Source organism: Camelina sativa, chromosome 9 (genome assembly GCF_030686135.1).
Source record: "Camelina sativa cultivar CO46 ecotype springtype chromosome 9, ASM3068613v1".
Lineage (NCBI taxonomy): Eukaryota > Viridiplantae > Streptophyta > Magnoliopsida > Brassicales > Brassicaceae > Camelina > Camelina sativa.
In genome coordinates, this window is record NC_141888.1 from 8,022,664 (window position 1) to 8,148,280 (window position 125,617).

The 125,617-nt window shown below is 36.1% G+C and overlaps 21 protein-coding genes, 2 non-coding genes and 2 pseudogenes across 30 annotated transcripts; 15 read left to right on the forward strand and 10 right to left on the reverse strand.

The window, feature by feature from the left end:
* The first annotated feature begins 2,585 nt into the window (after nt 1-2,585).
* Nucleotides 2,586-5,615, forward strand: LOC104710707 (uncharacterized). 2 transcript variants are annotated; one of them, XM_010427344.3, is made up of 12 exons: nt 2,586-2,695; nt 2,805-2,909; nt 3,012-3,215; nt 3,302-3,397; nt 3,545-3,633; nt 3,708-3,836; nt 4,103-4,223; nt 4,443-4,527; nt 4,625-4,734; nt 4,839-4,987; nt 5,061-5,157; nt 5,248-5,615. In XM_010427344.3, the coding sequence occupies exons 2-12, from the start codon at nt 2,829-2,831 to the stop codon at nt 5,551-5,553; spliced, it is 1,467 nt and encodes a 488-aa protein (XP_010425646.1). In that variant the 5' UTR covers nt 2,586-2,695; nt 2,805-2,828; the 3' UTR covers nt 5,554-5,615. The 2 variants fall into 2 exon arrangements, with proteins under 2 accessions (XP_010425646.1, XP_010425647.1); XM_010427345.3 differs by having other exon boundaries at nt 2,592-2,723.
* A 180-nt stretch (nt 5,616-5,795) lies between these two features.
* TRNAA-AGC (transfer RNA alanine (anticodon AGC)) lies at nt 5,796-5,868 on the forward strand. The gene has a single exon. It is a non-coding gene; the product is annotated as a tRNA-Ala (tRNA).
* A 7,591-nt stretch (nt 5,869-13,459) lies between these two features.
* Nucleotides 13,460-16,765, forward strand: LOC104710708 (serine/threonine-protein kinase PBL36). Of its 4 annotated transcripts, none has more exons than XM_087467801.1 (7): nt 13,534-13,851; nt 13,976-14,314; nt 14,760-15,082; nt 15,177-15,312; nt 15,427-15,563; nt 15,660-15,783; nt 15,864-16,765. In XM_087467801.1, exons 2-7 carry the CDS (start codon nt 14,104-14,106, stop codon nt 16,361-16,363), a joined length of 1,431 nt encoding a protein of 476 aa, XP_087323927.1. In that variant the 5' UTR covers nt 13,534-13,851; nt 13,976-14,103; the 3' UTR covers nt 16,364-16,765. The 4 variants fall into 4 exon arrangements, with proteins under 4 accessions (XP_010425649.2, XP_087323927.1, XP_010425648.2 ...); XM_087467800.1 differs by having other exon boundaries at nt 13,578-13,851; nt 14,757-15,082; XM_010427347.3 differs by having other exon boundaries at nt 13,460-14,314.
* A 2,255-nt stretch (nt 16,766-19,020) lies between these two features.
* Nucleotides 19,021-19,093, reverse strand: TRNAA-AGC (transfer RNA alanine (anticodon AGC)). The gene has a single exon. It is a non-coding gene; the product is annotated as a tRNA-Ala (tRNA).
* On the forward strand, nt 19,056-21,749 carry LOC104710709 (uncharacterized). Of its 2 annotated transcripts, none has more exons than XM_010427348.3 (10): nt 19,056-19,414; nt 19,492-19,553; nt 19,617-19,760; nt 19,857-19,967; nt 20,057-20,249; nt 20,424-20,482; nt 20,574-20,626; nt 20,714-20,936; nt 21,040-21,148; nt 21,235-21,749. In XM_010427348.3, the coding sequence occupies exons 1-10, from the start codon at nt 19,216-19,218 to the stop codon at nt 21,495-21,497; spliced, it is 1,416 nt and encodes a 471-aa protein (XP_010425650.1). In that variant the 5' UTR covers nt 19,056-19,215; the 3' UTR covers nt 21,498-21,749. The 2 variants fall into 2 exon arrangements, with proteins under 2 accessions (XP_010425650.1, XP_087323928.1); XM_087467802.1 differs by having other exon boundaries at nt 19,179-19,414; nt 19,681-19,760.
* Nucleotides 21,750-27,626: 5,877 nt separating this feature from the next.
* On the reverse strand, nt 27,627-29,072 carry LOC104715106 (F-box protein SKIP19-like). The gene is made up of 2 exons (XM_010432550.3): nt 28,654-29,072; nt 27,627-28,301 (listed from the first exon to the last, which is right to left on the reverse strand). The coding sequence occupies exons 1-2, from the start codon at nt 29,034-29,036 to the stop codon at nt 27,752-27,754; spliced, it is 933 nt and encodes a 310-aa protein (XP_010430852.2). The 5' UTR covers nt 29,037-29,072; the 3' UTR covers nt 27,627-27,751.
* A 2,843-nt stretch (nt 29,073-31,915) lies between these two features.
* On the forward strand, nt 31,916-33,128 carry LOC147937895 (uncharacterized). The gene is made up of 3 exons (XM_087465345.1): nt 31,916-31,968; nt 32,033-32,372; nt 32,421-33,128. The coding sequence occupies exons 1-3, from the start codon at nt 31,916-31,918 to the stop codon at nt 33,126-33,128; spliced, it is 1,101 nt and encodes a 366-aa protein (XP_087321471.1).
* A 162-nt stretch (nt 33,129-33,290) lies between these two features.
* LOC104715107 (putative F-box protein At3g23970) lies at nt 33,291-34,259 on the reverse strand. Its single transcript, XM_087465346.1, has 2 exons — nt 34,147-34,259; nt 33,291-34,098 (listed from the first exon to the last, which is right to left on the reverse strand). Exons 1-2 carry the CDS (start codon nt 34,257-34,259, stop codon nt 33,291-33,293), a joined length of 921 nt encoding a protein of 306 aa, XP_087321472.1.
* A 330-nt stretch (nt 34,260-34,589) lies between these two features.
* Nucleotides 34,590-36,662, forward strand: LOC147937896 (uncharacterized). Its single transcript, XM_087465347.1, has one exon. The coding sequence runs from the start codon at nt 34,590-34,592 to the stop codon at nt 36,660-36,662; it is 2,073 nt and encodes a 690-aa protein (XP_087321473.1).
* Nucleotides 36,663-36,696: 34 nt separating this feature from the next.
* On the forward strand, nt 36,697-38,645 carry LOC147937897 (uncharacterized). Its single transcript, XM_087465348.1, has 3 exons — nt 36,697-36,957; nt 37,044-37,959; nt 38,026-38,645. Exons 1-3 carry the CDS (start codon nt 36,697-36,699, stop codon nt 38,643-38,645), a joined length of 1,797 nt encoding a protein of 598 aa, XP_087321474.1.
* Nucleotides 38,646-38,684: 39 nt separating this feature from the next.
* On the forward strand, nt 38,685-39,233 carry LOC147937898 (uncharacterized). The gene has a single exon (XM_087465349.1). It carries the CDS (start codon nt 38,685-38,687, stop codon nt 39,231-39,233), a length of 549 nt encoding a protein of 182 aa, XP_087321475.1.
* Nucleotides 39,234-45,608: 6,375 nt separating this feature from the next.
* LOC104710710 (V-type proton ATPase subunit d1) lies at nt 45,609-48,451 on the reverse strand. The gene is made up of 10 exons (XM_010427349.3): nt 47,956-48,451; nt 47,516-47,636; nt 47,256-47,363; nt 47,041-47,143; nt 46,857-46,937; nt 46,673-46,758; nt 46,500-46,559; nt 46,365-46,413; nt 46,147-46,281; nt 45,609-45,959 (listed from the first exon to the last, which is right to left on the reverse strand). Exons 1-10 carry the CDS (start codon nt 48,134-48,136, stop codon nt 45,828-45,830), a joined length of 1,056 nt encoding a protein of 351 aa, XP_010425651.1. The 5' UTR covers nt 48,137-48,451; the 3' UTR covers nt 45,609-45,827.
* Nucleotides 48,452-49,069: 618 nt separating this feature from the next.
* On the forward strand, nt 49,070-65,728 carry LOC147937899 (uncharacterized; annotated as a pseudogene).
* Nucleotides 65,729-65,804: 76 nt separating this feature from the next.
* Nucleotides 65,805-68,724, forward strand: LOC104710711 (V-type proton ATPase subunit d1). Its single transcript, XM_087467803.1, has 10 exons — nt 65,805-66,204; nt 66,472-66,592; nt 66,924-67,031; nt 67,134-67,236; nt 67,340-67,420; nt 67,514-67,599; nt 67,713-67,772; nt 67,860-67,908; nt 67,990-68,124; nt 68,282-68,724. The coding sequence occupies exons 1-10, from the start codon at nt 66,024-66,026 to the stop codon at nt 68,411-68,413; spliced, it is 1,056 nt and encodes a 351-aa protein (XP_087323929.1). The 5' UTR covers nt 65,805-66,023; the 3' UTR covers nt 68,414-68,724.
* Nucleotides 68,725-68,743: 19 nt separating this feature from the next.
* Nucleotides 68,744-71,285, forward strand: LOC104710713 (uncharacterized). The gene has a single exon (XM_010427351.3). It carries the CDS (start codon nt 68,986-68,988, stop codon nt 71,047-71,049), a length of 2,064 nt encoding a protein of 687 aa, XP_010425653.1. The 5' UTR covers nt 68,744-68,985; the 3' UTR covers nt 71,050-71,285.
* A 2,039-nt stretch (nt 71,286-73,324) lies between these two features.
* Nucleotides 73,325-73,957, reverse strand: LOC104715109 (transcription factor bHLH147 pseudogene; annotated as a pseudogene).
* A 10,767-nt stretch (nt 73,958-84,724) lies between these two features.
* Nucleotides 84,725-85,279, forward strand: LOC147937900 (uncharacterized). The gene has a single exon (XM_087465350.1). The coding sequence runs from the start codon at nt 84,725-84,727 to the stop codon at nt 85,277-85,279; it is 555 nt and encodes a 184-aa protein (XP_087321476.1).
* Nucleotides 85,280-85,836: 557 nt separating this feature from the next.
* On the forward strand, nt 85,837-87,006 carry LOC147937901 (uncharacterized). The gene is made up of 3 exons (XM_087465351.1): nt 85,837-86,151; nt 86,237-86,485; nt 86,587-87,006. Exons 1-3 carry the CDS (start codon nt 85,837-85,839, stop codon nt 87,004-87,006), a joined length of 984 nt encoding a protein of 327 aa, XP_087321477.1.
* Nucleotides 87,007-88,079: 1,073 nt separating this feature from the next.
* On the forward strand, nt 88,080-92,250 carry LOC147937902 (FACT complex subunit SSRP1). The gene is made up of 16 exons (XM_087464159.1): nt 88,080-88,211; nt 88,686-88,874; nt 88,985-89,090; nt 89,221-89,357; nt 89,455-89,538; nt 89,615-89,709; nt 89,817-89,925; nt 90,060-90,146; nt 90,266-90,358; nt 90,450-90,647; nt 90,752-90,897; nt 90,990-91,140; nt 91,221-91,325; nt 91,412-91,597; nt 91,773-91,851; nt 91,956-92,250. The coding sequence occupies exons 1-16, from the start codon at nt 88,158-88,160 to the stop codon at nt 92,081-92,083; spliced, it is 1,947 nt and encodes a 648-aa protein (XP_087320285.1). The 5' UTR covers nt 88,080-88,157; the 3' UTR covers nt 92,084-92,250.
* Nucleotides 92,251-92,256: 6 nt separating this feature from the next.
* Nucleotides 92,257-94,677, reverse strand: LOC104710714 (cytochrome P450 81D11). Of its 2 annotated transcripts, none has more exons than XM_010427352.3 (3): nt 93,964-94,677; nt 93,174-93,557; nt 92,257-93,050 (listed from the first exon to the last, which is right to left on the reverse strand). In XM_010427352.3, exons 1-3 carry the CDS (start codon nt 94,462-94,464, stop codon nt 92,430-92,432), a joined length of 1,506 nt encoding a protein of 501 aa, XP_010425654.2. In that variant the 5' UTR covers nt 94,465-94,677; the 3' UTR covers nt 92,257-92,429. The 2 variants fall into 2 exon arrangements, with proteins under 2 accessions (XP_010425654.2, XP_087320286.1); XM_087464160.1 differs by having other exon boundaries at nt 93,120-93,557; nt 93,964-94,647.
* Nucleotides 94,678-94,917: 240 nt separating this feature from the next.
* On the reverse strand, nt 94,918-95,961 carry LOC104790515 (uncharacterized). The gene has a single exon (XM_010516287.2). The coding sequence runs from the start codon at nt 95,886-95,888 to the stop codon at nt 95,133-95,135; it is 756 nt and encodes a 251-aa protein (XP_010514589.2). The 5' UTR covers nt 95,889-95,961; the 3' UTR covers nt 94,918-95,132.
* Nucleotides 95,962-96,155: 194 nt separating this feature from the next.
* On the reverse strand, nt 96,156-98,660 carry LOC104710716 (uncharacterized). 2 transcript variants are annotated; one of them, XM_010427356.3, is made up of 10 exons: nt 98,484-98,660; nt 98,017-98,268; nt 97,758-97,924; nt 97,585-97,683; nt 97,429-97,497; nt 97,209-97,349; nt 97,011-97,100; nt 96,757-96,924; nt 96,578-96,659; nt 96,156-96,488 (listed from the first exon to the last, which is right to left on the reverse strand). In XM_010427356.3, exons 1-10 carry the CDS (start codon nt 98,596-98,598, stop codon nt 96,358-96,360), a joined length of 1,314 nt encoding a protein of 437 aa, XP_010425658.2. In that variant the 5' UTR covers nt 98,599-98,660; the 3' UTR covers nt 96,156-96,357. The 2 variants fall into 2 exon arrangements, with proteins under 2 accessions (XP_010425658.2, XP_010425657.2); XM_010427355.3 differs by having other exon boundaries at nt 97,194-97,349; nt 98,484-98,636.
* Nucleotides 98,661-99,390: 730 nt separating this feature from the next.
* On the forward strand, nt 99,391-106,566 carry LOC104715111 (uncharacterized). The gene is made up of 4 exons (XM_087464330.1): nt 99,391-99,732; nt 100,012-100,897; nt 100,930-105,911; nt 105,993-106,566. Exons 1-4 carry the CDS (start codon nt 99,391-99,393, stop codon nt 106,362-106,364), a joined length of 6,582 nt encoding a protein of 2,193 aa, XP_087320456.1. The 3' UTR covers nt 106,365-106,566.
* A 1,896-nt stretch (nt 106,567-108,462) lies between these two features.
* LOC104715112 (uncharacterized) lies at nt 108,463-110,731 on the reverse strand. The gene is made up of 2 exons (XM_087467804.1): nt 110,277-110,731; nt 108,463-110,194 (listed from the first exon to the last, which is right to left on the reverse strand). Exons 1-2 carry the CDS (start codon nt 110,625-110,627, stop codon nt 108,629-108,631), a joined length of 1,917 nt encoding a protein of 638 aa, XP_087323930.1. The 5' UTR covers nt 110,628-110,731; the 3' UTR covers nt 108,463-108,628.
* Nucleotides 110,732-122,704: 11,973 nt separating this feature from the next.
* Nucleotides 122,705-125,126, reverse strand: LOC104710717 (uncharacterized). Its single transcript, XM_010427357.3, has 3 exons — nt 124,629-125,126; nt 123,312-124,526; nt 122,705-123,215 (listed from the first exon to the last, which is right to left on the reverse strand). The coding sequence occupies exons 1-3, from the start codon at nt 124,980-124,982 to the stop codon at nt 122,973-122,975; spliced, it is 1,812 nt and encodes a 603-aa protein (XP_010425659.2). The 5' UTR covers nt 124,983-125,126; the 3' UTR covers nt 122,705-122,972.
* Between the last annotated feature and the right edge of the window lie 491 nt (nt 125,127-125,617).

The following is a 125,617-nucleotide window of genomic DNA, read 5'->3' on the forward strand; positions in this document are numbered from 1 at the left end:
AAAACATTAAACTTTTATTGTATTGATACATGTATTTTATAGTTTAGTGTGAATTTTCAGTTTGTAATTTCTAATTATTAAATTAAATATATATATATATATATATATCTAATATACATAATTAAGTATAATTAATAATTATAAACCAATATAAGCAACACTTTCAAAAACTTTGGCATATATTTCGATTTCAAAATTTAGAAATATGAAAAATGTAAGATATAGTTTAATGTTGTTATTTGTTAAATATATATTTATTTTACATAAATATAATATTATTACTTATATGTGTTTGTGCCCCATGCAAAAAAATGTCTGCATCCGCCACTGTGTATGGATATGTTTATGCATTATTAATTATAAAATTTCAACTAACAAATATACATCTGGCAAAAACTAATCATATAATTACAAAATACTCTTACTAGTATATAAATGTAATATTTAAATTAACGTTTATGATCCAGATTTTTGTCAAGTATGAAATGATCAAATTTTGAACTTTTTTAGTAGTAATAATAGAATTAGTTTCGAGTTATGATAGTGGATCCAACGATATAGAGTAAAATATAGTACGATTTAAGTACAATTTGTTAACTAAGAAATACATTGTGTGAGACAAATACGATTAAGTTTGAATGGTGAAAACCTCAACATGCAATATAACAAAAGATTTGAATGGTAGAAACTCCAAGAAATGGTGTGGCATTAATTAGATAACATTATATATAATTAAAATGGAACAAGAATAATATTACAAAATTAAGTTTCCTTATAGCATCTTAGCATCATCTTTATAATAATAATTAAAGCAGTAATATTATTATTATTATTATTATTATTATTATTATTATTATTATTATTATTATTATTATTATTATTATTATTATTATTATTATTATTATTATTATTATTATTATTATTCAAATATACTTATAAAATTTAGCAATTCTAATATATGTGATCGTAAAAATGCTGTCATTAAGTCCTTCCAATCTTCTGTCGAAGATCTTAAATCTGCTGCAGCTGCAATGGCATTGGAAAACATTGTTTTACCCATTGTCTTAGATCATATTGGCAATGAAGGGGAAAACCAATATTTTCTCCTTCAATCACTCAAAGATGTATGTTTTTTTTTTTTGTTCTCAACCTACAAGTATCATCAATATTGTATCGTTATATTACAAACTTTGTATTATTTTGATTGTCAGTTTATTGTTAGAGCAAATTTCGAGAGTTCATATGTTGATGGAATTATGAGGTTATTATTTAACCTCTCCGAAAGTGTTGATGATATTGTATGGGATGTGGTGGCCCATTAACAAAAAAAAAATCATTTCCTCTTAATTAAGGAAATAAATTATGTAGATCAATCAATTTTACAATTATTAATACTAACATTATATAATAGTTACTAGATATCCATCCGCGGTATACCGCGGGACTATTTTTTAATAAAAATAAAATATTATTTGTTTTGTAGACTATATATAACTAATATTTAATTTGTATTTTTTAAAATGTACAACCTTACAAATATATATATATATATATATATATACATATGTATATTAGTTAGTGCAGAAAGTATTTTGTTTGAGGTTTATTGTTATATTATAGGAACTATAACATACAATTAAAATAGTAGTGATTTATAGAAGGAAAATACTGTGTGTGTTTATAAAATTAATTCCTATTGTTTTGTAAAATGGGAAACTTAATATTAATTAAATTAATCAGAAATTTAATACTTAATGTTAAATGGAGTGTGGTTCCTATTGTTTTGGAAATTTTATTAGGATGAGAAATCTTGTTTTTCAAAATTGAAATTTAATATTAGTTAATTAAATGAAAAACAAATTAATAATTAATGTCAATGGCATGGTTGTAAACAGGTTGGAACTTCAGGATTTATTTCATAAGTGTCTCTAAAAATGTATATATATATATTAATTATAACATTTAAACCAAACCATTTTTTATAAACTCAAACCGACATATAATTTTGTTTTGTGTAATATAAACCCTAATCACTCTTTTATAAACCCAAACCGACATATAATTTTGTTTAACTGTAAAATCTAAACACTAAACCTTAACCATTCTTTTATAAACTTAAATTGACATATAATTTTGTTTAATTGTAAAATCTAAACCTCAACCACTCTTTTGTAAACCCAAACCAACATATAATTTTGTTTAATTGTAAAATTTAAACTTTAACCACTCTTTTGTTAACTCAAACCGACATATAATTTCATTTAATTATAAAATCTAAACCTTAACCATTATTTTATCAACCCAAACTGATATATAATTTTATTAGTTATAAAGTTTAAACCCTAATTCTCGTTTATAAACCTAAACCAACATAATTTTTTTAATAAAAAATCTACATAATTTGTTTTATTAATTTGTTAAATTTTGATTTATTAATTTTATTAATTTTGATATAATATGACATATTGTTATATTTTGATTGGTTAATTGAGAGGGTTGATTAAGAGTTGTGAACCCAAAACCGATCAAACCACATACGAGGGTCATTTATTTGGTTGAACCGTTGACTTAACTCATTAGTGTGAGAGAGACCGGTTTAATAGAAACGGACCTTCATCTTCTTCACCCAAAAAAAAAAAAAAAATCACTCAAATCCAGAAAGGGACGATCTTTGGGGATTCAATTCCGTTTCTGGGTTTTTTTCAATTTCGACTTGGATTTATGTGAATTCGATGAAAAGTTTCAATCTTTGGATTTTGTTGATTCTGGGATTTCGAAAAGTTATAAATTTTTGGTTGATGCAGGTATATTATCTCACTCGTTAAACAATGGTGAAAGCAGTGGTTGGAGAAGATACTAGACTTACTTCTGTTGAAGATCGTCTCTCTCACTCAGCTATTCCTGCTGAGGTAAATTTTGATTAGTTTTCATGTGATTGTAAATGCATGTTGTCTCTGCCTTGAGTTTAAGATGTGATTTTTTTTTATTTCTCAATTTTGTTTTGAGCATAGGTGGGTCTTGTGATAGGGAAGCTTAGCTCTGTTCTGGATCGTGGATTCGTGTTTGATTTAATTCCCACACCGAGCAACGATGATGGAGAACCAGCTTGCTCGGTTTTGGAGACTAAAGATGATAAAAGGAAGCCTTCCAAGTCAAAATCAGAGTCAAGTTCTCTATCGATTGATTCCGATTGGGTAGCTGAACATGCTCGACAGGTTTGTCTTTGCTGTTTGTCTGACTCCTAGTTTTGTTGTTAGATGGATGTGTTTGTTTCATGATGATTGGCATTGTAATGGGTCAGGTATCGAGAATGCTGTTGGGTGGAATGAAGGTTGTTGGTATCTATGTGTGGGCTAGTGATGCTGCTTTTAAGAATTCTACTATGATCCTTTGCCAGGTAACATTGGAGATATATTTCGATTGTGGCCTCTGTGTCTTTTAAAGGTGTATGTGTGTCTTTTATTTGTTAAATTAAGATTGTAGGGTGTTAGTGAGTAAACTGTAAACCATGATAATGGATCTAAGTGATGGGAAACTTTATCAGGCTATCAAGGGAGTTACAGATGCAATACGACATTTGGATCCTAGCTTGGATGAAGCTCTTCTTATTCACATATGTTATAGTCCAAGGAGGTATGGATTCAGTTTTTAGGAATTTGGTGAACTCTCTCGGGTACTTAAACTAAGGATGACACATGTTTTTGCAGATGGAGTTGTCGAACTTGTTTGTTGAGCTCAAGTATTACGTCAAGTAGTCTTCGACCTTGTGACTTTAAGCTGGGAAGGGTGTTAAGTTCTCTACAGAGGTTTAAGTGCAGCTACAGCTTTAATTTCAGGTAATGCCACTGCATTTTGATTTGGTTTTTGGAATTCTACGTTCTATATCTTTTTATAAATGCAATTTTCATGTATAAAAATATTTCACAATGATATTCATGTCAATTATGTTGAAAGTTGATTTGGAAATTTGATCAGCACTCAGGCGCGTTCTTATTATGATTTCTCTGAATGACTACACTTATATAAATACTGGAACTCTTTCTTTTTGTATTCATTCCTGACCTCAATCTAATGATATTTTTATTCACTTTTTCGCAAGTAGATTACCAATTTACCGTGAGGGTGAGTCAACTGCCCAATCATTCACTGATATCCTCCGTCGAGAACTTGCAATTCATGCAAAAGAGCTGAAGAGTGCAAATGCAATGGTTGATGGGGATTTGGTGAGGAGAAAGTAAAACGATTTATGTTTCTATGTTGCTTGTTGGATATTGGATGTTGAGTTCTTAAATCGATTTCTAGCTCTCAAGCTTGATGCTTTTTTCTAGTTATTTAATCAAATAGTATAATGCAATGCGGTTAGGTTATCCTTGTGGATGGCGTCTGTCTGGTAATAATCTTCCCTTGTTTCTAATTCTTTTTTAACCTATGTTGGGCTGAAGGTGCATAACGATGAGCCTTGCAACACGGATGGCGAACATGAAGTTGAACTGTTATTCCCATTCATGAAAGATAGTCGTGCTGAAGGTATGTTTTACTCACTCTACTTAGCCATACTGATTTGGTTTGCTATTGGACATGTCTTTCTGATGATTGTATCTGACATTATATTTATGTTGAGAAGCATTAACTGCAAAGAATATTACTGGAATTCTACTCTTCGGTGGTTCTATATTCTCTTACGCCTACTTGAACATGAAAGAACCAGTTTCACAAGCTATTACTGATATTAAGGTATTGCAACGATGTCTCTTCCCTTTTTTCACAAGCTTGTGCCATTTCTATTGGAGTTATTGAATTTTTAAATAATTTGTTGATGGTGGTATATTTCTTTTCAGGCTGACATTATTAGGAGTCTGCAAAGTAGATTGGACATTATCTGTGACGAGGCTGAGCAGGATGTCATTCCAAAGGATGTTGGAGACGATGAGGATGCAAATGAGATGTCAAAAATTCCCATATCCAAACTCATCTTCAAATCATCAACGTGAGTTAGCTGTTAAACATAACAGTTTCTAATTTTCTGATACAAAACTTAACGTCTTGATGTTTGTAAACAGAAAAATATGCCATCTCCGTCTTCCTAGGAGAGTTCTTGTTCCGTGGCTGGCGGATATGTATATCTGCGATTATCTACAGCCATTTGAGTCACACGAGGTATATGAGCAAACCTGTCTTACATTCATTACACCTTTTTTAACTCTTCTTCCAAATGTTAATGCGTACGTTTGGTGATTTTCTGAAAAGGTGGTAAAAGAACGTTGCATTGAGTTAATGTCCATGGAACATTCTTCTATTGACGCATCAAAGATTTCAGAAGTGGAAACCGAAACTTCTTTATTGATTGCGGAATCAATGTGGGACGTGATATCTCATGCGACTTCTGCTTCCAATTTCCGGTTAGAAGGGAACGTGGAAAGGACAATGGGTGGAGATGAAAGAAAGAGAACAAGTAACGCCGGCGGTAATGCATCCAACGTCCCTATTTTGGTAGGGATTTTCGTGCTTTTACTCTCGATTGTAATAGGATTCATGCTTTACCAGAGCGAATAGCAAATATCACATAAATCTCTGTTTTGATCAAACCACAAATGAATTGAGTTTTGTTTCAAGAATTATAGTTATAGAGCAAGTTTTTTTTCCGATGCTATCGGTTTAGTAACTGAGATTGGCATCACGAGACTGAGTAGGCTGAGAAAGCAAACGAGTCCTTATTGAGCTCAGCCTGAAAGGCACCGACATGTTCCCATGTATTAGATGGATTTACTCATTATACGCAACTCAAATATCATAATGGGGATGTAGCTCAGATGGTAGAGCGCTCGCTTAGCATGCGAGAGGTACAGGGATCGATACCCCGCATCTCCACTTTTTATTCTTTCCATCCTTTGATATTTTTACATAGATGTCCTCAATGTTTTGATAGTTGCCACCCAGAAATAATTACAATATAACCCTGACCCAGTCTAAAACACCTATGATGTATATTAACAAATAATTTTTTTGGGATTAACTCTCTTATTCATTCTCTCTTAATTAACTAATGAAAATATAATAATATGTCATGTCATATCATATTTAAAAAATAAATCAAATAAAATAAAAAGACAAAATAAATTAAAGAAACAAATTATATAGATTCTCTTTTTTATTAAGGAATTTATATCGTTTTTAAGTTTGTAAAAGGAGAATTAGGGTTTAAACTTTATAATTAAAAAAATTATATGTTCGTTTGAGTTTATAAAAAATGGTTAGAATTAAGATTTTACAATTAAATGAAATTATGTGTCAGTTTGGGTTAACAAAAGAGTGGTTAAAGTATAGATTTTACAATTAAACGAAATTATATATCGGCTTGGGTTTACAAAAGAGTGGTTAGGGTTTAGATTTTACAATTAAACAAAATTATATATCCATTTGGGTTTATAAAAGAGTGGTTACAGATTAGTGTTTAGATTTTACAATTAAACAAAAGTATATGTCGGTTTGGGTTTATAAAAGAGTGATTAGGGTTTAAATTACACAATTAAACAAAATTATGTGTCGTTTTGAGTTTATAAAAAATGGTTAGAGTTTAAATGTTATAATTAAATACTATAATATAATATTAGAATTAAAAATTGTAAGATTGATTGTTCTACAAAATTTGTTTCCCGTACAATATCATCAACACTTTCAGAGAGGTTAAAAAGTAAACTAGTAATCTCATCGACACATGAACTCTCGAAGTCCGCTCTAACAATAACTTGACAATCAAAATAATAAAAAGTCTGTAATACAATGATACAATATTATTTTATAAGTATATTTGAACTCTTGACATACCATAACATAAATAATAATGAAAATTATCACCAAAATTGAAAAAAAAAACATAAAATGCAAAAGATACGTATGCATGATTATATTTAAATAAGTTATATATTTGGATATTGTATTATTTGAATAAATAAAAGTGTAAAAAATGTTACTGACATTTAAATTAATTTGTTATATTTTTATTATTTACCAATAATAATAATAATACTAATAATACTAATAATAATAATAATAATAATAATAACGATGATGATGATGATGATGATGATGATATAAAGGAACTTAAGTTTGTAATATTATTCTTATCATTATTATTACTATTAATCCATTTGGTTTTAAATAGTATTTTATCTAACACTCCATTTCTTGCATTTTTTACCATTCAAATATTTTGTTTTATTGCATGTTAGCGTCTTCACCATTTAAACATTATTTTTTACTACTGATTTTACATTATCGGCATTTGTCTCACATAATGTATTTCATATTAACAAATTGAACTCAAACCGCACCATATGTTTATCCTATATCGTTGAATACAATGTCATAATTTGAAACATAATTTTATTTTAAAATCCGATTGAGTTTTATTTGTCTTTGTAGGATAACAAAGAAACTATTTGTGAGGTGTGACCTAGTAAATATTAATATTAAACTTTATATACAACGAGAATTAGAAATGGAAAGTTAACACTTGTATAAATTTCCTTATTGTCAAATAAGTAGATTTAGCATTACTGAATATGTAAAGAACTTGTTAGGCAAATTATGACATTGTATAAATATAAGCCTAAAGGTTAATGAATAAAATGAGAGAAACTATTTTAGTTCTAAAGTTTTCTCCAAATCTATCATGGTATCAGAGTCTTGATCCTATTTCCATGAATTATGGTTCTTTTATTTTTCCACATTCTAAAAAAAAAGAAACACCTATGTTTTTTTTATCGATCTCATCTTCTTTTCTTTGACCTTGTTTCCTTCAATCTATTTTTGTTGAAATATTCTTAATTTTTTATAGTTATAGGCCATGAATGGAATGAGTTTTTAAATTGGTTTTTAGCTTTTGGTTTTTAGATTTTAGTTTTTGGTTTTTAAATATTTGGTTTTTACTAAAAAGTTTAAAACATTTTTAAAAATAATAATAAAAATTGAAAACTGAAAGAATAACACTAACGATTATAAAAACCACTATAAGATGGTTTTTGGTTTTCTTTGTAAATGGGTAAAATCTGCCAAAAACTAGATTTCCTAATTTTTAAGGAAACCGATTTTATAAAATCTTGAATGGTAGAAAATTAGATTTTTAGAAAAACTAAAACCAAAATCTACTAAAAAACTTGTAACCATTTAAGGCCATAAGTTTGCTGTTTGCTTAGCTTTGTTTGCAATTTTGATTTTTTTTGTCTCATACTACAAAGGAGACGTTCATTGATTGATGATATTGATGTGGATTATGAGCATGGACCGTTGATGGGTTCGTTCAATTCACTTATCTAATCTATCTCTTTCAGGTTTTTATGTGGTTATATCTAACACTACAAATACGATGTAACCACAAAGATGATGAACTCCAATAGATATATACATATCCAATGGGGTGATGACATGGTGTCGCTGTGAACTTGAGCATGAACCAATTGATGAGTTCGTTCAGTTCACATGGTGACATAAGGTGATGGAGATACACAACTACTACAGTATTCTCCACCGAATTGATGACCTTATGACGAGGTTTAAACACCATTGATGATTCTATAGTGATATGATGACTGTTAAGATGATATGATGATTGTTCAATCTCATACGTGTTATCACATATGAGCTTCTGGGAGGGTATTAGGATATTTCAGAGATTACAAGATCGAGTTAAATGGAAAGTTAACATTTGTACAATATTTTTTTTTACTATTATTGAATATGTAAAAAATTTGTTAGACAAGATATGACATTATATAATTATAAGCCTAAAGGCTAATGAATAGAATGAGAGAAACTATTTTACTTCTAAAGTTTCCTCCAAATCTATCAGAGACTTTTCTGAAAGTTAGAGGCTATAACGTAATGATTTTACAAATTTTGAAGAGTTCAAACCTTGATGTGAAAGTCACATCAAGGTTTGTGTGGGATTGGACCAGCTTCACCAATGAACAAGGAAGGCAAATCTCGCAAGAAGAAAAAATCTTGCTGAAAGCAAAATTCAGTCAGTTGAGAGAGAATCACAGGAGGAAATCTAATCTCCTCACTAAGCCTAGAGAGTACGAAGATGTTCCTCCATTCATAAAGTGTAAACTCTGTTACCAGCTTCTCGACCTTCCAGAGAGAAACATTAAAAATCTGATTAGCCCAGCATGTTCCTACCCCCTTGACTTCACCACAGCTACACCATGAGCTCACTCACTCTGGAGTCAAAGGATTTATTTTGAGTTAGTGTCCAATTATGCATGACAAGTTGGTATTTGATTTGGTCAATTATGTTATTCATGTTTATCACTTGTGTTTAGCTATAATCTAGAAGTAGTTTGTTTCACGTTGTGTCACACTATGTTTCCCTAAGGCTATATAAGCCATTGTTGTTTATTAATGAAGTATTGCAGTTTCTAGATTTGTATTGAGATTAACATTCTGGTATCAGAGCGAAATTGTGTGTGCAGATGGGTTCAGAAGGAGGAAATGGTGGTTTCTCTACACCTCGTATCCCGAAATTTGATGGCGACTATTATCATTGGAGCATGCTCACAAAGCATCTAATATATAGGCTAAAATGTATAGTACTATAGTAGAGATTAACCGACGTTGCTACCTCTTTTATTAGAAACCCAAATTGAGCTTGTCAAAATGGTCTCCTCGCGATGATGATTGACATACGTGTTACATAGTTGTTAAAGCTCAATTTTGGTAAGAAATTTTCTTTCTTAAATTTGAACTCTGTGTTTTTAGATTAAGAATTTAAAGATATACTGTAAAATACTACTGAAACTTATTTTTGAGAATTATCCTAAAATTTATTTTCTTATCCATAAAATATGAAATGGAGAAACATGTGAACAGTTTTTTGATTAATCAATAAAAATGTATAATTTCTAAACTCTAAAGTCTAAAGCCTATAATTCGTTACAAAAAAAATTAATAACTTTCCTAACATCTTATATATAATAGAGGAATACCCTAGAATAGCACTAATTTATGTTTTTTCTTCCAAAGTTAGCACACATGTTCAAATATTCCAAAACTAGCATTATTATTATTATTATTATCTTAACTATAACTTTTTACTGACGATTTTGAAATCTTAAGTGAAGTATATGATGCTTACGGTGAAGCTTTGGTCTTGTTCTTCTTCTTCATGTATCAATTATGATCTTAGATTTTGAGATTTTCGAAGTGATTTTTATGGCTTTTAATTGAGAAATTGGGTAAATTTGTAGTGAATATGATCGTGATGATTATTAGAAGAAGAAGAAGCAGAACGAAGATGGAAGAAGAAGCAAAATAGGAACAAAGATGGAAGAAGAAGAAGAAGAAGAACGAAGATGGCAGAGAACGAAGACTAGAGAAGCCATGTCTTTACAATGTAGCAGAGATGTGAGGTCCTTGTTACCCCATTCTCAGCCAAAACATTCTTTGAGATTCCTGAAGAAACTCTTCTAACGATATGTACGTCTAATTATGAGTGGTCGTCTCAGAGCTAAACCAATGTTAATTTGGGTATTGGAATTGTTGGGCATTGTTGGGTAATAAATGAAATCTGATTATGAGTGGTGGCTTGAATTGTTGGGTATTGGAATCTGAACTGTGAATGGAATAGAAAATCATATATAATTTTGAAGCTGAAATGTGTATTTGAGTGGTACTCTCTCCTCTTTGGACATCAAAGTTATTGCATACCAAGTGTTTGATATAATGTCATTGCAAACAAAACAGTTGGTAAATGTACAAAAGTTTGTTGTCTTCGTGATGATGGAGTTGGCTAGTAGTGTTTATGATACGGAGTACAGTAGAGGATGATCTTCTGATTATGATCATCATCATTTCTGGGATTTCTGGATATTCAGGAAAATATTTCTAAATTTCAAGAACGTCTTCCTAAACATCATGAAATGCTTCCTAAATCTAAAGAAATGAGTTTTTTTGAATCTTTTAATTTATGTTTTGCCATAAAATATCACATATTACTCCACTTGGTGAGTGATATTTGATTTTATTTTGTGCATATCCTGATATTTTATTTATGTATAGAAGATTAATAATCTGATTTTGTGTCTTCTTAAATATTTTATGAAGTTTATCCTGAAGTTTAAGGTTTTCTTCCTAAATTATTGAATCCTTCCTAAATTTAAATTAATGTGTTTATAAATCTTTCTACACTGTTTTGTCTCAATATGTGAAAGATTACTATGTTATAATGAGGGGTAATGATATCATTAATCAATACCCAGACATTCTATGAAGGTCATCATTAAGTTCCAAATTTTTTATGAAGGTCATCCTTAAGTTTAAGGACATTTTCCTAAATTTCGTCGAACAAAACGGAATGTACAAGATTTTTAGCACGAATCCTTCCTAAATTTCGTGGAAAGTGTTGGATGTTTGATGCTGTTTTTTCAAGTTGCAAGAACATCATAAAAGATTCTAAAAAATACAGAGAACTTAAATAAGAAGGAAAAACAGAGTAAAGATCCTTGTTAAGAGCACAAGCCTCCATAAGCACAAATGCATGAAATCATCATCAGATCTAGTGAAGACAAACAATGATACTCACCCAGCCTAAATCTCAAAATACAATCATAGATTTAAAACTCAAACATCATTATACTTCCACCATTGTCTTCGGTTATGTCTTCTTCTATACTTCCACCATGTGACATGGTTCATGTCTATCAGCCACCTCCTCCGCCGTCTCTGCACCATCGCCACCACCACTACCTTAGCCCTATTGTGATCTCAGTTCTCCATCAACGAATCCACAATAAAGATACGGAGATGAACACTGGTAACAATCACGATTCAGATAAGAATCGAAACCCTAATCAAAATCCAGCCAATGATCCTTCTCAATTCCAGATTCCTCACAATCATATCCCTATGATTCCCTAGCCACCGATCCGTCAGCGTACAATGACCTCATCAGACAAAGGAGCTGCAGCTGAACGCACTGCCTCAGATGTCGTCTCTGAATTGAACCTTCGATCATCTTCACGCAATACGACTGAATCCTTCGACTCCTCCTTTAACACGTGATTCCAATGCGCCACAACTTTCAAATTTCACCTACACACTCGTCGGCCAAAAGCTTAACCTTGATAATAGAGTCATGTATAATTAGATTTATAATAATAAAAATTTATTTAATTAGATCATGGGTGCTAAATTCAGAAAATACTAAAATGAGTGCTAGATTTGGAAGAAAAACTTAAATTTGTGGTATTTTTGAGAATCACCTTATATAATAAAATATGGTCTTTTTAGTAGTAAGTCATTTTTCACTAGAGATATTATACCAATCGTTACTAGATTCGAACCCACTTCTCTCCGCCGTCCACCGGTGACTCTTCGTTCCGTCCAAAACTCTATATATATATATTTTTTAACTTTTATTACATTTTTTTTTCTTTTTAAAAGACAAAACAAAAGAGAAGAGGATTAGATTCATTGGTCTGAGTCAAGAGTCAAGAACACCACCTGTAATTCCAACAAGTTTAGTTGCCTACCGTTTATCATTATCTGAAAACACATAAATGTTTCCACGTGTCACCATCTTACGATAATATCACAAAAAAGCTTTATATTCTTCTAGATGTAACGTTTAGCATAACACATAACTCTCTCTACAAACACATAACGTAATCTCCCCTACCCAAAAAAGTCTACCCTTTCCGTCTTGTTTATTTATTTTTAACCTCAATTATTACTTTTTTTTATAAGGGACTAAATATGAACTGATTAATACTACTATTTTAGAATCTGGAAATAAGTTAAATAAAGTTATCAACATTACTCATACTTGATTAAACTATGATATCCTTACATTCCTAAGATCTAAAGAATAATTGGTGCATGAAAGAGAACATCTCATTATATTTTTCTTATATTACATTCTAACCAAAATTTGAATCTACAAAATTTAGAACATGTCAATTGTAAAATTAAAATTATAACTTATATATTCTTGTTTCTTATATAAAATATTACAATAATCCGTAATCTCTATTGTAAACTGGAACAGTAAAATGATATATCAATTATTTTTAAGTGACCAAACTTTCAATGGTTAAAATACATCATCCTCATCATGATTATGTATTTTATTTGTGAAAACTGTCTTTTTGATACATATTTGTCTTTTTTAACATAATATCAAAAAAATAATTTGCTAAAGATAAAATTAGACGTATACATTTTCTTAAACAGCTAATTAATAATAATTTTCATATTTTTGAAGTGCTACAAAGTTATTACAATGAAATTATATAAAGTGTCCAAAAAAAGTTACATATAAAAGTATTTTTTGGAAATATTATTTTTTTAAAAATTAAAATAATTTTAGAAAGATTAAATTGACCAAATCAATCATCATATAATTTCTATTCTTGTACGCGTATTTCTAAATTATTTAACCAAAGATTAAAAGATTAGTGTAAACATTATACAAGATTATAAGTTTCATAAAAAAATTAAATTATATTAAGTAAGAGTACTTTATTAGCTGCCCAAGCTGACCAGTTTGCTTATCTCTCTTACTCAAGCTGCCCGATCTACCCGTTCCTGACCACTTTCACTCTCTCTCTCTCTCTCTCTCTCTCTCTCTCTCTCTCTCTCTCTATAGCTCTCGCGCACGCAAAAAATCTCCCTTTTGACTTAAAAAACTTTCTCCGGCTAATCTCCTTTTGTTTTCCTTTTGTTCTTCGTTCACTTGTATCTCTTCTTTGTCCCCTAATTAAGAAGCTCAAATTTCACTTCTACTGAACTGGGTTTTATCTTTTGCCTTAGTGTTGCTTTGGATCTTTTGTTGATGTTCGGTTTTGGGGCCAAAAGGTTCAAACTTTATTATACTCTCAGAGAATTGGGTTTATTCGATCTTCATCTTTCTGTTGATTTCATTTTCTGGGTCTGATCAAAGTTTTTTTGTTTTTTTTTTTTCTACTCACTATGTGATCAGAGAAAAAGAAAGAGAGTGATCTATTCTAGGGTTGATTGAAGTGGAGGCTTCAATTGACTTTTTTGTTTTGTCTTGGTTTTTCGAATCCTATGGTGGTTCGATTTGGAATTTAGAGTTAAATGTTTTGAATGATGGCTACAAAGCCAGGCTCTGTTAACGTGGTGGAGAAATTGGGTGTTGAGAAAGCTGAGAAAGGGAAGATGATGAGTAAAAAGAAGAATGTTAAGAAAGATGGAGATGAGAGTGAAAGTGGTTTTTGGTATAGATTCAAGTTCATCTTTAGTTGTATCTCTTCTAGATCAAAAGTTGATAGTTCCATGAATGCTACTACAGTTATTGGTAAGATCACTTTTATTCCCTTCTTCTTTACAGATTATAAAGTTAAGGTTTGTTTTGTATGTATGTATGTATGTATGTATTTGTGTAGATGACAAAGTTTTTCCTAAATTAGTCGCTTTCAGATTGTGGTTGAGCTTTCAGTTATCTCTCTGCTCATCATTTGTAGGATTGAAATTAATAGGGATGGTTACTTTTTATATGGTAGAAGTTTTGTGTGTGTCAATTTTAAGATAGAGCCTTTGTGACCTTGAACCAACAATTGATTTGAGACATCTTTTGCTGAAATAATAAACCAGAGAGATGTAAACAAGCCTTTATACCTCCAATGTGTATTCTACAATCTGCCTTGTGTTTCTGTCTATCTGTTTGACCTTTATCTTACTGTGCGAGTGTGAGACTTGGTTTCGTCCATATACTGACTTTCTTCCATACTACAATTCAGCAGAACCTAAAAAAGTTATTGCAAAGAATGAAAGTCAACCAGCTCCGACTAAAGACATTGGCTCTGTGGAGAGTTGTTCCTCAACACCTCTAATAAGTGGGGAATTGAAGTATTCTTCTAAGCTACGGATTTTCATGTTCAACGACCTTAAGTTAGCAACTAGGAATTTCAGACCAGAGTCTCTTCTCGGTGAGGGTGGGTTTGGATGTGTTTTTAAAGGATGGATAGAGGAGAATGGAACTGCACCAGTTAAGCCTGGTACCGGTTTAACTGTTGCTGTCAAGACACTGAACCCAGATGGCCTTCAAGGTCACAAGGAGTGGCTGGTAATGACCAATCTTTTTACACCTTGATATCGGTTATGGTCTCATGCTTCGGTTTCTATGTAAAATGTTGATGGATTTTGCTGTTTATGTCCAGGCTGAGATTAACTTCCTTGGAAACCTTGTTCACCCCAGTCTGGTTAAATTGGTTGGTTATTGCATGGAAGAAGATCAAAGGCTGCTCGTCTACGAGTTTATGCCACGAGGGAGTTTGGAGAACCATCTCTTCAGAAGTATGTCAACCAAAAACCACTGCACATCATGTTCTTTCTTTTTTTAGTTCTTTCAGAAGGATTCAAAATTAACCACTGTATTTTTTTTTTTTTTTTTTTTTTAATATGGTTCAGGGACCTTGCCTCTCCCATGGTCTGTTAGAATGAAAATTGCACTTGGAGCAGCTAAAGGTCTCGCCTTTCTTCACGAAGAAGCTGAGAAGCCAGTCATATATCGAGATTTTAAAACATCTAATATTTTACTGGATGCAGTATGTCTGAAAGCCAATTAACCTAATCAAAAAGCCTCAGATTCTTCCTTTACTCTCTATATATTTATATATTTTAGAAACTTCTTCCTGTTTCAGGAATATAATGCAAAGCTCTCTGATTTTGGGCTTGCGAAAGATGCACCAGACGAGAAAAAATCCCATGTGTCAACTCGAGTTATGGGAACTTATGGTTATGCTGCCCCCGAATATGTAATGACTGGTAAGTCAGCTATCCTGGCTTTGTCTTTTGGCATTATCAGTTGACCTTCTGGACTTAAAAATTTCATCTATGAACATCAGGACATCTTACAACGAAGAGCGATGTGTACAGTTTTGGAGTAGTTTTACTTGAAATATTAACAGGACGAAGAGCCGTGGATAAAAGTCGGCCGAACGGGGAACAAAACTTGGTTGAATGGGTGAGACCACATCTCTTAGACAAGAAAAGGTTGTGTCGGCTACTAGATCCTCGGTTAGAAGGTCACTACTCGATCAAGGGTGCTCAGAAAGCCACACAAGTAGCAGCGCAATGTCTTAACCGAGACTCCAAAGCTAGACCGAAGATGAGTGAAATTGTGGAAGCTTTGAAGCCTTTACCAAATCTTAAAGACTTTGCTAGCTCTTCATCTTCTTTCCAAACGATGCAGCCTGTTGCTAAGAATGGAGTCAGAACACAAGGAGGAGGGTTTGTGTCGAGAAATGGACCGCCTATGAGAAGTTTGTCTAGCTTAAACTTGCCTCAAGCATCCCCTTATCGTTATGCCCGCCAATCACCAAAGCCTAAGGGAAAAGAGCCATGAGTCCAATAGATATCAATTAGTTCTTCATGTCTGACCCGAGGTTTTGTAGATTGGGGCTGTATGGTTCAGCTTCTTCTTTCCGATTCAAGAGCGGGTTGCAAAAGCTTTTATCCAGATCAAAGAGATGGTCTGTGGAAGCTGAAGCTTGGCAAGTTTGGAATGTTTCGGATCCTGTTTGTGTTCTTTGAGTTTTTGGAACTCAGAACAAATATCTTTGGTCCTGAAGGTCCAAAGATTTTGATCTTATGATTTTAATGTTGTAGAAATGTAAAGTTTGAGAGTGTAAAGTTTCTATAAAGGATAAAAAAAACCTGTTGTCTGTAAAAACTTATCTAAACCCTGTAATGTATATTGTTCTGACTTCTGATGTGCATTGATTATTTATCTTTTACCTTTGTTAAATTATAACCTCTTCGGAGATTTCGAATTAGAAATCCTTTGATGGACTACACCGTGTTATGATCAAAATACACCATCTCTTACTTACATTGTTACTTCAAATTCAAATAATCTAGAGAATTTAGGGGCGTGAAACCAAAACCGAACCAAGGTGAAGTTATTAACCATTTGATTTCATTATTTAAATCCAAAACAACTAAAATAAAATTGAACTTGTTTTTTTAACCAAAACCGAATAAACCAAAAGTTTATATTATTAAAGTATTGATAGGTTCTCCCGCTATCACTCCCAAACGCAGCGTGTGAGATTGGTAACAATTAGAACCAATTAAAGAAATCCCTAAATTTCAAAAACTCATCCCTACAAACGCTAAAACAGTATACATATGTTTCTTAACATATATAACTAGCCATAATGTTAAAATTACATCACTATTTATTATATTAGTAAAACCTCTATAACTTATAGATACTATTCTAATTGGGTAATTTTCAAAAAATATATATTTTAAAATAAAATTTAATCGTTATAACTAATATTTTAATAGAATCAATTACAAAAAAATGACATTTATCATGTTTTGAAGAGACATTCAAAGTTTTTTATATATTCAAAATATTAAACATGAAGTCTAACAAAAAAAATTATGTGTATATATTACATATATTTTGAAAATTTTATATAATTATTAACATATACTATTGATGGGACCATATATTTAATTAATATTTTCAAAAAAGTTATTATCTTATTATATTATCGAGTTGTGTATAAAGTTACACTGGTCCAACTGGACCGGAGAAATATATTAATTTATATATATTATTAATTTACTTAGTATTAATTTATAGAGATTTTACTTTTTAGTTGCTAAAAAGTAATATTATTATTCGAACAGAATGATATTATTATTACTGTTATTGTTATTGTTATTATTATTTGTTATTATTAGAATGATATTATTATTACTGTTATTGTTATTGTTATTATTATTTATTATTATTATTAGGATTATTATTATTATTAGTATTATTATAGAAATCAAATTATGGTAAAGAAGTATTAGAATACATATATAGTTATATCAATAACGCTTTTTTTCTAGTTGTACTCAAATCATACTCCAGTCATTTTGTCATTCAAGAATATAATGTGACCACTTCTCATCTGAATTCACTTTATGAAACTATACATGAGATATCAAATGAAATATGTTTTTGTTTGGAGCATTTGACTAGCAAGTTTTTGTTTAACATAATTTTAATTAAATCAATTTACTTCAACATGTCTTATATTGGTGTTGTTAAAAAATAGTAAGATGAGGATTTAATCCGTATTAAAATACCAAATTAATTATATTTTAACTTTTTAGTAATATTGATTCAGTTCTGTTCCATCAAACAACTCGTTCTCCAATATAACTCGTCCATGTTATTTGAAAATTTTAATATACTAAATATTCATAATTTTAGAAATTTTATTAAGTTTGGATATATAGCAGTTATAATATTTTAAATTTCTTTAAAGTTTAAAATTTACTATATACGGTAAAAAATTAAACAGTACAACTAAAAAATCAAATTCAACCATATACAAATATTAATTTAGTTGTTTATTAAGTGAATTTTCCTGCTCATTTGGATTCATGTTTTTTGTTTTTATAATAAGACCCTGAATGATTCTCTAAACATTTTTGTCGATGTGGGACGTTAAACACATATTTTTACATTAGTTGGGTGACATATGTCCTTTTTTAAAAAATTCGAATCATAATATATAACAGAGACACACAAATTAGATTTTTATTAATTTTATGCATTATATGTATATATTTTTACATCTTTGCCTAAAAGCCAAATTATACGTCTTTCTTTTATAAGGATCGGATTCAAACCCGGATTTGATGAAAATTGCAAGGATTTCCCCTATATCTATCAGATATTTCTATGACTATAACATAAGATATTTCTTGAAACATTTACATACATCTGACTATCTTAAGTGGCGGTATAAAACCAACATTAGAAAATGATGCTGTGTGGGGTATATAATGCTGATATGATACGAAAAATCTTTTAAGACATTTTAAGTCTATCACCATGTGTGTTAGCTCTGGATAGTTTTTCCAATATCTGTATCTAATTTATCAAAAGCTTTTGGGGTCTTTTCTAAAGTTTGTAAAAATTAGAGATGTCTTTTTTAGCAAAGACGAGAAAAGAAAGGTTAAAAATGAAGAGAAAAAAAAATAAAGCCAAAGTGGAGATGCGGGGTATCGATCCCCGTACCTCTCGCATGCTAAGCGAGCGCTCTACCATCTGAGCTACATCCCCATTGTTGATTATTCATTAGTTTTAAAGTTAATAATAACACATCTGAGAGCTTCTTATAGACTCCCAAGTTCCTTCCGACTTCTCTCTGTCGTCGGAGTTTTGCAGATTTTGAAATCGCAAAGATGCTGAGAAAAATACTGACGCAAGCACCCTCTCGCCGTCTTATCTCTTCCGGTTTCCCTCCTCTCTTCACCAAATCCACTATTTCACCATTCTCTTCAGTATCCTCTTCCCCGGAGCCACCGTCCTCAGAGAGTAACACCGTCGAACAGCCCGGAACAACAATCTCCGTCGACCGTTCCGCTCTCTATAATCCCCCCGGTACTTATATCACACTCTCACACTCTATATGTATTCAATTCGATAGATTTGAGGTCTGATTTGTTGGGAATTTTCAGATCATTCTCATGAATCCACACCTGATTCGGAGCTCGTTAAGCATCTCAAGAGTGTTATCAAGGTAGCTTGCGATTTTGATACATTTTTTGAGTAGAATTGTTGATGAATTTGGTTTATACATTAGTTTCGAGGTGGTCCAATCTCAGTAGCAGAGTACATGGAGGAGGTTTTGACTAATCCTAAAGCAGGTTTCTATATGAATCGTGATGTGTTTGGAGCTCAAGGTGATTTCATTACTTCCCCAGAAGTTAGTCAAATGTTCGGCGAGGTTGTTTACTTAGCAATTTCTTGTAATGTTTCGTTTTATGTTTATGCTTGGGATTAGAGATTTTTCTTACTTGGTGTGTTGTGTTGTGGTCTTTAGATGATTGGTGTATGGACTGTGTGTCTTTGGGAGCAAATGGGAAGACCACAGAGGGTCAATCTTGTTGAGCTAGGTCCAGGTCGTGGAACACTCATGGCGGATCTCCTTCGTGTGTGTATTTATGCTTTTTTGTATTGTATTCTTGGGATTTTGTAGATTATCTCATTGCTGACTGCTGAAAATATTGACTTGACTTGTAGGGTACATCAAAGTTTAGGAATTTCACGGAATCATTGCATATACATTTGGTGGAATGTAGTCCTGCATTGCAGAAGCTACAGCACCAGAATCTGAAATGTACAGATGAGAGTAGTTCGGAGAAGCAAGCTATTAGTTCACTAGCTGGGACACCTGTTCACTGGCATGCTACTCTTGAAGAGGTGCCATCAGGAGGTATGCAACTTCTGTTACATTTTTTCTTAGAATTTATGACTTGCTAATTGTGGTTATTACTGAGGTTGTGGTCTTAATATGTATACAAAGTCGACATACAATTATTGTCTTGATCATCCAAAACAATGATGCTTTTCATCTTTTCTCATGGTGTCTCTTGTGCTTCTGTGGCAGTACCAACATTAATCATTGCTCATGAGTTTTATGATGCGCTTCCAGTTCATCAATTTCAGGTTAGTTTGGAGATTATGGTTCATAATGCAATGCAGTCTCCTTCTCCTTTTAGATTAGTATGTGTATCTTATGTAGACTCCATATCTGCAGAAAACTTCCCGTGGCTGGTGTGAGAAAATGGTTGATATAGGAGAAGATTCAAAGTAAGTATTAGGCAAATCAAAGAAAAAGTATGTATATCATTTGTGGGATTTGCAAAATCATGAATATTTGTTGCCTTGTTGGTTTAGGTTCCGGTTTGTTCTATCCCCACAGCCTACACCTGCAGCCTTATATCTCATGAAACGTTGCATATGGGCTACACCTGAGGAAAGGGAGAAACTGGAACATGTCGAGATCAGCCCAAAGTCAATGGATTTGACACAAGAAATGGCAAAGAGAATAGGTTCTGATGGAGGTGGAGCACTTATAATCGATTACGGGATGAATGCAATCATTTCAGACAGTCTTCAGGTTTGTGGCCTCAAAATGTTATGATCATGTTTAATAGCTAAAATATCTATAGAGATACTTTAACCATCAAATTCTGACTCTGTTATGGCAAAACTATCTTCAGGCTATTAGAAAACACAAGTTTGTCAACATACTGGATGATCCCGGGTCTGCCGATCTAAGTGCTTATGTCGATTTCCCATCAATAAAACACTCGGCCGAGGAAGCTTCAGGTTTGTTCCTATACTAGCAGCTAGTCAGTTCGATGTAGAGAGTTAGCTAGCTTACTTCACCAAAAACAAATGTGTGTGTTGTGCAGAAAATGTTTCCGTCCATGGACCTATGACTCAGTCTCAGTTCTTGGGTTCACTTGGAATAAACTTCAGAGTTGATGCCTTGCTACAGAACTGTAACGACGAACAAGCTGAGTCCTTGAGGGCAGGATACTGGCAGCTTGTTGGTGATGGTGAAGCACCTTTCTGGGAAGGACCCGATGAACAGACACCGATTGGAATGGGGACGAGGTATCTTGCAACGGCTATTGTCAACAAAAACCAAGGCATTCCGGCTCCGTTCCAGTAAGAAATATTGAAATTTTCATGAGAGTAAAATCAACCCTCCTTTTAATTTTATTTTTCTCTCTCAGCAAAGTAAAAATAAAAGCTTTTGCTGCTTTTAGGATGGAACAATCAGATGTTCTATAACACACACCACCTGTTTTGCATTTTTTTTTCTGACAAGTATTATCCTTTCAAGGACTTTTTGAAAGATGGAACGATTATACCGATTGGAAAATTTATGTGTTAATGTTATAATCTAAAGGTTCCAAAGCTATATTAGAAACAGGTTTGAGTTTTGACAGGTGCTAGTTGAGTCTACCGACAAATTATAAACAAGGAAGCTAACGTTTGTTAGGCTACACATAGGCGTTAAAACTCTTGGAAGATGGTTAATGTGTCTAGATGTTTGCCACTTTTGATTCTAATTGTCAATATGTTTTCAGTGCTTCATCAAATATTTTAGTCGTTATTGAGTCGTTTTTTGGTAAAAAGATGGTTCAGGACAAATGGTTTGGGATAAGTAGAAAGTGGTCGAAGGAATAGTGAGACTAAGCCCCCGAGAGTGAAATGCCCTTTTAAAATGTTGAAAGAAGTAAAAAATTTCTCCCCTCGTGCCCTCTCTAGTTAGAAAGAGAGTTGTCAAAATGTACCAACCAGAGTCAAACCAAAACAACCACACCGAACATGTATGTATCACAAAGATAGGCCAAAAGTCTATACACAAATGGAACTTACGGCACTATACTTTGTCATATCTTAACAAGGAAAATATATATAACTCGCGGGTAAGTTTTTTTTAAAATTTTTTTTTGTTAATATACTATTTTGTTAATTTTAGTGATTTAATATATAAATCGTGGTATATTGCACAATAATTTTTGTTTACTACAATCTTAATTAAATCAGTTTGATTCGACATATTTTATATTGATATTGTTAAAACATTAAAATGATGATTTAACCCGTATTGAAATATCATATTACTGATACTTGATTTTTTTGTATTATCAATTCAATCATGTAATGTCATATAACTCGTCGTGTAATATAACTCGTTTGTGTAATTTTGAAAATTTAATATGTTTAAATATTTATACTTTTAAATTTTTATTAAGTTTAGATATATCAATTATAAATTATTAACTTCTTAAAATTTTATAATTTACTATATACAGTAAATTTACTATATATGTATGTTGAACACACACTTTTTATATTAATTGAGTAATATATGTTTGTTTTAAAAATTTCAAATCACAATATAAGCAGGAAAAATACACCTATTTTATTAACTTTATATATTATATGATGATTCACTACATTTAAATTTTAAAATCAAAAAGAGATGATAGGAAAATAATTTTTTAAAATCTGGAGTAAATCTTTTAAATATCTATATCAATTATAGAACATTATATATATGGATATTTAAAATATTTTAATTGTGTTTGGTTATAAGAATAGTAGAGAAAGATAACTAAGCTTGTTTGGATATGAATATAAGCATCAAAAAGCATTCAATGCAAAAACTTTGCAAAAAATATTTTTTGAGCAAAAACTGCTGCAAAAATACTAGTATAGATTCGTCGTGCTAACTTTGAAATATAGGACTACGAGAAATTATGTTGGTAAGTCATTTTTTGTGTGGAAATTGTGCTTTAACAACTTCTTGTAATATATCTTTTCTTTTGTAAGTTTTTGTCACAGTTGTTAGGACATGGTCTTCACATTCGACGATATTCCCTTTGAGAAATAAATTGATCGCCTTGATGCATTTCATGCATGGATGACTTCACAAGCCCTTGTAATACAAAAGTTGACAACATGGCTGTCTGGAGCGTAACGAGAATGGTGGGTCTCACTTGGTGAATATCGACAACAAAAAGTCTATCAGACAACAATACCGTTGCTTCTTGGCGAAATACACAGAGAATTCATCGGCATGCCTACCTATCTAAAAGAAGAACTACAAGAAGAATTCTTCAATTCTTCTCGGCAAAATGTTGTTCGCTGAGAAAAAGAGATTTGGTACAAAAATTTGAACGTCAAACACGGCGGTATTATGAGCTCAACGGTCTTAACAATCCAATCTTGAAGCAAGTGTATCTCTCCTCCATTGACTTTAAATTCGGACTTCTTTGTCTCATTACCATTCAAAGAAAATGTTCTCACCACTCCAACAAAAGCAAGTCATGCGGATATGCCACCTACACTATTGCAACAAGCTAATGAAGAATGCGACCAACTCGTAGGCCAAGGCATTGTTTCTTCTATAAATTCACTATGGGCATGCAAGGCGTTCTATGTCAACAATCACGCTGGACAAGCAAGGGGAAAACTCAGATTGGTTATTGATTATAAGCCATTTAATCAATATCTATAAGATGTCAAGTTTCCTCTCCCGAATAAGAAGACACTTCTCCAACATCTTCAAGGTGCAAAACTATTCTCAATATTCGATCTAAAATCCGGTTTCTGGCAACTCGGCGTTCATCCCGAAGAAAGATACAAGACGGCATTTTGTCTACCGAATCGTTATCTACACATGGAGACACGAAATGTACCAAGGTTATATGATTTAGACTTTTTGGTCCCCTCTTGCTTCCTACAGCATTACCAGATTGTATATGTAAAGTACCTATAGTTTATAAAGTACCTATATGTAAAGTACTTATAGTTTAATTAGATGATGTTTTAGAAAAAAATTAAGTGTTACATGTAGAAGAGATATAGCAAATTTCAACTTCAAAACTTATAATTACTAACTAGATACGGACCCGCACATACGTGCGGGGATATTTTCATTAGTTTTTTTTTATTTCTAAAAGAATTTGTTATGTTGTTGTTAATTACAAATTTGTTTTGTGGGTTTGTTGAGAGTTTTTTTTTGTAAAAATATTGTATTACAAATATTATGCATAGTTGTAAAATAAAAAAAAATAGTATGCATAGTTGTAAAATAGCTTCCGGGGATAAATTTTCGGATCAATTTTAACATAAAGTTTTTCTTAGTCCTTCATACATATTACAATTACGTTTGGCAAAGCTAATGGTTGTTGTAAGTCTTCTAGATTCGGACCCGCACGTACGTGCGGAATTGATTTCAAAAACTAAGTTTACTATCCTGTATGCATTATATTATATACATGTGAGGTAATACTTGTAAACATATTTTTTAGGAATCAACATTCATAATCCAAACTTGTACCTGTTTAGTAATAGATTTGTTTTTAGTTCAGTTTATACAAACAGAATAATTAAATTCGTTTTTGTTATAAGTAAAGACAAAAAAAAAAGAGAAAGGTGGTATGTCTATTTCGAGATCTCAGATTCGTCTCATCCCATATATATCATGTTTTCTCATTCATAACTATAGTTTAAATAATAATTTACTGATTTAAAATATTATATTTTATTCCAACAGATTAAAACATAACTAAAAGATTTGGTATAACATTTATAACCCGAATGTATATCAGTTGGGCATTTGGTACAAATTATTTCATATCTATTACAAATTATTATAAGATTTTAATACTATAGATTAGATAATATATACCTGAAAATTTATAGATTATATTTACTTATTTGGTTTATCATTGTAAGCTCGCAAGTAACCTGAAAAGCTGCGGGTTCACTGGAAAATTAAATAAATCTCGTTCTGTTTTCTTTCTCCCAAAATTTTATTTCGAATTTTAGTTGTCCAACCTTAATTAGTGATGTAAGTATGCATGCTTTGAATTAATTTTGTGCCAAATAGGTAATATAAAAATGAGTTTGGAAAAAGAAAGAAGCATAATTTAGAGTTTTTTTTCTTAAGAACAATTCTTCTAAACATTTCAGTAATTTATATTACTGAAATTACTGTTGGGTTTTAAACGGCCCAAGGAAAAAAATTCTGTCAAGAACTTTACTTTTTTTTTCTGTCAATGTCGAGAACCAAAAATTAGAAAGAGAAAGTTTCTCTGAAAGCAATTGGTGAAGACGCATGCGGTTCTTCATCCTTCATCTATCAGTCAAAGCAAGGCTCATCAGTCATCAACGTTGATCAGGTTCTTACAATTTTATTATTCTCTTGTTTTGTGTATGTTATAGAAGTTTTGAATCGAAGTGTGTTTTTAATTGTTTAGTTTTCTGTAAATTGTTTGTCCAACAAAAAAAAAGAAAAAAAAAAAGTTTTCTGTAAACTGTTCTCAAACTATAACTATGAGAAACTGAATGACTCAGTGACTTCAACATCTTGATTTTTATTGTTTTCGCAGAATATCATTGTCACCATCACAACTCTTATTTTCTACGATTATTGATCTAGAATACCAAGTCTAGTAAATGATTAAAATTAAATATAAACTTTTTCTTGCAAATCCGATTATGGGTTCTAGGCATAATATTAAAGTGATGCTCGATTTTGTTAAAACTATTCTGATAATAGATGATTTGAATGACCTTTCTAATACACTTTTTTTTGCCGTCAAATATACTCTCTTACATTGGAAAGAAAGACAAAATCAGTTTCTTTTTTGTCATGTTAATAAGTTAGACAAAAAGCTAAGCAATATGGATCTAGGCAAGAGAAGCATATGCAAGCACCTGCCATTCCATAGAAATAAGAGGTTAGTAATTTAATCCTCGTAACTTCTCATTTGAAAACTAATCAGAATAGATTTGAATTAATACTAAATAAACTTAGACAAAGTAATTTTTGAAAATATAACTCCTACATGTAAACCTTGTGAACCTTATAGTTATATGTACACGGTAGATGGTATCCTTTTCAACATAGAGAATTGATTGAAAATAGCTTCCAAGTTCCAACTATGATCATGATAGCATGCATCTGCCATTGCCTCTTAAATCTGTAATCAAAGAGAAACTTGCAAATCAGAAACATAATTCTTCTCAATTATTTTCCAATCGAGTTTAATCACAAATCTCTCTAATTCTTTGACATTTTTTTCTTCACTCCATCCTAAAATTGAGAAGTTGTGAACAGACATATAGAAGATTAAAACAAAAAACATTTAAAATAAAATTTGTTTCATCTATTATGCTGTTTTTTTTAACTTAGTTTTCTTACACATAAATGATGTATTCTCACATCATCATCATCGAGTATCATCTTCAAGGTTTCTTCTAAGAAAGTTGTATATTGCCTCAAACTGGGTACAATCTTCACTTGTATATTCCAAATCATTGTTTGCAGCCATTTTTTTTGTTTTTTTTTTGGAAAAATTTGTAATTTTAGATGGTTTGCAGTATTCGAGATGAGTTACACCTTCATTACGTCTACTGTATTTATAGTTGTAGGGCATGTTTAAAAAATTATTTTCTAGTATTTAAGATTTAATCATATCGTCTATAATTATAATTGGTAAGTTGCTAAAATTTTATATATAAGAATATTTCGAAATCGTTTAGAATATGGTAATTATCCGAAATTTATGTGTAATTTGTCAAAGATGATATTTTATTAAAGGAATAATTTTTTAAAGGAAAGATATTATAATATTGTAATCTCCTAATCGTAACAATATAGTTTGAATTGTTATATGTTACATTAAAGGTTGACATGCTAAATACGTGGGTAGATTTGTGAGAAGATTTGTTCAACTTTAGGAAATATACACTTTAATATCGTGCAATCATATTGTTTGGCTACAATTTTTATTTGTTCTTTTTAAGTTCATCTACACTAAAATATCAATTAATACCTGTTTGGCTCTGATTTTTTGGCTAACCGTAATCCTTTTAATATATGTTTGGCATTTCATGTAATAATTTTTTAGTCTATGTTACTTATTAAAAATGCTTCCCTTTTAATAGTATAGATTACCAAATATCCCTAAGAAGTCAACTACAAAACTAAAATGTAACAAGATAACACTTTCATTTCCTTGAGAACATATTAAAAATATATTTAAACTGTAACATTATACATGCACAACATATTAACGAAACTAAGTTAGGCCAAACCTAATGATATATCTTTAATTAGGCCTAGAGGGACATATCTAAACTCATTCGAAAATTAATGATCACACTTCAAGACAACCATCGAATTGTTCTTGAGAGTTACATTAACCCGCATAAAACTTTTTAATAACTCAAAAGAAATAAAGATACTTAAAACGACTACCGTAGATAAAAATAGCACATGAACGAGTTCATCATAATTTGTTGACCCAAAATAGAGAGAAAAAAAAAGAACGAGTCCATACTCAATAAGTCATAGCGACACCCCAATAAACTTGACAAGACCAGCAAAAAACCACCTCTCTATGCATTGCCACTAGCACTATGACAAGGGAATTCATAGAGGACATCATGGAAGTCATAAATTAAATTAGAATCTTCACAATCGAGAGACATTGTGATATGATATGGGAAATCACCAATTGAGTCATAGGTGTATCTCACAACTCTGATCCTCTCTAAACGTTTCCTGAGATCCTTGGAAAGATCGATGTTTAAACACCTGCGTAAATCTAGGTGTTCCAGGTAGGTACACCGGTCAAGAATGGCTTTCAAGCCCGTGCTGTTTAGTGCATTGGCAAAAAGCTGGAGGTGGCGTAGCTGGGGCATGCTTTCTGCAATTGCTATGGCATTATTATTAGGCTCATCAGCAAAAGACTCGACTATGCGGTTATACTTCAATGTCTTCAGATTTGGACAAGACTGGCCTACAGCTCTCAGAAACTGTCCTGACAATGCGCAGTATGAAACATTGAGGTCTTCAAGCAATGGAAGTTTCACAACTGCTTTCGCAATCCCCTCAGATGTTATTTGACTGCAGTTTGCAACTCTAAGGCTTCTCAGATTACTTGCTCTGCAAGTATGTGTATAAAAGTTAAAAACATCATCTAACAGGGAGCAGAAAAATAAAGATGAACAAAAACTTACTTTAATAGCACACAAACAACCTGACGCCAAGCGTTTTAGAGCATCAGAAGAATAACATTCTCAAAAACATGTGGATGTTTACTACTCTAATGGGAAAAAGACCAACCCTATTGAAAGCACCTCATTATCATAACCACTAAATCAACAAAACGATTTATATATGCACACAAAAACTCGGACAACGTAAAATCAATGTCTATAAGTATTGCATTCATCATAAATCAGGGTGAGAGAGAGAGAGAGAGAGAGAGAGAGAGAGAGAGAGAGAAAGACAGAACCTATCGGCGATGTAATTGAGGAGATTATCAGTACCGAAGTACCAAATATCGATCTCAACCAAACCACCTTGGCTACGGTCAACTGCGTGACGACACATGATCTCAAAGTCATACTTCATGCTGCTTCGCATGTCTCCAAGGTTGTGCATGTCAATCTTCCGCCACATCGAGGGGGTTTTACTGACGCGACGCCACGATGTGCACACTTTTTGAGCGTTTTCCAGTATCTCAATGACGCCAAGCCGTAGCATGATCGAAGACGTCAAGTCAGATGGAAGCTCCGCCCAGTTTCTCGGCTCTTCGTCTTTCATCAGCGAGGGCACGGAAGTAGAAGAGGAACCCATTGTTTTGTTTTTTTTTCCTCGAAAAAGAGAGGAACCCATTTTTATGAAAAGAGAGATGTCGAAGTGAACAAGTATAGTGGTAATCTTGGACCTTTCGGCTTCTGTCTCTAATTTTATACTAATTTGTTTCTCATTTCTCAAGAATAATGCAATAAATTGTTGCATGTTAGAATATACTCGTAACTCGTAAATAAACGGAAGATCAATGAACGAAAATAATAATAAATGGAAGACTCAAACATGTTCTTTTTCAATGCCTCGATTGTAACATTTCAAATAATAACTTTTGACCAAAAATATACAAACAATAATATTAGCTATACTTGGGTTCACTATTAACTATTAATAAAATTAATTAAAATATTAATTGTATTATTAATATATAAAATAGAAATTATCTGGATTTATGTTTAGTAAAGATTTTAAATAAAATTACTTTAAATATATAAATTTTGTTTCAAGTTAGCTACATTTTCAAATTATAAAATTACAAACTAATAAACTGAAATAATTATGAATTTCAGTTTTTAATATAAATGATTTAAATTTGAGTTTATTTAATTAAATATTTATATAATTATGGATTTAAATTAAATATGAATTTTTCATGAGAATGTGGTAGATCTGGAAAAATTCCCTTTTAAATATATATAATTTAAAAAAAGTTTCTAAACTTTTCATTAGTTTAGAAAATTTCGAAAATATATATATTTATATTTACTATTTATTTTTAATCAAAAGTTTGAATATAAGTTAGATAACTATTTTTAAATTAATAACTAAATTATTGATTTAATTGAAATAATCAAAAATAGTTTTGTTAAAATAATCAAAAAGTACATGGAGGACGTTTTTTTGACTAATCCTAAAGCAGGTTTTTATCTATATAAATCGTGAATCATCCAATTTTTTAAGGAGATTTTTAAAATACCTTTTTTCCTATGTCAATTTTCAAAAATACTCTTTTATGTTGTTCATTTTCAAACATACTTATTTATATATATAAAATAACTAAATTCTAAGTCCTAAATTTAAATACTAAACAGTAACCTCTCAAAACTAGATCCTAAATGTAAAATAGAGAACCCAAACCTAAAAAATAAATTTAAAAATTAATTTAACATATTGAATTTGTGTAAAAGATAGTAAAAATGAAAATATAAAAATAGGCATTTTTGAAAAGGAGTATCCAAAAAAAATATTTTTAACAAATTTTCAATTTTTTTGTTGCTAGTGGGTCGTTTTAGGTAAAAAGATGGTTCAGGATAAATAGAAAGAGAGTTGTGAAACGTACCAACCTGATACAAACCAAAAACCACACCAAACATGTATCACAAAGATAGGCCGAAAGTATATTCCGGGCTCGGAATCCCAGGGAGCTCTGGTCCATGGTCAAAAAAGCGCGGAGCAGTGACTTCATGCCCAGTTTTAGGACACATGTCATTAGCAGCATGGAGTGTCGAGGAGCTCGGACCCGAGATGGCCCAATTCAGGACTTCCCGACTCTCGAAGGTTAAGAGGAGCTCGGATGCACGAGGTGAGGAGCCCGAGGTCAAGAAACAGGATTCTCGGCTCAAAAAAAGATTCGATAAACTCAAAGATTCAAGCATTTAAAGAGAATAATTGTGTCATTAGGATGTTCCAACCAAATGTTCTATAACACCCATCTTTTAGCATTTTACTGACAGTATTATCGTTTCAAGGAATGTTTGAAAGAGATGGAATCTATACTAGTATTTTTGCAGCAGTTTTTGCTCAAAAATATTTTTGGAAAATTTTTATATTTGATGCATTAAATTTAATATTAATTACCAAAACTTCAAAATTAATTATAGGTAAGATTTAAAAAATAAGGAAATCTTTTTACCTCATTGAAACATAAATATATGATTACCTTTCATTTTTTATTTGAACTTATATTTAAATTATCTTAAATGATTCTATAATACATTTGGTTAATAAAAATTGTGATTTTTTCCTGCATATGATGGAATACAAAATTTTGAAAACGGACATATATTACTCAATAGATGAATAAAAAAAATACGGGTACAATATCCCACATCGTCTTAAAAAATTGGGCAATGGTTCAAAGTCATACTATAAAAGAGACCAAAATGATTCGGAATACAAATGAGTAGAAAGCTTGATTTATCACGCATTCAAACTTTTAAAACTTTTATTTGGTTTATTCTGGTTCTTTATTTTAAAGATTTTTAAAAGGTTAAATATGAAAATATTTAAAACTTTTAAAAAGTTAAATATGATAAATATTATACTGTAGATACACAATAAATATTAAAAATTAAGATGATATAGTGTGAGTTAAAATATCTCGGGATGGGGTTATATAGCGGGACGGGTTTTATCGATATTTATATAAATTAAAAATATCATTAATTTGGTGTTACAGGGGTAAAACATCATTTTATTACTTTGTTACCACTGTCGGTATTAGAGAATAGACATATCTAATTAAATTGATTAAATAAATATTATGTAAAAAATAAATTATATTGCGGTATTATACAGTTTATTTAACAATTATTATATAATTATAACATATTTAACCAACAAATAAACTTATAATTTAAATATTTTAGTTATAAATAATTTTGCCTGCAGTGTACCGCGGGTCCTAATCTAGTGATTTGATACATATGAAGCTCAACATCCTCCTTTTCTCTATCACTACAAGAGGAAGGATCATACAGAAAAAAACTGAATTCTCTAATCCTTTTTGCAAAGTTTAATCATATATATATATAGTCTAAACATAAATATATTATATCTAACGTCATCTTAACATTATAGAATGAAAAATATGGTACCATTAATGTTACTAGATAATATACATTAAATGGAAAAATATAGTTGTATAATAAAATTATTTTCGGAAAAAAGAATTTTGAAAGAGAATGGCGATTTCCGGGGCTATTGAGAAGGAAGTGTTGGATGTGATGCAGGGGCTGTGGAAACAATGTATGATAGTGAAAGTGCTTGGACGTCATATTTCAATCTCGGTGTTTGAACAGAAAACTGAGAGAGATGTGGAAGCCACAAGGGGCAATGCATGTGTTTGATCTTCCACGACAGTTCTTCATGGTCCGGTTTGAGCGAGAAGAGGAGTATTTGGCGGCACTAACCGGAGGTCCATGGAAAGATTTTGGTAGCTACTTGTTGGTACAAGCATGGTCGCCGGAGTTTGATCCCTCAAGGGATGATATTACGACGACGCCTGTTTGGATTCGACTGGCTAATATTCCTGTGACGTTTTACCATGATTGTATTCTGATGGGGATTGCTAGGGGTCTGGGAAATCCTATTCGTGTGGATTCTACTACGCTTAACTTTGATCGAGCAAGGTTTGCACGGGTCTGTGTGGAGGTTGATTTGCGATGACCATTGAAGGGTACGGTGCAGGTGAACGGCGAGAGATACTTTGTGTCCTATGAGGGGTTGAGCAACATTTGCTCTGGTTGCGGTGTGTATGGGCACTTGGTGCACTCATGTCCCCGGCGACCGGTTGAGAGGGAGGTGCCAGCCCCGTCCCCGCGAAATGAGGTTATGGTAATAAGATCGGAAAACCAAACTGAGGATGGTTTTACTGAGGTTAGGAGGGGTGGCCGGCGAGCAGGGTCACCACAACAGACGGTTGTTTTTGCGGCGGGTAGTTCGAAGGGGACCGGACGTAATCTTCGGGAAATCTCAACCAATGATACGGCGAATATTCTAGTTTCCAATAAGTTCGGAGGATTGAAGGATACGGAAATTGCATCTGATTCTACGGGTGGGAATATTACGTTGGATTCAAATAAGGAAAATGCGATATTGGCTCCCCAATTACCGTCTGGACGACGTGATAAGCAAGGGAAGGCTGCACGTGCGGGTATGGAGATTGGTAAAAACAAGGGGTCGAATAGAAATGGGCTTCCAGATAAAAAGGCCCAAAAAGCTAATGTGGGTGGGAATGGGCCTAAAACTCCTCTCTCCAGGTCCAATAGGCCTGGTACGGATTTGATTGTTGGACCCAAAAACGAAGAAGCGTCGTTGATAATGAATGGAAAACGCCTTCGAGTAGAGTTGGAGGACATCGGTCGAGCCGGCGACTATGGAATTTGCAGACTATGAACCTTGTTTCTTTCATCAGTTCGTGCTTCCACAACGACTTGGCTCCATTCCTTGTCCACCTCAAGGTTCATAGTCTGCAAATGCCATGGTCTTTTGCTTCCAGTCTTTTTGGAGTTGGAACTTTTTTGTGCGGAGATTACCTATAACAAGACGTGCATGTGTTTAGAAAAAATTAGTTTGGCAGGTGACGAGGTAAACGATCTCTTTATCAAAAGGATGCATTGCCACTGGAACACATCCGAGGCAGAGTTCAAGGCCAGGCCTTAGGTTCCACAGAAACTCCCAAGATTCCCTGGAGGATGAGCCACTCGTATACTTCTTGAGTCTCCAAATTTTAAGCTGCTGGGTTGGTTTCCTGGTATCAGTGTTCATATACATGAGCGGACCACATGAGATAGTGAGAGTAGCTTCGTCACCATGCCATAGGGGCTTCAGAGTCCCCTTAGCTGAGCGCTGAGGTAAATCTATGACAACACAAAGCTCACTAGGACCATAAAAATCATAAGCAAATATTACTTGACTTGCACGGCATAGCCAATGAAGATAACCATTAAAATTAATGGGATTGGATGGGAGGATGCTGGAGATGGGACGTTGGGTAGGGACGTGGCGGTAGGTCCAGCTTTTCGAATCAGATGAATAGATCTGAAAGCAAAGCCTATCTCTTTCCATTACTCTCACCCCTACGGCAGGGACTCCATACCGGACTACCTTGTAACCCACGTTGTTCATGTTTGCTACAATTGCGGTGCCTTGGAACTCATCCTGACGAGAAGAATAAGGAGGAGGATGAGGGATTTTGATCCATTCTCTCAACACAGGATCAGCCACACGAAAGGTCTCAGGTCCGAGTTCGGTCAAAATCAACCCGTCCGTGATAGCCAAGATACGCACTCGAGTGTTTTTGTTAGCTGCCTTTATCTCGTCCAGAAAACGTGAGACGCAAGAACCTAGTTGTTGTACCCACGATCTGCCATCTCGCACAATAGGTGAGTGGGCCTAGGCCGGGTTCGTCTACTGGGCCAAGAGCGAATTAGTGATCGGCCCATCAAGCCCGGAGAAAGGAAGAGAGCGCGGAGATGCTTCGTGTTGGCCAGTTCGCAGCTCGGTCCCGGTCAAAGATTCCCGCATTCAAGATGATTAATTAGACCGCGCAAATCGCGTCCTATTAATGGTGCATTAATTTAGTAATAAATTGGTCGGTATAAATATGTAAGGGGGGTGTCAGTTGTAAAGGATCGGATATTTTTTCCAGCAATAGCAATACAAGTTCTAATTCTCAAATTCTCTCAATTCAGTTCGGAACTGTTTTACGGCGATAAGCTCCTCCACAATTTAAATCACTTCGGAAGGAGAAGCTCGTTCTCAGTTCTCACATTTGGCGCTAGAAGGAGGGGAGTTATCGCCTGACTCTCGTCAGTTCCGACTTCACACGCAAGTACGTTTCACACAACCACCGCTATGGCAACCAGCTCTCCCAATGAGGCATCCTTGGAGGTGATCCAGAAGCTCCTGCAGGACTTGTCCGAAAAATCCGACCGTCAGCAAGCCGCCTCCGCCGCTCTCACTGAACGATTCGACAACTTGGAGGGTCAAATCTCCACTCGTCTGGAGGAAGTTACGACGTCCGTAGCAGACCTCTCAGCCTCCCACCGCGCGTATGCCGATCGGGTCGATCTCCTGTCCACTGACCAAAACCCACGTCGACGCGCTTTGGATTTCTCCGGTGTGACTCCACCTTATACCTCGCAGGTGGCAGCAACAGATGCCACTCCGGGAGATTCTTTTCCACCTCAGACCAACATGCAAGCAGCACCGCCGTTGGTTGGTAGTGGCCACACTCCGCTGCAGCCCGGCGTCGTCCGACCTTCCGAGGTCCCGGTCCGCCTTCCTCTCCCCGTCGAAGGAAACATTTCCACTTCGGGGTATGCTACCAATCCCGAGATCTTCCGCATGCAGAGTGAGATCCGGGACATGCGGTCTGTGATGCACAGTGCAACCACTTCTGCTCCAGACATATTTCGAGTGATCGAGGAGTCGAGGCGAACTCCTTTTTCCGATCAAATAGCCCGGGTCCGCATCAAGGATACTGGCAAAATTAAGTTCTCGAGCTACGAGGGAAAAGGAGATCCGACCAATCATCTCAAGACTTTCCTGCTGACAGCTAGCCGGGTGGACCTCGAGCCCCACGAAGCAGACGCTGGGTACTGCAAGCTGTTCGCAGAAACATTTAATGGACCGGTACTGCTTTGGTTCGCATATTTAGCAGCTGGCTCCATAACAAACTTTACCGAGCTGTCGACCTCGTTCGTCAAGCAGTATTCTAGCCTAATCGAAACTGCGGTGACGGACGCTCAGCTTTGGAACTTAAGCCAAAAGGCTGGAGAATCTCTCCGGTCTTACATAACAAAGTTCAAGGAGATCCAGGTCAAGATTCTCGGACTCTCGGACTCCACAGCCCTGGCCGCGCTTAAGAACGGCCTCTGGCACGAATCTCGCTTCCGCGAAGAGCTGTCCGTGAATCGGTTCCCAACCATTCAGGACGCATTACACCAGGTTTCGAACTGGATTATCGCGGAGGAAGACAAAATCGCCGCCGCACAAAAACAAAACGCTCCGCCGACAGGAAAACCACGGTTCGAAGCGCCCGCCAAAAAGACTCCGCCTACGACTCCGAAGTCCGGCCCGAGCACGTTCGCAGTCACTCAATCTCCCAAAAAGAATTCTCCAAAGAATTCACCATCCAAACCTCCATTTTCACCGCGCTCCAAGAGTGGTGTACTCCCAAGTAACAAGTGGGTCTGGGATGAGGACACGTACTGCGAGCTCCACAAAACCAACAGTCATTCTACTCGTGACTGTAAGAAGCTGATGCATCTCCTCGCAGAAAAATATGTGGCGGGAGAAATGCCAAAAGTCACAATCGAGGAATTGGAGCAAAAAACGGTTCCCGAAGTGGATGAGGATGCTCCACCTTCAAAGAAACCGAAGCAGTCTGATGGAAATGAAGCTCCCAAAAAAAGAATCGACGTGATAATGGGAGGATCGCGTCTTTTTCGGAACTCCATCACTGCGATCAAAGACCATCAGCGGAAGCTCACTAGTCCCCAGCCGAAGCGAGCTAAGGTAGTAGCAAGTGATCTACCTGAAATTTCTTTCTCCGAGAAAGAAACTGAGGGGTTGGACACTCCGCACGATGACGCGCTCGTCATCTCGCTTGACGTGGCGAATTACGAAGTCTGCCGAATCCTAATTGACACTGGGAGTTCGGTAGACTTGATATTCCTTGAAACGCTCACCAGAATGGGTATCGGGAAAGAGCACATCGTCGGACCGCCCTCACCTTTGGTCTCGTTCACTAGCGAAACGTCAATGTCTTTGGGCACAATCACATTGCCGGTGTCCACTCAAGGAGTGGTTAAAATGGTGGAGTTCACGGTTTTCGACCGGCCTGCGGCCTATAATGTTATTTTGGGAACTCCTTGGCTTTATCAGATGAAGGCAGTGGCCTCGACGTACAGAAAGAGGAATTGAAGCAAACCCAAGGCAGATTAATGCTTTCTTGTCTATGAGTTCTCCTAGAACCTTACGCGAAGTGCAACGCCTTAACGGACGGATCGCAGCTCTCAACCGCTTCATTTCTCGATCTACGGACAAATGCCTCCCTTTCTACCAGCTATTATGGAAAGGGGGAAAAAACTTCTTGTGGGATGCGAAGTGCGAGGAGGCCTTCGCTCAGCTCAAAGCCTACCTGTCTGAACCGCCGGTCTTGGCTAAGCCCGAGTTTGGCGAGCCGCTCTTCCTTTACGTAGCCGTATCGGACAGTGCAGTCAGCGGAGTCTTAGTTCGCGAGGAAAGGGGGTTGCAGAGACCAATTTTTTATATCAGCAAGTCTTTCACTAGAGCAGAGTCCAGGTACCCTATGATGGAGAAATTGGCCTTAGCAGTGGTCACTTCGGCAAGAAAGCTGCGGCCTTATTTCCAGTCCCATACGATCGTAATCCTCACGACTCAGCCACTGGGCGGCTAACCAAATGGGCTGTCGAGTTGAGTGAATATGACATCGAGTTCCGGACTCGAACCTGTGCTAAGGCGCAGGTGTTGGCTGATTTCTTGATCGAACTCCCACTAGCCTCTTCGGTTAGCGGCGATGTCGAAGCCCCGTGGACATTGTACGTTGATGGTGCTTCTTCCAAGACGGGAGCAGGAGTTGGGGTCCGCGTTACTTCTCCTACAGGCGAAGTGATCGAGCAGTCATTTCGCTTGGCTTTCAGCGCGTCCAACAATGAAGCCGAATACGAATCCTTCCTAGCTGGCTTACGCCTCGCAGTGGGGATTGGTGTCCGAAGACTTCGAGCATTTTGCGATTCGCAGCTGGTCACCAACCAGTTTTCGGGGGAGTACGAGACAAAGGATGGTCGTATGGAAGCCTATTTGTCTGCAGCCCGGGAGTTAGTCACTAAGTTCGAGGAGTTCGAAATCACTAAGATCCCACGAAGTGAGAACTCCGCCGCGGACGCTTTAGCATCTCTGGCATCAACCTCCGATCCCGCGATGACAAGGATTATCCCCGTCGAAGTCATCCAGTTCCCAAGTATCCGTCTAGAGAGTTCAAACGTCGTCACTCGGGCGATTAAAAAACAGTTGGCAGCTGAGGAAGCAGCTCGTAAGGCGGCTGCGGACTCCTTACCGTCAGAAGATCCGGCTCCCGTTATGCCCACTCCGATGGAAGTTCATCCACCTCAAGCTGAGCTAGACGCGAATTCAACTCTGGACCAATCGAGCTCACCGGTCGACAATCGAGCTATTATCCCACATGCTGCTCCTAGCGGCACGAATTCTAACAGCTAGGGGGCAGATGACTGGCGGAGCCTGATCTGGGCTTACCTGGAAAAAGGGGAACTCCCAGCTGACAAATGGGCAGCTAGGAAGCTCAAGATCGTCAGTGCGCGGTACTGCGTTCACAACGAAATACTTCTACGCCGAAGTGTAGCTGGTCCTTATTTAACTTGTGTAGCTGGTAGAGAGCCTACGATGCTGATGCGAGCTGTCCACGATGGTTCCAATGGAAATCACTCCGGAGGGCGGACTCTGGCTTTCATATTCAAACGGCAAGGTTACTTCTGGCCTACCATGGTCACGGACTGCGAAAAATATTCTCGGACTTGTGAGAAGTGTCAGAAGCATGCCCCGTCAATTCATCAACCTACCGAGCTCCTGTCTTCAGTGTCCGCACCTTACCCATTTATGAGGTGGTCGATGGATATCATCGGTCCTTTACATCGGGGACCAGGAGGAGTTCAGTACGTGCTTGCTCTTACTGACTATTTCTCCAAGTGGGTGGAAGCAGCAGCCTACGCGAAAGTAACAAGCGACGAAGTGGAACAGTTCGTGCTAAAAAATATAATCTATCGCTACGGGGTCCCTCACGAAATCGTCACGGACAATGGTCCGCAGTTCATCTCCTCGAAGTTCGAAGAGTTCTGCGCGAAGTGGAAGATTCGACTCAATAAGTAAACTCCGCGTTACCCGCAAGGTAATGGACAGGCCGAGGCGATGAATAAGGTTATTCTTGCTAATTTGAAAAAACGGCTCGACTCTCGCAAAGGGCGCTGGCCAGACGAGCTGCAGGGCGTTCTTTGGGCAATCCGAACAACACCTCGCCGGGCCACTAGTGAAACACCTTTCTCCCTGGTCTACGGAGTCGATGCCGTAGTCCCAGTTGACATAGAGGTCCCCGGAGTCCGTACCTCACTGAACCCACTCCTAGCTGAGGAAAATGAGGAGTTCCTACAGGATACTCTCGATACAATCAACGAGCGTCGGGACCAGGCGTTAGCTCGGATCCAGAATTACCAGAACGCGGTAGCTCGATACTATAACTCCAAAGTCCGAGGCAGGCCCTTGGCAGTGGGCGACCTTGTCCTCCGGAAAGTCTATGAAAATACCGAGGAGCTCAATGCAGGAAAACTGGGAATTAATTGGGAAGGACCATACAGAATTACTCGCGAAGTCCGAAATGGAGTTTATCTGCTCAAGGATCCAGAGGGAAAACCAGTCCCGAGGTCTTGGAATTCTCTACACCTTAAACTTTTTTACAGCTAATTTATTTGTATCGAACTACGATTCAGCTTGATCCCGATAAGGGTACGTAGGCAGCCCAGTTCGGGTCCAGCTATCCATATTAATAAAACTTAAAGTTTTCTTAAACTTTTTTGTTAATAATGGTACGCAAAAAAAAAAACAAACAACCGAAGTCTGACTTCGTATCCATCAAAGCCGAGGTTAACCTCGCAAAACCTAAACCGAAGTACTCACTTCGTACTCAACTTTACTTTAAAAGCTTACTGTTGCGAAAACTCTAAACCGAAGTTCTCACTTCGTATTCCGCTTTAAAATCAAAGCTTAGTTTCGCAAATTTCTTTTTAAACCGAAGTATTCACTTTGTACTCTCAGCTTTACTTTAAAAGCTTACTGTTGCGAAAACTCTAAACCGAAGTTCTCACTTCGTATTCCGCTTTAAAATCAAAGCTTAGTTTCGCAAATTTCTTTTTAAACCGAAGTATTCACTTTGTACCTAGCTCTACTTATTAGGGTTGGGTGCCATTTTCGAACTATTTAACCGAAGTTCTCACTTCGAGTTCATTTCTGCTCGTCATCTTTTCAAAACCAAAGGTTGTCGAAATTTAGTTCGCATGGCATAACAAAAATTTTTTATGGAGTGGTCACCACGACCAAAACACTCCAGAGAAGTCTGAAAATAAAAATTACAAACGGGGGGCAACGCGTGCCAAAACAACCCCAAAGTAAAAACTAAGGATTAGGGAGAGGAGGATCTGACGCCGCTTCGGATAAGGCCAGGCCCATTTCTGCGAGCTCCCCTTCCGACCTGGTGTTCGCTAGATAGTCGTCCACCCCTGATTCGAGATCTGCCCGAGGTTAGTACCAGACTCATCGATCGTGACACTAAGCGGATTCTCGTTACACAAGAGATCGGGCGTATCCGCCAAGAGGTCTGAGAATACAGCGAGGTCGAGATCACGGGGAGTTACCTTTGAAACCTTTTCGTCGGCTTCCTCCTCGTCAGTTTTCAGGAGCCCGAGCTCGGCCTCTATATCTTGGATCTCGCCCCTGGAGATCTCCTCGACCAGCATTCGGTTAGCCCTGATCTCGGCAGCTCGGATCTGGAGCGGGGCTAGTTTCTCCCTTTCTTCGAAAGTGACCTTCACCTCCTCAACCAAGGGGCGGAGAGTTCGCCTCATCGCCTGCCTTTCTTCCCTCCGTACCCTTTCAATCTCGCAGCTGTTGCCAGCTTCGAGTAACTGATTGCGGAGCTCGATCTCGTGCAGTCTGTTTTTTGCTGCCTTGGCATCTTCCGCCGCCTCAAAGTAAAGGTCCCCCGCCTTCTTCAGCTTGTCGCGGAGGTCTTCATTAGCAACCCCGAGGTCGAGCACCTCTACCTCAGCCTTCTTCATCCGAGCTCGGATCCGCTCGGCTTTCGCTACGGTGTCAGCATTTTCGGCTTCCAGACGGGCATATTCCTTTACCTGAGCTTCTAGGTCGGCAATCCTTTCTTGAAGGAGATGCACTTCGGAAGATGACGGGGAAGCGAACAGTTGCTCCTCATAGGAAGCCACCGAGGAGTTAAACTCGATCATTAGCTGAAAATGGCAGCTTAGTAAGCAACTGTCTGGCAAAAAAAAATATATATATATATATATATATATATATATATATATATATATATATATATATATATATATATATATATATACTTACCTCGCCAATTTTATCCGCGAAGCGAAAGAAATTCGCACGGCTGACCTCGGTCATGTCAGCAAATGCCGGAATTCGAACCCCGGGTCGAATGTAGCTCCTCATTAGATCGGCTGGGGATGCAGGGGGGACTGAAAGATTTTCGAGCAAAATCATTTCAGTCATCAACTATCGAACAGTCAAAAACAAAAATAATAATTTTTACCTCGGGCGGAATGACGTTCCCTCAGAGGATTTCTTCCAGAGGAATCTCCGGAGTCTTTTGACGGTGGGACCTCCTTATATCTCCTCTCCGAGGAGGGACCCCTGTCTTTCGAGCTGGATCTACTTCGCTCATCCCCTGATGGGCCGGTGCGGGCTCGCCCCTTTTCGCGAGAAGAGGAGGCGGTCTCAGGCTCCTTCCTCTTCTTTGATGAATCAGTTTGCTGACAGGAGGCCTCAGCAGAGGTTTTCTTCAGTGCTGGGGGGAAGTAGCGATCTCCCGTGGCTCATCGCTAGAATCAGCAATGACAATCACAGAAGGAATCAATGGGCCAGCAGGAGCCCTTGTTGATTCTGTGCCAAGCTCGGGAGAGCCAGCTGGAGGCACGGAAGTCCCGCTCACCTCGGGAACGGTGGAATTCCTGTTAGAAATGCGAGCTTTGCCTTCGGCGAGGGCCATCGCCATCTGTTTCTTTGCCTCTCTTTCGGCAGCTCGGCACGCCCTTTCTTCTCTGTAATTCATCTCCGAAACGCTTAAGGGGGTGGAACAGACGAGAGAACGCCTTCCGAGCCTCGCCGTGGACTCTCTGATTCTTTCGCAAGAAAAAGAGTCCCAAGCAATCTGTCTCTGGCTGCAGAACCTCGAGAAGAACTCTGCGAATGTGGGGCAAAGCAATCCGCGCTCAAAGTGATCTGAAAAAGACACAGCAAAAAGGTGAGACGGGACGACAAGCAACACCTAACCTGGACCTAGCAAGGAACTCCGTTCTACCGATTTTCGAAGTCCACTTCGATACGTGCGAACTCACGCGGTGGCCGAAAGTGAGCTCGTTAATCGGGAAAAAGAAGTAGGACTTCCGCCACTTTTCATCCTTCTCGGGCAGATCGTCAAAGACCTTTAGCCCGGAAAGCGGGCTTACGTAAAGCGTGCCCTTGGTACGACCAGTCTTCACCGTGTACACCTGGAGGAAGTCGGCCAATGACAGCTGGTAGTTGAACTCCTCCCCTAGAGTTTGCAGGCACAAGACAGTCCGAACAAAGTTAGGGCACATCTGAGGAAGAGCGAAGCCCAGTTCGAACATCATCTTCACGATGAGTTCGGGAAGGGGGAATGACAGACCGCACGCAGAGAAGAAATCCTCGAACGCACAGCAGTAACCTGGAGGGGGGTTCTCCGGAGACTCATGCGCCTCCGGGAATCTGATTTCCACCTCCGACGGAATCCCGGTGGATCCTCTAATCTTGGCTATGTTCTCCGCAGAAAGATTCGACGGTTGGTGGGGGCCGAAAACGCCCGGAATCAAGGGTTTTGCGGTTTTTCCCGATGAGGATTTCGGTGGAGACATGCTTTTCCGGTAAAGATAGCAAGGAAATACAGGAAGAGTGAAGGGTTTTCCGGCAAGAGTGAAGAAGTTTACAGAGGAAAAGAAAGAAAATTGGAGAACAGAAAATACAAGCACAATTGGGGATTAAAAGTAAAAGAGAGAGAAGCCGAGTTTACCTTTATACACGGAACCAGGGAGCAATGATTACCTGGGGAAGTGAAAGGTCTCGCACCGTTTTCTCTCTCTCTTATAGTAAACACGCCACCTAGTGGGCCCCGAGCCTTGTTCGGGAAGGCAAATCCCATCATTACCACGATCAAATCGTGGAGATATGGGAAATATTCAGTTTCCCGAAATTGATCGCTTGAAGGTTAAAAGTCCCCCGAACTGTTCAGCTCGGGAGACTTGGGGGGCAACTGTTGTACCCACGATCTGCCATCTCGGACAATAGGTGAGTGGGCCTAGGCCGGGTTCGTCTACTGGGCCAAGAGCGAATTAGTGATCGGCCCATCAAGCCCGGAGAAAGGAAGAGAGCGTGGAGATGCTTCGTGCTGGCCAGTTCGCAGCTCGGTCCCGGTCAAAGATTCCCGCATTCAAGATGATTAATTAGACTGCGCAAATCGCGTCCTATTAATGGTGCATTAATTTAGTAATAAATTGGTCGGTATAAATATGTAAGGGGGTGTCAGTTGTAAAGGATCGGATATTTTTTCCAGCAATAGCAATACAAGTTCTAATTCTCAAATTCTCTCAATTCAGTTCGGAACTGTTTTACGGCGATAAGCTCCTCCACAATTTAAATCACTTCGGAAGGAGAAGCTCGTTCTCAGTTCTCACACTAGTGACTCCCTAAAATCCCATCTCTCGCAGAAGAATTCCAAAGCAGTGTTTGAAGCTCGGTCTCTGTAGAGGATAGACCCCGGAGATGAAAACTTCCTTTGGTTTATGGTTTCGTAGAGATCATGGAAATAGGAAGAGTACTCCAATAGAGATTTCCATCCTTTGCACACCAATTTGAGTCTCGCAATGTCCATAATCGGTAATCTCGCAAGTACCACCTCTATCACCGAGTCTGGAAGATCCATAATACTGATTTTGGCTGCTCAAAAACAAAGGAGAAGAAGACTAGTGGTGTGTACTGCTAGGTGCTAGTGTTTCTGATATAAGGCTTGTCGATAGAAATTCTTATTTTTATAGCCAAATATTTACACATAATCCCAATAGGATTTGGAAAATAAGGTTGTTTTATTTACATATATCCCCACAGATTTATTTGAATGAGTCCTTTTATTTATAGGACTAGGTTTTGTATTAATTTGATGGATTCGTATGATATTAAATCAAAATTATTGATTGTTTTAGAATTTATATAATCCGAGAATTTGGTGGCTTTTCGTATGATATAGTTGCAAAAAAAAATAAAAAGAGTATGATAATATTTTAGAATTGAGGAATAAGAGTTTGACTGAACACATTTGTGAGAATATAGGAAATAACATTATTATCAAATATAACATGATATTTTTACCATTGGTTATGAATTTCTATAAATTATCAAAAAAGAGGTTTCTAATTCATTATTGCAAAGAATAAAAATAAATGTTTGACTATTTGAGTAGACAAGGAAGAAGTAGAATGATGGAACAACAAAATTACACACAAAGTCTTAAAGTTCTTCTTCATGGTTCTCATTTCTTAAAGCATGTGTATTATCGTCATGACCACCAAGACTATGCGTTATATTGCATACTCTTCTTTTTCTATTGTTCTTATTTGCTTTTGTCTCTTTCTTCTAATCTTTATTATTAAACGGTACTTTGATTTTATTTTTTATACTCTTCCCATGCCTTTTTTCTAACTACAAAAACATGCTTTGATAAATTAGGTATTGAGTGATTTATTGGAGTATTTATATCAGATCTAAGAAAAATTGTTTTATTATCTGATTTCAGGATAGCGTGATGCATAATTAGAGAAGAAATAGATAGCCATTCATAGTTGCCGATAAAGGTTTTTTATGGATATCGACATCTAAAATTTGATATAACTACGTAATATATAACTTTTTACTCTAACCATATTATTGCAGTTTTCTACATTTGACATGAAATTTTCTGTTCAGGAATTTTATCTCTCTAAAATATATATCAAACATTTGGAATTGTTAACAATTTTGGGGAAAAAGCTTTCCCATTTTCCACTTTTTTTATCTATCTATTTATCTTGCAGGATACTAATAGACACAAAAAAGGATATGGATGAACTCATTTAAAGAATAATATGTGCTTCATGTCATGCTTGTTACGAAAAAGGTAAAAAAAAGCTACATATGTGTTTCATCGTTTAAGACGTTGTAAACGAAGATGTATGTGAATAATGTTATAGGATATTTTATAGAGAAGAACAAAGGGGTCGATTAAAGGAAGGGTCTTTGATTTATCCAAGAAGTTAGTCCACCAAAGGGAAAGCGCATTGCTGCAAGTTACACAGGTCGGTGTGACTCGAGCTAGAAATTCCAAACATAAGAGATGTGACCGCACAAACACACCACATCACACCAGTATCATTTTCCTCATCCGTATACATCAACTCTATATATAGCGTACTAAAAACCCGTAAATCAAAATGGTGTCTTGCAATGGGTTTTGATTACGTTACGCTAATATGAGCTTTTTAAAGTATAAAGAATATAATTATGGTGTGGCTGTGGCTTAAGCTGAATTCCAACCACACCAACCTATGACTTGAAAGAGCATGTACCTTCGATAAAATTACTTCTTGGATCAATTAAAGAGCCTTTCTTTGATTGTTTCTGTATTGTTCTCCATGAAATATCCAAAATGAGCATGACATAAAAGTTACAAAAGAAGCATGTATTCTTCTTCGAATGAGTTTAGTGAACAATAGTCGAGTTGATGATGAGAGAAAGGTTAAGCTTGAAATCGAAAATGACAAAAAAAAAAAAAAAAAAAAAAAAACCTTCATATGTGTTTCATTGTGTACAGTTGTGTAATGTGTGATGTTTCACTTAAAGCAATATAATGTGTGATTTTCATCCGAAGACGACTTTAAGCTGAACAAAATGTTAATGGCCGCCAAAAGTAATTTGATATTGTTACAAGAGTTCATTAGTCGACAATAGAGAACTAAGCAAGTATATGGCCAAAAAACAAACAAATAGGAAATAAATATTCTTATTGGGGAAGATTTAATACACGCACGGAAGCAAAGCGACATAAACAGTGAATGTGAACCGCAAGATTGTACAGCAGATTTATCTGGTAAAGAGGAGCGACGAAGAAACTCAACAACAACAATATGAGTTTTTCTTATTCTCCAAATTTTCAAACAGATTTTCACATTTGTATATGAGTTTTCCACTTCTTAATTACCAGACTCAGAACATGTAGACAACACTGTCGTGGATCCTAGACTTCTGGTTCTGCGCAACACACTCGGATATCCACATCAGGTTCCTGATCTCCTGCTCCCTCAACCTCATGTAGGCAAAGAATACGGCGTAATGGAACTGCAAATGTCATGTTTAAGCAACCACTGTTAGTAACTTGGTATTAGAGCTAAATTGAGAAACATATATAACAACACATCGCATTATGCAATCGTACTACTCAATGGTGTCTTATCTATAGAATCCGACTAAACTTCAGTTCTACAAGAAAGTTCTTTGCCATTCCTTTGCGGAGAGAGAAACAAACCTGTTGCTCAAAGGCTAAGCAAAGCCTTCTGACTTCTTCTTCATAAAATGCCTTGTCGAGCATCTGGCTCTCTCCATAAGACATCTTGGAGAATATAGCTTGATAAGGAGGGTATTTCTCCATAACACCACGAACCTAATAGTGTGAGATAAGGTGATTTACTGAGCCAAATTCGTAAAAATTATATAATTATATATATATATTAGCTTTTGATTTACCTGATCTATGTCTTCGCAGATAGCAAGTTCCTCGTGGCCATATGGATAGCTGCAGAAGCAAAAATCAAAACCATGGTGAGAAACATATACAACCATTAAATTGAACATATCATTCGACTGTAGAATGCTTCTTACAGGAGACCAAAGTTGGAGTACAGTTTCTTCCTGTCTTCTCTTGTGAGCTCAGTGCCAATGCTGCATTGAAAGGAAAATCAACTTCAATGCGTAGATAAACAAAGCAACATAACGATGGTAATATAAGCTTGCTTGACAAGGTCAGACATTCAAGAGAAGCAGTAATTGACTACCTATTGATGGTGATATTCACTGCTCTTCTGTCTGCTTCAAAGGCCAAAAGGTCAGACATAATCTCTGATGTTGCCCCACCAAGTTTCTATTTCAGATAAACAAAAAAAGAAGAAGGGGTTAGCTTGTAAAAGTAGATTGTACAATTTCAATAAGAAAAAAAAAGGATTGGCGATCGACTAGCACCTGACAGAACTTGTAAAAATCCTCAAGGTATGCTTTGTAGAGGGTATTCCGCATAATCTCTATGTTCATGTCATCGAGATCCTACAAATAATATGATATGTATGTTATAACAGAAACTAGAAAACAAATTGCACAAGATTAATTGAAAGCAAAAACTAGAATAATAAATCCATGAGCTTTTTACCTCTGATGTTAGGCATTCAGAGAAGTATGGAGCGAGAGGAGTGTCAACAAGCACCAACCTATAGAGTTCCCGCATGTTCTGAGCAACTGCTAGTGTAGCAATACTAGAAAAAACAAAAACAAAAGAGAGCATGAGAAAAGCATAGAAGTGAAAAAAGAAGAAAAAGGGTTTGAAGCAGCAGGTAAGGGATACAAAAAGCAGATGCAGAAGGTCACCTGTCGAACATGCCTAAAGGGTGACATTTCTCGAGCAACTCTTGAACATCTCTCTCGTGCAGGGTACCAGTGACAATGAGCACGACATTGTCAATCATGTGGCCATATCTGCACACAAAACCAATATCTCAAATGCCAGTGTCTTAAGTTTGATAGATCATGTCAGAATGATCATAATCTTCACCTTCAACATAGTGAAAGTAACAAATCTTAGACTAAATTTCGTATACTGAAACAGAGCTAAACATCTCAGACATTACCTGATGTACTCCAAAAAGGTAGACATTGGCTCAGTAGCTTGGCAGAGCATGTGCTTGTAGTCATCAACAAGCTTGAGAGTACACTTCTCCACAATTGTGGTGGTATGCAGAGGTGACGGCTCTGCATTAGAAAACATCAGATTCAGTCATACAAGAACCAGCAATTTCGCATAATTCAAACAAAAGAACATTGAGTCTCAAGGAATCAAATGTGTCATCTAAACATCAGATTTCAGATCACATAAATAAACATCATTTTTTTGCTAACAAGACTGCAATTTTTACATGGAAATTTCTTAAATTCGCAGATAAATTAGAAGAATTAATTTATATGAAATTATCTAAAACCCAGAAACCCAAACGCAATGAAACAAAATTCAAATTCAAATCATCAAAAACTCGTATTACAGAGTCAAAAATGAAGGATCATCATGACGAACCGTTCTGGAGATAAGAGCCGTATTTGGTAGCAGAGAGATGCATCTTGATGTCGTCTAGGTTCTCACACTGACATAAGTTATTGTAATCGGCGGTGGTGAGAAGCCCCGCACGGTGGCCCCTGACGATCGCCTCCAAGTATCCGCCATGGATGTTGAAGGTAAGCGCCTCGAATCCGTACATCTTTCTCTCCTGATCGTAGGAATACTTCAGATCTCAATGATTTGTCGCGGGAGAGATCTGATCTGAAGAAGAAGCAGCGATTAATGCGATCGCGAGGAAGAAGAAGATAACTCTGTGAAATTGATTGATGGATTTGTTTGCAAGCTCTTCACCGGTATATCTAAACCGGTCTGCTAAATCGAAGACTTTTCCACGCACACGCTGTTCATTTATTTTTTCCCCCTCAAAATTTGTTGATTTTAGTTCCAAGACTACAAACAAACAATTTATCTATATCAAACCAATTACAACACAAACACATCCTATTTTTGATTTATGATTACAACACATACATAGTGACTTTATTCATTTCTGATTTGAAGGTAAATTTTTTTTTTAATAAATAACAAACTATTTTTGTTTTTCTAATAGCTATTTTGATCATATTTATCATGAAAAATAACTTCAAGACAATATCCAAGAAAGTTTTACTTATTAGGATCCTAAATATCTTAAAATTTCAGTAGATTTGGTTTGTACTTCAAGTTGAAATCGTATTAACCAAAAAAAACAACAAAAAACCAAACCAAACCAAACATAAAAACCAAGATAAGAGATAATTTTCGATCGATCTATAGTTTTTTTTATTCAATTATTATGTAATAATATGCACCACGGGAATTGAAAGATCTCGTCTCTCTCTAGAAGCGATTTTTGTGGCGATCACACCCTTTGGGGGTTTTCTCCGGCGTTGCCGGAAATTTTCTCCGATTAGAAGTTATGTTTCCACCGACAAAATCAATCACTTGTGTTTCCAGATTTTTGTTGGCGGTTTATCTCTGTCAGTTAAGTTTGACAGTTTCTTCCTCCCTGTTTCTGCGGGGGATAACCGCTTTCAAAAACCGCCATTGATGTTCCTATATAAATCCTCTGACTCCAATCCCGTTAGTCAGATCCAACCGTTTACCGACCATCACTTTGTCACCCACAAACACACCATGAGCAATTACTTACGAAAATATGTTCAAGACCTCGATTTGGGGATTGATGATGCCCCAATTACTCTGCCATCAGAGTTTGTCTCCAGAGCCGCCGCTATTAATCGATACTCTCTTGTGGTCACTCCTGTCAACCCCCGTAAACAAAACTTACAGGCTCTCATCCGTCAGATGCCTCGGGTATGGGGATTCTCTGAGGAGTGTATAGGGCGTATCATTGACGGAGGAAGAGTCCAATTTCGTTTTCAATCTGAGGAAACCATGAATCTTGTTATGCGACGCGGTCCGTGGTCATTTAACGATTGGATGGTTACAACTCACCGCTGGTACCCGAACTTGACTGAGAATGAGATGAAGATCATCCCCTTTTGGATCCAGATTCAAGGTATTCCAACTCTGTACTTAACAAATGTCATGGCTAGAAGGATTGGAAATAGCTTAGGGTCTGTGACGGAAGTAGATTACGATGAGAATGTTAATCAAGTAGGAGCGGTTAGGGTTAAGATAGATTGGAATATAGACAATCCCCTTCGTTTCAAAAAAAATGTTCAGTTCACGCCTGGCGAGAACACTCTTGTTACGTTTCGCTTTGAACGCCTCCGTAATTTATGTAACCAATGTGGGAGTCTGAAACACGATGTCAAGGAATGCCCACTTACCTTTGATGATGAGGATCTATATGTGCCTGGTGATGATAATGATGGTGGTGATCATCCGGATGACGATAATAATATGGAGGATGCGAATGATACCAATACCATGTCTCCTGCAGTGGATATCCCGGGTATTCATATGGCCCCTCCTACGGGTCCTGCTTGTGATCACGGTCCCATTTCCTCTCACTTAGCGGATCTCCCTAGTGTCTTTGAGGATACGGAACTCACTGCAGAACGACTTAGATACTTACATGCGAAGTACACGCCAAAGGTTTTCTTTGAAGACAGTACAGACAATGCGATCCCTGATTATCTCTTTCACAAACGCAAAAGGGTGAGTTTTGAAACAGCTTTCAACAATGCTAATGCTGCGGAAGAGAGGGCGGTCTTGAGCCATCTCCGGAAGCAGGTAAAGATAGACAGTTCAGTTAATTCATGCTCGGCCAATGCTGGATTCGACGGAGGCGCGGGGGGCCCGGTACCCCTACAGTTTCCTCCATGAAGATGATCTCCTGGAATTGCCAAGGCCTTGCCTCACCATTAAAGTCTGCTACTATAAAACGATTATGTAAACTATCAAAGTGTGATGTTTTATTTCTCATTGAAACTTTAAATAAGTGTGATATGGTATGTAAACTTAAGGATGATTTAGGATTTACTAACATTATAACTCAGCCCCCTCTAGGCAGGAGTGGTGGCTTAGCTCTTATGTGGAATAATAATGTGTCTCTCTCCTTAATTTCTAAGGATGAGAGGCTCATTGATGTATCAGTAACTTATAATAATATTAACAACTATTTGTCTTGTTTGTATGGCCATCCATCTCAGAGTGAAAGGCATCACTTATGGGACTATCTAAAAAATATATCTCTTCATCGATCTGACCCTTGGATCCTAATTGGAGATTTTAATGAGATTAGAAACAATCAAGATAAAATGGGTGGTCCTAACAGAGATGAGTGGACATTCAGAAACTTTAGAAGTATGATCTCCGCCTGTGACTTGAATGATATTAATTCAAGAAGTGATAAATTTACTTGGGTTGGTGAACGGTATACACACACTATCAGATGCTGTTTGGTTCGTTGTTTGATCAATATTAATGGAGCAGCTACTTTCCCAAATGCGATACTTAACTTTATGGATTTCTCACGCTCCGATCATCGCCCTTTATCTCTCCAACTAAACTTGCAGAAAGAAAAACGTAAAAAGGTTTTCTTCTTTGATAAAAGATTATGTGAGCTGCCAACATTTACAGACACGGTTCGTGAAGGGTGGGAAAAAGATTCTGATATCTCAACAACAACGATCATGTCTAGAATCTTAAACTGCCGGAAAAACATGGCAAAACTGAAACATATATCACAATTAAATGCGGATACACGCATAAGAGCTTTACATTCTCAATTAAATACGGCCATGGAAAGTACTGTGCGAGCTGAGAGACAAAGTGTTCCACACATTCAATCTGCTCTTACCAAAGCATACAATGATGAGGAAAAGCACTGGAAGCAAAATAGTAGAAACCAAACAATTGCAGAAGGCGATCAAAACACAAGCTATTTTCACGCATGTGCAAAAACCAGATCCTCAAAGAACTGAAACAACCGACCTTTTTTTTAATAATAAATAATAAATATCTTATTATATAAACTTGGGTTTTGAAAGTTAGCCATTAACAAGATTTTGACATGTGTCAAATTATCAATTTCAGATTTTGACATATGTAAAAGTTACTATTTAATAAGAAGAATTTGATTACAACAAAATAAAAAATTTTGTATTTAAAAAATCTTATTATATAAAGTTGAGTTTTGAAAGTTAGCCATTAATAAGATTTAGACATGTGTCAAGTTATCAATCTAAGATTTTGACATGTGTAAAAGTTAATATTTAATAGGAGAAATTTGATTACAGCAAAAATAAAATATTTTGTTAAAAAAATTATTAATAATGTAAATAGATAAATATCAAAAATTACAGAATTTATTAAAAATTATTAATAATGTAAATAGATAAATATCAAAAATTACAGAATTTATAAAAAATATAATTTTAAAAAAATAATAATCTAAGATTTTGACATGTGTAAAAGTTAATATTTAATAGGAGGAATTTGATTACAGCAAAAATAAAATATTTTGTTTAAAAAATTATTAATAATGTAAATATATAAATATCAAAAATTACAGAATTTATAAAAAAAATATAAATTTTTTAAAAATAATTATAATATAAGATTTTGGCATGTGTAAAAGTTAATATTTAATAGGAGGAATTGGATTACAGCAAAAAAATATATTTTGTTTAAAAAATTATTAATAATGTAAATAGATAAATATCAAAAATTACAGAACTTATAAAAAATATAATTATAAAAAGATTATATATATATATATATATATTAATATATATCATTAAATTCGAAATTATAATATTATTTACTTATTTTTAATTTTAAGTTATTAATTCTACAAAAAAATAGGAAAAGGGATTAAGGAAAATATACAGTTAATTATTAATTCTAAATTTTGTAAATGCTCACTTATATAAACATAGATAGTCTCATATTTAAATAATTTATTTAAAAACACTACTTTCAATTTTGTTTAATTGAGAACATTTTTTAAATGGGGAGGTAAATTTTCCTTATTTTTTAAATCCAAAATTTTTTCATGCTTTCTTCTTTTTCAGTTGAGAATAGGTAAGATTAATATGTTGACAGAAAAAGATTAATATATGCGTATTTGTTTCCTAATACTGTATTTTAAAATTTATTGAACAATTTTTAGATTGTTTTATTTAATTTATATTTTCATATTTAAATTATTTGTGATTCATATACTACCGTGCTTATAATTATTGGTTGGTCATAAACCCTTCTTTTTTTTATAAACATAATTGTTACCATTATTTATTCAATCTCAAAGAGAAATAATGAGTAGAACCTCATCAACCTAATGGATGAATAAATAGGCTATTCTAACACAAACTTACAACAAACATAGATATATAGATTGGAAAAACATAAATCGTAGTTGATAGATCTACGGGAGCTCATAGACTGTGACACCCTGGTTTGCAAAAATGTTTAAAAGAATTGATTTTGCCACATATGTCACCAAAATGAAATTATTTTTTCAGTCAAGGATCCTGAGAGAACTTCATGATGGGTGACTTTCCTGGAAATGATTGTCGGAACTGTGCGAGTGAGGACAAAACACAGAAAAAATCATTTGTTGATTTGTAAGGTCGGTAAACAAGTTTTTAAAGCCTCCCAGACGTAACAAACCGACCATCAAATATGGATGGGTCCACGGACCGGGAATAGATGTAGGGCCCACTTAGGAAGGTGGGCCTATGGACTGAGAGTGGACATGGGCTCACTAAACATGGTGGTGGTTGGAGCGTTACAGAGACAGAGGCTACATCGTGGTGTGTCAAAGACATTTACACGAATACATTGGGAAATATAGCATTAGTTATTATCGAAAGATTTTGTGACGTTCGAAAAAAAGTTTTTACTTTCATTGGTTGTTGGAGCAAGCCATTTTGAGATAACAAAAAAACGTGAATATGTTCTCTCCACAAAGAAGGAGGACAGAGCCGAGGTTTTCTCTATGGTGTAGAAGGTTGAACACAAGGTTATCTCTCCAAGGGAGGAAGGTGGAGGAGGTTGGACGCAAGGTTATCTTCCCAAGAGAGGAAGGCGGAGCCAAGGTTTTCTCCATGGTGGAGGAGGTTGAATGCAAGGTTCTCTCCATAAGGGATGAGGACAGAGCCAAGGTGTTCTCTATGATGGTCATACATTATTGTGATGATACATCATTGATTAGTATATTATGTAATATATTTTTTATTCGAAATGTTTTTTGAGCCAACAATTTTAGTAATTAAAAAATATGCAGAAGTGAAAGTAAAATAGTTGGATTAGTGTATTCATATAGACATTTTCTAGGTGGTGATAAAAAATATATTTGTAACATAAAGTATATTTAGGTGTAAAAAAATAAAAATACAACAAATTTTAATATATTTAATTTAATTTAATTTATAAAATATCAAACCCGCACCTCGTGCGGGTCCTCATCTAGTAATATAATTAAAAATAAACTACAGCTAGTGGTCCCATACCCACTAGCCACCTAACAACAAACACATTTAACAGCGGAATAACACAATCAATATCCAATAATAAACCAGTAATAACCAATAACAAACCAATATTATATCAAAGGCAATATCCCAATACCAAACAACAAGAAACAAGGAACCAGCAACCTAGCAATGTTTCTAATGACCCAACTCTAGCAACCTAGCAATGCCAGACAACATCCAATCGAGTCCTTAGAACATCCTCCTCTTCATTGCCTTGATTCCACGATCACACTTTGCCTTTACCTGCACCACAAACAAAAATTGGGATGCATGAGTATTTGATAAACACTCAGTGAGGCAATCCTCCCATCTACTGGGCTATACACACAAGCAATAAGATCTCTACATGCCACAAACAACAATCAATAAAACAAACCAGGCATTATACAAAGCACACAGCAATCCGTCGTAGCTGAAAGAAGGGTGTTGACCGACACCAGATGGTGTCGATCGACACTGACAATCTGGTGTCGACCGACACCATACTGGTGTCGACCGACACCCTGCCCGACACTCCCGAAAACCCTTTTGTGTCGACCGACACCTCCACATGGCATCGATCGACACTCGCCAAAGTCTCGAGCCGTCCTCGCGTTGGTATCGACCGACACCCCAACTGGTGTCGACCGACACCAATGCCGAGCAGCGATTTCCTTCGATTAAAAACTCCGAATCTCGCCTCCAATCTTCTCCAATCCGCTCCATGCATTCCCAGAAGCCAAACCCAGCCAAAACAGCGACGAAATACCATAGAGAACTCAAAGAAACAACCACATAAGCACCAAATCACATAAAATCTAGAGATCTTAGCTTAGATAAGCCATGGTCATGTACTCACCTCTTTCAAGAAGATTATGACCAACAAGAACGAATTCCTCACTCCTAGCAAGCTTCTAACACCTTCCCAGCCTTAGATCTCCCAAGAACAGCAAGGAATCTCTCAATCTCTTCCCAAAAGCTCAAGAACACTTTTCTCTCTTTCTTTTTCTCTAAAAGCGGCCAAATAACACAAAAACACGACCCTAGGTCTTTTTCCCCCTTTTACAACTCGATTTAGGGATTGCCTAAACCAACCACGCAAACCGGACAATTAAAATTGAACCGACCAAACCGGCCATAGCTGGTGTCGATCGATGCCTCACTAGAAGGTGTCGATCGACACCCTTACCAAATTACCAAAAATTGGTTTGCGGGTGTTAAAATTCTCCCCCACCAAACTAGATTTGTCCTCGAATCTCGAACAACCATCAGCCAAGGACTCCCGTGCAACCGTCTCCACGGCCCGCACTCCTCCGACCGATCTACAGAAGGTCACCTCTAGGCGATAGACTCACGCTCCAGGCGTCATTTGCTCTTGACTTTTTGGACTTTCCTTTACTCATAGGCCTAAACCTTGAGTTTTTATTGGCTCCTCATCAGACCTAAGTCTCCATGCCAAATGTTGGCTCCTCATCAGGTTGAAGCCCGCATGCCATAATATATAAGGAAAAGTCCAAACTCGTCTCTCGGGTTGCCACCCTACAGTGCGCCCCCGGATCGTCATCCGAAGTCGATATACCAACCATACTCCCGAGCCACAAAGTCTCTGAATATGGCAGTACTAGGAGAACCTAAGTCCCCCAAGAGTCGCGAGCAAACGATTCTGAACACGTCTGAGTCCTATCCCTATCCAGGTTTCCTTCCCGTGGTTCGCGTAGAAACATCTCAATGTCCTACCAACCACATATTCCCTCACTGGAATACCTCATGACCACACAAGGATCATATACACGCCACAAGGGCCGCCACAAGGGCCGCCACAAAGGCCAAACAAAATGTCCTAAAGAGGACCGCCACCAAGGCCAAACAAATGTCCTAAAGAGGACCACCACAAAGGCCAAACAAATGTCCTAAAGAGGACCGCCACCAAGGCCAAACAAATGTCCTAAAGAGGACCGCCACCAAGGCACTCTGGCTAAACAGCCCGCCACAAAGGCCATCTGTCCCGAAGGACCGTCACAAAGACCATCTGTCCCGTAGGACTGTCACAAAGACACTCTGGCTAAACAGCCCGCCACAAAGGCCATCTGTCCCGAAGGATCGTCACAAAGACACTCTGGCTAAACAGCCCGCCACAAAGGCCAAACAAATGTCCTAAAAAGGACCGCCACCAAGGCCACACAAATGTCCTAAAGAGGACCGTCACAAAGACACTCTGGCTAAAAAGCCCGTCACAAAGACCACACATTGTCTAAAAAGACCGCCACACACGGGCACACTGACTCAAAAGTCCGCCACTAAGGCCACACACAAGCCCCCTTTAAGGCTCTCCACCGCTAAAATGGACAAATTCTAACTCCCATAAAACTTTCCATATTTAGCACTTTCCATTTTTGGAAACTTTCCACTTTTGGAAACTTCCCTTCAGGAAACTTTCCTACACAACCCCGCCTCACGGAAACTTTGTACCCCAACACCACCTCATCTTGTTACTGAGTCGCACAACCAACCACCCCAAGCGACCGAGTAACAAGAGAGATGGGCTGGAATACTCCATTCCCGCTCCAGCCACGGATTACAGATGGGACCAGGCTAAACAAGCTCAAGTCGCGGCTTGCTTTTCATACCACTTCTTGAACCTTGCCTTCATCTTTGCCTCAGGCTCCCAAGTCTGCTCCTCAACACCATCACAGTCCAACAGGACTCTCATCAAAGGAATCTTCTTCTTCCGAAGTTCCTTGATCCTCCTCTCGAGAACCCTCACTGGTCTCGCCTCCACTGTCATGTTAGGCTGAAGATCCTCAGTATTCTTAGCCAACACCTGCTCACCCTCACGGAGACACTTCCGCAACATAGACACATGGAAAACCTTATGGAATGCACGCATCACCTCAGGTAACTCCAGTCTATATGCCACTGGTCCAACCCGCTCAATCACTCTGAATGGACCCATATACCTCGGACTCAACTTAGTCTCTGACAATGACCTGTTCGGACCCCGCAACATGGCCATCTTGAGGTACACACTGTCTCCTACCTGAAACTCAAGATCTCTCCTCCTCCTATCAGCATAACTCCTCTGTCTATCCTGAGCCTCCTTCATGTTCAGCTTGAGAACCCGAATCTTCTCTGAGGTCTCCTGAACAAAACTAGCACCAAACATGCTCCTCTCCCCCACCTGAGTCCAGCATAATGGTGTACGACATGGCCTCCCATACAAAGCCTCATAAGGAGCCAACTTAATACTCGCCTGATAACTGTTGTTGTAAGCAAACTCTACCAGGTTCAGGTGATCTGCCCAATGGCCACCCCAATCCAACACACATATCCTCAGCAAATCCTCCAGCGTCTGGATCGTCCTCTCAGACTGTCCATCTGTCTGGAGATGATAAGCTGTACTCATATGCACCTTAGTGCCCATCTCCGCCTGAAATGCCTTCCAAAACACCGAAGTGAACTTAGAATCTCTATCAGACACAATGCTCGTTGGCACCCCATGCAATCTGCCTATCTCTCTCACATACTTCTTAGCCAAGACCGCTGCTCCATCAGTCTTCTTAATGGCCAGAAAATGTGCAGACTTAGTCAACCGGTCCACAATGACCCAAATAGCATCAAAGGTCCGAGACACTGGCAATCCTACCACGAAATCCATGGTGATCATATCCCACTTCCACTCAGGAATGGGTAAACTCTTCAGTAACCCGCCAGGAACCTGATGCTCAGCCTTCACTAGCTGACACACATCACACCTCGAAACCCAACTAGCCACATCCTTCTTCATCCCGACCCAATGATAGTACCTCTTGAGGTCACGGTACATCTTAGTCGCTCCTAGATGAATGGATAACTTGCTCACATGAGCCTCTCTCAGAATCTCCTGTCTCAACTCCTCATCCTTGGGCACACAAACCCGACCGTGCACCAAGATAGTACCATTATCTGAGACCTGATACTCTGAATCCACATCCTTAGAGGCATTCACCAGCCCCAAATCCTTCTCCTGAGCCAACCGCACCCTACTCAGAAGATCTGCTCTATCTACTGCTTCCAAACCCAACGGTTCCTGTGAAACAGCACATAAGCTCAAAGCACTGATCTCCCCTACCAGAGACTCCATCTCATGCTCCTGAGCCGAAGCTACCCTCTTCCGACTCAGAGCATCTGCAACCGTGTTAGCCTTACCAGGATGATAGGCTATCTCCAAATCATAATCCGCCACAAGCTCCATCCACCGCCTCTGTCTCAAATTCAGCTCAGGCTGAGTGAATATATACTTTAGGCTCTTATGATCTGTAAACACCTGTACCTTTGCACCATAAAGATAAGATCTCCAAATCTTCAGGGCAAAAACTACAGCACCCATCTCCAAATCATGAGTAGGATAGTTACCTTCATGCACTCGCAACTGCCGCGAAGCATAGGCAATCACCTTTCCATGCTGCATTAGAACACACCCCAAACCAACTCTAGATGCATCCGTATAAACCACATAGGGTTCTCCCTGCTCAGGCAAAGCCAACACTGGCGCAGTAGTCAACATCTCCTTCAGGCTTGCAAAGCCTTCCTCACACTCTTCTGACCAGACAAAAGGAACATCCTTCCCTGTCAACTTAGTCATAGGATGTGCTCTGCTTGCAAACCCCTGCACAAATCTCCTGTAATAGCCTGCCAATCCAAGAAAATTCCTGATCTCTGTGGCATTCTGCGGTCTAGGCCAATCCCTGATAGCCTGAATCTTCTCTGGATCTACTGAAACCCCCTCAGCAGAAACAATATGACCCAGAAAGCCCATCTCACGCTGCCAAAAACTGCACTTGCTCAACTTAGCAAACAACTTCTGCTCCCGCAGCTTCTCCATAACTGCCCTCAAATGCACTGCATGCTCTTCAGGACTCTTAGAATAAACCAGAATATCGTCGATGAAAATGATGACAGATACATCCAGAAACTCCTGAAACATATTGTTCATCAATCTCATAAACGCTGCTGGTGCGTTAGTCAACCCGAAAGGCATCACCACAAACTTATAGTGCCCATACCTCGTCCTGAAAGCAGTCTTCCTCACATCTGCCTCATCTATCGGTATCTGATGATAACCCGATGTCAGATCTACCTTGGAGAACCAAGTAGCACCCCTCAACTGATCCAACAACTCATCGATCCTAAGAAGAGGGTACTTGTTCTTCACAGTGACCCGGTTCAAACCCCGATAAGCAATACACAACCTGAAACTTCCATCTTTCTTCTTCACAAACAACACCGGCGCTCCCAACGGTGATACGCTAGGACGGATGAATCCCTTACTCAATAAATCCTCAAGCTGCTTCTTCAGCTCTACCATCTCTGCTGGAGCCATCCTGTAAGGAGCTTTGGATAACGGCATCGTCCCTGGTTCCAGTTCAATGGTAAAAGGATCCGACCGAGATGGTGGGAATCCCTGCAAAGACTGAAACACATCCTCAAACTCCTCCACTACCGGAATACCGCTAACCGTAGACTTCCCCACTGACTCTGGCATAGATATTGTAACCAAATAAGCCTCACGGCCCTTCTCGATCATCTTCCCAGCCTGAATGGCTGAGATCACGAGACTCCCCAAAGTCGGTGTAATACCCTGGAATACCAACTTCCCTCCTGAATGCTCAAACTCCACTCTACCCCGATGGCAATCCAAATGCACCCTATGTCGATGCAACCAATCCATCCCGAGAATAACGTCATACAGCTCCACTGGACTGATAAGCAAATCTGCTGGCCATGACTCTCCTGCGATCTGAATATCAATTCCTCTGGCTCGTCCAATCACCCTCAGAAACTCGCCTCCCGCAACTCTGACAACTCCTGCACGCTCTCCAGGATCCCCGCTGGTCCCCGCACACTCTGCACACTCTGGAGTAATGAAGCTATGCGAAGCTCCAGAATCAAACATAACGTGGGACTTAAACCCGCCCACCAACAAGGTCCCTGTGATCGCCCCGGCACTGGTTCCACCAGTCTCAGCTGTCGTGTGAACTCGTGGCGCCAGCTCAATCCGTGCCACCTGCTGACCTCTAGGCTGCACCTGCTGCAACGCTGCCACTGCTGCCGGTTGCAACTTGGGATAAAAAGGCCTGATGTGCCCTGTCTTCCTACAGTGATAACATACCCGAGGTCCTGCCGTCGGAACACTCCTCTTGGGACAACTAGCAACCTTGTGATCCCTGCTCCCACAACCGAAGCAACCCGCACCACTCGGCTTCTGCGTAGCCTCCCACTTCCTCTTGGTTCCCTGAGCATGCCTACCGCCCCTGCTAGAACCACCCTGCTGCTGAGCCTTACTAGGCTGAACTGCTAGAGCTACCACCACTGACTGTGCCCGGATATCCTCCTCAATCTCTGCTGCAGTCTCAACCAGCTCTGCACGCGTAGCATAACTCCTCCCTCTACAGTGAACTCTCAAGTCATCACGTAGAGCCCTCAAGAACCTCCTGATCTGAGCCTCCTCAGGCTCCATAGCCTGACCTCCATAACAAAGAAGTCGACTGAACTCCAAGTCCAGCTCCCGCACTGACCGTGTCCCCTGAGACAGCTGAAGGAACTGCACCTCCAAACGATCCAATGCCTCTCTAGGAAAATACTTGCGGTTGAACTCCAAAACGAAGTCAGCCCAAGTCATCTCCCGCTGCACCCTCCTAGCAGCCACAGATCTCCACCACAACTCAGCATCACCACTCAAAAAGTAGACCCCTATGTCCACCCAAAACTCCTCAGGACATCTCAGAGTATGGAAGTTACATTCCACTCTCGTCCTCCACGCATCCGCAGCAGTAGGATCTACACCTCCCGAAAACTGCTCAGTACGCAACCGACCCATCTCTGTCAACATGCTGAGATAACGAGCATGGACTCCCGCATCCGCAGCCACTAGCTGCCGCTCCTCCGCCATCACTGGTGGCACTACCTGAGCCTGAGCCGGTACCACTGGTGGTAACCGCTCTAACACCTGTGCTAGCAAAGCCGCAACGTCAACACCAGAGACTCCACCTGCTGGGACCCCCACACCCGGGACCCTAGCATCACCGGCCACTGGAGCATCAACACCGCCCCCTCCTGCCACACTCACGGAATCCCGCGGAACACCCTGCAACTCGCCAACACCCTCAGCTGTCACACTCTGGTCCTCGGTCTCACTAACCACTGGGGCTCTGCCCTTACCACGACCACGTCCGCGACCACGTCCACGTCCACGACCTCGACCAGCCACAGCATCCTCTCTAACCATCTGCACTACCATGAACAGAAGGCTAAGCAAACAATTTCTATTATAACAAAGAAACATAAACTCACCGTGGAATCACACACTCGGCTCGAAGAGGATGTTCTAGGACTCCATGCCACACACACAATTGACTAACTCACATAATCAATCAAGCATGCAAATCCCAAACATCTACAACAGAAACCTAGTGAACCCAAACCTAGAACCGTAAGGGCTTTGATACCAAAATGAAACAACCGACCTTTTTTTTTAATAATAAATAATAAGTATAATATAATAAAATAAACTACAGCTAGTGGTCCCATACCCACTAGCCACCTAACCACAAACACATTCAACAGCGGAATAACATAATCAATGTCCAATAATAAACCAGTAATAACCAATAACAAACCAATATTATAGCAAAGGCAATATCCCAATACCAAACAACAAGAAACAAGGAACCAGCAACCTAGCAATGTTTCTAATGATCCAACTCTAGCAACCTAGCAATGCCAGACAACATCCAATCGAGTCCCTAGAACATCCTCCTCTTCATTGCCTTGATTCCACGATCACACTTTGCCTTTACCTGCACCACAAACACAAATTGAGATGCATGAGTATTTGATAAACACTCAGTGAGGCAATCCTCCCATCTACTGGGCTATACACACAAGCAATAAGATCTCTACATGCCACAAACAACAATCAATAAAACAAACCAGGCATTATACAAAGCACACAGCAATCCGTCGTAGCTGAAAGAAGGGTGTCGACCGACACCAGATGGTGTCGACCGACACCAGATGGTGTCGATCGACACTGACAATCTGGTGTCGACCGACACCAGATGGTGTCGATCGACACTGACAATCTGGTGTCGACCGACACCCTGCCCTACACTCCTAAAAACCCTAGTTTGTGTCGACCGACACCTCCACATGGCATCGATCGACACTCGCCAAAGTCTCAAGCCATCCTTGCGTTGATATCGACCGACACCCCAACTGGTGTCGACCAACACCAATGCCGAGCAGCGATTTCCTTCGATTAAAAACTCCGAATCTCGCCTCCAATCTTCTCCAATCCGTCCATGCATTCTCAGAAGCCAAACCCAGCCAAAACAGCGACGAAATACCATAGAGAACTCAAAGAAACAACCACATAAGCACCAAATCACATAAAATCTAGAGATCTTAGCTTAGATAAGCCATGGTCATGCACTCACCTCTTTCAAGAAGATTCTGACCAACAAGAACGAATTCCCTCACTCCTAGCAAGCTTCTAACACCTTCCCAGCCTTAGATCTCCCAAGAACAGCAAGGAATCTCTCAATCTCTTCCCAAAAGCTCAAGAACACTTTTCTCTCTTTCTTTTTCTCTAAAAGCGGCCAAATAACACAAAAACACGACCCTAGGTCGTTTTCCCTCTTTTACAACTCGATTTAGGGATTCCCTAAACCAACCACGCAAACCGGACAATTAAAATTGAACCGACCAAATCGGCCACAGCTGGTGTCGATCGATGCCTCACTAGAAGGTGTCGATCGACACCCTTACCAAATTACCAAAAATTGGTTTGCGGGTGTTACAAGAACAGATTAAACTCAATCTACAATGATCAAGGATTTCTTATACATGGAGATAAAAAGATAGGTGAACACGCGCAAGATTTTTTCACAAACCTGTTCTCCACAAATGGTCACTCTGTTACACCCAATGACTTTGCGGACTTTGAACAGAAAGTTACAAATGAGATCAATATTTCTCTCACAAGAGATTTTTCTGACCAAGAAATCTACGATGCAGTAAGTTTAATTGGGGATGATCGTGCCCCGGGACCAGACGGGCTTACGGCAAGATTCTATAAACATTGTTGGTCAGTCGTCGGAAAGGATGTGATTAGGGAAGTGCAAAATTTTTTCAGAACCTCTACAATGACGCAAGGCATTAACCACACGAACATATGTCTGATCCCGAAGGTTGACAATCCCACAACGCTTTCAGATTACCGTCCAATTTCACTTTGCAATGTCTTATACAAGATTATTTCTAAATGTCTTGTAAAGCGCCTCAAGCCTCACCTTGATAGCATAGTCTCTGATTCACAAGCTGTGTTCATTCCGGGCAGAATTATTCAGGATAATGTTATGATTGCACATGAAGTATTGCATTCTTTGAAATTTCGAAAACGTGTTTCACAAACTTACATGGCTGTTAAAACTGATGTAAGCAAAGCCTACGACAGAGTTGAATGAAACTTTCTAAAAACAACACTCAAGCTATTTGGATTCTGCGATCGATGGATCAGTTGGATTATGGCTGCTATCTGCTCAACCACGTATTCAGTCCTCATAAATGGCTCACCTCATGGATTTGTCCGACCTGAAAGAGGGATCCGTCAAGGAGATCCTCTGTCTCCTTATCTCTTTATCCTGTGCTCTGATATGCTAAGTCATCTCATTACCTCCTATGCTAAAGATGGTGACATCAAGGGAGTAAAGATTGGTAATGGGGTACCACACATCACTCATCTACAGTTTGCTGATGATTCACTCTTCTTCTGCCAAGCCAATAAGAAAAATTGTCAAGCCTTGCGGGATGTTTTTGATGTCTATGAACACTATTCAGGTCAAAAAATTAACACAGATAAATCAATGATCACTTTTGGATCGAGAGTTTTTGGCACAACACAGAATAGACTTAAAACCATTTGAAAAATCTCACACCATGGTGGAGGGGGTAAATATCTTGGTCTACCTGAACAGTTTGGTAGGAAGAAGAATGAAATATTTGAAAACATAATTGACAGAGTTAAAAAAAAACATCACAATGGACAACAAGGAAGCTCTCACCTGCAGGTAAAGAGGTAATGCTCAAATCGGTTGCAGTCTCCATGCCTGTCTATGCCATGTCCTGTTTCAAGTTACCAAAGGGAGTCACATCTGAACTTGAGTCTTTATTAATGAACTTTTGGTGGGATAGAAGCACACATCACCGCAAAATCCCATGGATATCATGGAAGAAGTTACAGATTTCAAAGAAAGAGGGTGGACTAGGCTTTCGAGATTTGGAGAAATTTAATGATGCTCTTCTTGCAAAACAAGCATGGCGTCTGATACAGTTTCCAGACTCTCTCTTTGCTCGTGTAATGAAAGCAAGATACTATCCTGATGGTTCTCTTCTTGATGCAACACCTAAACGTTCACAATCATACGGATGGTCTTGACCTTATTAAAAAAGGGTCACATTTTGTTATTGGTGACGGCCATTCAATACGAGTTGGGGTTGATAATTTTATTAACACACATCCTCCTCGCCCATTGAATCCCCGTATATCACAAGAACAATTCCTACTCCAAGATTTGATTATCCGTGAAGAGGATTCACGATCATGGGACAACCAAAAAATTGAACATATGATTGCAAATGAGAATCAAGACTTTGTCAAAAACACTTTCTTGTCAAAGTATGATAGACATGATCAGCTGATTTGGAACTACTCTGTTTCTAGAGACTACACTGTTAGGTCAGGCTATTGGCTACTTACTCATGACCCTTCTAACCCTAATCCTCCTTATAGTGTTCCATATGGATCTATTGAACTCAAAAACAAATTATGGGACTTAAACATTATGCCTAAAATAAAGCATTTTCTTTGGAGGACCATCTCACGAGCCTTACCTACAACAACCAGATTGCGAGCGAGAGGAATGGATATTAATCCAAAATGTAGCAGATGCGGACTAGATGATGAAACTATAAATCATGCCCTGTTCTCATGTCCTTTTGCTATATCAGCGTGGCGTTTCTCAAATACCTCTGCTTTAAATTTAGAACATTTATCTGATGATGCAAAGGAAAACATCTCATCTGTGATTGAATATTCAAGGCGTCAAGACATCTCTCCTCATACTGCATTACAACCATTATGGCTCATTTGGAGAATTTGGAAAGCACAAAATAACACTGTCTTTAACAATTTCCGTGAAAGTGCAACTCAAACAGTTCTACAAGCTCAAACAGAGACAAATGAATGGATAAATTTAAAGCATATCAGAAAAAATCTTCAGGCCTTCTCTCAAGATCAAACCAAATGAAAGCCCCCTCCACAAGATACGGTGAAATGCAATTTTGATGCAGGTTTTAACAGAAACACATCCCAAGCTATTGGAGGATGGATTATTCGCAATCATTAAGGCCAGGCTCTCAACTGGGGATCTTCTATACTTGGACATGCTGCATCTCCACTGGAGGCAGAAACTAAGACATTAATTCTTGCAGCTCAACAAGCATCAACCATTGGTTACACAAACATAATTTTTGAAGGAGATTCTGTAAATTTAATCAATACGATTAATGGATCTCAAAGAAATAGATCTCTAGCAAATTTTATACATGACATTAATTTTTGGTTTTCCAAATTTGAATCAATTTCTTCTGTATTTGCAAAGAGAAAATGTAATAGTGCAGCTCATACTTTAGCAAAACTTGGTTGCTTAACTAATGATTTTTATTCTGATTATGGTACTATACCAGTCTGGCTAAGCCACAACATTTGTAATGACTTTCCTTAAATGAAATAAAATTATTTTTGTGGAAAAAAAAAAAGAAATAATTTCCGATCTTTCAGGGTACATTCTTCGGTTTAGTAACAGCGAATGAGTATTCAATTTAGCAAACCGGTTTAAAGGATAGAATCGTAAATTAAACGTGCTGAGGACGAATTTGCAAACAAATCCAATCAATTCAAAGCTATCTTTCTTCTTCTTCTTCGCGTCGATCTCTGTATCGATTTCTTCTTCTTCTTCAGATCAGATCTCCGGCTACGAATCTTTGAGATCTGAGTAGTCCTACGATCAGGAGAGTAAGATGTACGGATTCGAGGCGCTTACGTTTAACATCCATGGTGGATACTTGGAGGCGATCGTTAGGGGTCACCGTGCGGGGCTTCTCACCACCGCCGATTACAATAATCTATGTCAGTGTGAGAACCTAGACGATATTAAGATGCATCTTTCTGCTACCAAATACGGCTCTTATCTCCAGAACGGTTCGTAATGATGATCCTTCATTGTCTCTGTAATACGAGTTTTTGATGATTTGAATTTGAATTTTTGTTTTGTTGCGTATGGGTTCTGGGTTTTAGGTCTTTGAAACGCTCTCAAATTCCCAAATTGATATGGGAATTGAAATTTGTTTGATGTGAAATTGAAGGATCTGAAATGTGTTGTTTAGACTACATTGGTTCCTTGAGTCTCTGTATCTGGATTTTTTCTTTAGTGGTGGTGGTATCTGAATCTGATGTTTTCTAATGCAGAGCCATCACCTCTCCATACCACTACAATTGTGGAGAAGTGTACTCTCAAGCTTGTTGATGACTACAAGCATATGCTTTGCCAAGCTACTGAGCCAATGTCTACCTTTTTGGAGTACATCAGGTAATGTCTGTGAGATGATTAGCTCTGTTTCATTGTACGTAATTTAGTATAAGATTTGTTAGTTTCCTCAAGTTCTAGGTTAAATTAACGAGATCGCAGAGCAAATATGTGTACATCATAGTGTAAGATTTGTCGCTTTCCTCAGTTTCCACCTTTAATTGCCAAGACTTCAGAGCAACTATTAGTTTCACTCTCTCGAATGGAAATATTTAGATCATTCAGAAATGCTTGCTTCGATTGCTACCTTTTCTTTTTCCCTGGATTTAGTTTAAAATACGATCCAGAGGCCTTTGTGGTAGATCGGGTTTGATCTTTTGATATTGTCATGCAGATATGGCCACATGATTGACAATGTCGTGCTCATCGTCACTGGAACCCTGCACGAGAGAGATGTTCAGGAGTTGCTCGAGAAATGTCACCCTTTAGGCATGTTTGACAGGTGACCTACATTCACCTATTATATTATACTTTACTCCTTAGCTGCGTCAGACCCCTTTTCTTCTACTTTTATAATCTTCTCATGCTCTCTCATTTCTTCCAGTATTGCTACACTAGCAGTTGCTCAAAACATGAGGGAACTCTATCGGTTGGTGCTTGTGGACACTCCTCTCGCTCCATACTTCTCTGAATGCCTAACGTCAGAGGTAAAAAGCTCATGGATTTATTATTCTAGTTTTTGCTTTCAATCAATCTTGTGCAATCTGTTTTCTAGTTTCTGTTATCACATGCATACCATATTATTCGTAGGATCTCGATGACATGAACATAGAGATTATGAGGAATACCCTCTACAAAGCATACCTTGAGGATTTTTACAAGTTCTGTCAGGTGCTAGTTTCTCCAAATCCCTTATTTCTGTTGAAATTACAGAATCTACTTGTACAAGCTAACCGCTTATTCTTTTTTGTGTATCTGAAATAGAAAATTGGTGGGGCAACATCAGAGATTATGTCCGACCTTTTGGCCTTTGAAGCCGACAGAAGAGCAGTGAATATCACCATCAATAGGTAGTGAATTACTGCTTCTCTTGAATGTCTGACCTTGTCAAGCAAGCTGATGTTACCATTTTTATGTTGCTTTGTTTATCTACGCATTGAAATTGATTTTCTTTGCAATGCAGCATTGGCACTGAGCTCACAAGAGAAGACAGAAAGAAACTGTACTCCAACTTTGGTCTCCTGTAAGAAGCATTCTACAGTCGAATGATATACTCCATCCACTTGTTGCATAAAATTCTTAACTATGGTTTTGATTTTTGCTTCTGCAGCTATCCATATGGCCACGAGGAACTTGCTATCTGCGAAGACATAGATCAGGTAAATCCAAAAGCTAATATATATATAGTTATATAATGTTTCAAATTTGGCTCAGTAAATCACCTTATCTTACACTATTAGGTTCGTGGTGTTATGGAGAAATACCCTCCTTATCAAGCTATATTCTCCAAGATGTCTTATGGAGAGAGCCAGATGCTCGACAAGGCATTTTATGAAGAAGAAGTCAGAAGGCTTTGCTTAGCCTTTGAGCAACAGGTTTGTTTCCCTCTCCGAAAAGGAATCATATAACTTTCTTTAATACATTACAGACCATAGAGTGACAGAATCCAATTGCATTAAACGATATATAATAGCTGTGTATCAATGTATGTCTAATATACTAACAATGGTTGTTTAAACCTGGGATTTTCAGTTCCATTACGCGGTATTCTTTGCGTATATGAGGTTGAGGGAGCAGGAGATTAGGAACCTGATGTGGATATCCGAATGTGTTGCACAAAACCAGAAGTCCAGAATCCACGATAGTGTGGTCTACATGTTCTGAGTCTGGTATGAAGTGTAATCTGTCTTAAAAGAAAAAAAAAATGGAGAATAAGAGGAACCCATATGTTTGTTGTTGGCTTTCTTCATTGCTCCATTTTCACCAGAGAATCTTCTGTACAAACTTGCGTTCTACAGTTACTGTTTATTGTCGATCTGCGTGAGTGCGTGTATCAAAAACTCCATAATAAGAGTCTCTTCAATTTGTTTGTTTGTTCTTTTTGCCATATTCTTTGGTTGGTTCTTTATTTGCTCCCAGTAAACTCGTTGTAATACCAAATAATTTATGATGCATACGAATTACTTTGGCGGCCATAACATTTTCTTCGGCCTGAATTTGTCTTCCCAGAGTTTGCTTCACGTGCTAGCTAATAATAATGTCCGGTAGCTTTTGAATATGAGAATCTTGTTCGGTTCGTTTCGGTTTGGTCGGTTTAGGAGTATAAAAATGAAAAATTGCAATTTTGGAGTTAAATCCCTAATTTGACATTTTAGCCCAGCAAAGACAACAACACGTATCGAGAGTCTTCTTCTTGTTCTTCTTCTTCGTCATCCTCCTCTGAGCTCCACTTTCGCATGACGCAGACCACCACCTACTTCAATGGCGGATCCGCCTTCATCTTCCTCCTCCTACTCACCACCACCACTTCCTCCTCTTCTCTTCAAATCCCAGGATTAGACACCTTCTTAACAAACCAATTCCGTCACGACCCAAAAGCTACGAACGACTCGTTCGGATCTCTCTCCTCCTCTCTCAAACGCTCCCTCTCTTCTTCTTCTTCTTCATCACTCCACTTCTCCTCTTTATCCCAATCTCTCCTCTCTCTATCAATCTCAATCCCACTCAACGTCCGTTTCATCGGAGACTCCTTCCCTTCCTCCGCCGCTTCAACTTTCTCCGAATTCATCTCCGCCGCTGTCACTGACGACAACTTCCATGTGATCTCTCCGTCTCCAGACTCATCAACCAATCACAAACTCGCTGTCTCTCACTCCCTCCACCTCGACGCTTCACTCTCTTCCCAATCCCTCTCTTCACGGCTCGATACAACATTGAAATCCCTAATTTCAAGCACGACCTCGTCTCTCCGATCTAATCTCCTCTCGATCCCGTACAACCAAATCGACGAGATCATAAAGCAAGAGTATGAGAAAGAGAAGCATGGAGATGGAGGAGTTTACATCTACTTGATCTCGTTAGGATCTCAGGCTAAATCCTATGCTTATAGCTACTCTCATGGTGATTCATCAGCTGGGTTTACGAAATGTTTGGGTAGTGTTTGGACTGGTAAAGAACGTTATCTATGGATTGATCTCTCAGCTGGACCTGTTGATTATGGTCCTGCGTTGTCTGGTGATGGTGTTTTGCCAAGAGGTGAGTTTCATCCTTTAGCAACTCTTCATGGTCGTCCTAAATCAGAGAAAGCTTTACTTGCGGATTTGGCTTCATTGGTCTATAATGCTTATCAGGTATTGATTGTTCCTTCTTTGAGAGTCCCTGTGCACTTTGATGATACGTTGGTTGTTCAGTTTATTCATGTTTATGGTTCAGAGGTTAAGGATCCGGTTGGGTTAGATTGGGAGTTTGTTAAGAGAACGTTTATGGATGAAGCTGAGAGTGGTGGGTTGTTGTTAGGTGAACAGAAGTTGAGTTTTAAGAGTTACAGTGTGAATTATAGAGAATGTCCGATTTGTTCGTTTGCGGTATCTCGTGGGATGAATTCGTATACTTCTAGGTTTCTGTTTGATAACTATACTTTGATTGTGAGTGAGTATTTGGATTCCAAGCATATGCATCGGGCGTTGACTGATTCAGCTGACGAGTTGAGGAGAGTTGCGGGGATTGTTGAAGAAGAAGGAGATGGGTTTGCTAGGGTTTTGCCTGTTTATGTCTTTGATTTAGATATCAATACTCCTTTGTTGCTTGATCGGTATCACCAGTCTGTTGCTTTTAGAGATATGGTTATTGCTGTTAGAACTAGAGGAACTCAAACTGTGAGTGATTATACCTGCAATGGGCGTCATGTGTTTGTTCATACAAGAGACTTAGAACGGCCTCTGGTCGGTTCCATACTTCAGAGCATGTGGGGTGTTTCTTCTACTCATTTGACATGGAGCCCGAGACATAACACAACTCTAGTTGATTACACATGGAGCATTGGGCAAACACCGTTTGGGCCGTTCTCTGATATATCGTCTCTATCGTTTGTTCAGAAAGACGCTGCTAAGAGGAACGTTATCTTGACATCGTTGAACACAACTATCACAAGCGCAATCGATGTGATTGATTCCGCCGTCGCTTATGGAGGAGATGTGAACCTTCGGAAACAGAATCGCCACTCTGAGTTCATGCAAAGGTGGAATCTTATGAAGTACAAACTTGAGAAAACGGTTTCTGCTCTATCGCACAATGATTTCGAGATGGCTTTGTTCTACCTGAGATCAGCTTCACACGACTTGTACTCAGTGCATTCAGTGGTGTACCTCACGTCACAAAAGGTGGAAGCGAGTCTCAACTGTTTCAAAGATCCTCCGTTCCCATGGGGAACTGTTTCAGTGTCGGGATTCGGGTTAATGGCTTTGGGTTACGTGTACTCAAAAAGAGATAGACTCTTGAGGAGCAAAAGAAAACAGTTCTGAAGAATTCAGGCAACGCATGGTAATTTATAGCCATTACATTGGATAAAAGACTTACTAGTTTGGCTTTTGAGGTTAATACAACATGTACTACTATGAACTTGTTCCATTTGGTAATGTTGAACAAGAGAGAAATTGTTCCGATGCGATCCTCTTTTTGGTTTCTATTTATCTTGTAAGTTAAAGAGTTGAACAAATGAATCTTTAGGCCCGTAAACTTGAAATTGGCTTTTCACAAACTGAATTTACATTATCTCGAATAGTATCGACTATCAAGAATGTTGAATGTACAGATTTGTGTCACTAAGGGGGTATTGGACACGACACACGAGAATGTGTAAGAGTTTATTACTCCCTCTGTTTCATATTAAGTGTCATTTTAGAATTTTTCACACATATTAAAAAAATCATTAAATTTTCTATTTTAACTCTTATTAATATATTATTCAATTTTTTCTATTGGTCAATACATTAAATTAGTAGGGATAAAATTGGAAAATTTACCAAACATCTAGATTGGAAATACAAAATGACACTTATTTTGTAACAAAATAATCAGTCTAAAATGACGCTTAATATGAAACAGAGAGAGTAGATATTTGAATTCCAGTGTTATTGGATTAAATATTTTATCAAATCTTTTAAATTCATCTATTATTGGATTAAACTTTTAAGTAGTCTTTTAAATTACTTTAGAATCTAGTGTTATTCTAAATTTTCATTTATATTAAATTCTAGTGTTATTCACACTAAAACCCTTCTTGTTTGATTTTTTCAGCTTTCTGAGCTCAAACAAATTCAAGGAAAAGATTCCATCTATATTCTAGTTTGGCGCACTAAAATAGGTTGATGTAAAGTAAATATTGTCAATTGTTGCTGTTGTATACCCTAGCTAATCTCTATTTCTATACTCTACTTAAACTATCAGTAAGAATCATCTATTAGATAAACTCACAATCTTTTATGGAAAGCTATAACCATAATATCATAAAAGATAGAGGTAAAGGTATAGTAAAACCTCTATAAATTAATAAGGTTGGAATCATGATATTTTATTAATTTATAGAGGTTTTAATTTATCGATAAATTAATAAAATATTAATTTATAAAGAGATTTTTCATTTTTCTAATTTTGAATATTTTTAATTAATAATAATATACTTTGTTATAATCTATAATTTCATAGAATCCCTTTTATAATTTATACCGGCCCAATTCGGGACTGAAAAAAATTATTAATTTATAGCGAATATTAATTTAAAGAATATTAATTTGTAGAGGTTATATTGTACTACGTAACGCTGTCCTAGACTCCTAGTAACTACTATATAACACAACTTTATAACATAGCCGATAAACTTTAGTTTCAATACCAACCAAAACTTCATAATAATATCAATGTTACATAACAACAAATCGAAGCTTACCTCATTTAATATTCAAGAACCTCTTCTTCTCGCCATAACCGCTAACGATCTATAAGCAGCATCTCGTACGGCTACACCACCTCCACCTCGAGGAGACGTAGAGGACGGCGACTTGGCGGCTGAGCTAATCCGGAGCTCCTTTAAAGATTGAATGATATTAGTAGAGGAGATCTGCTGGTGCTTCTCCGATCTCCATTTCTGCACCGATGATTGAGACGGTGGTTGCGGTGAAGAAGGTTTATTCTTATTACGTTTACGCCGTGATTGATCGTAAATAACAGAGGTTTGATCCATCACCGGAGATATCGACTTCGGACGTGTTCGTTTTGTCAACGCAGGCGGCTGCGACAAACGCAACATTTTTGATCGCCGCATCTAATCGACGTCCAAAATTAGAAGCAGCGTTCGCCGCAGCGTCTTGCCGCAAGCACCTGCGGCAACCTAACGAACAACGATACATGCGGCTGCCGCAGGACAAAACGAACAGACCAAGTGAATTGACTTACATCATGTGTATAAGTGAATTTAATCAATTTATCAATAGTGTTTGTAATCTTTTGGTAATAATGTTTCTAGATATAACAAATTCAATTCCAAAACCATAAAATTTAAAACATATAAATTTATAATCTTATTTTGCTAAAATTGTCTCAGTTCATAATCTTATTTTGTTTTGTTTCAAGAGTGATTAAAGAAAAAAAGGATGGATATACATTAATTATTAATACGAAGAGAATGTTGAATCAATACATACATAAAACTCATAATAATAAAATAGAAAAAAAACTATGATGAAATAACAAAAAATAAATGTTTTTAAAAAATCAGAAAGACAGCTAGGGCAAGCCAACCTAGCATGTGTGTTCTCCATCATGACATGTCTCCGGCGGTGGAGGAGGTAGCGGCGCAACCACGGAGATCAATGCATTCAAAGCTCAAATTTGCATCTCCATGGCAATAATAAGTGGTTTCTACCAAAACCACTAACAATTGTTTCCGGAAACCGGGAATTAATCGGCTAAGCAGCTTCACCCTCCACTGTACACATGACAAACCTTTCCCCTTCAACTTCATAATCGTCGCTCTTTTTTTCCTTAAACGGTTATAAACTTTCCTGGTGGTTATCGAATCTCTCGACCGGTTCTGTTTTCTGAACTTGAGCTTCACGGCTTTAGACAAATAGCTCTGCTCCACAGTGTTCTTCCTCTCGCCATAACCGCCAACGATCTATAAGCAGCATCTCGTACGGCTACACCACCTCCACCTCGAGGAGACATAGAAGATGGCGACTTGGCGGCTGAGCTAATCCGGAGCTCCTTTAAAGATTGAATGATATTAGTAGATGAGATCTGCTGGTGCTTCTCCGATCTCTATTTCTGCACCGATGATTGAGACGGTGGTTGCGGCGCAGAAGGTTTATTCTTATTACGTTTACGCCGTGATTGATCATAAATAACAGAGGTTTGATCCATCACCGGAGATATCGACTTCGGGCGTGTTCATTTTGTCGATGTAGGCGGCTACGACAAACGCAACATTTTTGATCGCCGCATCTAATCGATGTCCAAAATTAGAAGCAGCGTTCGCCGCAGCGTCTTGCCGCAAGCACCTGCGGCAACCTAACGAACAATGATACATGCGGCTGCCACAGGTACCTGCGGCGACAAAACGAACAGACCCAAGTGAATTGACTTACATCATGTGTATAAGTGAATTTAATCAATTTATCAATAGTGTTTGTAATATTTTGTTAATAATGTTTCTAGATATAATAAATTCAATTCCAAAACCATAAAATTTACAATATATAAATTTATAATCTTATTTTGCTAAAATATTGTCTCAATTCATAATTTAAAATTTTAAACAACTAATATATCTACAAATTATTAATTATTAATTTATAGATAATTAACATCAATATAAATTAATAAAAGTATTATGATCCTAACATTATTAGTTTATAGAAGTTTTACTGTAGTAGAAATACGTAGCCGTATATATAACCTATAGTTTAGAGATAACAACTTATGAGTCAACCAACGACTCATCAGATTTGGTCTTCGGCACACTAAGAGCATCACCAGCTAATTCACCGTTGCTCAAACAAAAAAAAAAAATCATATTTTAATATATAACTAGTAAAAATTGACAAGTGTATAAAATGTATGAGAAACGTTGCTATACGGAAACCATATGGTGGTGGGCTAGTGGTTCCCATATGGTTGGAAGAGTTGTCCTGTTGGTCTAGGCCAGGGATCAATTCTCCCTAGATGCGGAATTGCAACTCATTTACTATGTGGCCACATGGATATGGGCCCTTGTTTACGGTCCATTTGAATACCCGGAGAAAGGTTCTATTTGTGGGCCGCACCTCTCCGAAGGATTAGTCTCGGGCCCCTCCATAGATCTGGGGATTTACCCTGAGTTATCAAAAAAAAAAAAAAAACGTTGCTATACGGAGTAACTTCAGCAACGATTATCTCCCTTTTCTCTCGTTTTTGTATTTTTTTTTTCAGCAAAAAAAAATATTTTATTAAGAATAGAATCTGTTAACATACAGAGGGTCCATCATCCAACTAGGTGGATTATTACAATCAGTATAGAAATCTGTATTATGACATCCCAATTTTGCTAAAACATGAGCTACTTCATTAGTTGAACGATGTGAGAATGTAAAGGAAACTGATCTGAACAAGCCTGCAAGGAAGTGAATATCTTGTAGTAAACTATATATGGAGATATCCATCAAGCAACCATTGGTAGCATCAATCAATACTTTACAATCGCCTTCGAAACAAACTTTATCAAATCCATGTTGCAAGGTCTGTTGCATAGCAAGGAGTTATGCTTCGGCTTCAGCTTCTAGTGCAGATGGAGCATCTTTGAGAATAGACAAACCCCATGAAAGCTTGATACCTAAGGAATCACGAATAACCCATCCTCCCATAGTTTTGTTGGACACAGAGGAATAACTTGCATCGAAATTGCACTTCACAAGAGGAGACAAAGGTCATTCCCAAAAGTTATGAAGTGGATGAATCCCCGGCGGAGGATCTTGTCTTTGAACACTAGTGGTCGCTATCCATTCCGACACATCACCTTTAGCTTGATGGAAGCAAAACAGATTATCTTCATGGATGTTATTAAAAATAAAGTTATTACGCGATCTCCATATATTCCAGATGAGCTAGAATGGTAGTAGCTTTTCTTCCTCAGGATTCAAACTATCTTTATTTACCTCCAGCAAGGTTAATATATTAATCTCTGGATCTGTTGCATGGAATGTAGAAAACAGGGGAACATTTTTCAGATTCCAAACAGATTGTGATGATGGACATGTAAATAAAGCATGGTTGATGGATTCGTCGGACCTCTTACACCGTTGACAAACTGTATCAATGGGGACTCCACGAGTAACCAAACGTGTTGTAGTTCCCACATATTTTGATAAAATATTTCACATAAAGTGTTTAATTTTAGGCAAAATTTTTAACTTCCAAATTTGATTTTTCAGAGCTAAGGAGCCATGTGGGGCAATCGGAGCAGGTGCATTATCAAACGGATCATGAGTGGCTAGCCAATATCCAGACCGAACGGTATACTCTCCTGATCTATTATAGTGCCAAATAATTTTATCCACTTGACATGATTGAGGAATGTAAAGTCGGGTGAGCCCCGAATCATCTGTAGGACTAATAATATCTTCAACAACATGTATATTCCAGGATGGAGCTGGTCCGTTGGATTGAATTAGATCAGATATCAAACATTTCTCCGTGGGAACAATAACGGTAACAGGACGAGGCGGATGGTCAATAATAATATTATCCAAATTGACTCGAATGGAAGAACCATCTCCCACAATGTCTCACTCCTTTTTTCAGCAAAACTAGACCAGAAAGTATTGAGGACCAACCAAAAGACTGTAATTTTTTGGGTCTAGCATCAAGGATAGACTCATCCGGAAAATATCTAGCCTTCATTACCTTGGCAAACAATGCATTTGGATGACGAAGAATCCGCCAAGCTTGTTTTGCTAAGAGAGAATCATTGATTTTTGAAAGGTCCCAGAAACCTAAACCGCCTTCCTTTTTTTAATATTGGAGTCTTTTCCAAGCTATCCACGATATACCTCTTGAAGTTGTACTCTTCTTCCACCAAAACCTCATGAGGATAGTCTCTATTTCAGAAATAAGACCCATGGGTAATTTGAAACAAGACATTGCATACACTGGCATGGCTGTTGCAACTGATTTTAACAACACCTCTTTTCCTACTGAAGAAAGAAACTTAGCACTCCAATTTGTAGTACGTTGGTGAACGCGTTCAACAATGTAATCAAACATCTCATTCTTTTTACGATCGAACTGTTCAGGTAAGCCAAGATACTTTCCCCCTCCCCCTGGTTAGAAATCTGTAATATTATTTTCATAGCATTTTGATGATGCCCATAAACACGAGAACCAACAGTGATAACGGATTTCGGGGTGTTAATTTGTTGTCCTAAATAATATTCATAGACATCAAAAGCATCCTTTAATGCTTGACAGTTCCGGTTGTTAGCTCGGCAGAAAAACAAACTATCATCAGCAAACTGTAAATGAGTAATAGTTTGAACACCATTGCCTATTTTTATTCCTTATAAATGTCCAGAGGAGACTTGAGATTTGATTAAATGGGTGAGGATAGCAACACATAGAATAAATAAATAGGGTGACAGGGGGTCACCTTGTCTAATCCCGCGTTCCAGAACCACCTTACCAAATGGAGCCCCATTTATTAGTACTGCGTATTCTACTGATCTGACCGTAGCCATAATCCACCTGATCCATACTGTAGAAAATCCAAACAGTTGCATGGTAGTCTCTAAGAAATCCCATTCCACCCGGTCATAAGCTTTGCTTACGTCTGTCTTAACAGCCATATATGTTTGAGAGACTCTCTTTCTCACTTTTAGAGAATGCATTAATTCGTGAGCTATCAAAATATTTTTTGTGACCAATCGTCCAGGTATAAATGCCGCTTGGGAGTCAGAAACGATAACATCAAGATGGCGCTTCATTCGTTTACCAAACATTTTGAAATTGTAACATCCGCGAACTGAAATCCCGGTTTGGGAGTTGCATCGGTTGATGCAGATGGTGCATCGGTCAATGCAGGTTCAAGTTTCTATGTTTTGACTTAAGTTAAACTCTGCATTTTGGACAAAGGGAGAAGGAAACCCTTAAGTCGTGTTTTTTGTCTCATTCGACGGATTGAGCCGTTTTTGAGAGAAAACGAAAGAGAGAAAAGGTTCTTGAGTGTTCTTGGTGATTTCTGGAGATTTGAGGCCGTTCCTGTAGAGATCTTTAGCTGGGATCGTTGTAGGAGCTTCCTAGAAGCGTTTTCTCCTTGTGTTTAGGTTCAGATTCGTCTTGGCAAAGGTAAGTGCAGGACCATGGCTTATCTAAGCTAGAGAACTCTTTAATCTACTTGTTGTGTGATGTTAGACTTGTTAGATCGTTGCTTTGGACGTTAGGAAGCTTTCTTGTGGCTTGGGATCTAGTTTTGTGGTTGTAGGAACGAAGATCCGGCGAGAAGCTTCGGGGAAAACACGATGCTCGGCATTGCATCGGTCGATGCATATCTTGCATCGGTCGATGCAAGTGCGAGGACAGCGCGTAAAACTCTAGGGTTTTCGTGTTATGTCGAGCATGCGTCGGTCGATGCAGATTAGGTGTCGGTCGATGCAAGTGTAACCTGCATCGGTCGATGCAGCTTCTGTGTCGGTCGATGCATCCCCATGTGGTGTCGGTTGATGCATGTTGGCATCGGTCGATGCAGAGTCCTGGTTTGTCATTTGTTGTTTGTTGACTATTGTTTGATGGTTAGAGATGACTCTATTGCTTGTGTGTATAGCCCAGTAGATGGGAGGATTGCATTACTGAGTGTTTATAAAATACTCATGCATTGCAATATGTGTTTGTGGTGCAGGTAAAGGCAAAGTGATCGTGGAATCAAGGCAATGAAGAGGAGGGTGTTCTAGGGACTCGGTTTGATGTTGTCTGGCATTGCTAGGTTGCTAGAGTTGGGTCATTAGAACATTGCTAGGTTGCTGGTTCTATGTTTCCTGTTATTTGATTATTGGATATTGTTGATGTTATATTTATTGGTTATATTATTGGATAATTACTGGATATTGAGATTGGTTATTCCGCTGATGATTGTGATTGTGGTTAGGTGGCTAGTGGGTATGGGACCACTAGTTGTAGTTTATTTACTATATTATATTTATTATTTATTAAAAAAAAAAGGCCGGTCGTTTCAGAAATGATCTTATAGATGACATTGCAGAGACCCATTGGGCGATAATCAGAAAGAGTTACCGGCTCAGTAATCTTTGGAATTATGCAAATATTTTTGTTGTTTAGGCCTGGTTTCATCGTTGAAGAGTGAAAAAACTGCTTGAATTCATTCGTAACATCTTCTCCCACAACGTCCCAACATTCTTTGTAAAACCTTGCAGTAAGACCATCGGGACCTGGCGCCTTATCATCGCCAATCTGTGCTAAGGCTTTAAATAATTTTTCATTTGTGAAGTCCTTTGTGAGTTCTTCGTTAATTTCAGTAGTCACTGTCGGGATAAAGTCTGCAAAATCATTAGGAGAGACTTGATGTCGAGTTGAAGTATACATTGTTTGAAAATACTCTGAAGCATGTCGACCAACTGCTGTCTCACCACTATAGGTATTGCCCTTATCATCATTTATAGAATGAATGAAATTCTGAGGAAATCTATTTTTTGTACAAGCATGAAAAAATTTAGTATTTCGATCCCCAACTTGTAACCAAAGGTTCATACTCTTCTGTTTCCAATATACCTCTTCATTCTTGTAAGCGGAGGCAAGGTCTTGATGTAGTCGAGGGATTAGGTCTCTATCACATCTATGAAGACTAGACATTGCTCTGTTTAAACGATGTTGAAGAACATCAATTTGTTTGGCAGAATTCAGATTATTTTGCGCTTACACCTGGCCATGTAACGACAACAGTGGTTTATTTGGTCAACAATTTTATGATGTTGTTGTATAAGACATTCCATCCCTCATGGACATAGTGTTTTAAACTTGCAAAACATATCAGTCTCTTATCAAATCGAAAAGGCTTTTGTTTAGTCAAATTAAGAATTCCTAATCGAAGAAGAATTGGTTTATGACCAGAACTACTAAAATCAAGGAACTCAGAGTTAGCTCTTGGGAAGGTTGCAGTCCATTCGGAGTTTACCAATACTCTGTCTAAACAGCATTTAACAGTGTGTGAGTATCTTTCTCCCACCCAGGAGAACCTATCACCGGTGAACTTTAAATATGATAAGTCACACACATACACTATATTTTTGAAATCTCTGAATGTAGATTCAGCACGCAGAGGACCACCAATTTTCTCATCATTAAATAGAAGTTCGTTAAAATCTCCTATTAAAGCCCAAGGGCCATCTCTGTTCATGGCAATGTTTTCAAGTCGATTCCACAAATGATGTCGCAGGTTTGGATTCGGGTGACCATACACACAAGACAAGTAGAAAGCAAACCCATAATACTTAATGTTTACATCAATGATTTGAGCATCCTGAAAGTTTTTGGATACCGAAACATTGTCTTTCCACATCAACGCTAGACCACCACTCTTACCATGAGGGGGTTCAGTTATTACATTAGAAAATCCTAGAGAATGAGCAAAGTCACACAACATACTACACTTATTAAGAGTTTCTACTAAGAATAATATATTAGGTTTATACATACAACATATATTACGTAGTCGTAATTGAGTAAACGAGCCACCAAGGCCCTGACAATTCCAGGAGACAATCGTCATATGGGGAACAATGGGGGGTACCAGGCCCCTCGCGCCTCTGTCGATCTTATTACCTGCAGAGCAGGATCCTTCTGACTCATTTCACTCCTTCTTACGGATCTAGCACAGGACCGCCTGATCCTCAGCAGCCTCCCAACGTTAGTAAAAAGCTTCAACATCCAAATGCTTCCTTTTGGAACCGCCAATAGGGAGCTCTTATCATTTTCAATAGGGGAAAATGTGTCAATTAACGAACTGCTTGCTAAACTTAGCATGTAAGTAGCGGAGTCTTTCAGCAGTTAGTTCTGTGTCCTCGAATATGCTGCGAGTAGCCGATGGTTCAGAACTTGGGCCAGCACCCGGTGTGGAGAAATGATTGTGGAGACCAGGGATTGTCACAAACGGTTCGATGGTTTGGAGAGTATTGGTATCAGACTTAACATCATGTTCCACCGGAGGGACATCATCATTTGGTCCATTGTCATTCGGAGGTTCTTGGTAGAACTCTTCCTCCGCCACATTCATATCACAATCAGCCACATCATGTTTCAATGAACCACATTTAGAGCAGAACTTCCTAAGCCTCTCAAAACGATACCTAATGATGGTATTCTTGCCTATAGTAAACTGAAAGTTCCTTTGAAAGCATAAAGGCCAATCTATGTTCCAGTCTATGCTAACCCGTACGAATTCCACCAAATGGGCATTTTCATCAAAATAACCGTATCAACTGGTCCTAGTTGGTTACGAACATACTTGGCAATATCAGAAGATAGGTAGAGGAGAGGGATTCCTCTTATCTGCACCCAGAATGGGATAATCTTCAGTGTCTCATCAGTGATGTTAAAGTGCCATCAATCATTAAAAGACCAGGGACCGCGACGCAGGTCATTATTCATGGATTCTTCAGATTGGAACACGAATAATGCCCTCCCCGGGCCTAAAAATCGACCAATAAGCGAGCCTTCAAAACCCTTAACCCGTGGCATATGGCCGATTAAGGCCCTCAGATTCTGCTTACGTGGATTCACGGTCTGAACCACCAGAGAGAAACGGTTTGCAGTAACCGCCTTAGCAATGAATTGGGGTGGTAATGGTACTGGCGCATCCTTGATTCCCAAATCAAGGTCCTGGAGAGATTTCCTGATGTAATCACTCATAGTCGCGAGAGATGAATCATCGAGGGAAGAGATAGAAGGTGATAAAAGAATTGGAGTAGAAGATTTGCTGGGAAGTGAGTATTTATACATATTTGGCCATGGCGGTTTCTCAAAGCAGTTATCTAACGAGATAAAAGGAATCAAAAAACTGCCATGTAACCGTTTAGGCAGAGAGAAACCGACAGATCTAAAATCTGAAAAGGAGTAAGATTCAATCGGAGAGGCACTCCGGCAAGGAGAAGAAGGTCGGCAAAATAACTGTAAATCGCCAAAAAAATCGCCCTTTACAGAGAGAAAGGACGCCATAAAAATAACACAATTATTTTTCGTTTTTGTATTTTTTTTTATTAATTTTTATTAAAAAAAATTGGGGAAGTAAAGATGGTCTAAATTCTAAAATATGTGTGGCTCTCAATTGTTTGTGTCCATGTCCATGTTTTCCACATGTGCATTTATTATCATATATCTTTGGGAATCGAGTACATTTAGTGTTTTAATCTGTAAGCTATACTTATTTTCAAATTTAATCTCTAAAAAGTTAACAAAATTTATCTATATTGAAATACATTTGATGTTCTATCATTTAAGTTATATTTACAAAATTAACTTCTAAAAAAATTACACAAAAAAAAATCAATTAGATTTCTAAATTATCTCTAGACATTTGGTTTATAATTTTCTAAAATAATTTTTATATTTATATATAAAATATCGTTTTTTCCCTTTCAAAACTCTAATATTCAATAATAACTATATTGTTTGATATGAAATAATTAAATTTTTTTAATGATTACTAATATGTTAATAATAAATTTGAGCATAATTATTTCACGACTTAAATCCCCTGTTTTAAAAATCGGCCGATTTGACCGATTACACGGCGTAGAATCGCTAGGCAATGTCATGCCGCCATGATTATACACATATCGGGAAACGAAATCGGAAAAAAAAAATCGATTTTGAGTTGATTTTCCACTTGCATATGATATTAAGTATAGAGATTTGCTATTTTTATGTCATTTCTAATTAAAAATATAATGAAATCGGTAGAAATCAAGTTAAGAAAATGTTGACGGCCATTGACGGTCATAGATTAGGTTTTACAGTGTTTGGGTTGTGTGGAGAAGATGATTGTTAAGTTACCATTTTATCCTTTGTTAATAAAAACAACAAAAACTGAACAAAACTCATTGATAAGGGATCGAACCCGTAACCTCACAACTCCTTAGGGCGCCTTAGACCAACTGAGCTATCAGATTTTTCAATAATATCACGGTAAAACATATATATAGTCATAAATCTTTGATATTTTATTATTTATTATAAATAATAATAAAAACTCCTAAAACTAGTTCCCGATTAATCCCCGATTTAAATCCGATTTAAATCCGATTAATCGCTAGGTCCTCCTTCACCGGCCGACTAACGCCTAGCGATTTTTAAAACAGGGCTTAAATCTAATAAATAAGAGTATTTATAATAGAACAATTTTTGGTGAACCAAATTTTTTTTCTTTATAATATACTTTAATTTGCGCAGCACGATACTTTTTAAAGATATAATTCTTTCACTCGTTAAATCTAAAAACAATAAGAACTTACGGGTTAAATTTAAAAACACTAAAAATTTTTAAAAACTAATAATGTAAGAATAATTCTTTTAGGGAATAAATCTAAAACGTAACCATAAGAAATTCGATACAATAAAAATGAATCATTTGCATGTTAATTGTTCACGTGTCTTAGGAACCATCTTGTTTGATTTTCTCAGCTTTCTGAACTGAAACAAATTCAGGGGAAAGATTTCATCTATATTCTCAAAAATGACCAGCATGAAGGTTTTGTAAGTATCTCCTTGTTTAAATAAGTTATAGATATTTACCTTGTGATACTAATGTTTATAATTGGTTTTATCAAAAGCAGTATAAGTGACGATCAGTTTAGAGTTTGTAAGATCTTCTTTTTTTTATTCATCATAAACAAAACACAATATAAGGAGACAAATTACACATTATGAAACACAATACAACTCTTGTTGTTGTATCACGGTGAGGAACCAAAGAAAGCCGAAAAGGGGAAACGCAACAACTCGCAAAGCTTGAACCCAATCAACATTGGAAATAAAATTAGAGGTTCAAATTAATAGAGGTTCAAATTAATTTTATAATAATTCTATTGGATAAGCAAAAACTAGTTTATCATTTTAATGTAGTTGTCACAATTTATAGCATTATGCATAAAATTATTTTACTAAAACTCAATTATATATACATTTATTATAGTTAGGTTTGGAAATCTGACTATGTTATATATGTGTGCTATTTTGTAGAAATTTTGTACATATGTTATGAAAAATTTGAGCATTTTTGTGGTTGTTTGTCTTTCTCATAGTTCAAATATAGATCACCAAATCAATAGTATGGTTTTATGGTTATTAACAGCTTAATGTATGAAATACTCATATTAGAACATATAATGACTTTTATACTTAAATGCACCATATAACCAATAGATTTTTTTTGGTTTTTTCGCTAGTAACTTGAGTGGTTCTATACCTTCAAAATGGAGAGTCTTGCCACTTGTCAACATGTAAGTTCATATATATTAACTTATCTCACAAAGTTAAGAATCTGTAAATAAATACATATTTCCATTTGAAATGCTAAGAGATACTGAAAAAATATATTGATTGCTATGAGGATATCTTCTAATTAAATACTCTATTCAATTATTTTGAAAGTCAAAACACAATCATACTCATCCTTAATCTAATTTTTCTGGGCTTAGTTGATATTCTACAATTGAGACATACTTAGGTTCACCCCTAGGGGTGAACCTCTTCATTCACCCCCATATAAAATTAGGAAATAAAATTAGTATACATTATTATAAAATTAAAAACTTATACCGCTGTTTTATAAACCCAAACCGATAGATAATTTCGTTATAATTGTAAAATCTAAATCTTAACCATCTCATTTGTAAGCCCAAACCGACATATAATTTCGTTCTAATTGTAAAATCTAAACCCTAACCATCACATTTGTAAACCCAAACCGACATATAATTTCGTTTTAATTATAGTTACTAAAGCCTAATTCTCATTTATAAACCCAAACCGATATAAACTCGTTTAATTGTAAAATCTAAACCAAGGCAATATGAATCCCTAGCTGGAATTATACAAGACACTCTGTTCTTGGAAGACATACGGCTCGCTATCCCGTGGCTGCTTTGGGGTGTGTGGAAATACATGAATACTCTGGTGTTCCACGGGAAGCAGGGGTACATATGTGAGCTGGTCGTTAAGACATTCCAGGATTCACAGCTGTGGAAGGAGTCGCATCTAATCGCAGCCCAGGTGAAAGTGTCCTGGGATAAAAAGAAGATATGCGTGGAGTCCAATTGGAGGAAACCTCCACAAGGGGTGTTAAAATGCAATGTGGGTGTTTCGTGGAAACATCATGATCTGATGGTTGGAGGAAGCTGGATAATCAGGGATTTTTCTGGTCAGGTGCTGTATCATGCCAGGAGTGCTCTTAGTAGCTCAGAGTCTTTGGCTATGGCAGGGTTGCAGACTTTTAAATGGACGGCTGAAGCTCTACAGATAATGCATGTAGACCATGTGATTTTCGAGCTTGATTGCGCTTTGGTGGTGCCAATGTTAAATAACCCCCAAGATTGGCCCCGGTTCTGTTTTACCCTTCGTGATATACACAATACTTTGGCTTGTTTTACCTATTGGGAATGCAGACATACTGTCGCATCAGCTAACAAAAGGTGGCTAGAGCCATCGCGGGAAGTGTGACTTGTGAGGGTCGTGTTCAATCGTAGTAACATATAAATTGATAATAATATACTTCAAAATTATATTGTTAAAATTACTAAAAATAATTTGATAATATACAATCAAATTATATTGTAAAAGTTCTATTATATTAAATTTCACAAGTAATAAGTACGTATGCAAAGGTCAAAATCTAGTAATCAAATAAAGCCTGCAAAGAGCGTTAGTGAATTTGAACACAGAGAGAAGAGTTGAGTTGCTGATGAATGTGAGATGACGATCGAGAGAGCTAATGATGGAGGGCAATTTAGGATATTTTTTCTTTGTGAACTGTGTTGGTAGAAAAATCCCAACGGTTAGATTGATAAACATGTATCATCATCATTTAATGAAGAGAAGATACACTTCAAAAACAAAAAGGAAATTAAACCTCAAATATGGAAATTATAATTCTATTGAAATTATAACTATGGAAATATAGAAATCAGATTCTATATAATAACCCTAAACCTTGTTTGTGTTTTACACTAATTCTCAAAGTTTGTTATTTTTTTTTTTCTCTGTAAGCGATTGAGACGATGGAAGAAGTTGATGCGCTGCTCAAGATGACTGAGACACTGAATCCATGGGAACAGACAAAGTTTAGATCCTCGACTCAAGACTTTAGGTTCGGTATAATCGGAAAAACCGAATTTAATAGTCTCGTCTCTAGGCTAAAAGACAATCTTCGTGATGCAAAGATTGTTGAGAAGCCGAAAGAAAACCCAAGAACCGGTCCACAGATTAGGGTTAAACCATGTGATAACCCTAAAGAAGATGATACAAATCATGGCTTAGATAAGATCGATAAGGAGAGGAAGATGGAAGTCCACCCACTCAGAAGTGAAAGAGAAGTTGAGTGACTTATTGAAGGCGATCGAGGAGACGCTAAGTCCGAGGCAGATTAGACTTTACACTTCCTTGTGTAAAAACTTTCAGTCCCATAAAATCGGATATGGCACATTCGTGAAAGATCTTCTAGTGTTGATCGAAGAAAAGAAGAGTCTTTATCATCGCTTCATACGATTTGCCAACGGTACTGACAAAGAAGAACAAGAAGATGAAGTTGGAGAGACCCGACACGGTGAAGACGCACTTAGTGATCCAAAGATTGGAACATGTCCTGAGTTTAGGGTTGAAGTTGATGAGAACTCGCAAGAACGCAAGTGGGATAAGACCAACTTGGAGGTAAAGAATAAGAAAAGAATCTTGTCTCCAAAGGATGAGAACCTCCCTCTGAAGAAAAGGAAAAGGTCTAATCCTGAACGACGAGTGACACCTAACTATAGGCTTATCCCCGAGGAGCTACGGTGAAGAGATATGATGATTTCGAGGGAGGTAAGGTGCTAACCGGAGTCGAAGAAGAGATGATTAAATGCGAAGATGAGATGTACGAGGCGGATATGTTGATGAGTGCTTTGATGAATGCAGTGGACAGTGCGGAGAGAGTTATGAGGGGAGAGATGAGAGTAGAAGATCTTGGAGTGAAGTTTAACAGATGCGTTGAAAGGTTATATCGCCGAGACATGTTTGAAACAGTGAGAGAAGATCACCATGGAGCTTTACCTGTGATCTTATTACGGTTGAATCAGAAACTGAGTGAGCTTACGGTTGCTCGAGAAAGCTGGAAACGTGGCTGGAAGAAAACTTTTAAAAGACTTTCTCCAACGCAAAAAGATTCTGTTGCACAAAAATCTCAAGTGAAGTGAAGGAAACAACAATCTGATTCAGGTTCTTCAATGTAATTTTTAAATAGATTAATTTGGTTTCGGTTTTGGTTGTGGCTTTTTTTTTTATGGTTTGGTTTTGGCTTGTGTTTAAGTATGGAGTAAATTTGTGCTAAACTTGGTTGACAAAAACGACTATGTAAAATAGATTTCAGAATGCAATTTCAATCGCTGACATTTGGTTTTGGTTTAGCTAGTTGCGTACACCAGTCCTTAAATTAGGCTAAACTTGTGGTAGATTTGAAGTGATTTTCCTAGAAGTGAGCAAAAATTATCAAAAAAAACCGAATCAAACCGGAATTAAGTGATTTGGTGTGGTGTGGTTAGCGTTAAATATCTTTTGCAATATTAATATTTGCATGGCATAAATTTATAATCACTCTTGACACTTTACAAGTATATATAGCTTTGTACGAATTGCAACATGTATTAATAATTTTGTTAACCTTTAAAAAAATTCAACTCACCTTTACTTTTAAATTTAAATGTAATATTTTAGTAAAAAATTAAGTGTAGTAATTAGTAAATGTAATAGTTGCGCTACTTGTTTTCTAGACGGCCACAACAATGTTTTTTTTAGTATGGAATGTTTCAGACGGCCACTGGCCACACAATCATATTCACTGTAATAGCAAGAACGCAAGTCTTTATAAAAAAAAAAAAAAGAAGATGCCTAGATACTCAAAAATAAATAAATCCTGATTTTTTAAAAAATCACGATTGATAACTAATAATTGAATTTACCGAAATTTATAAATTAGGAAATTACATCTAAAATATTTTAAATTCTATTAATTTTTTATTCAAATCTCAATCGGACCAAAAAATTTATACACGATTTGATATCCAAATCGGTTTACCTGTTTTTAAAGCTAAAATTTTGAAACTCAAATTCAGTTAAACCGAAAAACCAAAAAAAATAATTTATATTTTCAACTTCTTGCCAAAACTAATATATTTTCTCGAATTAACCCCTTGATTTTTTTTTGGGAAAAAAGCAGTCCAACACCACCGCCTCAGAGTGTTTATATAGTTGTGTTTTTTTCCTTGACACCATCATATCATTTTTTTCTTTTTCTTTACACTCTCTTTTGCTCTCTCTCTCTCTCTCGCTCGTCTCTTCATCGGAAACCATGACGGACGGCCACTCCTTCAATAACATCTCTCTCAGCGGTCGCGGCGGAACGGTATGTTCCTCTCTCTCTCTCTCTCTATCTCTTACTACGCCGCTTCTTCAAAAGATCTTTCACTTCCTTTAGTGCTTTCGCCTTTTTTTTCCTCTTCCTTCGAAAAAACCCTAATTTCTTGTTCCTGTAGCCGCTTTGATTCATATCGTTAGATTCAGAAGGAACCCAATATGCGATTTTTTTTCTGGAAGAAAAAAGATTGTTACTTTCAATTTTGTTTTCTTGTTCAAAGTTGTGTTTTTGAAATCCCTAGAGGGTGACATAATGATGTGCGGCGGTTGTTTTAGGGTTTTTATTGTAGAATGTGATGTGGTAATTTAGGTTTCAATTTTGGTACTCTTAGAACCCTGGGCTTCTTTAAATTAATTTAGGGTTTTGAAATCCTTACATAATAATGTGCGGCTGTTTTTTTTTTTTTTTAATTCCTAGAATGTGATGTGCTAATATAGGGTTTTCAAATTTTGGTACTTTTAGAACCCTGGCCTTCTTAAGATTAACTCTGGAGGTATTCAATGGAAGAAGCAAGGTGGTGGGAAAGCTGTGGAAGTTGACAAATCTGATATTGTAGGTGTTAGTTGGATGAAAGTTCCAAAGACTAATAATCAGTTGGGGGTCAAAACCAAAGATGGGTTATACTATAAGTTCATTGGGTTTCGGGATCAGGTTTTGTGCCTTTATTATCTTGTTGCCCTCTGTTTTCGAGTTATTCGATTTTTTTTTTTTGTCTCTGTCTTTGCTTGTTTTTCATGCTTTTATTATGTTTGGTGATACAGGATGTTGCAAGTCTGACCAGCTTTTTCCAAAGTAGTTATGGGACAACACCTGAAGAGAAACAGTTATCTGTTAGTGGTCGAAATTGGGGAGAGGTTAATTTGAATGGTCAGTTCTTTATCTCCTTATGGTGTGCTTTTTTCCTCCTATATTGATTGTTTTAAGTTGTAGAAGGCTTTCGAGTTAATGTAAGCTTCCATAGTCTATTTGTTAATTTAAAGTGGATTCCTTTGCGCAGGGAATACTCTCACCTTTTCGGTTGGTGCAAAGCAAGCTTTTGAAGTATCCTTAGCTGATGTTTCGCAGACTCAGCTTCAAGGAAAAAATGATGTCATATTGGAGTTCCACGTTGATGACACTGCTGGTGCCAATGAGGTACTCATTTCTACTGCAACCTGGTTTCTTTAGAAGTGTGGTCTCTTGGCTAATATACATATACGGTAGCTGATTTCCTGATTATGCGCATTTGCAGAAAGACTCACTGATGGAGATAGGTTTTCATATTCCTAATTCCAACACCCAGTTTGTTGGTGATGAAAACCGTCCGCCCGCTCAAGTAAGTTGGAGAACCCTTTTTAATTACATGAATGCTTGTTATATATTTTCCTTTGGTTGACAAGAGCACGTTTCAGGTTTTTAATGACGAAATCAAGTTAATGGCTGATGTTACTGCTGGAGCTGAGGAGGCGGTCGTCACATTCGAGAGTATTGCAATCCTCACACCCAGGTAAATATTTCTTCTTCACCTTCCTTTGAGTATTAGAGTATGATCAATTTATCACTTGTATGGCTGTATCTTCTCATGACCACATGATTCTCTTTTTTCTTATGCAGGGGTCGGTACAGTGTGGAACTTCACCTTTCTTTCTTACGTTTGCTAGGACAAGCTAATGACTTTAAAATCCAATACAGTAGTGTTGTCCGCTTGTTCTTGCTTCCTAAGGTAATTCTTTTTAAGCATATCTCAGGTCGCTTACGTATGTTATCAGTCATCAGATTAGGGGGATTTTCATATAATGATCACTGAATCTTGTACTATTTAATTGAATTTGTATTACCTGTTTAATGCCTGAGCAGTCAAATCAACCACACACATTTGTTGTTATCTCTCTAGACCCACCAATCCGGAAAGGTCAGACAATGTACCCCCACATTGTGATGCAGGTAAGCATTACTTATATTTTCCCTTCCCTTTCAATTTTTCTTTTTATAATTGTCTTTTATTCTTTTGCAAAATCTTTTTTATGCTCTGATTTTACATTTGTTTCTACCACCTTTTCTAGTTTGAGACTGACGCCGTTGTAGAAAGTGAACTGTCAATTAGTAATGATCTTATGAATACAAAGTTCAAGGACAAGCTGGAGCGATCATATAAGGTCTATCTCTGGTCTGCGCTTATATTATCATTCCTTTATTCAAAAAAGTCTACATATACCGACTGGTAAGGATTCGGCTATGAATTTTCAGGGTCTCATTCATGAAGTATTCACCACCGTGTTGCGTTGGCTGTCTGGTGCAAAGATCACTAAACCAGGGAAGTTCCGCAGTGCCCAAGATGGGTTTGCAGTGAAATCATCTCTGAAGGCAGAAGATGGGGTTCTTTATCCACTTGAGAAGGGCTTTTTCTTTTTACCTAAACCTCCAACGCTTATACTTCATGATGAGGTATTTTGTGGTTATTAAGGATTGAAGAATTTTTGTAGGCTCTGAGATAGAGTTTAACCGCTTTTTCTTTTGCGGTTGTTTAACCGCTTTTTTTTTTTTTTAAGATTGACTATGTGGAGTTTGAAAGGCATGCTGCTGGTGGTTCTAACATGCATTACTTCGATCTTCTCATAAAACTGAAAACTGATCATGAACATCTGTTCCGAAACATTCAAAGGAACGAGTATCACAATCTCTATTCCTTCATAAGGTTAGCACGGTTTATTTCACTATCACTGTCTAAAGTTACTGAGAGTGTATTTAAATTTTGTGGTGAATAAACGTTATCTTTTCTTGCTGCAGCTCCAAAGGTTTGAAGATTATGAACCTTGGAGGTGCCGGAAGCGCAGACGGAGGTGTTGCTGCTGTTCTTGGGGATAATGATGATGATGATGCTGTTGACCCCCATCTTGAGCGTATCAGAAACCAAGCTGCTGATGAGAGTGATGAGGAGGCAAGTACTTTATGTCTAACTGAGTTACTTGATGTTCTGATGATCACGTTTTTGACAATAGATACTTTTAATTTATGAAGGACGAAGACTTTGTTATGGGTGAGGATGACGACGGTGGTTCACCAACTGATGATTCTGGCGAGGACGACTCTGATGCTAGTGAAGGCGGCGGAGGAGAGAAAGAGGTAAACTGTTTTTACAGACTTCTTTCGAACTCCTTCAGCATCAGACTGTCTGTTTCACATAACTTACTGCCATTGACTTGTTTCAGAAATCTATCAAAAAGGATCTCAAGAGAGAAGCTTCATCATCTTCGAAAGGATTGCCTCCTAAGAAGAAAGTGTTAGCCACAGATGAAGGCAGTAGTAAGAAGAAGAAGCAGAAAAAGAAGAAAGATCCCAACGCACCAAAAAGAGCAATGTCTGGTTTCATGTTCTTCTCTCAAATGGAAAGAGATGTGAGTTCTTCTCTCCTTTGTTTTACTTTTATTAGATCTATGATCTACACGAAGTTGCGAAATGGAGCATCCTCAGTCTTTTTGCATACATGAGAGCTACAATTTACAGATCCTGTTATTGACCGACAAACTTAGCAATCCTGATTATGTCATTTTCCATTTGTGAATTGAACAGAACATAAAGAAGGAACACCCGGGAATAGCATTTGGAGAGGTGGGAAAGGTGCTTGGAGATAAGTGGCGTCAAATGTCTGGTAAAACCTCAAAATTTTGGCAAAGAAACTACATTTATTGATATTAGCATGTGAAATGTGATTTATTCCCTAATCTGTATGTATGTTTGATGTATAAACTATAGCTGAGGAAAAAGAGCCGTATGAAGCCAAAGCCCAAGTTGACAAGCAGCGTTACAAGGATGAGATTAGTGATTACAAGAACCCTCAACCGATGAACGTGGACTCAGGAAACGAGTCCGACAGTTCCTAAACTTTGATACCCCAAGATTCTCTAGTACTGTAGTAGTAGTAGTAGTAGTAGTAGTATCATCTTCTCAAATGTAGCGATTTTACGATAAAATAACGATATGACTTATAAAATCTTATCTTTAGCTGCTTTGAGTTATAACTTGAAGTCTAGAATACTTCTGATGACAATGATCGTTTGTTTATTCGTACACAAGAACATCCCTTTATTTAGAAGATACATAAGAGTGATTGGATCTTGATGAATCGAAACTACAAGGCCGTATCTTAGAATGTAGATCGTCCTTCTATCTAACAAAGTTCACATGGAAATATTTATTTAACGAGGTTCTGTATGGTGAAAATTTAATTTATGGGCAAGAAACATCTAAAATCTTCTGGACAATGGGACGAGCTCTACACATAGCTTGCAACGACTTAGCTTTACGCATTGTAGTTCCTTTTTCACTTTCTCTCATGTCTAAATGTTCTTCTCCGAGTCTCTCCCATTCAAAACTTTGGATCAACGATCCAAGAGCCAAGGTCACGAGCCGTTGAGCTAGCCCTGATCCAGGACAAGCTCGTCGTCCAATCCCAAAGGCCATCAACTTTTTATCCTCCCCTTTTTTCTCGAACCTCTCGGGCTTAAACTTTTCCGGCTCTTCCCACAACTTAGGATCTTTATGAATGGCCCATGCATTCACCAATATGATTGTACCACGTGGGACATCATAGCCGTCAAGCACGCAATCTTCTGATGCCAAGTGCGGAAGAAGCATTGGAGCCACTGGATATAGTCGTAAAGTCTCTGACACAATGTTCTGAAGATAAGGAAGTTTCACTATGTCTTGTTCCTCTATTAACCTGTCTAAACCGATTTGGTCGTCGATTTCTGTTTTTGCCTTTTGTAAAACTTCTGGATGGTTCAGTAAAGTCGACATCGCCCATTCTAACGTTCCAGCTGATGTGTCAGTCCCGGCAAGTATCATAACCTAATCCAAATTAAAAACAGTTAATTAAACTACAACTTTAAAACCTTAACCAATGGTAACTATCTTCACCTCTGTTTTAAAACCTTAACCAATGGTAACTATCTTGACCTATCTTTTCCTTACAAGTATGATTCCTTTGATGATCATATCCGTGTAGTAATCAGGCTGAGTTTCTTGTAGAGAAAGCAAATGATCGATCATCGTGTTACCCTTTACTTTCTCTGCACGTTTCTCGTTCACAAGACTTTGCAAGAACTCGTCAACACGACCCGCTAACTTCTTAACCCGTTTCTCATAACTTGTTACCCAACGAAGGATCGGGAAATAGTCAGCTGCATTCCCTGCGCCGCCACTAACAACCACCTCCGCTATCAACTGTCTCACGTGTTTTGCCTCATCGTCGTCCTCTGTGCCATCGCCGTAGTATCGCTTTCCGGCCACCATCCTAATGATGTTGTTGATAGTTAAGCTCATAAACATTGGTCTCATCTCCACTGTCACAAACTCCTGAAATTACAGTTATTACCAAAAATGGTTAAATCTAAAAGTTCTTTATTGGTATCTAAAATCTATTGTATTCGGTTCTTGTAACGAGTGATGTTTGAAATCAACTCATTTGCTATAAAACATATTCTATGAAAGAATAAAAAACCCGAGACCATAAATTAAGTTTTGTAAAAAAAATATTATTTTAAACTTTTAAAAGGTGTAACAATCGAAGCCGTAATAAAGAAGTCAATTATATTTTGCAAATACTATATAGGAGTAGTATTAACTTTTTTAATACGATGTAATAATCGAGACAGTGATTAAATATGTTAAACGTCGCAGATACTTTATAGAAAAATGAGTTTTTAAAAAATTGTGTAAGAATCGAGACATTAATTAAGTACTAGTATAATGATGTGCGTACGTGTTTAGAGTTTTTCGATAGACATAATATGAGCCGTCGGATCTCATCTTTACGGACAGATATGAAGCTATTAAGCCTAAGAGACGAGAAGATCTCAATGGTGCCAATACGTCGTAGATTCCTCCAGCTATCACCATACGCCTCTCCAACCATGGTGGTTGAGTTGTATCCGATGTGTTTCTGGAAGATAAACTGTGGCCGGTTAGCTAAAACAACGTCGTTCTTGGTGAAACATTCCTCGGCTACGGAGTGAGAAGAAACAACGTAAACGAGACGTGTCCCGAGTCGAAGAGAGAAGGTCTTGGCGTTGTTTAAAGATTCCGAGAGGGATAGGAATCTACGGTGTAGTGGTAGCTTTAGGAGGTGGAGATGTCCGATGATCGGAAATGGCCGTGTTGGACTCGGTGGTATGTTTAGTTTGCGCCGCCGTGTTCCGAGCAAGAATTTGAGAGAGAGGAAGAAGAAAAAGAAGAGAGAGAGGATTAGGTATATAGTTTCCATTTATTGAGTTGTTAATTTAATATGGAACATGTGATGTTATAAAGCTAGTTGAAGCGTGAAAATATAATGAGATGTGAGATTGGTTGGTCGTGTTACGTTTATGTTTCAGGATAATTATCGTTTTGGAAGAAGAAGAAAAAGAAGAGGATAATAAGAGTTTTAGCTAGTGATGTCACTGCCTACGAGAAATGAAAATGAATAATTCATGAGATCATAAGATCTTCAAGTGACACGTGCTATTTTATCCATCATGTGATGTACTTAACGTCATTGCATATGTCATTGATCTATCAGTTTGGTTTCTGTTCAGGTCATACACGGACCCATTGAACCAAACTTTGAGGGGAAGAGTTAGAAACATTATAGATGTAATGGTGTTCGGTCGGAGTGAATTCTCTTTTACTATAGAGATTCCATATAGTTAAAACAATTTTCAACGAGAGTAATTAGTAATTAAGAAAACATGCGATATTATATTAATGAGTTACAAATACAGTATAGAGTTTTTTTATAATGGGTAACAAATATAGATTAATATCGCATGGCGCTTCCCTCCTTCATAATGATAAATAAAAAATAAAAATAAGAGATGAACTCATGGCTCCTTCATCTGTTGTTTAAAAACATTGTGCCTTTTGCTCAGTCTAAGTGTGTCTCGTGAGGGTTGCTCAATTGCCTTTCGCTGTGAGGAAGGATTTGCCTTTAGCATGACGGTCAGCTCCAAATTCAAATCCAGTTCCGGCTCGGCCCTGAGCGCCAGCTGCGATAGATAGATCAATATATGAGCCAGTTCTTTTCCTAGAACTTCCGATGAATAGGCCTGGCATAGAGGGGAGATCGATGTTGTTCCAAACAGGGAACTTCTTGGTGCACTGAGTGATCACCTTCACGTAAACCCTTATGGCACTCTTCAACCTAATCAGATGGCTATCTATCTCAGCCCTTTCACTTTGGCTTATCTTAGCATTAGCATTGAACTTATACTCCCCCGAGATGGCAGCAATTCTCCACACAAGGCGAATATAACTTTGAGCCATCACTGCATAATTCCTGCTCAACTTAGCCCCAAGTTCAACAACACCAACTTGTGCTTGTGCCGCAACCAACGCCCTAGTCAATACATTGAATTTGGCATGACTCCTTTCAAACACCTCATCTTTAGTGCCAGTATAATTGAAGCTCCCAAGAAACTCGGTGTAGCCCTTGCAGGTGTCGAACAAAACCTTGAATTGAACTTTGTCCGGTGCGGATTGAGCCTGCTCCTCGACGAATTTAGAGATCTCATTGTAGGAGAAAGATTGGAGTTTGGACAAAGTGGATGGACACAAGATCTCTTTTGTTTTCTTGTGGGTTGGTGGGTTAGCGAAGACAGACCCGATGGCTAGAACTAAGGCTAAAGAGAACAACAGAGAGATCCTTGCCATGGTTGTATTGATGGGCAAGGTTAAAAAAAAAAAAAAAAAAAAAAAAAAAACTAGAAAGGAAAAATGAAGGAAGTGCGCGAGTTTGGATGGAGGGCTTTGAAAGGTACATATACGTTTTCACACAGCCTAATAATAGTTTACAAACAAAGGTTTCAAAAACAGACCTAACTAACACAATGCAGAGAGGGATTCATGGCTGTTCACTTGAATTTTTTTCTTTCTGGTTAAGCTATTTTGTTGAATCATGAAACATGTGGAGACAAATCATTACCGGTATAAACGTTTATTGGTTTCTTAGTTATAGAAATGAAAATGTAAATAGTATCCTAATAGTTCGTTAATTCGTTATACAATTATGTCATTATAAATCACTACCAAAATAAGCAAGACCTATACATAAAAGAAGAATTGAATAGAGACAAACACATTTTATCTAAATATGTCTCAATGTTACCCGAAAAGTGTTTGATCAATTCTCGACGATGAATTCCTGAATCTCTATACCGGTATGGCGTGCACCGCCCTGTAACCTGATCAAAACTTGATCCCCAAGTTTCAGCGAGGTCACGGGAACAGCGGTTTTTCTAGATGAGTTGTTTACTGCAAGAAAAAAGCTAGACTCATCATACACCCTTTGATGTAAACTAGTAGCTAACTGCAAATAGGATGAGACTCTTAAGACAAAGAACCTTGGTGAGGAGTGACTAGTGCAACTGTTTCCGCGTTCTGTAAGATGATGCTAAAAACCGTTTCCTCCTCCTTTACGCTAAGCTGCAAGAGGTGGAGCAGTTATTTCTAAATCAAATCAAACAGCAAGAAACTTAATCAACAATTTATTAGAGTGTAGTAAAGAATGTGATTTATGAACCTTAGCCTCCACTAGAATAAGTGGACGCTTCTCGATTTTGACTCGTCCAACGACTGCTGTCCGCTGTTTCCCTTTCTGATCAACAACAATAACCTCTCTTCCCGTTCTTAACTCCGAAAGGTAACAAGTCTTTCCACCTGGAACAGAGACATAAGCATGCACCGGCCCCTGTATATAATGAGATGTTTAGTGAATGATGATATCTATAGGAAGAACTGGTTTAGCACAAGTGTGAAAAAAAGAAACAAACGCACAGCGTTAACTCTAAATGGTCTGCTTTCAATGTAATTAGATTCCAAGCATTCTGAGTGAACCAAGAAGAGTCCTCTCGCAAAAGAACCAACCTTATAAAAAAAGAATACACAGTTCATATTTTAGTGCTTGTAAGAAGACTAGTAAAAAAATTTGATAATTCATGTTGAAGAAAGAGTATATACAGGTAAACAACATACAAGAAGACCTTCACCGGGTCTCATGAGGCTGCAAAGATCAACACAGACTCGGTCTCCCATACCAACCATTTGAACCCGAGTTATAGTAGCTTCCTTCAAACTTAATGTATCACTTTCTTTATTTCTCTTGTCAAAATATTCCTAATACATTTTTTCAAAGCATCAGTTATAACAACAAGAAAGGATCCCGCTATATACTTATGATGTAGTAGATACTTACCTTTAAATCAAGAACAGCTTTAACATCCTCAGACTTAAGAATGATCCCGCCAAGACCGTGCTCTAAAGCCTAGAGCCAAGCGTCGTAACACAAGAGTAAAACTCTATGGAAAGAAAGTGAAAACGTTGAATTCAACATCAGTAAACTAAAACCAACCTCGAGGAATAGAGTCGCCTCTGAAGAAGTATTTAAAATGGCAAACACTGTTTTCACACTTCCTTGAAGAGCCGCCACTAGATTCTCCGCCGGGATCGACTGCCAAAATGAAACTTCCATTGTTACTAACCAGGTCATTCCTATGAGTTCAAGCCAGGCCAAGAAAGTTATACCTTCCAGTCTAAGAAATCAAGAACAATATTTTCTGTCTCCTCAGTTTCAATCTTAAGCTTCTGTAGCTCCTCAGGTGTTGAAACCTCAAAGACCGAAGCTATAACATTTCCACTACCATCAATAACTCGCTTCTCTTCAATAAACAATGTATCCATCAACGCAACCGCTGCAAAACCCGTTGAGCATTACTTCAAAACTCATGAAACATAGCTCTAAAACCAAATATGCATGTAAGAAGACATAGTTCTGCATTGTTACATGACCAGTCATCGGATAGTTTTCGATTGTCTGATGAGAATATAAACGTGTTCCATCCTCGCTCCACCGCAACTGTCATCACCTCTTTGCACTCAGTCCATATCCAAACCTTCTTTGCTCGGCCAAGATTCATAGGCACAGTAGTGGAAGCAGACATTTTCACAGCAAATCTCTGAGAAAACGTTCTTTTACTAATCAGTTTCTGATTCTGATGAGAGCTCCACAATAGTAATCTATCAAGTTCTAATTTTTCTGCATTGTCAACATAGCTCAAGTAAGAAACAAAACACAATGAAGAAACTTGACAAGAACTCACTAAAATTACTCAATTTTATGCGATTATCTACAAAACCCAGATGAAATTAAAACTCAAATCAAGATTTCAAAGGCAAACAAATGAACTCCAATGTTAATGGTGAATTGGGCAAAATTGTTTACACAACACAACAAAGAGAAAAAAGACTAACCTTTTCTTAGAGAGAAACAATGGAACTGGTCTGAGGGTTGTATATAAGAAACAAAGGAGACCAAAGACAAAGCCATAACCTTTGGCCAGTTCCGATCTTTTTTAACTTGAATCATCTCTTTCAGAACTGTGTGAGTTGTGTTGGATCATTTCGGGTTGGCCCAAAACCGGTTGGTCTACGGTTTACTTAAAAAAAAAAAAACTAAAATAGAGAGAAAAAAACCTGAACCGTTCGATTCGGTTCAATTTAAAAGCTATTACCGAGTTAGTTAGAAAATATTGATATCATTCGAAAGTAATAATGTCAATGAATAGTGTTTTCTTTTGAGATTCTTTTGTCTAATGTTATTTTTTTTTCCCCCGAATTTATTTATATATATAATTAGGGTCAACCGGTCAAGTGATTTTTTTAGATAAAATTCCTTATTTATCAAAGATATATAAACCACAAATTTGAAATTCTGAATTTTAATCTAAATTCGTTCGCATCAAAATTAACATATATATGTTACATAAGAATATAGCATGTTAGGGGAAAATATTCAACCTATTACAATGAAATGATTAGCAACATCATCCTCATTTAAACCACATCATTGCATTTTATTATTATTATTATTATTATCATTATTATTATTATTATTATTATTATTATTATTATCACATCTGTCATTGTAAGTTTTACAATTTTTTTTTTATTCTCAAGTTCTCCAAATCCACATGATTGTTCAGAAAATTAAAAAACCACTAATAAGCTTGGTTTGCTATTTTTATTCAAAGATAGTCCATCAAAGTCTCTAAGTCATTGATTTCATAAATCCAAACTTAGTGCTGTCACATATTCACTTTCATTTTACATATATAATAGATCAAGAAGGAAACTTTCCATAATCATATCATCATCAACCATGAGAAAAGTTTTTTTGTTGTTCCTTTTTTGCATTGTTGCAACAAATTTAAGTCTCAATGTAGTTTTAGCACACGAGATAATCGTCACTCCTCCAAACATGGTCAAAGATATAGAGCCATACATCTCGAATAGAGCTCTTGGGTTTGTATTGAAATTGGAAAACAATTGTCCTATAAGAGAACAACTAAGATCATTTTTTGAGAAGTTAAAGGATCTCTTGAAGTTGGAATCGTCTGTTACGCCGCTGATCGAGAACAATGAATCCGATGCATTCAAATTTGATCTAAAATCAAAATCCGAAAATCTCTTGCAAACGATGTTTATGATTGGGAGAGGACTGGTGAGTTATCGTGAACTAAAATACTCATCCTTTAGAATAACTCAAATAGATGATTTTTTGATTGATTTTCTGTTTTTATAAGTTTTTTTCGTTTGCTAAAAGAATATTATATTTTCAAATCTATGAAAATCTATTCTAACGTAAACAAAAACAAATTATGCATTTTAAACAATTAAAGTTCTAGTCTCATCATATGTCCTTAGCCAATGAAGCTAGTGACAAAGTTATGGCTTGAGAACATATGGAACTAATCAATATTTTTTTTTGTGAATATTATAGTTGAGTTCAAGTGTAAGAAAGGAGATATTTGAAGTGATGAAATCCCTCACTGAATTACATGCTGCAATTGGTAGAGTTATTATAGAGAAACATATAAAAGGTGACGATGAATCAATGTCTCTTTCGGTGGAACAAAAGAATGCGGTAGAAAACTCGATAACTGAATGGGAACAAACGATTACCCGAATCGTGAAGATTGTTGTAGAAGTTAAATCAAAAGGTTCAACTGAGCATACAGTGCAAGAAAGCAATACTTCTGAACACAACAATGTTTCAATGGATAGTAACATGGTGGAGACCAATGGAGAAGATTCAGAATCCACTCAAGAAAAAGCATATGGCATTAAAGGAAGTTATGGAGGCGATGTATCAATGGAGACTCAAGAAGGCAATAAGGGAGAATATGTTAAAGAAGGTAATCTTGTTTCTAATAATGACGAAACAAAAGACATTAAAGGTGAAAATGCAGACTCTAATATTGAGAACGAAATAGAGGGACAAGGTAAAAATTTGGGTGACTCGACCAATTATAAGAATTTGGAAACTAAAGAAGATGTCAAGTCTGAGGTAGAGGCTAAAAATGATGGAAGTTCCATGACAGAAAAGTTGGAAGAAGCTAAAAAAAATAATGGAGGTTCAACAATGGATATGAATTTGGAGGACAAAGGAAGTGGGGAAGAGGCTAAAGATAATAAAATGGTAAATGCTACAACAAATGATGAAGATCAAAAGATTGAAGAGACTCAAGAAAACAATGGAGAATTAGAGAAGGATAAGAACTTGGAAAACAACATAGGTAATAAAATTCTAAAGGGAAATGGATCAACAGAGAAAAACACAACTAATAAAATTTCTATGGAAGAAAAGCGAGAAGAGACTCAAAGAAGTCATGAAATTTCTATGGAAAAAAGCGAGAAGAGACTCAAAGAAGTCATGAAATTTATATGAACAAAGAAACAACCAAAGATAAAAATAGAGATTTGAACAAAGAGAAGGGAACAAATGTTCAAGGAGAAAGTATTGGAGACTTGTCAAAGGGTACAATTTCGAATGACAATAAAAATGTTAAATCAGAGGTAAATTCTAATGGTACATATGAGAAGTATCAAGAGGCTCAAGGAAATGATGGAGTTTCAACAAAAGATAAAAACCTAGGAGCTGATGGGGAGAAAAAATATGATAAATCGGTAGAGGTTATGAAAAATGGAGACTATACAAAAAAACAAAGGGGAGAGAATCAAGAAAACAATGGAGGATCAATGAAAAACGAGAACTTAGAAAACAAAGAAGATAAGAAAGAATCAATAGACGATCAATCAATAGAGGCAAAGACAAATAATGAAACATCTAAGGAAGAAAAAGGTGAACATACGCAAGGAGGTCATGATATTTCCATGAATGGTAAGATAATGGAGAACAAAAGTGGAAATGCATATTCTAACAAGGAGAAGGAAGTACATGTTGGAGACTCAACTAATGGCAACAAAATGGAGAGTAAAGATGACGCTAAGTTGGAGGTTGAGTTAAAAAAAAATGATGGAGGTTCGAGGAAGGAGAAGGGAGAAGAGGGACAAGGGAAAAACGAAGGTTCACTGGAAAATAAGAACTTAAAGACCCATGTAAGTCAAACTGAATTAAAGGATGATAAGTCTGTTGCGGATAAGGAAAATTTGAGAAGTTCTATGAAAGAAAATCAAGAAGAAGCGGAAAGAAATGAGAGAGATAAGAAAGAAGCTAACGATGATAAGTCAGTAGAAATTAAGGGAAAGAAAAAGGAGTCAATAAAGACTAATGAAAATAAGACAAATCATAGAAAAGATTTTGTTCACGGAAACAAGAAAGAGTCCAAGATGGTAGAAACCGGAGAAAAGAAAGAATCTAATGAAGCAAATTTAGTGGAAGCTAAGGAAAATAAAGAAATTTCTATGGAAGAAAACCGAGAAAAGAGTCAAGGAAGTAGTAGTGGAGGCCTTAGTAAAGAAGATAACAAAGAAGAAAAGAAAGAGTCAAAGAACTATCAATCAGGCAAAAAAAATGCAAATAAAGAAAAACAAGAAAGTGCTCAAGAAAATACTAGAGTGCATACAAAGATAGATAATAAAAAAGATAGTAAAGATTTAAAGGATAATAAATCAGTGGAGGCAAAAGCAAATAAAGAAATTTTCGTGAAGAAAAAACAAGAGCAAGCTCAAAGAAATGACATAGGTTCAACAAAAGTAAAGGGTATCAGTTCTGAAGATGCAAGGTTAAAAAAGAATACAAAAGAAGATAAAGGTTCTAGTAATGACATAGATATAAATGTTAAAAAAAGAAGTAGAGAGTCAACGCAACACAAGAAAGAAAAAAAGAAAGACATAAAGAAAGAAGAGAAAAAAGATACAACCGATGCAAAGTCAAAGGAAAAAATAAAAGATAATCATGAGAATGAAAAGTCTAGAAAGAGTATTTTGAAGAAACAAAAAGAAGATAAAAAGGAAAGGAAAGAGTCTAGAGATAATATATTAAAGAATAAAGAGAAGAAAGGATATGAAGATAATAAACTGAAGATAAAAGACGAAAGTAAAACAGAGAATACTAATTCGAAAGATTACAAGAAAAAAGAGGAAGATAAAAAGGAGAAACAAGATTTTGAAAGCAATATATTGAAGAAACAAAACGAAGATAATAAAGAGAAGAGAGATTTTGGTGATGTTAAATCAAAGAATAAAGAGAAAAAAGAATGGGACAGAAAAGAGAAGAAGGAATACATGAACAATAGATCAAAGATAAAAGAGGAGAATAAACAGAAGAAAACAAATTCAAAAGATTACAAGTCAAAGAGAAAAGAAGAACATAAAAGCAAGAAAATGAATTTTGAACATAAGAACAAAGAGAAGAGAGACTCCAAAGATCGTAAATCTAAGGAAAAGAAAGAAGAAAAACAAGAGAAGATAAAATTCAAAGATCGTAAAGCTAATAAAAATGAAGTCGAAAAGAAAGAGAAGAAAGAATCAGAAAACCATAAATCAAAGAAAAATGAGAAAGAGAACAACAAATATGACAATACCTTAAAAGAGAAACATGAGGCAAATAAAAAGGAAAAGAATGAATATGAAGAGAAGAAATCGATGATAAAAGTGAAGAAAGAGTTTGAGGACCACAATATGAAGAAAAACGAAGAAAAGAAAAAAGAAACGAAAGAGCATGAAGATAAAAAATCAAAGAAAAAACGAGAAGATAAGAGAGAAAAGAAGAAGTCTCAAGACGGTAAATCATTGAAGAATGAAGATGTTAAGAAAAAGAAGAAAGAAAATAAAAATATAGAAGATAACAGCGTAACGACAGATGTTAAAAACAGTGAATCAAAGAAAAAAGAACAAAAGAAGAAAGAGTCTAACAACAAAATTACGAAGAAAAATGTGGAAGATAGAAAGAAGAAAACAATATTTGAAGAAAACATATCAAATACAAAGGCAAAAAATAAGAAACGAGAAGAAAATGAAGAGAAGAAGGAAGAGTCTCAAGACAATAAATCAAAACACAGTAAAAAACACATTGGAAACTCAAAGCAAGGAGGATTTCAGTCAAATGCAGAATACTCGATGAAAGAAAAGGAAGACAAGGAAGAATCTAAGGATTTAGAGTCAAGAGAAACAGAAAAACAAGAGAATAATCATGGGCAAGAAAAGAAAGTTGGGGTTCAAGTTAGTACCAAAAATTCTAAAAAGAATAAAAAGAAGACGAAAGAAGATGACAAAGTGTCTAAACATGGTAAATCAGAAAATTATGAGAAAAAAATGGAAGCAACAACTCAAAAAGATAATAAGAAAGCTAAGAACGAAATGCAAGCAGATGATCAAGTAAAGAGTGAAGAATCTTTGGAATATAAGAAAGGAAAGAGTAAAAAAGATAATGAAGACAAAGTGGGTAAAGAAAAAAATGAACATTTTGAAAAGAAATCTGGAAAGATCATCGAAGATAAGAAGACATTAGACAAAAAGATAGAAGATACAAAATCAAAGAAAAAGCAAGAAGATAGTAAAGCTTCCTCGATGAAAAAACATGAAGGGGTTCAAGAAGCCAATGTGGAATCAAATATTAGTGAGAAGAAATATCAAAATGAGTCTAGTGATGATACGTCTAAAGTAAATGATGAAGCCTTAATGAAGCAAAAACAAATTGATGAGGGTCACACAAATATTGAAAAATCGAAGGGGAAAACTAAAGAAACTAACAGAGATTTAGTAAATGGTACAAGTATAAAGGTTAGAGGAGAAAACAAAGAGTCCAGAGATGGTAAAACAATTGAATCTAATCAAAGTAAGAACAATGATGGTAAGAAAGTTGAAATCAAAGGAGGTAAAGAAAGTCCTCTAAAAGAAGGCTCCAAAGACATCATTAGAGGTAAGGAAGAAAATTCCAAAGTTGATAAGAAGAATGAACATAACAAAACTAAAAGAGATTTTAATGAAAGAGGTTCTAAAGATGGTAATACAACTGAATTCAATGAAGGTAAAGAAGATTCCATGAATAAAGATTCTGAAAATGGAAAGTTAGTTGAGACAAGTGGAGACAAGAATCACAAAGAAGAAGGTTCTATAGATGATAAGACAACGAACATCAATGGAAAGAAAAAAGATAACATAGTTGAAATAAGTAGAGATACAAATTCCACATACGAAAGTTCTAAAGGTGGTAGTACAGTGGAAACCAATGGAGGTAAATATGTTTCAATGGAAAATTTTTTTAAAGCTAATCATACAGATGATGAAGGTCAAAAAGACTATAAGACAAATGAAACTAATGGAGGTAAAGAAGTAACTATGGAAGAAGGTTCTAAAGATGAAAAAAAATTTAAAGCAAATGGAGGTAAAGAAGATTCAATGGAGGAAAAATCTAAGGATGGTATGACAACAAATTTAAATGGAGGTACAAATTCGACGGAAAATACATCTAAAGATAGTAAGATAGTTGATACCAATGATGTTAAAGAAGATTCTGAAAATGGTAACATAAATGAAGCCAATGATAATAACATAGCTGGAACAAGTGGAGAGAAAAAAAATTCCATAAAAGAAAATTCTGAAGATGCTAAGAGAGCTGAAACCAATGGAGGTAAAAATGTTTCAGTAGAAGAAAATTCTAAAGATGGTAATATAAATGAAGTGCATAAAGGTCAAGAAGACTCTACAAATAAAGGTTTCAAAGAAAGTAAGTCAGATGAAATTACTGGAGGTAAACAAGTAACTATGGAAGAAGGTTCTAATGATGATAAAACAACTGAAATAATTGGAGGTAAAAACAAATCAATGGAGGAAAAATCTAAGGATAGTGAGACAGAAAGTTTAAATGGAGCTACAAATTCGACGGTAGATGGTTCTGCAGATGGTAAGATAGTTGAAGCCAATGGAGTGAAAGAAGATTCTAAAAATGGTAACATAAATGAAACAAGCGGTACATCAAAGGAATCTAAAGGAGATAAAGTAGATATCAATGGAGGTTCTATAGAAAATAAGACAATTGAAGCTCAAGAAAGTAGTAATGGAGATTCAATGAATGGCGTAGAAGAGGAGAATAAAGAAAATAATGATGGAGGAAGCAATACAAAGTTTATGAATAATCAAACAATAGAACATGGCGTAAATTCCACAACAAAACAAGAACTAAGGACAGATATCGAGACCAATACTTCTAAAGAGGTTACAAATTTCATATCAAACCTTGAGAAGAAATCTCCAGGTACCCAAGAGTACCAAAGTTTCTTTCAGAAACTTAAAGATTACATGAAATACTTGTGTCCAGTCTCTTCAACATTAAAAGCAAAAGACTCAAGCTCTTACATGTCTGAGATGGTAAATATGGCCACAAAACTCTCAGATGCTATGGCTGTCTTGCAAGCCAAGAAAAGTGGGTCAGGACAGGTGAGTTAATTAAACACAACATTCATAAAAAATTGTAGAAAGTACAGTGAAAAATGAAACTTTAATTTATTTATTAAACAGATGAAAACAACACTACAAGGATATCAACAAGAAGTGATGAAGACTCTAAACATCTTGCAATCAGTTATGACCAAAGCCATATCTGAAAAACAAACTACGAGCGATGATTCGTTCACGCTTACACTATCACAACAAGAAGCAATCAAGGAGATAGTGTTGAAATGGGAACAAGTTATGTCTCAATTTGTGAAAGTTGCTACAGAGAGTGAGAAACAATTTTCAGTCGAGATTTCAACCGGAAATGGCTATCACATGAAGAAGAGTTCTAACTCTAGTTCGAGCTCAAGTTCGATTTCGAGTTCAACTTCAAGTTCAAATTTGGATTTCAAGGTCAACGGTGAAACTTTGAAGGGACTGGATATGGATGGTTAGATAGTACATATATAAATAATAAACTCTAAAATAATATTATTTATGATTAATTAGAATTTTTTTTAATTGTAAATTAAATCCAAATCGTTTTGAGGTTTAGGCTTTTATAAAAGAATGTAAATGTGGATGCAAATCATGCATTCTTCTCTGGCCCGTCCTGTAGCTAACGTTGGCAAAGCAAATGCTTTAGACAGCAAATAATATAATGGAATTTATGGGATCATTTTTGAAAAGTTTTAGACAGCAAACATGTGGTAGACACTTTCATTTATTTAATTATTTCCAAAGTTTGCCGAGTTTGAACTTGGCAAATACATGTTTGATATAATTTTTTATGTTTAATGGTGAATAAAACTATTTTTGTTTTAGGCATTCAATAAACTTGGGCCGACCTTGATTCTTGTCATGTATATGTAAAAACAAAAAGTCTCATTAGTCATTCATATGATGCACATGTTTTATGTATTTAGGACATAAATAATCGTGCATGTTTTATGTGGTTAGTGATTTTCTTTGGATATGTATATTTTGTTCATTTTTTTTGGTGTTTTCTAATCCTGCCAAATCATATGCATAAAAAATCCAATGTTTTAGACGAACGAGAAAATCTTAGCGCATAATGCAGAGATCAAGCGGGAAATGAAAAAAAAACCACTTGGAATAGTGTAGAGAACATAAAGTTTACAGAATCGATGCTCAGTTTGGTGAATCTTAATTATTTCAGTTTTTTTTCAATTAAAATTATTATTGTTTTCTTTTAAATAATATTTTTTCTATGATTAAGAATAATTTCCCATTTCTAATTTTTATTTTATTTCAGTTAATTATTATCAGTTATTGATATACTCATAAATAACAATACATAAACTATCAGAAATCCTAACACATTTTTAAGGGATATTCATAAAAAAATTTCTCCGGAATATTTCACACAGTGTACTGTAGAAAATGGTCAATATATTTAAACAAATTTAAATGTTGGACGCATTTGAATTGTAAACAACATCAAATGCTTGTTTTCTTGTAATGATAACAATAAAAAAAAATCGATGATCAATTAGTAACTAAATGAACATTGCTGCCACATATTTATTTGTAGCAAATCACTTCGACCACATAAAAACTTTGACCACAATGTTTATGTGGTCAAAGGAAGCAACAATTTTAGCTACTTAATTATAATTTTTCAACACCAGCTACATAAGTTTGAAAGGGCATATTTAGTTATTGGTTATTTGTGACCTTGGAACATGTTGTGTATCATGTTTTGAGTATAAATGGTTTGTGTTTGATAGTGACGGTTCGTTGTAATCACCCCTGCTAAGTCTGATGGTTCTTTGTAATCACTCCTGCCCACACCCACACCCAACTAAACTGAGTATCTTCCAGAAAAAGAGGATGTTCTTCGTATAGACCATGTTTCTTGTCAAATTAATCTTGTATACTTTGTCATATTGTATACAACACTTAATACATATTGTTTTGTAAAAAAAAAAAAATTAAACAATTTCTACAATTGGAGATGGTCTTATCTCGACTCTTTCTTCACTTTTTCATTTTTTTTTTAAATTTTAATAGGAAAACTCTAAGTAAGAGACTCCCATGGGTTAATTTAGTTTTAAGAACTGCTTTAAGCAAAACTCTAAGAACTGCTCTAACTATTTTAATTTGCTATGAGTTATTCCATTTTGACAACTCTTCTCGTAAGACATGTATTGTTTTCTATATTTTTTACTAATCACAATTCACAAGAGGGATAAAACAGGATAGTACAATTAGAATATAGACAATTTATTTTACTGTGTATATCTCTTGCCTCTTCTATTTGGGCTCTTCTAAAAGATCCTTATCAAGTTTATATCACCAATAATAATTTTAACAAGGGGATACTAAATGAGGATTAAAGTTTTGGAAAATAAAACTAAAAGAGAATAAAACATGATGATAAGGATCAAAATTTTGATCTAATGTGTTACTTATTAAATAAACTTCTTATGCTCGAGGTTTTACAAATTTTTTACTCAATGTATCATGTCGATAACCAAAATTTCTTGTATCCATATTTTTAAAAAATAAAATAAAAAATAAAGAGAGTTAATTTGATATCCATGCAGTATACGCATGTTTGTAATTTCTCTAGTATTGAATGTCTGTAATTAATAGACATATGACAAAACATTCTACAGCTCGCTGTACTAAGCAGGGCCATCTCTTTATTGAAATAATATAGTATTAATAAATTTTTGACTTCTACGGGTCTGAATCTACGAGTCAGCATTGGCACCTCCATAACTTTTCTCCTCTAAAGAATGGCTAAAGGAGCTTTTGCCTGACGATTTTGAGTGTGTCTTTTGATAATTGGCAGCTTGATAACTTGTAACAGTTGCACTGCCACCCGCAACACCTTCCATCGAGTTTTTAGTTGTACTTTCACTCGGACCACCAGCAGAGGGGCTACTGGCAGAGCTTCCACCTGTAGAATCTCTGTAGGCACCTCCACCAATCATTGAACTTTCAGTTTCACTCTCAACACCGGCAGCAGCGCTGCCACCACTTTCAGTACGTTGAGTTGCACCACCCATTGAATTTTCTCCACCACTAGCATCAATTGATCCATCAGCAGCAGCTCCACCGTTTTCGCCACCTGCTCCACCTCCAGCACCCATTGAACTATCAGTTGTACTTCCACTTGGGCCACCAGCAGGGCTTCCACTGCCCGTATCACCCATACTTCCATCTCCTGAATCAGTTGTACTTCCACTTGGTCCACCAGCTGAGCTTCCAGCATCACCGGCAGCATCTCCATCGCTTGCGTCACCAGCAGTGCTTCCACTACCCGTATTACCCATACTATCAGTTGTACTTCCACTTGGGCCACCAGCAGGGCTTCCACTGCCCGTATCACCCATACTTCCATCTCCTGAATCAGTTGTACTTCCACTCGGTCCACCAGCTGAGCTTCCAGCATCACCGGCAGCATCTCCATCGCTTGCGTCACCAGCAGTGCTTCCACTACCCGTATTACCCATACTATCAGTTGTACTTCCACTTGGGCCACCAGCAGGGCTTCCACTGCCCGTATCACCCATACTTCCATCTCCTGAATCAGTTGTACTTCCACTCGGTCCACCAGCTGAGCTTCCAGCATCACCGGCAGCATCTCCATCGCTTGCGTCACCAGCAGTGCTTCCACTACCCGTATTACCCATACTATCAGTTGTACTTCCACTTGGGCCACCAGCAGGGCTTCCACTGCCCGTATCACCCATACTTCCATCTCCTGAATCAGTTGTACTTCCACTTGGTCCACCAGCTGAGCTTCCAGCATCACCGGCAGCATCTCCATCGCTTGCGTCACCAGCAGTGCTTCCACTACCCGTATTACCTATACTATCAGTTGTACTTCCACTTGGGCCACCAGCAGGGCTTCCACTGCCCGTATCACCCATACTTCCATCTCCTGAATCAGTTGTACTTCCACTCGGTCCACCAGCTGAGCTTCCATTGTCACCGGTGCTGTCAGGATAGCTTCCACTGTTGGTAGGAGTCCCAGCGTCGGTCGAGGGGAAACTGGTATCAGAGCTTGGACTTCCACTGTCACCACCAGAGCCTTCAATGCCAAGAATAGATGAAAGATCAATATTTCCGCCATCACCACTCTTCTCGCCAACGGTTTTCACAAATTGACCAATCACTTGTGCCCATTTTGACATAGATGTGACCAGCTCTCTTCTTTGCTCACTGGTCATCGTTGTTGCACCGCTCCTTTTAAATTCAGCAAAAGTTTTTCCCATTGACATCAAACTCTCGATCAATTTGCTCGTATCCGCCTATCACAAAACCAACAAACAATATTGAACATGCTCTAACACTCACCATGTGAACAATAATAAAATATAAATTCTTGTGTACCGATGATCCTCCTTTGACACCTAATGCAGAGATTGCCTTGAAGAGACCCTCAGATTGTGATTTCATTTGAGACTGGAACTCCGAAGACGACCCTTTTGCGGTGTTTATAAAGGATATGAAAGCCTTCAGCTTTGAGAAGAAGTCCTTGTACTCTCCTTTTAATGGACACATACTCTCAAGGTTGTCCACAAAACTAAGCATACCCTTGTAAGCGAAAGGCTCAAAATCTTGGGACATTTTAGGAAACTTCCTCATGTAATGCCTTAATAAGAACGTCCCTTGCGCTTCATATATGGTACTTGATGCTACTAGTATAAACATCAGACACATCGCTATAGGAAACCTAGCCATTTTCTTATCAGATGGGTAAACAATATTAGAAGGATTTCTATTTTTTTTTTTTGTTTTTTAAGTTTATGTTTAGTTTTTTTTTTTGGGTTTTTCTTGAATGATTTAATTTTTAAGAGAGAACTGGACTTATATAAATGCTTAAAAATTCTAAATTTGAGTAAGAGAAATTGGTGGATTCATTTACGGTCGCGAGAGAATAGCCAAAGAGACTATTAATTGTTTTCATGTTCCAAACCGATTTGGACGGCAAACTGTGTGTTGCAAATTGTGGCAGTAGTGTATATCATTCTTTATTTAGTAAATAAATTTACCTCACACATAACTTATAACATTAAAGTACTATCCATGCAATGCAATATATGTTTTGTAGAAATGATAGAATCTTTTGAATGCTTATTAATTACATCGGGGCACGTAATTAAGGATAGTCATTACTAGATTAAATTGCAAAGTTAAATTAAATAATGACATACTATCGTAATCTCACAACTATTTTCATGTGCTGCGATCTAAAATATTTCAGATATACATTTGTAACTAGTATATATGTAAGATATATATTTGAAGTAATCTTTATGGTTAAGAAACGGTTCTGATATATATACACGTAAATTATGTTCCATGCATGCTGTTATACAACTTTACTATATCTTATATAAAATGAGAAGGTTTTTTCTAATTTTTACTCACATTGTGACATTTGGCATTCTCTTTCAGTGATACCTGTCATTCTTTATTTCCATTTTATTCTTTTAAAACAAATTTATATCATTTTCAATTCCAAATAATCATACTTCTCTTCTTAATGTTGGTACAATTGACATATATTGTAAATCCACTTTTATATCTTAAGTTCTTTTGTCAAACAAAATCAGATTATTTTATAATAAAATCTCATATTATAAATATGATACAAAATGTAATATTCTATAGCATTTACTAATAAATAACTGATATTTGATACATCTACTTTACACATTTTTCTTACATTTTATTTAATTTGTCTTTCATCATTTAAAGTGAAAAAACACACACTATTTTATAATAAAAGAAAATATCATAATAAAAACCATATCTTGGATAAGAAATGAAATAGTTTAAATACATGATTATGGTTAAACCTTTATGTAATTTTATAAACCTTAATTTTTACACGTCTTAAAATCATATAATATTTTCTTTCATTAATTGAGTAGGCAATAAAGTTAGTCAGTTCCACACTTCCACTAAAATCCTATTAAATTATGATAAATTACACAATAATAGCTTTTCCTTTCATATCAATTCACATATCAACATAAAATCGATCTTGTCAAGAGCATTTCAGAATTGTTGTCATGTTTAAGTCATACTAGGTAGAGGACCCGCGCATCGCGCAGAGACATAATTAACTACAAATCATATCAGATATTTTATTTTTGTTATTTAATTCATTTGACATATACTCATATTTTTATTCAAATTCTTTTTTTTTGAGTAGTTAATTATTAATATATATTGGGTTATTGTATTTGTTATTGGGTATCTGTTATTGGATTTTATCACCAAAACAAACAGAGAATCCACTTATGAATAGGTTTGTTATCTATTTCCTATTGGATTTTTAATATTGTGGTGAGATGGTGAAATGATGGTGATTGGAATAACATATATATAGGGTTTTTATATTTTTTCAAAAGATCACTTCCCTCCAATTTAGCAATTTCTAAATAATATAAAACTAGGTAACAACCCGCAATATATGCGGGATAAATCGATTCAAATAAAATTATTACAAGTAAAATTATTATTTAGAATTTAAGGTGTCATATTAATAATTTTACACATAATTTTTTATTTTATTCAAATTTACATTTAATTATTTTGTGTAAAAATATATTTCACCCGTGAAATGTGGGAAATAATGTTAATTATTGTGATAATTGTGATAATGTTATTTATTTTTAAGATTATTGTAATAATTAATTTTTAATATATACTCCCTTTGTTTCATAAAGAGTGTCATTTTAGATTTTTTTTTTGTTTCACAAAGAGTGTCATATTACATTTCCAATGTACTATTTTATATTTTCAATGCATCTTTTTTATTATATTTTCTAGTTTTACCCTTAATCTATGACTAAATTAACCTATTAAATATTTATTATATAAGGGCATATATGTATATTTCAATATTTTCTTAATTTGTGTGAGATGTGTCAAAATGACACTTATTATGAAACAGAGGGAATACTTGAATAGTCATCAAATTTTTAAAAATCGGAGAATAGGTTTGGTATTTCAAAAAGTTAAATAGATGAATAAGTTTTCTAATAGTTTATGAAATGTAATTTACTTTAAATAATTAAATATGTTATGAAAATGATAATTAAATTATTAACTATAATTTATTTTTTAATAGTTGATGAAGTTGATGAAATCTTTCATTTTAAAAAACTAATAGAAAGAAACATTACCTTATATATTCTAATGACACATTTATGTAAATAATAATGAAATAAAGATTTCTTTATATATTTTAATGGCATATTTAATAAATCAAAAGACTTATTTTTGTAAATATGTTTATCTTAAGATGTTTAATTGCAATTAAATCTCCAAATCACTCTGGTGACGACAAATCAGCATTTTCAACAAAATGCTTCTCTATTAATATATATAGGGGATATATGATCAGTTTTGGATTTCAGAATTTAAGGCACAAATTTATTTATGCAAATCAAGGAATATAGTTGCTGTGAATATATTAATCCCTTTTTCACGTAAATCAATGATAAAGTTTGTGGTATATGATTCTTTTTTTCGGTTTGGAATATATATGATTTATATATTTGTATGTTGTTTAATTTGGGAACTTAATCACTTTTGGAGAATAAACTCATAATAACATGTCATCCATTATTGACATCTTTTTTTTTTTTTTGACAACCATTATTGGCATCTATAATCTAGGAAAATATTATTGACATCTAATTAGGAAATTTAATTTAATTTTAATAATTTCATTTGATGGCTCCTAAAATAAAGGGCATTAGAGAGTTAATGAAGCAACAGATATACGTTTTCATTGGCAGAGATTTTGTTAATATATTTTTTAATATTGTTGTATTTTTATAGGGCATAGGTAAATTTATCCATAGATATGGCAGTGTTTTGGAATTAAAACAGAAAAACAATTATGCGTCGTTTGTTAAAATAGAATAATAACTAGGATATATCCCGTGCTTAAAGCACGGGTCAACATTTTAAAAAAAAATTATAATATAATAATAAAATTTATTGTTTTATTTTTTAAAAAATTATTTTGTTTGAGATAATATTTATTTTTAATTGTCATGTAAATCTATTAGTCTATTTGAATACTAATTATTTTAGAATATTATAGTATTTTATTTTTGACATATCATTATAGTTTTATATTGTTTATTTGTTGTATTTGCATCATATTTTGTGAAATATAAAATAGTAATTTTAATATTATAATTGTGAGTAAATAAAAATTATTAATTTATCATCTATATAAATTTATTTTTACCAATCCACCAATGTGAAAATAAAACACACATTTTCATACATTTAGTAATATATCTTCGTTTAAAAAAATTCAAATCACAACATATGCAGAAACAAATATGCATTTTATTAATTATAAGTATTATATGAAAGTTCTAAACAATTTGTAAATAAAATAAAATAAAGATGATAGGAGAATCATAATTTGAAATCTTAACAAAATCTTCAAATTTAGTTATTAAAAATAATTGTATTGTATACTTGGATATAAAATCTTAGTTTTTAAAATTTTGATTGGTTTATATATTTTTTAAAATAAATAATTAGTAATTTCGTCCATAATTTATTAAAGAGATAAAATATTTTTTTAGATTTTTTAATATTTGATATGTGAGTGTTTTTATTTTTAATTTAATTATATTTATTTAAATTAGTTAATTAAGCTTAATTGTTTTTTTCTAATGGCAATTGAATGTAATTTTTTACACATTTTAAGGTTAGTTTTATATTTGTACTTCTCAATTAATATAGTAGGATACAGTTGTTACGTAATGTGTTAGTGATTTTTGTTTGTTTCTTTAAACCAAACTTATTATGGAAGAAATGTTAATATTTCGTAATACATGATTCATTTGACCCAAAAAATTGTATTGTTAAACAAATTTACATCATTATATATGGACTTTATGTTATGGGTTGAAGGCAATATCCCCTAAATAATTGGGTAAGGCTAATATGTATATGATGTAAATAGTTGGGATTGATTAAATCTGAAATTAATATAAAACTAAATCTGAAATTATCCAAATGAAATACACATATTAATAGTATAATGAAAAATTTTTATGTAGATAATGGAAGAAGCGTTTTGTAGTCATAAAAAGAATGTACTTATAGATGAGAGGAGAGGTAAGTTTAGGTTTAACATTTTTTTTGTATTTTTTTTCTAATTAAAACAATGGCAGAGAGCTGTAAATAAGATGATATTTTGAGGGTTAATTGATAAAAAGTATCCTGAGTTCTGTAACGCTGACACGTCAGCTTTTTTTTTCAAGTGTGCTTCTCTATTAATATATAGGGGATATATATATATATAAAAGAAGATTTTCATATATGTTGACTTTCTTGATTTTCTATCTATTTATTTCATTAGAAAATTGTAAGTGACATATTTAACATAGTATTAATTAAATAATCAAGTTTGATTATTTCTTATATGGAAAATATATTAAATTTTTATATTTAATATCATGTAGTGGGTTAGAAATTGCTTTTACCATGCATTAAAGAGAGTTATAATTTCAATAACCATGCATTGAAATGTATTTAGTCTAATGAAAAGATTTCCGTTGCAAATATTTATGTTACAAAAGTTATGACACCAAATTCTATAATTCCCAAATTTGTAACTGTTAATAAAATATTTTGAACCTAAGAGTAATATCTATCTAACATTCAAATAACGTACGTATATATAGCCATAGGTAGATATTTACTTAAACACTTGGACTCAAATTTACTCTCAAATTCTAGACCTGTTATAACATATATCATCAACGCTGCAAGAGAAAAAAATATCTGTCATGTTTCTTGATTATGATGGTACCCTTCTCCAATCCTCGATGATCCAAACAGAAGTTTGATGTCTAGCAAGGGGTCCTTATAATTAACCAAAATATATATACTCTTTGAGTCTTTCTCTCCATTATCAAGATATATTTCATGTGTTCTGTGTTTCACAGATGAGAAGAAGAGTGAAAAACATGGCCAAGTCTTTTCCAACTTTTATAGTTATGTAGACGCATTTTATTTTTGGTAGAATAACTACATAGATGCATTGACAAGGTACATTTTGTAAAATAATTTTGTTTCCCATTTTCTTAACCAAATTTGTTAACAATCAAATTACAATTTGACATGTTATTTATTATCTTTATTTTTGTAGATTTATAGCTTAGTGAAGCTAGCAGAACTGTATTATATAGAAGCCATGGAATGGAATCAATGGATATTAAACGCTCAGCTAAAGTCTTCTCAAGATACAAAGGTAGACTCTTAAAAAAAATTATTAACTAAATTTTAATCTGGATTCCTTTATTTACTTATTAATCAAAATTTACACTTAAACGTTTTTATTTTAGGTTTATGTGTTTGTTTAACTTCTTATCGAGAAAGGAGCCAAGCCAGTTCCGGAGGACAAGCAGACAAAATAATCTTAGACCACAAATTTATATTATGTTTTAAGGCCATTAAATAATATGTATATAATAATAGTCACAATATATTTTCCTCACTAAAATCTACTCCATCCATTCCTTATTAATCCATTTTCTAGAGAAAAATAAATCTTGCACAAAAAAACAATTTATAGGTTTTCTATATATTTTTAATAAGTAACTAATGACAAATTGTAAACTTCAAAAAAAAAAAGAACTGAATATTCTTGGTTGAAATTCGTTAATCACAAAAAGAAAATGCAAGTAAAGTCAGTTTTTAATATGTTTGAAAATCCTAAAATATAGATTACTCAGGAACAGAGGGAGTATTGTCTAATATAACCATTTAATACAGTGCCACATAATTTTTAAAGTTTTCAATGATGGGAAGTGTTTTTAGTCAAGTGATTACAGCACCACATCTGCGACCGATCCCATCGGAATTTGATTCCACTAAATCGTGTTACCCCGCTTAGTAGGGTCTGTCTATGAATCGGGTCTTGTCGATTATATGTTGACCAAAAAAATTCAATGATAAATGGCAACATTTTTATTTTGTTGGATGAAAGGGATTTTGTTTCATAAAACAATATTGGCCAGGGTGGATTGTGGAGAATCACTATCCATGAAGATGGAAGCATATCAAAGGCACTTCAAACGTTTGGACCCAGCAAAAATAAAGTTAATTATACAGAGGTAAAATGAGTCGTAAAAAAAGCAAGCAATGGAAAAAATGGTATATCAATACTCCATAATATAAAATTTATAAAAGTTAAATGTTTTATTTATGAAATCATTCACAAAACATAAAAAGCTGAGGCAAGTTAATTCAAGAGTGATGGAGAGATAATGTTTAGTATGATAATGTTTAGTATGTTTAGTATTTGGAGTTTGGGTTTAGAATTTAGTTACTTTGTATATATATAAAGATATTATTGAAAATGGATTACAAGAGAAGGTATTTCTTTTAAAAATATTTGTTGTTAAGTATTACTTTTAGATGATGAAAGTAAAATTAATATATAGAACAACATTAAATTATCTATCAAAGTAATTATATAGTAAGGTCTTACAATTTTCTTTTTAGACTACTTATCAGTTTTTTCTATAAAAAAAACAAAAGTGTAAATAAATATAATTTATCTTAATTACTTAACGAAAATACCAAATTAAATTGATTTTGCGGTAACTAAAACAATGGTCATATTATTATTGTAACATATTGTTTAAATATTTTCAACAATACTGTGTACTTTAACTTTTTTTTTTCTCTATCTCAAAATGACTCTTTTATGAAGCATCATATAACAAATATATATTAAAATATTTTAGTTAAACCATAATATTATAAAAATTAATTTTCAGTACATATAGTAACAATTACATGTACATGTCATATATAATTGAATAGAAACTTCATTTTTTTTTCAAATTAATAATGCATACATAACCCACGCATCACATGGGCTACTTTCTAGTATATATATATATATATATATATATATATATATATATAACTTTACTAAAATCCTATTTATCAAGGCCTTAGAGCATCTGTACTCTAATAATGGTGACCATTTCTCAAAAAAATAAATAGAAAGTACTTTTTTTTACAAATTTTCTTATTTTTTTTTTTTAATATTTGTGCCATAGAATAAATGACATCTGTCTAGTTAGTGAAAAAAACTAAAAAAAACTGTAACTTTCTCTCTACCTCTTGGCGACAACAAAAGAGACCTTCAACAGATTTGTTTCGTCTTAAGGACTGCCGGCATTTGCCGGTGGTTCCTTCTCATTTTTCAAGTTTTTTTCTTCTTTTGTTTTTAATAATCGTGATGAGAGAGACACCTTTTGATCGAATTCCTTTCCGATCCATTTTCTCCTCTTTGATGGTGATAGCGTTTATGATCATGTTTACAATGGAGACAAACAATTCTCAGTTTCATGTAACGCCATTGCCAAATTCAAGATCAGAAGATTCACTTCACCGACGTCTCTCGTCCCATGTAATGTCTATCGGTTTGAATCGTGATATATTCCTTCATTTGAAGTTTGTTTCCATTGATTTTTTTCACTGGCCACATCTCCGGTTCTCAACCGATGAATTTTTCTCAAACATATGGTTTGAGGAAATCATTTGGGTATTTGATCCGGGTATCAGTAGACAGATCTGTTTGATTGAAGGAATTGGATTTGGTGATGTTTTCCTTTTTTCAAAGACATGGTCCAATGATGGTGATGCTTTCGCTGTCCCACGATCAGATTCTTCAAGTCCTACGAAAAGAGAAATCATGGTCACTACTCACTAACCAGAATGGATGGATATGGCGACATAAAAGACATGATCGAGATCCATTTCAAGCAACTATCAGAGTATTTTCTTAATTAAAGCGATGCGAAAAGCAGTTAGGAGTTTCATCTATAAGATGTTAGCCTTTTATAAGTATATGAAGAGAGGAATTAACAGATCTCATCTGTTACCAGTAAGACTTCCGTTTGGAAAGCATGGTCACTTCCACTTCTTTATCGAAATTGTATTAAATTTCTTTTATTTGGTTTAATGGTTGTATTTAAATGGTTTCATGTATCATGTAATACTTTTATGATTAATATAATTGATTTGGAGTTAAAAAAAAATGACATCTGTCTCATTTATTGTGAGAACCATTTCTAAAGTTTTTCCCTAAAGTATCAATTCTCTTTCTTTTTTCTTCTTTCTTTTATTTTTATTATTTTTTTGATAAAAGTATTTAAAAGAGAATCTCTCACTAAAAATGGTCTTAGGTTCCAATATACTCTACACTAACCAAAGCGTTGGTGCCTTAGTGGTAGTACAAATTAGGGTTTGGTTCCTTTATGCCTCAAGTTCAATTACCTTTTAGGACAAGGAATATTTGCATTCTAACACACTTTTCTATAAAAATATTGCATTCTAACACACTTTTGGACCACCACACACTTTTCTTATAGTGTTTTACTTTCTTACCCTCTAACTCTCTCTCTCCAAACACATTACTTCTCAACACACATCTTTATGTTATTTTTTATTATTACTCTATTTTCTTTCCTTTATCTTTCTTTCTCACCTTCTTTAACTTTCTCTCCATTTCCAAATAATTTTTATGTTATACTCCCTTTCTTTGATATATGTGTTTGAATAATCTTGAGTAGTGGATAACAATATATATATTCCTTAGTCACATTTATATCTTTTTAAAATTTTGCATTTTGATATATTTATCATCTAAAAAATCAAATCCAGATGTTTATATGTTTATGATTATTTAGTTTCATGTTCAATATATATAATATCATCCATCAAATCTTTTTCACATGTTATTGATCATCAGTTTTATGTTTTCTAGTAAAAAATCTTCAGATTTGGCTACATTTGTTACAATTACTATGAGATTAAATTTATGATCTAAAATTTAAGATTTAGGGTTTAGGGTTTAGAGTTTTAGGGTTTAGGGCTTAGAGATTTAGGGTTTAGAGTTTAGTATTGGATATAATGAACGGTTTCATGCTTAGGTTTTTAGGGGATATGATGAGGTTAAAATTGTTTGGTAGTTAACAATGACTAATTCACCAAAAAGTAGTTTTTAGTGGACGTGTATAATTTAGCGTCCAGTGGACTTGATTTTATGGACATGAAAAATAAAAATCGTTTGATAGTTTACTATGACTACTTTACTAAACCACAAGTTGTTTAACTAGTTAGGTATTCATATGTTTTTTTTTCTATGGTCATCCAAAATAAGTATCCATCTATGCATGTTAACCATCCAAATAATAGCGAACAACATCAATGAATTTGGAAATTTATAAAGAATGTAATGCAAGAAGTCAAAAATTTTCCCTAATTTAAGGTTAAGGGTTTACAGGTTGGGGTAGGTCAATTTCATGTTTTATAGTAAAAGATCTTCATATTTGACTACATTTGTTAAAGTTTCTATGAAATTAAAGTTATGATTATGGTTTATGATCTAAGGTTAAGGTCTAAAGTTTAGGATTTAGGTGTTAGAGTTTAGGTTTTAGGGTTTAGGGTTTAGGATTTAGGGTTTAGGGTTTAGAGTTTAGAGGTTTAGGGTTTAGGGTTTAGGATAGGATATAATGAACGGTCTCATGCTTAGTTTTTTAGGAGATATGATGAGGTTAAAATTGTTTGATAGTTAACAACGATTGTTTCACCAAAAACTCAAGTAGTTTTTAGTGGACGTGTATAACTCATCATCCATGTGGATTTGATTTTAGAATAAGTATCCACATAAGTATCCCCAAATAAGACATTAATATCCACAAATATGTATCCACATATAAGACATTTTTAGCATTCACATAACAATGAACAAATATTCAACTATAATTGGATAATTAGGTATTCATATATTTTTCTCTAATCATCCAAAAGTAAGTATTCATCTAGATATGTTAACCATCCACATAATAGCGAACAATTATTCAAATATAAATAGATAATGTATAACTAATCAGTATCCATAGCACCTCATCTACATGATGTCATCAAATTTTCATTATACAAACATAGTTTTTAAGATACAAATACAATCCGCTCCATACAAATTAATGGACACCAATTTTGTAAAGAATGTTGTCCACATAAACAATACAAAATGGACACCATTAGAGATAGAGGTTTTTGGTTTAGAGTTTAGGATATGATATGATGAACGGTTTCATGCTTAGGTTTTTTGGGGATATGATGAGGTTAACATATTATGATAGTTAACAATGACTACTTCACCAAAACATAAGTAATTTTTAATGGACGTGTATAACTCATTGTCCATGTGGACTTGATTTTAGAATAAGTATAGTATCCACAAATAAGTATCTACATAATAAGAAATTTTTAGCATCCACATAACAATTAACAAACAACAAATATTCAACTATAATTTGATAATATGTATTATAATTATTCATTTTAAATATAGTAAAATGGATCTCAAAATGTAGAAAAAATAAAATTATAATGAATGATAAAAACAAAATCAAAAAATATGTCATAATAATTAAATAAAGTGATTACAAAGAGAGCAGGAGAAAAAAAGTGAAGAATAGAAAAAGAAAATGTGACAGAAAATCTTGTCCATTGAATTTTAACTAATAGTTTCAATCGAATGATTCTTATTATTTGTGACAAATCCTTACAAATCTAATTTTCAAATTTATTAGTTAGACTCATGTTATGGTCAATACTCATCTCTAGCTGTTGGATCAAAATTTTAGTTAAAATCGGACGGACCATAATACAACTGTTTTTCTCTCTCTAGTTATATCTAAACTTATATGATGAGGGTTAAAATAGTGTAGAAATTATGTGAAATTGGCGAAAAGTGTCTCATGAACAGAAAGTGTGTCAAATAAACATATTTTCATAAAAAGGTGTGTCTCAATGCAAATCTCCCATAGGACAATGAGGTATTTGAAAAAAAAAAAATTGGAATGGATTAAAGGTTGATTTCGGGTATTGAAAAGATTACATATCAAAGATTCGGGCGGTTGAAACTCAGAAGCATTAAAAATATCATATAAGAGAAGTCTCTCGAATAACCTTGATTTCTATAGATTGCAAAGGGCAGCAAACTACTCTTCTAGTAAGCTACTATAGATTGCTCTAGTTATCAGAGAAAACAATAGGGACAGTTTTTTAAAAAGAAATATATATTAGAAAATATATAAATCAGAAACTGAATTAAACAAATAGTAAAGTAGTCTCATATTAACGAAAGTAGTTTTGCCTCTTCATAAAGATAAATATTAATACAGGCTACTCGTTCATACCATTTTTGGAAATATAATTAAAAATAAATAAATAAATGTATTAAAAATGTAGGCATCAGACATGCATCTGCTTGTAAACAAAAAACAAAAAAACAAAACAACATCATAATGTAGTCATTGTAATCTACAATGAAAGAAAGAGTGAAAACTTTATCTAATTCTTCATACATCACGTACGGACCATGCATGTTAAGAGTTGGAGAGCCAAACTCTTGTTGGGAACGACAAATGTAGTGAGGTAAATGTCGCAGGGCATGGAGAGTTAGATAAAGAGATCTCTAACTCTCCATGCCCTTGTCCTGCGACATTTATCTCACTAGAGACTTCTTTGGGGAATGGAACATGTCACCTAATAAGAAATATTGCTAGTATATTTATAATGCTCATCTAACTTAATTTCCTTATTATAAACCATGATGAATTTGATTCATAAGATATAAGTATAGTGTATTTCAAGTTTCTGTGTATAGTTTGGTTAAATGCATCATAAGAAGAATATTATTTACTACTATACATACTTAAATTTAAAGGAGAAGAAAATTATTCAAAATCCCTTTAATGGGTCTTACTCACTTCTGTATGTTAACAACAATACAGAGCGCTTACAATCTATCATTATTTTTTACAGAGTAATTTTTTTTTTACTTGCATACGTTGGTTTATAGCCATTGCTGGCCTATACCAATCTTAGTATTATTTAAAAAGCGAAAACAAAATCTCTAGTAAGCTACTAAAATATAATATTTGGCGGTACTAGTTTGTCTTTCTTGCTGATTTAGGGTTCATTGATGGTACTTAGGCTTTTAACTCAGTTCGTCTGGGCTATCTTTACACTGCCATGAGAAGAAGATGAAGATGAAGATGACTTTGAAGAAGCAGCGGTCTCAACGAATTGGGTTGTGACTTGTTCCCACTTGGTGATCGTCTGCTTAAGCTCTGTCTTTTGTGTTGATGTCACTTTCTTTCCACTTACGATTTGGCTGTTGATGTCTTGTAGTTCCTTGAGAGTCTTCAACACTTCTTGTTGGGAAGTTTCCATGTTGGACTTGGTCTATCATTCGAAAACATATAGAACACAAATGACTTTATTTTTATCAAAGAAAAATCATAATATAAGAATTCGAAAAGATGATATTATTTTACGCACCTCTTGGGATTGGCTAAACCTTGAACACACGAACATCATGGCCTCTGATAGTTTGGAAGCAGCAGATTTCATCCCAGAGACGAATTCTTGTGCATTTGAGGTAGAAAGCTTTGAGGAAGCAGACATGGAAGTCTTTAGTTTGTCGAAAAAGACTTTGAGTTCTGCATTGCCTGAATACTTCTTCTCAAGATTTGAAATAAAAGACATGACTTCCGAGGATGTTTGGCTCTCAACCTCTTTAACTGATGTGGTGGTAGATGAGCTTTGGCTTTTGGATTCATTCTTTTCAGAAGAATCACTTCCGGTGTTGGATTCTTCATTCGTTTGAGAAGAATCACCCACACTGTTGGGTTCTTTATTTTGAGAAGTAGCACTTCCTTGAGCAGAGGTTTCACTATCAGTAGGAGTCGAACCAGAAGGGGTGCCAGTGGGAGTTCCACTTTGACTGTTGGATTCTTCCTTCGTTGAAGCACCTCCGCTAGAACTTTCGCTTCCTTTTTCAGAGGTTTTTCCACTCGGACTGTCTGAAGTTGAAGGAGTAGGAGTGGTGGGAGTGGGAGTAGCGGGAGTGGGAGTGCTGGGTGTGGGAGTGGGAGTGCTGGGAGTGCTGGGAGTGGGAGTAGCGGGAGTGGGAGTAGCGGGAGTGCTGGGAGTGGGAGTGCTGGGAGTGCTGGGAGTGGGAGTAGCGGGAGTGGGAGTAGCGGGAGTGCTGGGAGTGCTGGGAGTGGGAGTTGTGGGAGTGGGAGTTTCACCTTGAGGTGAGGATCCAGTTTCGGTGCTGGGAGTGGGAGTGGTTGTAGCGGGAGTTTCACCTTGAGGTGAGGATCCATTTTCGGTGCTGGGAGTGGGAGTTGTGGGAGTGGGAGTGGTTGGAGAGGGAGTTTCACCTTGAGGTGAGGATCCAGTTTCGGTGCTGGGAGTGGGAGTTCCAGCTTGAGGTGAGGAACCCTCACTATCGGATGAATCATCATCACTATCGCTTCCACTTCCAATGCTGGAATTAACATCGACATCAAGACCGTAAGATGATTCATCAATCGACTTTCCTTTCTGCTCCGCGACACTCTTTACGAATGTAAAAACAAGTCGAACCCAACCCACAAAAGCCTTAAACAATTCTTTCTTTTGTTGAAATGACATTATCGTTGAACCTTGCCTCTTCTGCTCAACCAAAGTCTTTCCCATTGACAGCATGGTCATTTTTAAATCCGACGACTGTCAATAAGAAACAATTTTTGTAAGAATAACACACCCAAAAAAGATATATATATATTATTTCATATATATATCATATGAATGTTTTGGTACAATACTTACTGTTTTACTGCTTGTACTACCACTCAATGCAGACATAGCCTTGGCAAGTAATTCACATCTCCCATCAATCTCCGTATCAATGTTTTTCGTTGAGGACGATGCTGAGATGATAAAGCTTATGTAAGACTTGAACCTTGAAAAGAATTCCTTGAACTCTCTAGTTGCGGGACATCCATCTTGAAGGTTGCTCAAGAGCAATAACATACCCTTGGCAGCAAAAGGCGCAAAGTCCATACAACGTTTGGGAAACCTCCTCCTCAAGTATAACTTTAATAAGAAAGTTCCTTGCACTTCATACACCACACTTGATGCAACCATAAACACCAGACATATTGCTAGTAAATTTTTTGCCATTTTCTTATTAAAAATGAAAAGTTATAATAGAACAGAACAAGACGATTATTTGTTTTTTTTTTCTTTTTTTGTTTTAATAAATATTTTTGTCTTTTTGTTTTTTTTTTGGGATTTTGAGATGATTTTTGTTCCTAGGAGAAACTTGGTTTATATAGATGCTCAAAGAGTCTATTTTTAAGTGAGTTCGAGTAAATAGTGGATTGATTTAAGGTCACGAGAGAATAGCAAAGAGGTTCACATGTTTTACTTTCTATTTTGACTGTAATTTATGTTGTTGTGCGCATTTCTCTTCAATCTATATTTAGAAGGATCAAAATATTGACTCTGATTAATCCAAGTGTGTGCAAGTTATAAATTCAAAACTTTTGGTCATGCTAGTTCGAACCCTTGACTTATTCATGAATTCATCACACTAAAAATGATCTATCACATCTCTGACTTGAAATCATCTGTGTGTACATGCTAGGAGCATGTAGCTTGAATTAGAACAACCTGTAAACGGATTGTGGATCTAAAAGATATTTTTTATTGAGGGTACAGTATTGAAATTATCTTAAAGGAAACACTATATATGATTAGATTTATAATAACATGTACCTTACTGTTACTCAGGTGCATGAGTATTCAGATTATTG

What these genes read in the sequence shown, in the direction of transcription:
- LOC104710707 (XM_010427344.3), top strand. Translation starts at nt 2,829, where the DNA reads ATGGTGAAAGCAGTGGTTGGAGAAGATACTAGACTTACTTCTGTTGAA. An exon ending in CAATGGTTGATGGGGATTTG is followed by an intron (nt 4,224 to 4,442) that starts GTGAGGAGAAAG and finishes GTTGGGCTGAAG; the next exon opens with GTGCATAACGATGAGCCTTG. An exon ending in AAGCTATTACTGATATTAAG is followed by an intron (nt 4,735 to 4,838) that starts GTATTGCAACGA and finishes ATTTCTTTTCAG; the next exon opens with GCTGACATTATTAGGAGTCT.
- LOC104710708 (XM_010427346.3), top strand. Translation starts at nt 14,104, where the DNA reads ATGATGGCTACAAAGCCAGGCTCTGTTAACGTGGTGGAGAAATTGGGT. An exon ending in GAATGCTACTACAGTTATTG is followed by an intron (nt 14,315 to 14,756) that starts GTAAGATCACTT and finishes ACTACAATTCAG; the next exon opens with CAGAACCTAAAAAAGTTATT. An exon ending in GGAGAACCATCTCTTCAGAA is followed by an intron (nt 15,313 to 15,426) that starts GTATGTCAACCA and finishes AATATGGTTCAG; the next exon opens with GGACCTTGCCTCTCCCATGG.
- LOC104710709 (XM_010427348.3), top strand. Translation starts at nt 19,216, where the DNA reads ATGCTGAGAAAAATACTGACGCAAGCACCCTCTCGCCGTCTTATCTCT. An exon ending in CGCTCTCTATAATCCCCCCG is followed by an intron (nt 19,415 to 19,491) that starts GTACTTATATCA and finishes GGGAATTTTCAG; the next exon opens with ATCATTCTCATGAATCCACA. An exon ending in TTAGTCAAATGTTCGGCGAG is followed by an intron (nt 19,761 to 19,856) that starts GTTGTTTACTTA and finishes TGTGGTCTTTAG; the next exon opens with ATGATTGGTGTATGGACTGT.
- LOC104715106 (XM_010432550.3), bottom strand. Translation starts at nt 29,036, where the DNA reads ATGGGTTCCTCTCTTTTTCGAGGAAAAAAAAACAAAACAATGGGTTCC. An exon ending in CTCAATTACATCGCCGATAG is followed by an intron (nt 28,302 to 28,653) that starts GTTCTGTCTTTC and finishes ACATACTTGCAG; the next exon opens with AGCAAGTAATCTGAGAAGCC.
- LOC147937895 (XM_087465345.1), top strand. Translation starts at nt 31,916, where the DNA reads ATGGCGATTTCCGGGGCTATTGAGAAGGAAGTGTTGGATGTGATGCAG. An exon ending in TTGGATGTGATGCAGGGGCT is followed by an intron (nt 31,969 to 32,032) that starts GTGGAAACAATG and finishes GTGTTTGAACAG; the next exon opens with AAAACTGAGAGAGATGTGGA. An exon ending in ATCGAGCAAGGTTTGCACGG is followed by an intron (nt 32,373 to 32,420) that starts GTCTGTGTGGAG and finishes GGTACGGTGCAG; the next exon opens with GTGAACGGCGAGAGATACTT.
- LOC104715107 (XM_087465346.1), bottom strand. Translation starts at nt 34,259, where the DNA reads ATGCGGGAATCTTTGACCGGGACCGAGCTGCGAACTGGCCAACACGAA. An exon ending in ACTAATTCGCTCTTGGCCCA is followed by an intron (nt 34,099 to 34,146) that starts GTAGACGAACCC and finishes GCGAGATGGCAG; the next exon opens with ATCGTGGGTACAACAACTAG.
- LOC147937896 (XM_087465347.1), top strand. Translation starts at nt 34,590, where the DNA reads ATGGCAACCAGCTCTCCCAATGAGGCATCCTTGGAGGTGATCCAGAAG.
- LOC147937897 (XM_087465348.1), top strand. Translation starts at nt 36,697, where the DNA reads ATGAGTTCTCCTAGAACCTTACGCGAAGTGCAACGCCTTAACGGACGG. An exon ending in TAGCCGTATCGGACAGTGCA is followed by an intron (nt 36,958 to 37,043) that starts GTCAGCGGAGTC and finishes AGCAGAGTCCAG; the next exon opens with GTACCCTATGATGGAGAAAT. An exon ending in CCCACATGCTGCTCCTAGCG is followed by an intron (nt 37,960 to 38,025) that starts GCACGAATTCTA and finishes ACCTGGAAAAAG; the next exon opens with GGGAACTCCCAGCTGACAAA.
- LOC147937898 (XM_087465349.1), top strand. Translation starts at nt 38,685, where the DNA reads ATGAATAAGGTTATTCTTGCTAATTTGAAAAAACGGCTCGACTCTCGC.
- LOC104710710 (XM_010427349.3), bottom strand. Translation starts at nt 48,136, where the DNA reads ATGTACGGATTCGAGGCGCTTACCTTCAACATCCATGGCGGATACTTG. An exon ending in ACCTTTTTGGAGTACATCAG is followed by an intron (nt 47,364 to 47,515) that starts GTAATGTCTGAG and finishes TTTTGTGTGCAG; the next exon opens with ATATGGCCACATGATTGACA. An exon ending in GCTTAGCCTTTGAGCAACAG is followed by an intron (nt 45,960 to 46,146) that starts GTTTGTTTCTCT and finishes TGACATTTGCAG; the next exon opens with TTCCATTACGCCGTATTCTT.
- LOC104710711 (XM_087467803.1), top strand. Translation starts at nt 66,024, where the DNA reads ATGTACGGATTCGAGGCGCTTACGTTTAACATCCATGGTGGATACTTG. An exon ending in TACTCCAACTTTGGTCTCCT is followed by an intron (nt 67,773 to 67,859) that starts GTAAGAAGCATT and finishes TTGCTTCTGCAG; the next exon opens with CTATCCATATGGCCACGAGG. An exon ending in TCTGCGAAGACATAGATCAG is followed by an intron (nt 67,909 to 67,989) that starts GTAAATCCAAAA and finishes TTACACTATTAG; the next exon opens with GTTCGTGGTGTTATGGAGAA.
- LOC104710713 (XM_010427351.3), top strand. Translation starts at nt 68,986, where the DNA reads ATGACGCAGACCACCACCTACTTCAATGGCGGATCCGCCTTCATCTTC.
- LOC147937900 (XM_087465350.1), top strand. Translation starts at nt 84,725, where the DNA reads ATGAATACTCTGGTGTTCCACGGGAAGCAGGGGTACATATGTGAGCTG.
- LOC147937901 (XM_087465351.1), top strand. Translation starts at nt 85,837, where the DNA reads ATGGAAGAAGTTGATGCGCTGCTCAAGATGACTGAGACACTGAATCCA. An exon ending in CACTCAGAAGTGAAAGAGAA is followed by an intron (nt 86,152 to 86,236) that starts GTTGAGTGACTT and finishes AAAAACTTTCAG; the next exon opens with TCCCATAAAATCGGATATGG. An exon ending in GGGATAAGACCAACTTGGAG is followed by an intron (nt 86,486 to 86,586) that starts GTAAAGAATAAG and finishes ACCTAACTATAG; the next exon opens with GCTTATCCCCGAGGAGCTAC.
- LOC147937902 (XM_087464159.1), top strand. Translation starts at nt 88,158, where the DNA reads ATGACGGACGGCCACTCCTTCAATAACATCTCTCTCAGCGGTCGCGGC. An exon ending in TCATTGGGTTTCGGGATCAG is followed by an intron (nt 88,875 to 88,984) that starts GTTTTGTGCCTT and finishes TTGGTGATACAG; the next exon opens with GATGTTGCAAGTCTGACCAG. An exon ending in ATTGCAATCCTCACACCCAG is followed by an intron (nt 89,710 to 89,816) that starts GTAAATATTTCT and finishes TTTCTTATGCAG; the next exon opens with GGGTCGGTACAGTGTGGAAC.
- LOC104710714 (XM_010427352.3), bottom strand. Translation starts at nt 94,464, where the DNA reads ATGGAAACTATATACCTAATCCTCTCTCTCTTCTTTTTCTTCTTCCTC. An exon ending in TATCGAAAAACTCTAAACAC is followed by an intron (nt 93,558 to 93,963) that starts GTACGCACATCA and finishes CTGTAATTTCAG; the next exon opens with GAGTTTGTGACAGTGGAGAT. An exon ending in TCATCAAAGGAATCATACTT is followed by an intron (nt 93,051 to 93,173) that starts GTAAGGAAAAGA and finishes AATTTGGATTAG; the next exon opens with GTTATGATACTTGCCGGGAC.
- LOC104790515 (XM_010516287.2), bottom strand. Translation starts at nt 95,888, where the DNA reads ATGGCAAGGATCTCTCTGTTGTTCTCTTTAGCCTTAGTTCTAGCCATC.
- LOC104710716 (XM_010427355.3), bottom strand. Translation starts at nt 98,598, where the DNA reads ATGATTCAAGTTAAAAAAGATCGGAACTGGCCAAAGGTTATGGCTTTG. An exon ending in ACTATCCGATGACTGGTCAT is followed by an intron (nt 97,925 to 98,016) that starts GTAACAATGCAG and finishes CGGGTTTTGCAG; the next exon opens with CGGTTGCGTTGATGGATACA. An exon ending in AGGCGACTCTATTCCTCGAG is followed by an intron (nt 97,498 to 97,584) that starts GTTGGTTTTAGT and finishes GCTTGGCTCTAG; the next exon opens with GCTTTAGAGCACGGTCTTGG.
- LOC104715111 (XM_087464330.1), top strand. Translation starts at nt 99,391, where the DNA reads ATGAGAAAAGTTTTTTTGTTGTTCCTTTTTTGCATTGTTGCAACAAAT. An exon ending in GCGAGAAGAGACTCAAAGAA is followed by an intron (nt 100,898 to 100,929) that starts GTCATGAAATTT and finishes AAAAGCGAGAAG; the next exon opens with AGACTCAAAGAAGTCATGAA. An exon ending in AGAAAAGTGGGTCAGGACAG is followed by an intron (nt 105,912 to 105,992) that starts GTGAGTTAATTA and finishes TTTATTAAACAG; the next exon opens with ATGAAAACAACACTACAAGG.
- LOC104715112 (XM_087467804.1), bottom strand. Translation starts at nt 110,627, where the DNA reads ATGGCTAGGTTTCCTATAGCGATGTGTCTGATGTTTATACTAGTAGCA. An exon ending in GTGTCAAAGGAGGATCATCG is followed by an intron (nt 110,195 to 110,276) that starts GTACACAAGAAT and finishes GTTTTGTGATAG; the next exon opens with GCGGATACGAGCAAATTGAT.
- LOC104710717 (XM_010427357.3), bottom strand. Translation starts at nt 124,982, where the DNA reads ATGGCAAAAAATTTACTAGCAATATGTCTGGTGTTTATGGTTGCATCA. An exon ending in GTAGTACAAGCAGTAAAACA is followed by an intron (nt 124,527 to 124,628) that starts GTAAGTATTGTA and finishes TCTTATTGACAG; the next exon opens with TCGTCGGATTTAAAAATGAC. An exon ending in GGTTTAGCCAATCCCAAGAG is followed by an intron (nt 123,216 to 123,311) that starts GTGCGTAAAATA and finishes TTCGAATGATAG; the next exon opens with ACCAAGTCCAACATGGAAAC.